This window comes from Cololabis saira, chromosome 8 (genome assembly GCF_033807715.1).
Source record: "Cololabis saira isolate AMF1-May2022 chromosome 8, fColSai1.1, whole genome shotgun sequence".
In the NCBI taxonomy this organism is placed as follows: Eukaryota; Metazoa; Chordata; class Actinopteri; order Beloniformes; family Belonidae; genus Cololabis; species Cololabis saira.
In genome coordinates, this window is record NC_084594.1 from 19,575,025 (window position 1) to 19,686,588 (window position 111,564).

The window sequence follows — 111,564 nt, forward strand, 5'->3', positions numbered from 1 at the left end:
GGGCGCCAGATTGGGTGGGGAGGATGTGGCCGAAATAATGTATTCCTTCCACGCGCCACGTCCAGCTGGAGAAGCCCCACCCTGTCTGGTGAAAAGGAGCGGCCTGTCACTCCTCAGCTTAAGAAGGAGACTTGAGCTCAGTGTAGGGCCCTCCCGGGGTTGGTAGACGGGAGCAATGCCCAGGACTGTCACTTAGGTAGGAGCACTGGGTGATAAAAGGGGGAAAAATCGGGTTAAAAGAGGAAAAAATAGAAAAAAAAGAGGGAGATGTTGTTTTTAGAAGAACTACTGCAGATTATACTGATTTAACCAAGTTTTTGTTTAAAACATCAAATCTAATTTGTGTTTTGAAATAAAATCATTAATTAAAAGTTTTCCCTGACAAAGAGCCAACATTTAGTAAAGGTAGTTTCAGTGTGTTAATAGTACCATCTGTCCGGTTGTTATTATGGGCTGATGTGGTTGTTGAGCTGTGAGCGTAAGATTTCATAAATTTACCTTCTCTAAAGCTTGACAAATCTTTTTATGCTACATATTAAAATAGGGGGTGAAGGAAGATAACTTCCATACCAGACCCCAGCATATCCTGGAAAGAGCCACGAGTACACACAGTACTGCGACCAGGACCCAGCACATATTAGTTAGAACTTACTGATGCATTGTTTTCTGTCTGTTTTAAGATATGGTGTTCTTGCTTCTGCTGAGGAGGTGGTGTTGGATGCTGGGGACTAGCTTCTTTGACCAGCTGAATACATATGTTGTTGTAGCCCAGTGTAAAGCAAACAGAAATATAACACTCTCCTACCAAAAAAGCAAGAATCAGGAGTGTTTATGGTGACGAGACTGGCGAGAAAAGTGAAGAAAACACAGAGAGGGTTATTGTCGTGATTATGTATGTAATGTATATAACGGTAGTTATTAGCAATAAAACCTTCTAATTAAATGTACCAACTCTGTCTGTGGAAATGTAAAATATAGGGAAGGTGGATGATTTATGAAAAAATGCTGACACCCAAGGTAAAATGCGCTGCTCAGTTTTGTCTGTTTGTGGAGGTGGAAACTATAGGGTAGGTGAACAATGGGAGTCATTTTAAAAATGAAAACTGTCTCCTCTGATAAAATACTCTCTTGACCAAGTCCACAATAATGCAAATGTCTTCCTCACTTTTCATGTGGATTATGTATCGATCGTGTGGTTTTTACAGGATGAGCCATTTCTAGCACAACTTCAATGCGATGGGGGAAGCGTGTTACTAAAATCTTTAAGATGAAAAGTATGCGAGAGTTCAGATTGAGAATCTTAATTACACAACTGTATAATTAATAGAATAATTTATTTCCTTAAAACAATGAAACATTTTTTAATTACAATTTTGGATTTAAGATATATATATATATATATATATATATATATATATATATATATATATATATATATATATATATATATATATATATATATATACACACACACACACACACACACGGAAAGTATTCACAGCGCTTCACTTTTTCCACATTTTGCTATGTTACAGCCTTATTCTTAATTTGATTAAATTCATTTTTTTTCTCAAAATTCTACATACAACACCCCATAATGACAATGTGAACAAAGTTTTTTTTAGATTTTTGCAAATTTATTAAAAATAAAAAACAAATAAATCACATGTACATAAGTATTCACAGCCTTTGTTCAATACTTTGTTGATGCACCTTTGGCAGCAATTACAGCCTCAAGTCTTTTTGAATATAACACCACAAGCTTGGCACACTTTGGGCAGTTTTGCCCATTCCTCTTTGCAGCACCTCTCAAGGTCCATCAGGTTGGATGGGAAGCGTCGATGCACAGCCATTTTCAGATCTCTACAGAGATGTTCAATCGGATTCAGGTCTGGGCTCTGGCTGGGCCACTCAAGGACATTCACAGAGTTGTCCTGAAGCCACTGCTTTGAAATCTTGGCTGTGTGCTTAGGGTCGTTGTCCTGCTGAAAGATGAACGGTCGCCCCAATCTGAGGTCAAGAGCGCTCTGGAGCAGGTTTTCATTCAGGATGTCTCTGTACATTGCTGCATTCATCTTTCCCTCTATCCTGACTAGTCTCCCAGTTCCCGGCGCTGAAAAACATCCCCATAGCATGATGCTGCCACCACCATGCTTCACTGTAGGGATGGTATTGGCCTGGTGATGAGCGGAGCTGGTTTCCTCCAAACATGACACCTGCTATTCACACCAAACAGTTGAATCTTCATCTCATCAGACCAGAGAATTTTGTTTTTTCAAGGCCGGATTGGTGAATTGCTGCAGAGATGGTTGTCCTTCTGGAAGGTTCTCCTCTCTCCACAGAGGAACGCTGGAGCTCTGACAGGGTGACCATAGGGTTCTTGGTCACCTCCCTGACTAGGGCCCTTCTCCACGATCACTCAGTTTAGACGGCCGGCCAGCTCTAGGAAGAGTCCTGGTGGTTCCGAACTTCTTCCATTTACGGATGATGGAGGCCACTGTGCTCATTGGAACCTTCAAAGCAGCAGAATTTTTTCTGTACCCTTCCCCAGATTTGTGCCTCGAGACAATCCTGTCGTGGAGTTCTACAGACAATTCCTTTGACTTCATACTTGGCTTGTGCTCTGACATGCACTGTCAACTGTGGGACCTTATATAGACAGGTGTGTGCCTTTCCAAATCATGTCCAATCAACTGAATTTACCAAACGTGGACTCCAATTAAGCTGTAGAAACATCTCAAGGCTGATCAGTGGAAACAGCATGTGCCTTAGCTCAATTTTGAGCTTTATGGCAAAGGCTGTGAATACTTATGTGGATGTGATTTCTTAGTTTTTTATTTTTAATACATTTACTAAACTTTTGAAAAAACCTTTTTCACGTCGTCATTATGGGGTGTTGTGTGTAGCATTTTGAGTAAAAAAATTAATTTAATCAAATTAAGAATAAGGCTGTAAAATAGCAAAATGTGGAAAAAGTGAAGCGCTGTGAATACTTTCCGGATGCACTGTGTATATATATATATATATATACCGTATATATATATATATATATATATATATATACCATATATATATATATACCGTATATATATATATATATTTTTTTTTTTTTTTTTGTTTTTTGGAATAGTAATGTGCATCCTTGAATGTCAAAAACTGAGGATGCATTCCAAGACAAAAAAACGTATTAAAACATGGGCTTACCTCTCTAATTTACACATGAAGAAAATGCCCATTATAATGAATTGTTAACAGATTTTTCAGACTTTATCTGCAGTATATAAAAGACAAAAAAGGTGCGATATTAAATCATTTATCTCGTACAGTTTTTTATTATGGAAAAACAATATCAAAGCTGTTGTCAGCTGGATTCCTTTCTAAACACTTATGAACAAAAAAACCCCAAAACATAAATAGTGGAGTGTAAAAACTTTAATACACATGTGATGCTTGTTTTAAGTCTGGACCATTGTAGCATTCACAGATAGTATGGTCATGGATTGAAAAAAAGACAATCATATTACTGCCAATAACTACAACAAAAAACAATGGTGTTTTTGTCACGTTTTATCTCGTTGTGGGTTGGGGGGGCAACCACACCAAAGTTCCCAGCTTCCACCATATAAACGTTTCCAAATAAACTGAAATTACATGCATAAATACACGTTATATATGTTACACACTTACCAACACACTCATTAGTGTGACAACACCATGCCGTTCAATAGATTATCTAAAAATAAAAAATAAAAATCAGTTTTCTTAATAAGCTTCAAAATTTTATTTGATAACTAAATTGAAAAATGTAAGTCTTGAGTTTCTTTTTAAAAGCGTCCACACAGCTGCCCTCAGATCTTCTAGAGATTCCCCCAAATTTCAGCCGTAGGAGTAAGGCAAGGCAAGGCAAGTTTATTTATATAGCACAATTCAACACAAGGTAATTCAAAGTGCTTTACATCAACATTAAAATGGTCAAGACATAACAGTAAATAACAAATAAACAAATAAATGAAATAAAATTATGAGAAAAGAAAGGTAAAATAATAAAAAGCACAAGTTGCTGAAAACTAAGGGCAGTAGAGTACAGCAGGTACACTTTGAGTAAAAGAAGGCCTCACCATATGTTTAACTCCAAATAGTGTTCTGAGGAAGTTCATGAAATTCTAACTACTCTGATATAGTAAGTAAAGAAAATAATAAAAAAAATAACTCTGAAGGAAACAGCAGCCAGTGCAATGACATTATAATTGGTGTTAACATGCTCTCTTTCTGGTTTTAGTCATTCGCGCTGGTTTTATAAGCGACTAATTGTGAAATATTTTTCTTAAGCAGACCAGAAACGGGAGCCTTACAATAATCCAATGGACCAGTGTCTGTTGGCTTGAGAGAGAAATTGATTTAATCTGGACATGTTTGCAATACACATCACTTTGGATTGTTACTTGCTCTCATTGTACAGAGCAAATACTTTCTCAAATGTCGTTTAAATGTTGCATCTCGTAGCCCATACACAATAGGACTGATAAACCTGGGGAGAATCTGAATGATGATGTAGCAAACAAAGAAAATTTGTATGTAATGTTGAGGGAACCATTGTGTCAAAGCCTTTTGTAAGATGCGAAATAAATATGTAACCATACTCAACAGTAGCTGAAAACCATGAAGCAGGATCGTGTTCCTGGCCTTCTTTAGATTTCCATCTACTGAATTAGCTGCTTTAGCTACAAAAAAGATCTTTAAGTAAGTGAAGAACAGTGTTAGCCAAACTGCAATGAGATAAATTAGATAAGAAACATCCCTTTTTTCTAAACTTATTGGGTGTCGGAACAGGTTGTCCCTCTCACAAAACATTGTTGAATAAAACAACCTTAGTGGTTCTGTTGCCAGAGTTATAAAGATGTCTGGCACAATTGACCCTGCGCTCAAAGCCCAAATACAAATAATCATAATGTAGGTTCTTTTGATGGTACAGAGTTTTGAGTGCCGCAGTGGAAAGCAAATAGCGATGTAGCATTCAACTGCCATTACAGCCAAATTTAATGGGGTATTGAGGGTGGTAAGAAGGGCAAAGGTAATCAAAAAGCAGCAGAAAGAACCATTAAGTTTGTAAAAGACATAACTTAAGACAAACAGGCTGATTGTTACAGTGAGCTGGATCATATCATTCAGTACCAGGTGGACGAACAAGATATAACGAGGATTCATGTAAAATATCTGTAAAAGTGAAAGAAACAAAAACTTTAATCCATTCATCATTGTCATTGTATTATTATCATTATCATTATCATTATTATTAGTAGTAGTAGTAGTAGTAGTAGTAGTAGTAGTAGTAGTGGTATTATTATTATTTTACTTTATTAATTATGACAATTCATACCTGGTGTTTTTTGAAGGTGTGAACCAGAGTGCCATTGATATAATTGATGATGAATCCAAGTGCAAGGACAATTACATTTTTAGCCACAGCTGTGCTCGGTGAGTCTCGACTACCCAGGCTGCTCGACACGTTGTGAGATGATGAATTCATGGAGGCAATGTGGTTGATCTGCAGGACACTCATAGGAAAGAAAATGTTCAGTAATCCAGTAATTTTTTTCATATTTGAAAAAGATAGCTAATTTCTATCATGGACTGGTGGAGAGTGGCACACCAGAAAATATGCTGCCATTTTTTACAATTAAAAAATACTAATGTTTTCAATTATTATTCTAGCTGTGAACATCTTTCCTGCTACAAAGCATTTGCTTCATCCATTAAGTGCATACGATAATCAGAATAAAAGTTCTGACTATAAGCATTACATTCACTTAAATAGAGATTAAATATTGCATAAGTACAGATGGGAAAGACATTTAGACAGCTGGAACATGCCAGGATAGACAAGACAAGTTGAAAGCTTATTACCTTCCTCAGATAGGTCACTACAGACTCTGCTTTGACCTTTAGTGAGCACTATAGTTGATGTGTTTATATTAATATTGTTGACATGGCGAGTCTACCAAAGATGATGTCAACACGTTATCCTTCTGTGTATTAGATCGTTTTCTGTAGATAATTGGACTACTGGTAAGTAAGAGTCACGCTTGTTTACAACCTAATTAAAGAAAAAAAAGATGAAACAGGTTTAATGCTTCATGTATGATGAAGGAAGTGAGTTGTCCCATAGCTTCCAGAACTGTATTTTGGGATGGACAGTAGTACGTGGTTTTAATTATCACATTTTCCGTTCAAAATTCACCACGTGTTCTCTGTTGAGGACAGGTCAAGACATACTAGTCCAGTATCCATACCCTCTTCTACCTTATCCATGCCTTTGTAATGTATACAGAATGTGGTTTTGTATTGTCTTGCAAGCTGTATGTCTTTGTGTTAAAAAATGCACATTAAATAGTCCATCAAACACCTACTTCAACAAGATTGTCATCTGGATAAAGGAAGCTACCCTCTCGCTCATAGTGTGAACCCCAATGTACAGGCACAGAGCTGGAGTCAATGAGTATGCCCAACTCTGCACAACACCTCTCACTTTGGGCACTCCAGAGTGGAACAAACTCCCGCACACACAGACAGGCGCAAGCACATTGCGGTTCACACAAGTATATGGCTGAGCACTGAGGATCCAGGTGAGGAAACAGTATCAGGGAGCCATCCACGCCAGGAGGTCTAATAACCCGCAGCTACAAGGGGGGACCCCACAGAGACCATCCCGCCCCGGACGGATAGAGGAGTCCACACGAACGACCCCCAGAACGACACCCCTGCAGGCCAGAGTCCACTCCCAGCATGGAGGGGTCCCGATGAGGAAAACACTGGAGCTAAAAGCTAAAAGAAAGCATGATAATAGGCTATGAGGTTAAAATACACACTACAGTAAAAGAGTTTAAAAGTATAACATAAAATCCTAAAAGTAGGTCTAGAAAGCAAGACCTGCTAAAACAAACATAAGAACAACTTAAAACCATTAGACCTGGGTTAAAGCAACAAGAACAGCTAGCCATTGCCGCTCTGACGGCCCGCCCGTCAGAGCCCAATCCATAAGGTTTTGAACACAACTTTAAAAATATTCAATATTTTCTTTCCTATGAGTGTCCTGCAGATCAACCACATAACCTCCATGATTTCATGGAGGTTATTGCACTAGATAACCCTTCAGGCTGTGATCTCAATGTGTTTTGAAGCCAGTGTGTTCAAACTGAGATTAATCAATTATAGTAGCAGTTACAGTGATTCTGACAGTTGGGGAAAAAACTTCAGAGTGTTACCTTTCTAAAGAGACCAAAACCATCCATGTACTTCAAACAGCTTTCAATTTACTTTGGGTATGCCTTGGATAGGCGTTGTGGGAACAAGCTAAAACAAGGGAAAGACTATACGAGAAAGACTAAAAGGAATCAGCTAAAAGCCAATCCGTTGCCGCTCTGACGCCCCCCCCCCGTCCAGTCCATAATCAGTGCATAATTTACAAAACTATTTACACAGCTCATATGTTACGTGAGGTACTCGTGCAACATATCTTTGGAAAGCTAAGATTCTTGTGATTCCAGCAATATAAACCATTTCAGGATATAAGCATAGCAGCTGGTACATATGGACACTACAAACAAACAAACAAAGAGTTGAGCAGATGACGCAACTTATCGATGAAGCCTCATACAACACGTCCAGTCAACAATATTCCCACAAAAATGGTCTGGTTACAGTCAGAAAGTTGTAGATCCAATCCAGTAAAGTATTTAGTCCAAAGTACATTATTATACCAGTAAATATCCACAAACAGCCGCTGCTTCATTGGAAATAAGCCTGATGATCAACGTGTTGTTGACTGTAACCGCGCTGTGCACGTCTCAGCCAAGAGATCTCGGTTTCAAAATTGAGCCTGTGTGACATACACAAAAGTGTAATCACATCCACATTCCGCCACCAGGTGGCGCCCCTGCACTTTCAGAGATAGGTTCGATAGGTGTGACGTCACGTCCTCCCTTCAGATGACCAAAGAAGAGAGAACGAAAAACATTCAAACTGACTCTCGGTGCATCTGAAATGCCATACTAAACATTATATACTAAAAAGTATACTTAAGTTCGGCACACTTTTGAGTAAATATCAGTAGTATGCATGTTCTGTCCTCGATGCGTCTCTTGCATGTATTGACAGGCAGCTAAACACTCGACCCCTTACAAGAACTGCCTCCATTGGTGGCTTGCTTGAAGGTGTGAACAACATGTACCAGACGGTCAATGGCACGAAGCACGGAGCTCCAGTGGGAAAACTTAGTGAATCTCTCTGAACCAAGTAGTTTCATGCTAGCTGTGGTTTTCAGGACAGACACCTGGGGTCTGATGTCAGTGTCTGAGCTGGATTCAACAAGGTCATAGGTGTCTTGGATAGAGCTTGGATTTTCTTTGAGCAGGAATTTGGAGCCAATGAACCAGTTAGTGAGCATGAGCTGATGTGCAGGTACAGACCGTGTTGCCAGATCTGCTGGGTTGTCGTTAGTAGGCACGTAATGCCATGGACTTGCTGGTGAGGATCACCTGATCCGTGCTACGTGGTTGCTTACGTAGACATAAAAGCATCTGGTCTTGTTGTAAATATATCACAGAACAACTTTACTGTCCGTGTAAAAACAGGTGTTGTTAAGCTGAATGTCCAGCTCTCCTGCGACCAAATCAGCAATTTCGCCTGCCAGCACAGCAGCACACAGTTCTAGTCTGGGAACAGTTTGTTCGGGGCGTGGCGTCAGCTTTGCTTTCCCCATGACAAAGCCAATCTCACAGTTTCCGTCTGCATCGGTCATCTTCAAATAAGCTACCGCTGCAATGGCTTTGGTCGATGCATCACAGAAAATGCACAGTTCTCTGCATATAGCTTCTGAAGGTGAGATGTTAGTGTATGTTCTGGTGATCGAGACGTTAGACAGTGCGCTCAGTGACTCTCTCCAAAGAACCCATGACTCCTCCATCACTTGAGTCAGCGGCGCATCCCAGTCACCTTTATCTGCAGTGAGCTCTCTGAGGATGGATTTGCCGTGGATTGTGACGGGTGCTACGAAGCCTAACGGGTCATAGAAACTGTTTATGGTAGACAATACTCCACGTCGTGTGAAAGGCTTTGTCTCATCAGACACGTTGAAGGTGAAACAGTCCTTCTTGAGGTCCCAAAGGAGGCCCAGGGTACGTTGCATGGGCAGAGCATCTGCTTCAAGATCCAAATCTTTGAGATCTTTTGCATGATCTTGGGATGGGAAAGCTTCCAGGATCTCTTTCCTGTTAGCTGCAATCTTGTGCAGCCTTAAGTTCGACTTGGCCAGGATATCACAAGTCTTCTGCAGAAGAGTGACAGCCATATCTACAGTGGGAACAGATTTAAGGCCGTCATCTACATAAAAATCACATGTCACGAACTGCTTGACGTCTGCGTCAGAGTCCATTTCACTGCACTGGACAGACTGATGTAGGCCAAATATTGCAACTGCTGGGGAGGGACTGTTGCCAAACACATGGACTCTCATACGATACTCTGTGATCTCCTTGCAGAGGTTATTGTCATGAAACCACAGAAAACGGAGAAAGTTCCCGTCCTCTTCCCACACGTAGAAACAGTAAAACATCTGCTGGATGTCTGCAGTGAAAGCTACTGCTTCTTTCCTGAAGCGCATGAGCACGCCAAGGAGTGAGTTGTTGAGGTCTGGGCCTTTTAATAAGACATCGTTAAGTGACAGTCCATCGTACTGCGCACTACTGTCGAACACAACTCTGATTTGTTTCGGCTTCTTGAGGTGATAAACCCCGAACAGAGGCAAATACCATCTCTCTTCATCCTCCTTTAAAGGAGGGGCGATCTCCGCATGACCATTTTGGAAATCTTTTCCATGAAAGCTATGAAATAATCTCTCATTTCAGGTTTTCTGTCAAAGTTGTGGATCAGAGACATGAGCCGATTCATTGCCTGTGCCTGTTGTTAGGGAGCCTTTGGCGTGGTGACTTGAATGGTAATGGAGATGTCCAATGGTTGTCTGTGTCCTTTGTCATCCCTTCTTCCATTATTTTCATGAAGGCTTTGTCTTGAATGGAAGGGGAGACTTGATTGTCATTTTTAGTTTGTTGAAACACACCACATCCAAGGTGGTCTGATTCACAGCTGGAACTGTCACTTTCTTGTATTCTGTTGTGATAGGGGATTTGAATCCCACAGGATCTTTAATTTATGTTGAACTGGTTGGGACAAGGCTGAAAGAATGTAGGTCGTCCTCTCTCCGTTGTGTTTGTGTAGAAAGCATTCACCATAGTTGTTTGATGAACACCACCTAGACACACATTTCCCACTACAACCCACCCCAAATCTAATTTTTGTGCAGAGGGTGCATCGTTGTTGCCACTTATCTGTTTATGGACTTTGTGCACCCTGACGATGTCCCATCCTAGAAGCATCAGTATGTGGGCGTTTGGGTCAAGTTCCAGGATAAGGTGTGAGACATTCTTCAAATGGGAATGGTGGAGTGCTGAGCTGGGCGTTGGTATCTCCTCCCTGTTGTTGGGAATGTCATTACACTCAATCAGACTGGGCAGGGGGATATGAACTGCTCCATCTAGGGACTCTACAACATAACCTGTTGCTCTCCTACCCACCATCTCTTTAAAACCTTTAAAACCTGCACATGAAAATGAAGACCCCAACTTGGCTATCAAAGTGCCGTTCCTCGTCAGCCACTTGCCCTTAGAAACGCCACTGATTGGGTTCAATGTGGTGGAAGAATTGATAAAGGGAAAGCCAGAGAGACTACTCCCTGTGTTAACCCGTCTGCTAATGGGAGCTATGTCAATCCCCAATGACACCGCTGAGACCATTGTGCACTTTGCCAAGGCAAAGAAATCTGATACACATCAGGGACGTCTGAGGACAGGGCAGCAGGACAAAGTCATCCCCGCTGGCAGTGTCGCCTGGGTAAAGTGTAGACTCCTACCTAACCTTGACCCATATGATGCCCTGGTGCTATTTGAACCTGACAAGAGTAATGTCCAGCTGAAGCAACTTGATATCGGCGAGGGTCTGCTGTTCCCGTGGGAAACCACATGAAGCATAACATAACCTTGCCCCGCAAATCAGCCATGGGTAGTGTCCAGCCAATTAAGAAGATAATTGACACTGACTCACCTGGAAAGGACACAAAAGTTCACAGTGTCACTACCTCTCCTACTGATACAAGTCCGTCAACGCCACAATGGGAGCCGCCAGTCGACATAAGCCACCTCGATGAAGAACAACAGAGGGTGGCAAGAAAGATGCTGTATGAGGAGTCAGCAGTGTTTGCCAGGGACGCCAATGATATCGGGTGCATCCCAAGTCTACAGATGGCGATAAACCTGAAAGACAACTTCCCTGTGCAGAGAGCATACTCTTCAATACCAAAACCCCTGTTTGCCGAAGTGAAGGAGTACATTCAAGACCTCAAAGCAAAGGGATGGATTGTCAAATCAAAGTCTCCTTATTCAGCTCCTGTCGTGTGCATCCGCAAAAAGGATGGCCCACTGCGCCTTTGCATCGATTATCGACTTCTGAACCAGAAAACGATTTCTGACAGACACCCGTTACCCCGGATCCAGTATCTGACTGACACCTTTGGTGGTCATTCGTGGTTCAGCATCCTTGATCAGGGCAAGGCCTACCATCAAGGCTTCATCGTCGAAGGTTCACGGCACCTCACCGCATTCATAACGCCCTGGGGGTTGTATGAGTGGGTGAGGATACCATTTGGCCTGTCAAATGCACCCGCAGCCTTCCAGAGGAGCATGGAAGAGATGTTGTGCTCCCTCAGGGATGAATCCTGTATACCTTACCTGGACGACATTCTTTGCTACGCAAAAACGTTTGAAGAGCACGTAGAAGGAGTCCGCAAAGTCCCGAAAGCACTCCAAGAACATGGCGTGAAGCTGAGACCCGAAAAGTGCAAACTGTTTCGAAGACAAGTCCGGTACGTGGGTCATCTTGTATCTGCAGATGGTGTGCAAATTGATCCAAAAGAACTGGAGGCTGTGCAGTCCCTCAAAAGTAAGACTCCACAGATTGTTGGTGATGTAAGGAGACTCCTAGGATTTTTGAGTTACTACCGCAACTACATCCAGGATTTTTCCTGCATTGCGAAACCAGTATATGAGCTCCTCCAAGTCAAACCAAACCAGTCACTAGTCCAGCCACAGCGAGGAAAGAGCAGAGGTCCCCAATTGGTCTCTAGAACTCCTGTGAACTGGACCAGTGAACACCACATTGACCTACAGCTCATTGACCTACTTTCCCACCCACCAGTGCTGGCCTACCCAGACTTTAGCCTGCCATTCTCACTACACACTGACGCCTCAGAGCAGGGTCTTGGCGCCGTACTCTATCAGCGGCAGGAAGGCAAGTTGAGAGTACTGGGTTATGGTTCCCAAACGTTGTTCAAGGCAGAGAAGAACTATCATCTGCACAGTGGGAAGCTAGAATTCTTGGCACTAAAATGGGCAGTGTGTGAGAAATGTAGAGATTATCTATATTATGCCCTACACTTCACCATTTACACAGATAACAACCCCCTAACGTATGTTATGAGTACGGCGAAGCTCAACGCCGTTGGACACCATTGGGTCGGGGAGTTGTATGACTTCCGGTTCGAGATCAACTACAGGCCTGAAAAGGTGAACATATGGCACTTTCCCACTAGTATCGGCTCAGCCCGGCACGGCTCGGCGCGGCTTTACACGGCCCCACACGTGTGTTTTCGCACTGCCAGGGGGGAAGCGGGCAGGTTGTGGTGAAGCTGCTGTGACGTACTCGATTGCGCAACCGCTTTGTTCATGTCGGCGCAGATGAGAAATCAGCTGGAGCCGGGAGCGGCTGAGAAAAAAACAGCCCGTCTACATCGCTTTTTTAATTTTTTCTCGACAGCCACCAGGTTTATGAACATCTGCACCTCAGAGTTGGATCACCAAACAGACGTTTTGCGCTTTATAATAAAATCGCCGCGAGTCCCCTCGCGCTGACTCCCGCTTCCTGATTCAAACGTCTGACGGCCCCGCCCCCCGACCAATCAGAGGCGCGGAGGGTGGTGACGTCCCCGCCCCCCGACCAATCGGTGGCGAGGAGGTGGTGACGTCAGAAAAAGTCCCTGCTCAGCCCGCTTTCAGAACCTCACTGAAATGTAAAAAAAGTAACGACTTGGAGCGGCTCTACTCGTCTCAGCCCTAGTGCGAAAGCGCAAAACGGGTAGAACCGAGCTGAAGTAATACTAGTGCAAAAGCGCCAATAGATGCAGACACCCTGTCACGTCTACCCCTTGACATGGACAAGTATGTAGCTGAGTGCAGTGAGGGCGCGAGGGCGGGTTTCCTCCCGCCCTCTTCTGGCCCTCCGTGGGGCAGCTAGTGGCCTGGGTTAGGGTTTCTTCCTTGTCGGCTTCTGGTCCCTATCCTGCTCCCTACAGCTGTTGACCTTTTGGGTTTTGGGTTTCCTCCGGGTACTCCGGTTTCCTCCCACAGTCCAAAAACATTCATGCTAGGTAAATTGATCATTCTAAATTGCCCGTAGGTGTGAGTGTGAGAGTGTCTGGTTGTTTGTGGGGACTGCGGGTGGAAACTAGCATTTCTGCTAAAACCCGGTGTATTTACACTGCTTAATGTAGTGTTCATGAATATGCATTGTCTAAATAAACTTTGAAACTTTTGTTATACAGCATACAGTATAATGAACTTTCAGGGTCGTAACCCACATATTCAGCTCTGCTGATCATCCCGCAAATGCATGTGCCTTACAATGTGGCACAATTTAAAAAGGAAATGAACAAGCTTTCCAATGGTGTACGATTTATTGCCAAGAAGCATTGTTACAACAAAGAAAATATCTACCAAATACAAATGTCCTTACTTTTTGTGGCAATTGTATATAAAATACATTGTGCAAGCTTAAAAAGAATTATGAGAATTTAAAACAAATTAAAGCTGCAAGCAGCGATGAACGGGCCCTCGCACTCACGGCCACCGCCCCCCATAAGCATATCAGAAATGACAGCACCCACGACTTCCTATGTCAAACTATTCAAAAGTTATAGCAGAAAAAAGGGACAACCAATCAGAAGAAGAGGCGGGGCTAATTCAGGCCAATGAAGGTCAAGGACTCCATAAAGAATCTGATGACACCACCCACGACTCTCTATGTCAAACCATTCCAATGTTATAGCAGAAAATCGGGACAACCAATCAGAAGAAGGGGCGGGGCTAATGAAGGCCAACGAAGCTTAAGGACTCATTACAGAGTCCCATGACACCACCCACAACTTCCTATGTCAAACCATTCAAAAGTTATGGCAGATAAAAGTATTCTAGGGGGCGCTGTTGAGCCGTTAGGCCACGCCCATTAATGCAAACCATGAAATATCAAATTTATCGCCAGGCCTGGCTTGCATGCAAAATTTGGTGACTTTTGGAGAACTATCAAATATGGACCAATCACATGAAGGGGGGGGGCGCGCCTTTTGGCGTCTAGCGTCGCCACGGTAATACTTTTGAAAGAGAAAAGTAATGCGTGGTGTCGCAGGATGTAGACGCACATTTTGATGTATAACACACCTGGGTGCACGTTACGGTTCGGGCTGAATTAACTGCCGAAGGAATGGCATAAATTTTGCCAAAATGACACAATTTATTCAAAATGGCCGACATCCTGTTCGGTTTCGGCCATGGCGCCAAGAGACTTTTCTTTTAGTTGTGCCATGATACAGGTGTGTAGCGATTTTCGTGCATGTACGTCGAACCGTATTGTGGGGCTTGAGGCACAAAGTTTTCCGGGGGGCGCTGTTGAGCCATTTTGCCACGCCCATTAATGCAAACCATGAAATATCAAATTTATCGCCAGGCCTGCCTTGCATGCCAAATTTGGTGCCTTTTGGGGAACTATCAAATATGGACCAATCAGATGAAGGGGGGGTGCGCTTGTTGGCGTCTAGCGTCGCCACGGTAACACTTTTGAAAGAGAAAAGTAATGCGTGTAGTCGCAGGATGGAGACGCACATTTTGATGTATAACACACCTGGGTGCACGTTACGGTTCGGGCCGTATTAATTCTCGAAGGAATGGCTCATATTGCTCCAAAATTATGCGATTAATTCAGAATGTTCAAAATGGCCGACTTCCTGTTTGGTTTCGGCCATGGCGCCAAGAGACTTTTCTTTTAGTTGCGACATGATACAGGTGTGTACCGATTTTCGTTCATGTACGTCAAACCGTATTATGGGGCTTGAGGCTCAAAGTTTTTTCTGTCTGAACCAATCAGATGAAGGGTGGGCGCGCTTTTTGGCGTTTAGCGTCTCCACGGTAACGCTTTTGAAAGAGAAAAGTAATGCGTGGTGTCGCACGATGGAGACGCACATTTTGATGTATAACACACCTGGGTGCACGTTACGGTTCGGGCTGAATTAACTGCCAAAGGAATGGCATACATTTCGCCAAAATGACACGTTTAATTCAAAATGGCCGACATCCTGTTCGGTTTCGGGCATGACCCCAAGAGACTTTTCTTTAAGTTGCGCCATGATACAGGTGTGTACCGATTTTCGTGCATGTACGACAAACCGTATTGTGGGGCTTGAGGCACAAAGTTTTCTAGGGGGCGCTGTTGAGCCATTACGCCACGCCCATTAATGCAAACCATTAAATATCAAATTTTTCGCCAGGCCTGACTTGCATGCAAAATTTGGTGACTTTTTGGGGACGTTTAGGGGGGCAAAAAGGCCCTCCTTTCGTCAGAAGAAAAAAGAAAAAAAATTCCTACAGATACAATAGGGCCTTCGCACTGCAAGTGCTCGGGCCCTAATTAAATTGTGAATAAGCACATAGAATATAGACTAACTGTTATAAAAGCTGTTTACAGATGCATTCTCTTCCAGTTGCACAAATAGAAAATAGAACAAGTAAAATGTAATAAATAAAATACACACATCATGCCTGTTGAATGTGTGAACCATTGTAACATTTACAGACAGAATGGTGATGCTTAGAAAGAATACAATCATATACTTGTCTTAAAAGAAAGGATCTGATCTTGACCACTGAACCGGCACCCACTGAATCTGTTTATCATATTAAAAATCAATGTCAAACATCGCACCCTGGTTCCTTGCAGCTGGGTGGCAGTAAAACTCTAACTGGCTAGTGAAAAGGCAATTGAGGAAGCACCCATGGCCATATAGAAAGTTAGGCTTTCCAAATACAATCATTTTTTATTTGTGTTTTTATTGAAACTTGCAAGGTTTGACTCCAATAACCTATTTTTTTACATCCATTTTTAAACTACATCTTCAATGTCGTCTTTGTAAAACTTATCTGAAGGCAGATGCAATATCTTCTAAGGTATCTTCTGAATGTCTTGTCACGTAATCCATAGACAACAGGATTCAAAAATCGAGGAATTATTTGGATCATGATATAAATTGTAAAATTTACGGATCTTCTGTCTTCAGGTATCAAATCTTTGAGGAATGGTGTTAAAAAAGGGTGCACATACACCATCATACACAACAGCACCTGGAAACCATGAAGCAACAGTGTGTTTCGAGCTTTGGTTGGATCTGCATTTGCTGCTTTGGCCACAAACAAGATTCTGAAGAAAGTGTAGAACAATGTGAGCCAAACCAGAACCAGGAAAAAAATGTGAAATGCATTCCTTCTATTTAAACTGTAGCTGCTCCTGAAAAGACTGTCTCTGTCACAAAACACTCTAGAATTAAAGAACTGCTGCTGTTCAGTGGCCACAAGGATGAAGATGTCAAGGAGGACAGAAAGAGAGCTTGTTGCCCAGATAATGCCAACAACAATATACGTTTTTTTAAGAGTACATATGTTGTTGTAACGGAGAGGAAAGCAGACAGAAATGTAACACTCTGCTGCCATAAAAGCAAGAATCAGAGGAGTGTTTATGGTGGCGAGACTGACGACAAAGATGAAGAAAACACACAGGGGGACGTAGAGGGTCCGGAAAACGTGGGCTAAGATGTAGAGGGAAGTGCTGATGGTCAGCTGGATCATGTCGTTGAGAACCAGGTTGATGAAAAGGATGTAGCGAGGGTTCAGCTTTAAGATCTGGAATTGGAAAATTCCAGAATTAGTAGTAAAACTCTGCCAGCAAGACATTGACTTTAAAAAAAATATGTTGTTACTTCATATTTAAGACTTTATGATAATTAGTTATGTTGTCTGCTTTTGGAATGTAATAAGGATAAACCGTTTTTGTTGTTTTTCAAGATAAAACATTTTATTGACTAGTTATGTAAGCAATGTTCACATTGTTCATTGAAGACAAATGTAAGCTCCTTAAAATACATACAAATGAGTTGGTAAAAGGTTTTGAGCTTAGCAACAAATTTGGGTTTTTTGTTGTAATGTACACAGTATGTACAGATAATTAAGTTAAGTTACTCTAAAAGACAAAAAGAGAGTTGTAAGAGTTCCAGTTTTAATAATAATCATTTCTATTTATAAAATATAACTATATAAAATATAATATGCACGTAGTAAAGCATTATGGAGAAAAGAAATAATATTAGAGCGGGAGCTACAAAAAACAGGGTCATAAAGGTTGTTTAGCAACCGTGGTCAATTCCAAATAGTGTTAATTTAATCTAATCATAAATACACACATGATGCGTCTTGAATGTGTGGACCATTGTAGCATTTACAGAGAGTATGGTAATGCTTAGAAAGAGGACTATCATATTCTTGATAACGGCAGTAACAAGGAATTCCAGGTAATTTTCATCTTTTGTCACGTTGGCTTCCACAGGTGTGAAATTCATGGCTGCAGCTGCTAAAGACAAAATACATACAATGAGACAGACATTACTATGGGTCATATACAGCATTATGAGGATAAAATATCTGAATTTTTTTTAATTGTTTCTCAAAATATCAACTTGATCTTACGTTTATGGGAGACTTGAAGACATCAAAAGAATATTCTTTCATAAAATAATATCCGGAGACAACCCAAACGCAGGAGACTGAGAGGCGGCAGTCCTTTGTTGCAAAAGAAGAGTGCTGCAGTGGCAGTAAATCCAGAACAAAACAAAAAACAATGATTACCCAAAAGAGAACCAAGCTGAACTGAAAGGCAGGCATAGGAACATGATGGGGTGACAAACAATAGGGCAGTAAAGACAAGACAATATATACACACATACCCATAGAGGGAATAGGAGGCACAGGTAGACACGATCAGGGAAGAATCACCAAGGGAAGTAAAACAAGACTTGACTTCCAAAGTAGAACATGAACTCATAAAGCAAACAAATATTTCCAGCACAACCAAGAAAACTAAAAAAAAAAACTAAACTATAGCAGTAACATCCAAAGAATAGCTTCCAGATGTTAAACGATTACAGGTAGCCTGTGTATCTCAATGAAAAGAGGTGTGACATGTACCGTTTTGGGTTGATGCCCTATCATGTGCACTACTGCAAGCTGGTAACCCAGCTAGGGTTGCCCATTCTGGAGCTACCGATGGTGAGAGGTGAAAGTCTGGAGTGAGTTTAATTTTAGGCCCCTGACTCAGAGGCTGTACATGTGAGTTTTTGCTTCTGGAGGAGAGAGTTGCTTACCTTCGAATCAGGGGGCAGGTTTTCTTTTTGTGCCTATGCACCAAACAACAGTTTGGAATAGCCAGTTTTGGTCCCTGGTGGGTGCACTGGAATGCATCCCTAAAGGGATTACATTCTCCTACTACTGGACTTCAGTGTTGACACAGGCAATCACAAGACTACCCTGTATCATAGTTTGATGGTCTTATGTTCGAAGTGCACATGGCACCAGGACACCTTGGGTCATAGTTCCATGGTTGATTTTATGATAGTATCATTCGGTTTTGTGGCCCAAATGCCCTGGATACCCAGGTTGAGAGAGCTAAACTGTCAACCAATCACCATATGGTGATGAGTTTGATCAGATGATGGGGTAGGATGCTAGACAGACCTGGCAGGCCCAAATGTATAATCTAGAAAAACCTGTCAGAAAGATCTTTAACAAAAACTGGCAGCAGAGCTTTAACCATATCTTAAGAGATATGAGAGACGTTGAGTACAAATGCTCCATTTTCACTGTCTCCGTTATTGAGGCTGACTAGACCTGTGGCCCCAAGGTTGTCTGTGCTCCCCATGTTCTGTGTTGGTGAGCACCAAACTCGGAGGTTGACACCCTGTGTGAAGGGGGCCATTAAGCTGAAGAAAGGAGTCCTACGGGAATTGTTTAGCCTGCTGGACAACAGAGGAAGTCTACAAATACTGGCTGGCCAAATGGTTGCTGAGCCAAAAACTCTAGTGTGGGAGCAGTTCGGACAGGCCATGGAGAGTGTGAAACCTCAGTGTTATTTTTGATCAGGATTTGTTATTTTAACAACATATTAATCAGGTTGGTTAAGGCAACGTTTTTCCATCTTTGTAAGATCGCAATGATTAGCAACATCCTCTCGCAGAGTGATGCGGAAAAACTAATTCACGTGTTTGTACCTTCTAGACTAGATTACTGTAATGTATTACTAGCAGGATGTCCAAGTAATTCTCTGAATATCCTCCAGATCTTCAAAGTTGACCTCTCAGTGATTTTGCTGCAGTTGGCAATAACGTGGACCTCTCTGACCCATCATGCAGCTTAACAAAAGTATTAAGATTATGTCCCTCAGGCTTTAAGAGCACTGGGATGTCCTTCAACATAGATTTCCGGCTCCAGGTCGGTTAAGGGAATCAGAGACGGAAGCTGCTCTCTTCTTTGACCACTACATCCTTTTTGCTTCTCTCTGGCCTTAGTTCTACTTTATGAGGAGCTGGGAGGTACTTCCGTTGACAGATACTGCAGGGCTTCTTCAAGGTGCTGTGGGCTGCTTGATGGTTCTGTTCATGCCACCAGCACTATTTACAACCTGAATCCACTCTTCAGATAGTTTGGCAACTTCACTACACTGACTGATGTAGTGTTCAACATTGACAGTTATGCAGGACAACCATCAGACTAAGTAGGCTGTCTTTCCGTCCTGCTTCTTCCACTGACTTGTCTGTTAGAGCAGTGGTTCTCAAATGGGGGTACGCGTACCCCTGGGGGTACGTGAAGGCACTACAGGGGGTACGTGAGATTTTAAAATATACATATATTTAAAAAGTAGCATCCATGCAAAAATCCTTTAAAAATAAATATTTCATAAATAATTGAGGAAAATAAGTCTAAATTCATAAAATGAATTTTATCTTTAGGAGTAGTGTTATGTATCGGTAGGCGTTGGGCTCAAGCGCACGACACAGGATGGCAGAGATTTGGTTTAAAGGGGACCTATTATGAAAAACACGTTTTTTTCTTGTTTTAACATATATAAAGTGGTCTCCCCTCACCCTGCCAGCATAGGGGAGACAAAATACCATGAATTTCTGCAAGCTCTCTGACCCTCGCCGGACAGAGTCCCCCAGTGTCACATGTTTTTTTTTGAGCCGATTAGAATCTGCTCCCGTCGTGACGTCACGACGGGAGCAGATTTCCATAGGTTCGGCCTCCGCTGCTGAAACCACGCCCACAACCAGCTCTCTACGCTGCTGGAGTGCTCCATCCTTCAGCCAGTCGGACGTGGCGCCGCGGCGGAGCGGATCCGGGTTAAATCATCCAGGTTCCCGGGTGGTTTGGGAGCTGGTTCCTCGGGGGTCTGTCGCAGGCTGGACCAGCTTCACCCTCCGAGATTTTCAGGCAAATCTGTCCGTTTGATCCCCGATAACGGGCGATGCGCCGCAGATGCGCCGCGGAGCGGATCTGTGCGCCGGCCGTGGCGTTGCGGCGCCCGTCGCGCAGCATCCGCCGGGCAGATCCGGCTGAAATTCCGCTGGTCGGCCCCCGGGAGTCCCTGCTACCAGTCCAGGCCGGTTCCTGCGGTCCCGGCTGGTCGGAACCGGTCAGATTCCCCCGTTAAAGCCGCGGTGATGCGCGCTGCTCCAGCAGCGCTGCTCCCGGGCGCCCGGCGTGGCTCCGGGGCCAGCGTTCAGCATCCGCCGGGTAGATCCGGCTTAAATAGTGCATAAATGTTATTTATATACAACTCATATTTTATTTTTTTAACAATAAAGTTGCCATTTGTGAAAATTCAGTGTTGGGATTTATTTACAGGCTCGGGCTGCTCTGGTGGAGTGAGGTTTATTCTCCTCCCCTGCTACACGTCATTCAGGGAGCCAATCAGCACAGAGCCTCATTATCATACCCCCCCCTTCCCTAAAAATGAGGCGCAGAAAAAGAGGTTAGAAGCGGTAAAACTAGTGACAGGGCCCACAGGCTGGATTTATGATTTATGTAGAAAAAACAAGCTTTAGATTGTTTTTAAGACATTCAAGGCCTGTTTAAAATATACATTAAATGCCATAATAGGTCACCTTTAATGCCCGGGAGGGCCTTTATTGCTGTTTGTGGGGGAAAAGGGTTGAGGCCTGGCAGGCTGGATCCAAGGCAGGCTGGGGTGACAGCAGGATGAAGGAGTGGAGTAGGTGGGTAAGGGGTCAAGCCAGACTGCAGCACAACAGTGAGGGCAAAAACTGTGGAGCAAACAAAAAGGAGGCAGTTATCAAAAAAATCCCAAAAGGTAGCTTCAGGAGTGTCAACATATAACGAGCAGCTATGTATGCGACAAACACAGACAGGATACTTGCCAGGCCATTCTTAGGGAAGATCTGGCGATGAGTGGCTGGAAAACCGGGGTTTAAGTAGGCAGAGGGATCTGATGAGGAGTGGCTGCAGCTGTGCTGGACCTGGCTGGAAGCTCCTTCCCCAATCACCCACAACTCACATCACCTGCGGCGAAGAGCACGCAGTGCACAAGCTGTGGGGGTGGGGCAGGCTGGTTGTTGTGGAGGGTGAGTGTTAGGTGGAATGAGTGGAGGTGACACCGTAACAAGTAGGCTATTCAACTTATCCTAAAACCGCAGAGTATCCCCCACATCAGGATGGTTCCACCTAACCTGTCAAATGCCACCTGGCTTCACCTGTCAATCACTTGGACCAACGATGGAGTCGTGGTTGAAGCCTAGCAGCAATATTTTTATGTTTAGTAAATCAGTTACTGATGGCACAGTGCTCTGTTTTAGGTCTTTTTTTTACAACCAAAAGTGCTTTGCGCTGGTTAGGGGGTACTTGGCTGAAAAAATATTTCACAAGGGGGTACATCACTGAAAAAAGGTTGAGGACCACTGCCATAGATGATTGGGCTTATGGATCGTGGCACCATCTGTACGATAATATAGTAAGAAAAGAAGAAGTCATTCTGATTTTTGGGGAACAATCGTGCAATACATGTTTAATTTTATTCTCACAGTTGCAAGTTGTGAATTAAGTCACCGCATAATTGAAACCAATGATAGAAAGAAATTCTTTATTACAGCCAGTTTACTGAGAAATGAATGACAGAAATGATAGTTGTTGGTTTAATTCAAAGGCCTTGGAAATGTTTCCCACACTGCCGTGATTCTACACATCAGATAACATCTTAAGTAATTCCTGAAAGTGTTGTCTCGTACACCATAGATGATTGGGCTTATGGATCGTGGCAGCATCTGTACTATAATGTAGTAAGCAAATAAGAAGTCAGTCTGATTCCTGGGGAACAATCGCTGCACTACATTTAACAGCTGAGGGGCTGCATATGTTGTCATACACAGCACCAACTGAAAACCATGTAGGGTGATGGTGTTTCTGGCTTTCTTAGCATCTCTGGATGCTGTTTTTGCAGTGAAAAGTATCTTGAAGTAGCAGTAAAAGATAGTGAACCAAACAATAATCAGAAACACTAAATATGTGAAATCCCGCTTCTGTATGATGACCGGGTTTGGGAAAACTGTGTTTCGGATGCAAAACACTTTGGAACTGAAGAAATCCAGCGGCTCTGTGGCCAGGGTGATAAACACATCAGGAAGGACGGACAACATGCTGGTTGCCCAAATGAATCCAACCAGCATTAACGTTCTCCTGATGGTGCAAATCTGAGAGTGACGGAGAGGGATGCAGATGGCTATGTAGCACTCCACCACCATGCAGGCAAGGTTGAGAGGGGTGTTTTCAGTGGTGACGAGAGTAAACAGGATGAGGACGCAGCAGATGGAAACATTGATTTTGTAGATGGTGTAGCTGATGATGAAGAGGATGATGCTCAGAACCAGCTGGATCATATCGTTGACCACCAGGTGAATGAAAAGGATGTAACGAGGATTTGTGTAGAAGATCTGGAGGATGGATCCACAATAAACAGAAGAAAGAGTCAATATATTGTAACATCCAGTTGGACGTGTTGAAAGGATGGACCGAGAAGATACAAGCGGCAGCTTCTTTATGAAACAGAACCAGTTACTGTCGGACGTAAGCACGCCAAAACATACAGCAATACACCAAAAAGAACAGCAGCCACTGTCACTCCTGCACCAGCCACATCTTCTGCTGCAACCCCCTCCCACACAGGCTCCTGTCACTCCAGGCTCTTGTCCTGCCCCCTTTGCCTTTCTCCTCCACTCACACACCGTCTTCAGCCCTAAATGCATTCAATATAACCCCACGCAAACATGAACTACATAACAATACTCAGTCACAGCTGAGTATAGATGCAGGAACAATACATTATTTTAACTGGACCATATTACAGCGGTCATGAAATCGCTACACTGGCTTCCAGTGAGTCAAAGGATAGAGTTTAAAACCTTACTGCTGGTCTACAAAGCACTGAATGGTCTTGGACCAAAATACATGCTGGATCTGTTAGTTCCTATGAAGCTCCCAGACCCCTGAGGTTCATCTGGATCTGGTGTGTTGTGTGTACCAAGAACAAGAACCAAGCAAGGTGAGGCAGCGTTCAGTTATTCTGCTCCTCACCGGTGGAACAAACTTCCTGTAGACCTGAGGTCTGCTCCAACTGTCACCTCCTTAAAATCAGGCCGAACAACATTACTGTTTCCTGAAGCGTACTCTTACATTAAATACTTACCTGCTGTACTATACTGCCCTTGTGCTTTTTAATATTTGACCTCTTTTCTTATTATTTTATTTCATTGTATTTACTTTTTAATTGTGTTTTGCTGCTTTTAATGTTGATGTAAAGCACTTTGAATTACCTTGTGTTGAATTGTGCTATACAAATAAACTTGCCTTGCCTTATGTTTAGCACATTTTATAAACTGTATATAGTAATATAGTATTACAGTATTGTATACAATACAATACATAATAATAATAATAATAATAATAATAATAATAATAATAATAATAATAATAATAATAATAATAATAATAATAATACAATACATATTTAGCAATTGTTTGGCCTATGTTCTGTACAAGTGTCTTATTATTAACATTTATTTCAACTGAATATCATAATTAAGACCAATATTTTTTTTCCCCCGATTTTTTACCCATTTCATCACCCAGTGCTCATACCTAAGTTAGACCCTCCAGGAATCCGCGATTCCGTGATCGCGGAAATTTACGCGGATTTCACGGCTGTCCGTGGATTTACAGACCTTCCGTGGATTTCAATGTCTGGTGCAGAAAAATCACTTTTACTGGGGTTAATATTGCATATGTCCGCGCTGAATATGCGAATTATGCGGGGCTCGCTTGATTTCACCGCATCATTGCCGACATTTTCGCATAAAGTTTGGAAAAAGGGGGGAGTGTTGTGATTGACATGTCGGGACGCCCGGTCGCGACGTGCGGGACCCGCCCGGGGACCTCTCCACCCCTCGCAGAAACCGCCACCCCCCAAACAGCAGCTCTCACCCGCGGGGGTGAGAGGAAAAAGAGAGTGGGCGCGTCTGCCGGTGGACTCAGGATCCGCGCTGACCGCGTACCACTGCGCCTGCGAGGGCCGGCGGAGGCGGACTCACGTTCCCATCCACTTGGGGGATCTTGGCGGCGGACGCGTGGGGTGACGGAGCTCTGGCTCGTCCCCCTCGTCGCGCCGGCAAATCACCCGAGCACTGAGCCGCATGCTGGAGGGAGAGAGACGGCCGGCCCCCGGGCTGCGACCGCCCCTCTCCACCTGCGCTCTCCTTTTTTTTTCTCCTACGAATTTAAGAGGGAAGAGCTCAGCGCCGAATCCGCAACTTCCTGCATATTTCGCATATTTTGCAACTTCCCGCATATTCCGCAACTTCCAGCATATTCCGCAATTTCACCGCATAAAAGCACATAAAAAACCTGCATAATCATTATTTTAGCCCGCAAAATCAATGATTTTAGCCCGCAGAATCAAGGATTTTTGCCCGCGTTTTTCTGGAGGGTCTACTAAGTAACAGTCCTGGGCATTGCTCCCCTCTGCCAACCCAGGGAGGGCCCCACACTGAGCTCAGGTCTCCTTCTTATCCTGAGGAGTGACGAGCCGCTTCTTTTCACCAGACAGGGTGGGGTTTCTCTGGCTGGACTGTTTTTGTGAGGGTAGCTCACATTAGCTACCCAAGGGAACACGGGGAGAACATGCAAACTCCACACAGAAAGGCCCTTTCGCCTTGTGATTAGGGGGGTATCATACCTGATGTTTGGAGAAGGTGTGAATGATACCACCGTTGATGTAGTTGATGAAGATTCCCAAAAGTACTACGACCACATTCTTGATCACAGCTTTACTGAAAGAATCTTGATAGCGAACTGCCAATGTGACATTGGCAGACGACATGTTGGTTTCTTGAAGGCTGAAGCTGGAGTTAAGGATGCAATATAGCACAAAGTAAAATGTTATTTATAAGAAAGTCAGCAACAGTTGAAATACATTAAACTGGCCTTTACGGAGGAAAAGTTATGAACAGCTTTATGCAATTTTGCCTTCATATAAGTGCTTTTGAAGGCGAGTGAAAAGTAAATGCAATGTCTTCGTAATAAGAAGATGAAATGACATTGTCAGAATAAATAAGAATAACAATTGAATTCTTCCTGAGGTTTAGCTGACAGAAATTAACGTTTTTTCCACTTCATCTACTTCACAGGAGTATTTAACCATTTTAACCACTAAATCTCTAACAAAATTTCTGCTTTTTGGAGTTGGCAGTTACCTGGCATAAAAGTGCAGACTTTGCTAAATTAAAATTTCATATCAGGTAGGCTCCACAAACAATCTGCATATGCACATACGTACTGTTCACCCATCAATTCAGTTAGAGGAGAAAAGAAAAGCAAGGGAACAAATATTACACCTTTTTTAGTGGGTCTTTGTATTTGTATTTAACAGTAAAAAAAATGTTGTACAAAAAACTAAAAAGGAATATCAATAATAAATATTCAATATGTGTTTTTTACATAAGTAATTCATTATACAAATAATGTGGTAATGAATTAAAGCAGCACAACGTAACTTTCAGCTATTCTGAGTTTGGCGGCATCTTTTGGACAAAAGCGGTATTATTTTACCAGAAAGAACACTACGTTTCCCATGAGCACCAGCGCGTACTGCCGGAAAACTCCTGTCCTGTCGCGTGCATTTGTTTTGATGAGAGAAGACGGGACGCTTTTCTGTTTCACCAAGTGAACAGACGGAACGCAAAAAAAAGATGTTAAACTGCTGGAAAGAAACTGGAATTTACCGGGATACCTTAAACAAGGAAGCCAGGGAGCGGTATATGGAGAAAATAACGATTATTTACGGTCTGGATCCATATGAAATCCCTACTGAAGAGCCATGTGTTTCAATAAATTTGTATAATACAACATACAGTACATGTTTTGTATCCCTCTTACTTCTCTTTTCTTTTTTTTTGACTGCTATATTATGGTGAAGAGGCTCCGAGGCGTGAGCAATATTTTAGTTTTCCTCGTGAGATTATTTTTTTCCTCTGCAGCTACAAATAAGAGTTAATATTTTTTCCTCAACAAACTAGTTTTATCTGAAGATTGGGGTTAATTGCACCGCAGAGAGCTGGCCCGCAACTGCGTTTAGCTGGCGAAGTGGGGAATAAAACCTGTGTTTTGATCCGACCCGGTCTGCGTGAGTGTTTGTGGTTTAAGGCTGTTTATGGTTCTGCGTTAAATCGACGCAGAGCCTACGGCGTAGGGTACGCGGCGACACGCACCGTACATTGCGCGTCGCCACGTACCCTACGCCGTAAGTCTGCGTCGATTTAACGCAGAACCATAATTCAGGCTTTACTGTGTGTTTGGTCGTTACAGCCGCGATCCAAAGCGAGCCGACGACTCTTTCACTCTTTTACTTTGTTATATCAGATACTTGGCCTGCGTGGTTCTGCCTCCGAGCAGGAAACCGTTGAAAAGTTAAACCATTAGGATCTTTTCCCCACGTCTGTTGTGTGGAGCTGCTGCAGCCACAACGCAGCAACGGGTTACCAGCTCTGCGGAGCTCTGAGCTCCACGCCCCGCCCATTTTCGTCTCGACTGCGAATCGGGAAGGAGGGGGAAGTGACGTATGCCGTAAAGCAGTCAAAGTCGTAACGATTTGTAGTTTTTTAGTGTGGCAGGGTTCCTACCATGCTCCTCAAAGTTACATAGTGCCAGTGAAGGCGATACAGACCCCTCAGACCATGACAGAGGTTCATTAAACCTGTTGGAAGTTGATGTACCATCACAATGACTCTGGAAATATGATATTAAGGTGGAAAAGTTACGTAGTCTCGCTTTAAGTGAAGCAACAAATTATCCGAGGAGCCACTTGGGAGCCGAAAGAGCCGTCTCTTTTTAGGGAACCAAACCAAAAGAACCGGCAGTCTTAAAAGAGCTGAAATTCCCATCACTAATCCAGACTGATGAAGCTCCTCTGCATGTTTTATCACAAACAACCTGTTAATGTTTAAATAGTCTATCTGACATCAACCTGTTGATGTCCTTGTGTAATAAAGAACATTTATTCATTTACTATAGCAAATGTGTTAAAATGGTTCAACATGTGGATGTACAGATTAATTTTGCAGACACTTTTATCCAAAGTAACTTACGTGCATTCAGGATCTCACCCAAGAATACTTCAGCATCCAGACCATTCCACCTCACCAGCTCCAGTTACTTCCCATAGTTGTTAGATTATATTTGAATATTCATTCTGAAAAGAGATGCAGACTGATAACACTATAAATTCACTTCAGACTTTTGCAAAAACAGCATTTGCCCCACATTCACAAGAATAAGGGGAAATAACATTAAACCATGTGGAAATGTTAAAGTTATTCACCTGTTTGTGGAAAGAAATGAAGCCCAGAGCATCGACAAGTAAACAAACCTTGGGCAGTCTGCCACCAGGTCTAAGCATACACAAAAGACAGTTCAGATGAAACAACGCCAATATGGTTGGCTGTTCATGCCACAGCTCCGACTAACAGCTCGGGTCATGGCCTTAAATAGCTCAGTGGGTTGAGCAGGCGCACCTTCGCCCTTGTACAGGTGGGGCTATTTTTTGGGATGTGAAATATGATTTTTTTTATGTTGTTTTAACAATTTTTTACATAATCTCTAAAATTTCTCCTACATCAAAATTAAAAATAAATTAATAAATGAAAAATCTCAATACCTGCATTCAGAATAATTTTATTCAAGAGTCTCCACACCAAGGGATCCAATGACTCCAAAGCGAAGCTGAGTTTTAGTGCTTTAATGTATTTCACTTCCATTATATATATATATATATATATATATATATATATATATATATATATATATATATATATATATATATATATATATATTTTTTTTTTTTTTTTCATTAAGTTCTTTTTTAAAACAAAAAATAGAATAAAATATCAAATGGTGTATATTCATGTCTACAATGTGGCTTAGGTTGAGTCACGAGCACAGTCCATTACAAAGCTATTGAAAATGAGCAGAAATAAATATCACCCTTCATAAAGCAAATTATTTCCATTGATAATGTTACATGAAATAAGGGATCCCTTTAATGTAAGTGGAGGAATGTTTTGTTTTTCCCTTGTAGTGATACAACTTGTTCTGGGATTAGTGGGTCACGTGTAACGATCACGAGTATCCATGTCATTCACAGTTTAAATGATGATCAGAGTGATAATAAATTAATCATCACGTATAATTGAGGCCATAAATCAATCCATCTGCTCACATTTCCACTATTCATATCTGATCTGTTCCACATGGGAAGTAAAAGGACAGGGTCAGTTGAATCCTGCAGTATAACTCCAGCCCTTAATTGTACTATTAGCTCATCTTCTAAGAGCATCAACTAAATGAGAGAAAAACAAAATCAGAAAAATTAATGAGAATAAACAGCAGCTTGACATGTTGATATGCAGCTGCATCTGTTATAAGAGTGAAATAATTATTTATTACATGTACAATATTGCATGCATGATGTACTACTATTATTGTAATTATTAGTTTAAGATTAATGACTGTCTTCATTCTATAGTATTTCCATTATTTTGTTGTTTATACTCGATCTGCTTCAGTAAAGCCTCTTAAAAGCGAAGGTTGGCTCTGCAGAGTGATGCATCTGTCAACTCTGTCCAGTCTGTAGACGTCATGTAACGTTGTAGTGTTCATCTCTGAAGGCCTCCGTGGCTTGATTTTCACTTTAAACAGGCTCTACATAATAAATACCTTTTCAGGTGCATCCTGAAGGCTTTATCTCTTATACCATAGATGATTGGACTAATGGATCGTGGCAGGATCATGACAATGATATAACAAGCAAACAGGGAATCTGAGTAATTCTGAGGGAACCACTGCTGCAGTGCCTGTTTCAGCAGAGGTTCTGCATATGTCGCCATACACAACAACAACTGAAATCCGTGAAGGAGGATTGTGTTTCTCGCCTTCTTAGCATTTTTGTTTGCTTTTTTTGCTGTGAACAGGATCATGAAGTAAGTGTAAAAGATAACAAGCCAAACTATAATCAGATAGGCAACATATGTAAAATCCCTCTTCTTGACAATGATGGGGTTTCGAAAAGCAGTTTCCCTGAGGCAAAAGACGCGGGTATTAAAGTATTCCAGTGGCTCTAAGGCCAGCGTGATGATGAGATCGGGAAGGACGGAGAACATGGTGGTCATCCAGATGAGACCGATCAGGATCAGGGTTCTCCTGATGGTGCAGATCTGGACGTGACGTAGGGGGATGCAGATGGCGATGTAGCACTCCACCGCCATGCAGGCTAAATTTAGAGGGGTGTTTTCAGTGGCGAAGAGAGCAATGAGGATCAAGGTGCAACAGATCGAGATGTTTATTTTGAAGAGGATGTAGCTGATGAGGAAAAGTGTGACAGTCAGCGTCACTTGGATCATATCGTTGACCACCAGGTGGAAGAACAGGATGTAGCGTGGATTTGTGTAGAAGATCTAGAGAGCAAAAAGAAAAGCACATGAGGCCTCTGTGGCAATAGTGACATTAATAATGCTTCTAAATAATATATCATAGAATCCTCCGGTCTGTAATACCATCAACTGTTAGTGGGGCTGCCGATCTATTAACATGTCAATTTTGCAAAAGCTCATGTTACAAAGTTACAACAGCGCACCACAATACTGAGGTTACTATTCCCCTTACAGCCTTTGACCCTGCAACATTTCACACACTGATAAAAGTATATTATCATTTAAGAAATTGTGGCCCAATTTTACGATAAAAGCCAACAATTACAATAACAAAGTAGAGTAACTTCAGCAGTGAGTAAAATATTTATTTCCAAACAATAAGATAAAGCAAAAGGCTCCCAATGAATCCAAAAGAGCTTTGTGTAGCAAAGTTTAGTTTTGGGGCCAAATGACACATAAAACCGTAGTTAGTTGAGAAATTAGTCGGTGAAAGCACAGCTGTCCGCAGCAAGGCCATAACAAAAGCTGAATTTTCATGCTATCTGCACACCAGAGGGCTTCTGCTTCACAAAGTGATCTAATAAATCGACCAGATTCCTCTGTCTTTTTCTCCATGGCAACATGATGCACATCTATAATTACTATGAACCAGCATCCTACTTTACAAATTCAGTTATAACTGTAACATATGAACTGCAAGCACACAAGTTAAATGTTACTTCAAATGAAATTGAAACTGATAGATGATGCTTTGTGATGCTTTATCAATGCCATTTATGAATGTTTGGAAAAGTGTTATTAAACTATCATTTATCATTGTGTCTTTGTTTTAAATAGATTTTAATGAAAAAGAGAAGTCTTGATTCAGGGATGAGGGCACATTCTCACATTATTATGACTTTTACATGTAGCAAAGCTTATGGTGTCTTATTCTTGTCTGACAAATCAAATGTTATTGACTTTTACTGAATTGTTAAACAAGTTAAACTGTATTAAGTCATTGTATTAAGCAAATGTCTGACCTGGTGTTCACAGAAGGTTCGTATGAGTCCTGCATTGATGTAATTGATGGAAATGCTGAGAACCACAACAATGACATTTTTGGCCACAGCTTTTGCAAAGGAATCCCGATTTTCTATAACCAGCGTCACGTTGGCCGGTGATGACACGTTCATTTCTGAAAGGCTGTAAAGAGGAAAGTTCAGAGATTTGGGAATCAGTTGTAGGTAGTTTTGAAAATGAGCCAACATGTGTGACTGGCCTACATCTGTGTGTCCCAACACTCAACAAGCTGATCTGCTCTGTCTGGCTGTTTTTTTTTTTTGGGGGGGGGGGGGTTTAGCAATTTGTCAACAATTGGTGCTATACTCTTCTTTGGGAAGAGGCCAAGAAAAAATCCCTCAGTTCAGTGGTCTTCATCCCTGGTCCTTGAGAACCACTGTCCTGCATGTTTTAGATGTTTCCCAGCTGCAACACACCCTGATAAAAATGCCTGATGAAAAAAATATAGATTTACAAAATGAAGTAATCCTTTTTTTCAAGGTTTTGGAAAATACCAAAATATTGATTTAGACCATTGTTTAACATCACATTTTACTTTGTGGACAGTTTGAGAAGCACACTTAAAATTTTGCTTCCAAAGCTAAAAACTAAATAATTTGCACACGTAAAGAAATATCCTTAAAAAGGAGACCAATCATTGTCTCGTTATTATACTCTACATTAGGAACTAAAAACTGGAATATTCCAAGACTAAGAACAGGAATCGCTCACCTCACGCTTGGGATCAGGATCAGGATCAGGATCAGGACTAGGATCCAGGCATCAGCATGGACCAGCTTATTTGTGATCAAAGCAAAAATTTTAAAAACCAAAAACAATTACAACTATTTTCACTGCATTAATGCTTTCTATCAGTGTTTGTCAGAGTTTATGTCCTGTAAAGCGGCATAAGGGAGCTAAATATAAAATTGTGAAATCTTCTGCAATGGTGAAAAGAGTCAGATTAAGCATTTACTAAGATGCAAACAAATAAAAGTACGTAGAAATTTATAAAGTATGCTATATTCTAAAAATGTGTAATTATTGCAATCTATAGTTTCTGGAAACAAAGAACATATAAAACATGTCCAACAGTAAATACAGTAAAAGTTCAAACTAATAAAGCTGCATGAATATAATCATAAAATTATTCTTTCATTCAAATTTCTATCCACAGTATCGACCTTAATGCGTTAAGACCTCATTTGGTACAAACATTGTTGCTTCCGACTTTATATATAGTTTCTTTGCAATTATCAAAGGATTTATGTTGCGCCAGTTTGGTGTGTGTGTGCGGGTCAATCTCCTGCTCGACTCTTCCCTTACTCATGAAGAAGATCCCCTCCACCCTGTTCTGGCTGAAACTGCTCCAGTGGTCATTGCAAATCATGTCCTGATGAGCCAAACAGAACCACATCATCTGCAATAAGCAGATACTGATATCACCAAACTGGACCCTCTCCACCCCTCGTCTATGCCTGAAATTATGTCTATAAAAGTTATTAACAGACATGTGACTAAGGAAAGCCTTGGCTGAGTCCAACCCTCACTGGAAACAAGTCCGACTTTCTACAATGATTCCGGCAATGAGGAGCAAGCTCTGACACTGGATGTAGAGGGACCAGACAGCCCCTGTAAGAGGTCCGATACCCAATACTCCTGGACAATAACAGTCGACAATACAATTTTGATAAACCGGTTGAAAAACTAAGGGGGACTTTCTGGCATGGAACTTACCTGGTTGGAGGACTTTCTAAAAGAGAGACTATTTGGTGTCTTTGGGTAACTACAAATCTGAGTTAACAAAAATAACATGTGGCGTTCCCCAAGGTTAAATTCTGGGGCCTTGTTTAACATCTACTGTATATGCTCCCACTCACTCAAATTATGAAAAAGAACAAAACGTGTTACCATAACTAGGCAGATGACTCACAAATCTATATAACCATCTCACCAAGAGACTATAATCCAATTCAAACACTGATCAAATGCATTGATCAAATTAAAGAGTGGCAGAAATAATAATTCTTTGATCCAAGGAAAAAAGTCAACACTCAGCTTCAAGCAGTAAAACTAAAAACGAGCAGCCAAGCCAGATATCTAGGAGTGGTTCTGGACTCATACCTGAATTTTAAAAGCCGCGTTTAGACAGTAGTGAAGTCAGCCTATTAATACCTAAAGAACATATCAAGGATTAAAGAAATGATGTCCAAGCTTTTATCTTCAGTAGACTGGACTACTGTAACGCTGTTCTTGCAGGTCTCCCTAAATCATCCTTCAAACAGCTCAGTCATGCGTGTTAGTTCCCCCATGACTTCAGCGCCCACACCCTGGGTGGGGTTGGCGAAAGGGCCTTTCTGTGTGGAGTTTGCATGTTCTCCCCGTGTTCCCTTGCGTAGCAATGTGAGCTACCCTCACAAAAACATGCACACAGTCCTGGGCTATACATGCCCCCTCTGGCCAACCGGGGCACCAGATGGGGCGGGGAGGATCCGGAATAACGTGATCCTTCCACGCTCTACGTCCGGCCGGAGAAGCCCCACCCTGTCTGGTGAAAAGATGCGGCCTGCTCACTCCTCAGGTTAAGGAGGAGACCTGAGCTCAGTGCGGGGCCCTCCCGGGGTTGGTAGAGGATGGCAATGCCCAGGACTGTTTAGGTAGGAGCACTGGGTGATAAAAGGGGGAAAAACCTGGATAAAAATATTTAAAAAAAAATTTAATCTTGTTTTGAGCCGATCAGACACCTGGGGTCCGTTTCACAAAGCAGGTTCAACAAACTCTGAGTCTAATCCTGAACTCTTAAGGGCTGTATATACTTGCCGTTCAGAACGCGTACGCGCGACGCAGGATACGTGTGACGTCACGTCACGCGTATCCTGCGTATCCTGCGTATCCTGCGTTCATTTGACGCGTCGACGTGCACGTTCTCAAAAAGACACTGATCGCGTACGCGACCTGCAGTTCTCGCTCTGGCCGCTAGTATCGCTGTTCCCGGTCTGATCCCAGCTGGCACGATTATGCTGCTCTCCCCTGGAGAAAGTTCCCCATGCAGGTTAACTTCCCCTCAGGGTTTCCGTTGTCCGGTAAAATATGCCGAAGTCCGGTATTTTATAATCTCTCCGGTCAAAATGTCCGGTGAAAATACCCACTGGTGCTGCGGGACTAGAGTCCCCGGGAGTACCGCGGATGGCGAGCCCCGGCCGAGCCCCGGCCGACCCCCGGCCGAGCCCCGGCCGACCCCCGGCCGAGCCCCGGCCGAGCCTCGGAGCCGGGAGGAAGCGGAGCCGGGAGCCAGGAGTCAATTGACGGGAGGCTCCCGGAGTCAATTGACAGGACTTATTTTATTTTAAATACTCTGTTTTTCAATAAAAATACTATTGAATGACTTGCAAATGAATGAATGAATGAATGAATGACTTGAAATCATATTAGGAACAATAAATCAGATGGAATGTCTATTTGTAAGGAAAGATTGTAACTATTTCAGTTTCAAGACACCATTCATAATATTGAAATCGATCACATTCAACATCATCATAGTTTTTTACCATGTTAATCTTTCTTATATATTGACATCCATTTCTCCATATGAACCTAAAATTAACTGGATTTATTGTTTCGTCATTCTTGTTGAGATGGGTAAGGAGAATGCCGGATAAATTAGTCTGGAAAGACTATCCATTTTTGATAATAAGCAATAATAATAAGATAAGATAAAATAGTTCTTTATTACTCCCTCAACGGGGAAACTCACGTAGCAGCAGTACACACACACGCACATACAGGGAAGGGGGTAAAAAAGTAATATAAATAAGTAATACAAATTAATAAAGAGTAATAATAATAATAATAATGCTGTGGTTTTCTTTAGCTTCCTTCTAGGCACCCAGAGCTTTACAGAGATCATTATTCATTCATACACATCCTCCCCGGTGGTGGTAAACTATGTTTGTAGCAACAGCTCAGCTGCCCTGCAGACTGACAGAAGCGTGGCTGCCATATCGCGCCAAACGGCCCCTCCGACCACCACCAAACATTCATACACACTCAAACACATTCACACGATGTTATAATCTCCTACATCATCCAATATTGTCCTGTAAACTTGTTCGTTTTGCTAATCTGCTACCGCTGCTGCTGCTACTACTTCTGCTACTTAATATAAGTAGCTTTTCCAACTGTTGCTCTGCTTACTGCCCCCTATTGGTCACCATCGGTATGACGGGCTCTCGTCGTGTGGTACGCTAGGTACGCGATCTACTCTGAGTTTTTGGTTCCAGAACAGCTGATTTGAGTTAACTTACTCAACTCTAAGTAGTTTCACCTGGAGTTAAGCGCGTGCGCCACAACTATAAAAAGCCAGCATCAATGGAGCCCCGATTCGACGAGTCACCATGGCAACAGGAAAGAGGAGGTCTGCTTTTTTCACCCGAATGGAATTAGAGATTTTAATGCGCGCATACGGCGAATTTGAACATGTTTTTCGAAAAAAGAGTAACACTGCAGCAGCTGTAAAGGAGAGAGAGGCGGCGTGGGAGAATATTGCTGCTCAGGTCAATGCATAAGTTTTAATGTAGTCCTTTGCAATCACAATAATATTACAGGGGAAAACTGCTTGCATCACATATGATCTTGACAGTGCAGAGAGTGACAGGTGTTAGTTGAACTATGATGCAGTCTCAACATTTTGAAACAGTAGTCAATCTACATGTACCTGCACATTTATGCTGTGAACAGATTTCCTATTCACATAATATTTCATTATGTGAGTGAGCTGTGATTGGGATGTGTGTGCCATCTATGCAGCCAATCACACTGGGAAATCCTAAAAGAAATTAAAATGACTAATTCCAGTCTGAGGTTGCAGCACAATGTCATTAACAGAATATACTGTAATATAAAATTAATTTAACAGATCTCTACATCATTCACCTGCAATCCTGTGGAACTCCTCCTTGATGGCTTGGACAGGTTTATGTCCAGGGAAAACCACAAAGATAGGTGAAAGCCGTTTCAGGGCGAGGCACACTTTTCTGACCGCCCTGCATACAGTTGCCTTGCTCAACTGCTCTGCATCTCCGACATTCTACAAAAAACTTCCATTGGCAAAGAAATGCAGCGCAACACACTATCTGCTGGGATGTGAGAGCATGACTGCGACTGGTTATGTTACAAATGTGAGGACGGATTAGGTTGTGGATGTAGTTGATTGACTGTGATGTGAAACAGTACCGCTCAAAAAGAAAATTGTCTGGAAATGAGAGAACATCGATATGCGGTCTGATAACCATCTCCCGACGAATATTTATTTCTCTGCGCATTAATGCTGCACCTTCATCAATTGGGTCTTCATCAAAAGGGCATGCCATGTTCGTGACAATGGACTTCTAATATATATATATATACTGACTCTGTTTTTAATGACAGACGGCAGAACTTCGCCAAAACTCGCCTGCTGACTGAATGAATGAATGAAGTCGCCCACGAGGCCACGCCGACTGGCGATACCATTTGGGGGGAGTCGCCCTCGGGGCGTGGCAGACGGGATGCGGGGAGCCGGCTTAGGGGCAGACGGGATGCGGGAGGCCGGCTTAGGGGCAGACGGGATGCGGGGAGCTGGTTTCGGGGGACAAAGGGTTCTCGGAACTGCCTAAAACAGGTGAAGCTGAATGCAAGAAACATAATCATATTTACTTCAGCTCAGTTCATAAATTGAATTAATAACATTCATAACTGAACACAAAACCCTAGTATTATGCATTAGTTAGAAAAACAATTGAGTGTAAATAAGTTCATTCAATATATTTTGTGATGATTTGCAATTTCATTTTTTCCATCCATCCATTATCTGTACCCGCTTTATCCTTTGCAGGGTCACGGGGGTCTGCTGGAGCCTATCCCAGCTCATATTCAGGCGAGAGGCAGGGGTTCACCCTGGACAGGTCGCCAGTCCATCGCAGGGCCACATATACACAAACAACCAGACACACTCACACTCACACCTACGCGCAATTTAGGCCCAATCCCAATTCTCCTTCACTCGCCCTTCTTTTCTCCACTCGCACTTCTTTTCTTCCCTAAGCCCTAAAAAAGAAGGGGGAGATTTTAGGGCACTTGAGATCTAGGGCACTTGGCCCAGGTGCCTGTCCCAATTCTCCCCCTACCCCTCGTTTTCATCCCTTCCCTGATCAGGAAGCTGAGAGCCAAAAGCTGTTTTAATTTCAGCTGTAGCGCTGTTAATATGGCACTTTATTAAGTTTTAATATTTTTTCAGGCATAAAGGTAACCTTAAGATCCGCAACCAGGGCTCAGTTTATCCAAATAACGCCTGTTAAGAAATTTGACCCGATGTTTTCGGAGATGAGAAGAGCCGCCGCCCCCGGGGAGCAGCCTCAGCTCACAGCCCGAGAAGAGACGTCTCCGCCGGGTCAGGCTGCTCCGTCAGCCCCGGGAGAGACACTCTCTCCCGGGACGCAGCTCTGTTGAGAATCACGCCGGCTGAAATAAATCATTTAGGAATATGTTGGTTTAATAGATGAAATCTAACAGTTGTAGCTACGCCTGTTAAGAAATTTGCTCCGAAATTTAGAGATTTCTGTCTGCCGGGTCCGGAGCTTGGGTCCGCGTTAAATCGACGCAGAGCCTACGGCGTAGGTTGCGTAACCTCCGCCGTAGGCTCTGCGTTGGTGTAACGCGGAACCATAAATCCCTTTATTCTGGCGTGATCTTCCGCAACTTTATCTGAAAGTGTGTAAATTACCCAGATAACAGCTGGATTACTTTGTGGTTTCTGAAGACTATTATATCAGAAACATCCAAAACAAATCTGACGAGTCACAGGATTATTTCTCTCTATTTCTCTGAGACCAGTCTGCCTGTTTGCCTTCGGTCGGCGAGTCAAATCGACGCAGAGCCTCTTTTTTTCATACCCCCTCGCTCGCCAAGTCAGCATCTGAAATCCCTCGATTTGAAGGGGCTATTCTCAGCCCCTAGCCCTCGTTATGCCCCCTCCCCCTAGGTGAAAAGAGGAATTGGGACACCACTACCTTCACGGGAACGCGCAAAAGTTAGGGTTAGGGAAGAAAAGGAGGGCGAGGGGGAGTATTGGGACGCACCCTTAGACTCATTAACCTTTATTAACCTAGTATGCATGTTTTTGGACTGTGGGAGGAAGCCGGAGTAACCGGAGGAAACCCACGCAAGCACGGGGAGAACTTGCAAACTCCACACAGAAAGACCGCTGGGCCTGGGAGTCGAACCGGGGACCTTCTTGCTGTGAGGCAACAGTGCTAACCACCAAGCCATCGTGATGCCACAATTAAATTTTTTTTCTGACAAATTCCAAACTTTCTTTCTATAATTTCCCTCAGTCATGCATTTCCTACAGTAGATTTACTGCTAGTGAGACTTGTCTCTGCAGCGCTGTCCTCTGGGGCCTTGTGACATTTCCAGTAATCTACGGTGAATTCATGCTGCAGGATGCAGAACGAGCTCCCATCTCATTAGACCTCAGTGGTAAAGGTCACACACACGCTCAGGGGCAGCTTGTTTTGCAGCTTTGAGCCCGCAGCGCATAAACAGAAGGCATCAAAGGGATCTATTAAAGCTACCTTCTGAGAGTCTATTATTACTTACTTTAAGCGGTGGTTTAAATGATAAACAAGATGCTGTGGACAACTGGTGATTAAGTTCAATCATATTAGCTAGGTTAACAAATATTCCCTTTGGACATGCTCTTTTGACAAATCCTCAAGGAGAACAGCTTTGTTGCTCACTTGTCTGGCAGTTTTGATCTTTGTGTGAATGTAACTAATAAAGTAAACTTTAGAAAAACACATGGTATTTTCAGGAACTTCACTTTTCTTGGAACTTATTTAGATCACTTTAGAAAGAGAAAAGCCATCTGTTTAAGGTTTAGTGTTTCCTTATCTTCGATAAGCTTGTCATCACAGCTGGATCGGGTGTCAGGCAGACTGTTGTCTGATTTGTTCATTTAAAGTATCTTTAGAACTGGGGAATATTTGTGTTATTTTCTGTCTTTAAAACCAGCACTGTCTAAAATTAAATACTGTATTTAATATGTTGGTTTTTTTTTTGTCTGAGTCATATTGCAGCAATTCATACACTAAAATGTAGATAAATACCTGTAAAAAAAATGTTTCTTCCTGTTATGCATATGGTTTAATTTGGAGAATCTGTTAGGAACTCACTTCTTTAGTGTGGGCCAGACTTTACCCCATCCATCCATCCATCCATTATCTATACCCGCTTTATCCTTTGCAGGGTCACGGGGGTCTGCTGGAGCCTATCCCAGCTCATTTCAGGTGAGAGGCAGGGGTTACACCCTGGACAGATCACCAGTCCATCACAGGGACTTTACCCCCTGCTGTAATGTTCTGGATTGTCTCACAGCGGCTTTGCAGATTCTAAAGGGGGGGGGGAGCTGTTTTTCCCAATGTACAGTGGGTATGGAATGTATTCAGACCCCTTTTTTTCCCTCTTTGTTTCATTGCAGCCATTTTCTAGAATCAAAAAAGTTCATTTTATTTCTCATTAATGTACACTCAGCACCCCATCTTGATAAAAAAAAAAACAGTAATGTAGAATTTTTTATGAATTTATTAAAAGAGAAAAACCAAAATATCAGATCGTCATAAGTATTCAGACCCTTTGCTCAGTATTGAGTAGAAGCACCCTTTTGAGCAAGTACAGCCATGAGTCTTCTTGGAAATGATGCAACAAGTTTTTCTTACACCTGGATTTGGCCATGTGATATTTCAGTTTTTATTTTTTAATACATTTGCAAACTTTTCTACATAACGTTTTTTTTCTGTCAAGATGGCGTGGTGACTGTACATTAATGGGAAATAAATAGAACTCTTTTGATTTTAGCAATTGGCTTCAATGAAACAGAGAGGGGTACATTTAAAGGGGTCTGAATACTTTCCATACCCACTGTACACTACCGGCCAAACATTTGGAGACACGTTCTTTTTCAACTGAATGGGAAAGTGATTATTGACTGGTAGTGTATTTCTTGATATTTGCTTCATCCCGGATGGTGACTTTGACACTTTGTAGTTCCTTCCTTCTGCTAAGTGTCCAGTGTCAGGGTGCTGGACTTGGGGTGAACCCTCCATGCATCTAGGTGACGACCAGTGTTGGTCAATTTACTTTGAAAAAGTAATTAGTTACTGATTACTGATTACTGAACCAAAAAAGTAATCCTGTTACTTTACTGATTACTTATTTTCAAAAGTAATTTGTTACATTACTAGTTACTTTACTTAGTTACTTTTCAAAAACATGATGCACAACCTGAATACACTTTACTGGAACAATATAAAACAATACAACTTTCAGTTTAATTCTATTCTTTGTGCGTATTCCACCATATAAAATTAAATGACAATAAGTAAATGAAACAGTCTATTTTTAAACTTGTTTATTTTCAGTCTTAAAGGAGCTTGAGGCCGGATTGAGGCAGGAGTTATGAAAAAAATCCGTATACGTTTTAAGTTTTCTAGTAATAATGTCAGATGAAGCGTTCCAAACCCAAAAGAATGAGCCCTCTAGTCTATCTCTCCGTTGCCTTGAACAGGCTGTGTGCTGCAAAATGTGCTGCAATTCGGTCCCGAATTTCCCGCGCTGTCCTGCGGATGTGACGTCACATGACGCTGCATGCGCGTTCTCCCCGTTCTCCCGTGCCGGCTTCACTGTTGGCTGCAGTACCGCCGACGGCCGTTGTGGCAAAGGGCGGCGCTAGAGAGTCTAATTTCTTAAAAGGAGCCTCATGCTCCTTTAAATTTATGCACATTGCGTCGGGCAAAATACAGCCTCTCTGACTTGAACTACAATATAACCTGCGACAAGCTTCTTCAATTAAGCTGCACTAAGTCCCGTTGGTCTTACATCTAGTTTCACCTGTTTAGCAGCAGAGGGGCCACCGGCAGTTCTCCCGCTGGAGTCTGATGAGGCAGCCAGCGCTGCAGCCCCAGTGGGGGAGGAGGAATCCGGGGGTCTCGCAACGAGCTTTCCTCCAACACAGACTTTACAGCGGACGAGAATGTTTTTATCACTTTTGACCGAGTCAAACTCAAAATAATGTCTGTTATTCCAGGCGTTAAACGCTGCATGCTCCTGCTCTCTCTCGCACTCCATGTCGTCTCTGGTTTACCACTGAAGGCTGATTTATGGTTCCGCGCACCCTACGGCGTATGCTCTGCGTCGATTTAACGCGGAACCATAATTCAGGCTTGACTTTGCGCCGCTCATACGTCAGTATGAGCGGCGCAAAGTCATGATATTTTCACAAAACAAATACTGCATTTAGTAACGCAGTAACGCAGCCTTCTTTCAGAAAAGTAAAGGTAATCTAATTACTGTTTTTGCAATTGTAATCCCTTACTTTACTTGTTACTTGAAAAAAGTAATCGGATTACAGTAACAAGTTACTTCTAACGCGTTGCTGCCCATCACTGGTGACGACAACGCAGGCCTCTCACTGTTTACCAACTGCCAAAAAGAAAGACTATGAAAAAATAACACAAAGAGGAACAGCAAACTAAAACGAGGAACTGAACATGAATGGAGCTGAGATGATGCGTTTCCATTTAATGTATTTGTTTACATGTTTATGTTGGATATGCTTGAATGAGAAGGGACGAGGACATCGACAGGACTGTAGGTCAAGCACCAGCACCATCCGCCCACCAAGCAATTGTTTTGGGGTCATGCGGAAGTACCTAACCCAAGGAAGGGACTTCTCACAAGCACTTGTTGGGAGAGCTCTCCTGGTAGTGGACACTTGCCTCTTGTCTTGGCGTCAGCGGCTTCCTGCTGCGATCAGATTATTATACCTGATTCCCAGTGGGACCAATACATTTGTTATGGTTTTGATACTTCCTGTTTTATTTTGAAGCCCGTGTCTTTGTGTTCTGGTTTGACTTTCCTGTTTCCCGTTTGCCCTGATCGTCTGCACCTGTTAACCCTTCTGTATATCTGGTCTTGTTTTTGTCTTGCTCCCTGCTGGTCCGTACTGTTTATTCCTCCGTGTTTTCAGATCAGGTTTTTGTACTTTGTAAAATTCATGTTTTTTTGCAATCCTGCTCAGCAGCGCTTTTTGTTGATACATTTTTTTGGAACTCCTGCCTCCTGGGGCCTGTACTACGAAGCGGGATTTGGGTTTAGCGAGGTAACTTCAGGTTTAACCCTGGGTTTTCAGGACTACGACGGTGGTTCACTTCTTAGCGGGGCACATCGCCATGGTAACTTATGCTGAACCGCTAACCTGCTCCGGAGCAGGTTATGTTCGAGATACAGATCGCCGGGTGTAAAAGCACCGCCCACTGACCAATCAGCTCTCTTGGAAAATGACATGCCCTTTCGAAGCGGATCGTGAGAGGATCCCTCCGAAGAGAACGCGTATTCAGGGACCACCAAAACCCCTTTGCTTTCCCTGAAGAGTACCTGTATGAACGATCCAAAAAAAAAGGAAAAAAAGAAAAAAGAGGTGGAGGAGAAAATAAAAAATAAATCAATCAATGAATAAATAAAACAAATCATCACCCAAAATCCGATGTACAGTCAATCCAAAACTAATACCAATTAAATAAATAAATCAAGAAGAAATCAAAAAGAAGATGCATTTGTAAGGGGATAGCAAAAAAGGGATTTTCAATTTCGTCCCTCGAACATTCTGAGAAGTCACTTTAAAATACTAAATACCCCCCTCCTGAAAAAATAAAAAATTTAATAAAATAAATAAAAAAACCCAATTCTTTGGTACAGCATCAGCACAAGTTATCGGTCAACAACAATAGTTATAGAACCAATATATACAGACTGTCTCAGAAAATTAGAATATTGTGATTTTCTGTAATGCAAACACAAAAACAAAAAAAATGTCATACATTCTGGATTCATTACAAATCAACTGAAATATTGCAAGCCTTTTATTATGTTAATATTGCTGATCATGGTTTACAGTTTAAGATTAAGATTCCCAGAATATTCAAATATATGTTTATATCCCTATGAATTTACGCATTTATACAGTCAGCGATCTTTTGCCAGCTGTCTTTCCTGCATTTTGCAGCTGCAACTGTGTTGCTTTTTGCCTGTATTATATGCCTATACGCATCATATTTCCGTAAAATTATTGTTTGCTCTTCGCTACTGAAATAAGCGGCTATGACAGCGGACTTCTCCATGCTTGCGATTGGTCATGCGCTGAAAACACTGCCCCTTTTATGTGCACGCGCTCATATCCAGATTGGAGAAACCTGGGTTGATATACCGAGTTGATAACCACCGTCGTGTGACCGCTTAGCGTGATTGCAATTGTCCCGCTTAGTGAATCTGGATAAGGAAAAGATATCCTGGATATGTTGAACTTGCTTCGTAGTACAGGCCCCTGGTCTCCTACATCTGGGTCCTACTCCAACCTCATTCCTAACAACATTAATGGCTTGGACCTTGGTCTTCCCATATTTCTGTCTCCTTAGCAGCTGATGCTGTCACATGATTACAGGAGACCAGAAGGGGAAAAAACAAACTCCAGTTCTTGTGCAGGCCCTTTTGTTTAAGTGATCTCCATAGTTTTTTTGGTGGATCAGATGACAGTCAGTTGGGGAAAAGTTTGTATTTCTGCTGCTAAATGTCACCACAATCCAAGTTTCAGTGGATTTGTAAGATTAGATTAAACCATATGCAGAGGCTATTACAGGAAGTGTAGGTTCGAATCCCGGCCTATCATTCCTTAGAGCTTGTCTCACCCCCATCTGTCTCTGTACCCATTTCTTGTCTAGCCACTTTCAAAATAAAGACCACAAAACAAGAAATCTTAAAACAAAAAGATTAGATGAAACCAACATTAAAAATTAGAATCCTTAAAATTGTCTTTTGTGAGAAATTAACATACTAGACCTGTCAAAGTATTAAGAGACATGATCATAGTAATGCAGTTTTTATCTTGTAATACTTTAGAAAAGTTGTGCTTCCTCAGCTCATGTTGAGAATTTCAGAGAAATTCAAATCTATCAAGAGAAAAAAGCCCAACTCTCATCACTTTTAGATGAATTGCATATTTTTCTTGTTTACTTGAATGAAGTTAACTCCTTGAACAAACTTGTATCGTGTCACAGTCTGTTGATGAACAGTATTAAAGGTCACGGTCACTAATGATGCTCCTGCTTGAAAACAGCAAGTGCTCCCTGCAGAGCTGCTCTTTAAACTCAACGCAAACAACGTCCCACCAGGATTTAGCTCGGCTCCTTTTACAGTTCTCTCACTTCTGGACCCACCTTTATTTTCAAAAACAAACATTATTCTGATGAGAGGAAACTTTTGTCATCAGGCACTTTCACACCTCACTGAAAGTTTGAAATGTTCCACTTCCACACACCAGATCCATGAAAGAAAAGTTGAGTAAAGTTTTGATCACACGATGACTTCATTAATCCTTTATTGAGCTGTGAATTAATTCCCTTGAACCATCACTGTGTTTCTCCTGAAAAGAAGCTCAGTTCATGTATTGATTTGTAGAAATTGATGCTTGATGTTTAATTTGCTTTATGTACTCAGACATCTAGTCACAATTAGACTGACCACGTAGTTTCCAATAGTTCAGTGTAGCTTCTACACAGCTTGTAACCAGGTATTGTAAGTTGGGGCCATGTGGGTGTGATCAGTCCTCTCCCTTAATGTGTCACGGTGCTGTCAGTCAGTCAGTCAACTAAACCACATATTTGGTCAAGTTGTTTGTGAAAAACTATGAAAAAATATGACTTAGACCATTATTTACTGAGGGTGACACTATCGATCTGTGTGTTTGTATTTCACCTTTTTTTCTCTTGACATAGATGACAAAGCCTACGACCTTCTGCTGTCTTGTTGTCCTCTGAGTAATGTAGAAGGTATATCATCAAATAAAGCTGGGACCCTCCATCCACTCAAGGCCTCAGCTGAGGAGGTGATTTATGAAGAGTTTCTAAAATTAAAGATATATTTTAAGTGATCACGTTTTAATATATTGAGTACTTACATGAAAACTTCAAGACCCAGAGTCCAGAGATTGGGCTGTAAGAAGCAAACTCCTTGGCCTTTTTTATTCCCCGAACTCCTGGTTCTCGTAAAGCTCAGCACTTTATATTAACTTTGTGTTCACTATTGGAGCTTCTATATTCAAAGCAAGTTTGAATGTGTTTTAGTTCCTTGTTCATTGACTGGATTTCTTCCTCTTTCCATCATTCCCCCCAGTTCTCCAGAGAGCTGGGAATCTTTCAGAATAGGTGAGCTATAGCTCAAGATTTTGTATTTATTTAAAATTTTTCAGATAATACTTAATTATTTTTTTTTATGATATAACATACAAGTAATAGCAGTTTGGAGGAAAATGAAGTTGACAGGCCTGTACAAACATCCCAACTAGTTAATAAGCTCAAAGGCAGTTCTACCAAATCCTAACCAAGACTACATATTTTTCTGTTTGGAATAAAGTAATTTATTTTTTATTTCTCTCTCATTGACACTTTAAAGTTAAGGATTTCAGGAATCCTAACCAACCCAAAACGTGATCAGTTTCCTAAACTTTTATGTCAGACATTGAGGAAAAACAACAACATTAAAGCTGCAAGCAGCGATGAATGGGCCCTCGCACCCTTGTGCACGTTCAGGCTGCAGTGGAAGCGCTTGTATTGGCACTTTTCCACTAGTCTCACTTCAGCCCGGCTCGGCTCGCCTCGCCTCGGCGCGGCTCCACTCGTGTGTTTTCGCACTGCCAGGGGAGAAGTGGGCAGGGTGGGGTGAAGCGGCTGTGACGTACTCGATTGCGCAACACCTTTGTTTGTGTCGGCGCTGATGAGAAATCAGCTGGAGCCGGGAGCGGCTGAGAAAAAAAACAGCCGTCTACATCGCTTTTTTAATTTTTTCTCGACGGCCACCAGGTTTATGAACATCTGCACCTCAGAGTTGGATCACCAAACAGACGTTTGCGCTTTATAATAACATCGCCGCGAGCCGCGAGTCGCCTCGCGCTGACTCCCGCTTCCTGATTCAAACTTTTGACGGTCCCGCCCCCGACCAATCAGAGGCGTGGAGGGTGGTGACCTCAGAAATAGTCCCTGCTCAGCCCGCTATAGAACCTCACTGAAATGGATACAGAAAAAAGTATCGACTTGGAGCGGCTTTACCCGTCTCAGCCCTAGTGCGAAAGCGCAAAATGGGTAGAACCGAGCTGAAGTGATACTAGTGCAAAAGGGGCATATGACTTGCATGTAGATGTCTTCAGGCCTGGACATTTAGCGGATGACACCAGCTATGACTCTCGATATCAAACCATTCAAAAGTTATGGCAGAAAGTAAGAACTATCACATATCGATCAATCTGAAGAAGGGGCGGGGCTAATTTGCACCAATTAAGGTGAAGGAGTCAAAACCGAGTCAGATGACATCACCAACGACTCTTTATGGGAAACCATTCAAAAGTTATTGCAGAAAATTGGGACTATCAAATATGGACCAAGCAGATGAAGGTCTATCGTCGCCACGGTAATGCTTTTGACTGAGAAAAGTAAAGCGCGTCGTCGCAGGATCTAGACTCACATTTTGATGTATAACACACCGTTTTGTCTAAACCGTATTGTGGGGCTTGAGGCACAAAGTTTTGTAGGGAGAGCTGTTGAGCCATTTTGCCACACCCATTAATGCAAACCATGAAATATCAAATTTATCGCCAGGCCTGGCCTGTGTGCAAAATTTGGTGACTTTTGGGGCACGTTTAGGGGGGCAAAAAGGCCCTCCTTTCGTCAGAAGAAGAAAAATAAGGATAAGGAGGAAAAGGAAAAGGAAAATTCCTAAAGATACAATAGTGCCTTCGCACTGTAAGTGCTCGGGCCCTAAAAACTGTATGTAAACTTTTGTTTGTAACTGCACTTAAGGCTGAAACACAGGAATGTTTTTACAGGACACTCAAACCATAATTGGGTGTGATGATTACCTGATTATTACAACATGACTTCAGCAGCAGCTTCCAGAGTCATATCTCTGCATTGAGGAGGCAGAGAGGTTGAAACGATCTGTCATCAACTTTTGCAACTGAGCAGGGGCGTTCAATAACCAGCAGGGGGAGCTGTCGAGCAGCACTTTCCTCCACTCTTCCTCTCTTGGGTGAGGAAGATGACAGGGGAAGTGAATGAACTTCACTTGCTTTGTTTTAAGTAGCTATGACACTTAATCGTAGGTTTTATTAAGTTCTGTATTCAGGAAAGAAAATGAGTGAGTGACGACTCGTCTGACTCGGGTGAACAGAAGAAAACAGCAAGAACAGAGAAAAACAGTTCTCTTCATGCCCCAGATGGGAGATGAACCAGCTAAATTAACTCCAACACAGCCTTATATTTTCACATCAAAGTTATTGATGTGCAAAGCAGCAATGTTCTGTGTTCTCAACTGTGAAAATATGAACACAGTACAACGATGGTCCTGGTTGTTCAATCTCATGTTGGGTTTTCTTTTGTCCAACACTTTTTAAAAACAGAAAAACAAGATTGCTGGTTCAACTCCCAGCAGGAGCCTTTCTGTGTGGAGTTTGGATGTTGTCTCTGTGGTTCTGTAAAGGACCGAAGCATCCAGGTTTCACTGCTGATTCTGATTCACAGACTATGGCCTCAAATGCTATTTAAAGTGTCTATATGGACAATTTTTGTCATTTCAAGGCTGAATACAAGTATGCATATATCTGGTACTTATTGGTTAACAGAGATGCAACTTGTAACTTTTTTCATTTTGTGGATTTCTGGATTTCAAAGTCTTGAGTGTGGAGGCCCGTGCTGCAGTTGAGCTGGAGGTCCAGTTGGTCCAGCAGGTCCAGCATGGGTTCTGGTTTCAGCACCAGGCCTCTAAGCTGCCGCGTTGGTGCCAAGACTGTGGATTGTCGTGTATGCCACCTTATAAGTGCTTTCAGGTTGTTTGTCTGTCTGTTCTCTGCAAGATGAATGTTTTGTAGTCCACCCTGTTGAAATCTGGCACTAACGTTGAGCCCAAGACTGAAATAGATAAAATTTCACTGTTGCCTCATTGATCATATTTTTGTCTGTAATGCAATCATTCTTTCAAAATTATACAGAATTATCTAGTGGGAAAATAGATTGAAAGAAAGGATCATATACCCTTAAAAGTAGGTTGCTGAATGTGCAGCTATGATTATAGTGAAATTAGGAACAAAAACAAACAGTAAAACACTCAAAAGTTCACTTCTTTATTGTTTTCTTTTCTGTAATACAGAGATTCATTAGAAAAATACAAAAAAGTAGAGATATTAGAAAATATACAAAACATACAGGAACTCAAATATTAAGGGGTATAAGTTTATGGTCTTTTATTTAATACAAAACGGCACTAAACTAAGGCATTTATATTAATTTACAGTAAAGCTTCTCAGTGCTGATGATACAACTGAGAGATCTTATACGTTTGATTTTACTTGTTCTAGTCTTTGTTATGTAGAAGGCGTCTTTATTTGAGTTTTCCTCGTGTTAATTCAAACTTTTCAACTAACACGGACAAGCAAAGCACTTTACGAGTGGGATGGTTAAGAATGAAAGAGAATATTTGAGGTGATTTGTTATAAAGTCCAGAAAGTGCAAAGTGAAAAAGGAAGACCAAACTGGCTGATTTTAAAATACTGAGCACTATTTCCGGTGACGTTCTTTTAGTTTCTGCCGGTAACAACAGACCGCGGCTAAAGTGAGCTTTCACGTGTAAAAGTTGTTAAATTCCCTGTTTTTAGATCCAGCCCAGATTCCTCCTCCACAGTCCTCAACAACGCAAAAAGCAGGCCAACAAGAGGTTATTTCACGTGAAAAAATGAGCGGAGCCTGCTTTACTGTCAGCAGTGGTAATAAGACGTCATTCCTCTAACATCCGTACACTTTTCTGCTGACAACTAAAAACATCAGCCTGCTATTAATACCCCATATTTAACACGCTGTATAAAACAGATCAAGTATAAACAGAGAACTCAAAGAAGCAGACAAACAGTGGGGAAATATGACATAACCTGCCAGTAAAGTTTTGTGCTTTTGTCTAATATCTACATTTCACTCATATCTTGTTTACAAAAGTCATGCTAATGTGCTTTAAGCAGTCTTGCTGCACGTATGAGGAGCTACGGCTAATGGTACATCCAGATGTGTAACGAATTTGAACATTATCTTGTATGTTGGTTGTTCTGTGGCACATAAAAACTTTAAGAAATGCCCATCATTGCATATCAGTCTGGTTAAAGAGTGATTGAGAGTGATTGCACAAAAAAAAAAAAAGGAGGCTGCATCCCAAGCTTCCAGACTATTCTCACACTCCTGCAAGGATACAGAGCAGCGGAGCAACTCAAGGTTGCAAAGGTTGTTTTTTTTTAATTTTGTGTATTGATCTGGGCGCTCTCTGATTTCGCCCTTTAACCTCTGACGACCCGCTACATACAAGTGTGAGGCGTGCGCTGCAGGTCTTAATGGGTTAATGTGCCCGCCTCGAATCTTTCACTGTTCTTCCTCTGTGTCGGACGTGACGATGGGATCACTTCCTGGAGAGAAGCTGGTTCTCCAGTTGCTCCAAACGGGCCGCCATCCCAGCCAGTGGACACTTGATTAAGGAAGAATAGGGGGGGTTGTGGTAATCTGCATGTAAATATGTGTTTTAAAATGCAAAAGGCCTATATCCATCAGTGTTTATTTTTATGTTTCTGTGTGAGGCATGCAGATGAGAAGAAATTAAAGATTTGGTAAAGGAATTATGTGATAAAAATGCAAACTGTAGCCATAAACTCAGCTTTTAGGTCACTGATTTCTGACTAGTACGTCAAGAAGCCAAGAAAAGCCAGAAAAATTATTAAGAAAATATGAAAACATAAAGAATACAAGTATTTCAGGCACAAACAGGCAAACTCAGCAGAACGTCTCGATCTGACCTTAAATCACGACCCATGTTGGGTGAAATGTTTCTTAAAGGATATGTTTCTGTGTGAACTGCTGCAGGCTGCTCATGGTGGCCTGCTGGAACTCCACCAGGTTCTCACAGGCGCACGGATCCTTCACCTCAATCTCGCCCTGACTCTCTGCTGCAGAGGGAGATTAAGACACACTTCATTCACAGTAACTCGTTTCAGAGAGCTTCCTCCAAACAGTCTTCAGGACTTCACACCGTTTGCCTTGAAGATGCAGATCATGTTTTATTGTTTTATTGTTTTATTGTTATTCGGATCCCCATTAGCTCTTGCCTTGGCAAGAGCTAGTCTTCCTGGGGTCCAGCAAGGACAAACATTCCAAAACACATTACTCTACAATCGTCCTTTAACCAAAAAACAATAATTGGAAATTAAGAAGCTAAAATAAAAATAAAATAATATAAAATAAACAGCAGTAGAACTCAATACAATTACTTTGTAAAACTAAACCAAAATCACAACATCACATCACAACACTTTGCCTCTGAACAGTTTTGTTCAGCATGTTTTAGTACAGTAGTTCAGTTGCATTAGACTCAAAACCTTGCAAAATAGTACACTACATCAGATGTTCCTTTAGCTTTCTTTTAAAGGTGATTTTTGTTTGTATACTAGTTATGCTGTTAGGCAATGCGTTCCATCCCATTATCGCTCTATAACTAATAGAATTTTTAAAAATATTTGTTCTTGGTTTGAAGGTAACAAGAATACCTCCACTGGCTTGTCTAGTCCTATGGCTATGCACATCTCTTACATATCCTACCTGGTCAAAGAAATACTGGGGTTTTTTGTCAATTAAAACATTTCTGAAAAAAGAGAGAATAAGAGAGTGTAATCTATTCTCAACAGTAAGCCATGATAAATTGCTGTGCATATCGTCAACATGTGTCCGATTAGAGCACTGGAGAGCTAACCTGGCAGCTTTGTTCTGTGCTGTTTGCAATTTCTGTATGTCCTTCTTGGTAGCTGATGACCAAATGACTGGGCAGTACTCAAGGTGTGCTAAGACTAGAGTTTGGGTTACTAACTTCAGAGTATTTAATGTTATATATTTGGAACATTTCCTAGTTATTGCAATGCTCCTCCCCATTCTAGTCACTATAGCATCAATTTGCTTCGTCCAATTTAGTTTAGATTCTCGTATAACTCCAAGTAGTTTGACCTCTTTTACCTGTTCCACTGGCATCCCGGCCAGTGATAGGTTGTTGATGGTCAAAGTGTTGCTGAGTCATTGTTAAACTTTGTTCACTGGTCAGAACTGCATAATACAACACTTTTCAATGTGAGAAATGTATTTATCTGTTCACATTTTGGTATCCATACAATTGTATTGTCATGATGTATTTTTGTCAGCAGATGGCATCAAAGAGCAAAGCATGAAGCGAATACGCCAGGATGCACTTTTGTTAGACTGAGGTAAACGCTTCTACATCCCATATTATGAAACGTATTTAAGGGTGAGCAAAGGCCTTTTAAAGTCTTTCCAAGATGTTTTGATTATTTTTTTAAAAGACAATGCTTTTTCAGTGCATGACAGCATAGATTTGTGCATCTGAAGAGACTGTTAGATCAAAAACACTGGGATGCTGAAACCTTGTCATGCTGAGACATGACAGACCCCGATCAGAGAGGAGGAACCAGCTTCCCCGTCTCCGTCACCATGGACCCGGTTTCAGATAAACCCACATTCACATTGTGTCATTATTTGTGTTAACTGTAGGACAGATTTCACTTTTCAGAAAAGGGTTGTGGAGGAAATGAAGTGGAATGACACTCCCTAAAGTAAACAAATTGAAATTGAGCTGTTATACTTATATAGTTATATTTTGACCAAATCCTATTACATTTCATAAAGCCCTCAGAAATATGTATTGACTTGTGAAAAAAAGAGCCTGATAACATAAGAATTTATCACTGAGATCCTTCACATAAGAACTTATTTTTCAGGACACTTTAGCATCCCAGTTTAAGAGGGCCAATCCTGCTGGATGCATCAAATTCAAATATGATGCATCCAGCATCGTCATGCATGCGGATGAATTCCTGGGACCTCGGTACCACCCTCATCATACAGTATGAATGAATGAATGAATGAATTAATTAATTAATTAATAAACAAATAGCTTTAGATTGTAATACAGTAAATAAATAAATAAATATGCAGTTTTAGACAATTTTCACTTTCCAATACAATTTCTCAATGACTTTATAATGATTAAATAATATATATTTTTTAGATATTAAAATTAGGGATCTTTTCAATTTCAATATACAATGTGTTTTAGTACATGTCAGACATTAAGGGGTTAATTAAGGGGTTAACCCTCGTTTTCTCACAGGCATCTAAACAGGATCTCAGTATTATTTATAGAACTTAATATACATTTTATATGATGCATTTTAATGGGTTTTATGCTTTTGTATTTCACTCATGTTATAAATAGAGTTAGTATGAGCATCATACTAGTAAAATCTCATATTTGAAGCTGTATTCTTGCACGAGAACATCTTAAAACTACATAACAACTAAGTTATAACATTCTCTTTTTCTTCCTTTTTGAATCCCCCATCACTCCCATCCGTTGATGCATTCTGGGATACTTTGCTGCATGAAGTCTCTATAAGTCTCTCTCCACTAGAAGCGTCCAAACTTAACTAGATGCTTTGAACTGGATAAAAACTTTGGCTGCTTTCAGTACTGAAGAAAATGGCATTATTGGATGCTCTGGAAATGGCAACACGTGAATCTTTGAAGAGACTTAAATCATGACTGCCGCAAAAATGAACGTCCCTTTGGTTATAAATAAAGTATTTTTGAATTGAACCGATTTGAACAAATGACACGTTCCAGTTTAAGCTGTGATAAAATTATTTTTCCTTCTTAAAAACAAGCTGGAAGTTTTCATGCGACTGCATGCTGTCGCACAAAAGTGAGGTGAAACTAGACGAGGACCAGGTCCGGCGGAGTTCTGTACCTGGGCAGACATTGAGTTTGAGGTTCTCGGCGATGGTGCTGATGGCGTTGAAGTCAGTGGTGTAATAGAAATGTTTCTCCATGGGCTCAGAAGCAATCTCACGCAGCTCGTCTTCCACCGCTTTCCCCACTCCCACGGCGTACATGGTGATTCCTGCGTACATGGACAGAGGCGCTCACAGCTCTCCGTCAAAGTAACTCCCACATCACGCAGGCCGGGAACTCGAGGCACAGATGTGTTTGTGATGGAGCGGGGGGCCTCACCTGCTTCCTTGGCCTTCTTGGCGTACTCGCTGATGTCGTCCTGGGATCGCCCGTCTGTGAAGACCAGCCCGACTCTGGGAATGTTGCGACTGGCTGGACGAGCACCTTCTGCTTCCGAGAAGCTGTTCTCCAGCATCTGCTTCAGCGCCAGACCTGTCATCGTCCCTTTCTCCATGTAGTCGACCTACATGTTGAGTCACAAGCAGACAGAGCAGACATTGTGCTGAAGGCTGATCCAGTCTTCTCAGGACAGATTAAACTATTCCCACTGAACCAGTGAAAGACTTTTGTGTAGAAGTTAGTGTAGCTTTCTTAAGTTTAAGCTTCATAATCTACGGCTCGAGTCAGTGAAGCTGCAGGGACAGAAAACCAGGTTTTTCAGTGCTTTACACCTGGTACTGCAACGTAAATGAGCTGCGGTGACCTTCATGACTGCAGCTTTGATCTCTTCGGCCGTGTGGTACATGTTGAGAGGAAACTCGGTCCTGACCCGGCTGGAGTACTGGACCAGACCCACTCTGGTACCATGAACAGACACATCCAGAGAGTCCACAACCTGCAATCCAAGGATGGATATTCATCTCACACAGGGCACATGTACTCTTTCACTTTATCTATAGTCTGTATTTTTGTTTCTCAGACAGACAATTATTAAATTAAAACTTGCAACACTAATCAACATATAACATATATTTATTATTAATCTCGTTTGGTCCTAAACTCTGTTGCTCATAGACTAGAATGACTCCATATTTATAAACAGAGAGGTTATGCAGAGTTATATATGACTTGTTGCAGGTTATTTAATCAAAAGTTTGGTCCACCTGGTTAACAAACTTTTTGACGAGCTCAAAGTTCTGAGGGCGGACGCTCTTGGAGCCGTCGATCAGCAGCACCAGGTCGATGTTGGCAGACTTGCAGGCTGCAGAGAAGGAAAAGAAAAACATGCAGAGTGAATAATGTTGTGTAAATCATGGATATGATATGAAATTAGATTCTAGTTTCATTTCGATCGAAAGGATAAAAAAGCCTCTACTTGCCCACGCAGATATAACAGTTTCATACTTTTTATTTGCACATTCAAGCTATTAAAACTTAAAAAGTCTGCTCCATCAAATCGTTCAATTGGATGTCGGTCGTTAGCAAATAATGTTGATATAATCAAAATATATTTTTCATAAATTCTGCTGGTTAAAAACACTTAAGGAAACATTTTTATTTTCACAGTATGACTTGGTGCCCCTTTACAGAGGTCAGTCATTTTTATAGGAGGGTTATTTTGGTTTCCACTGACTGCTGATACAGTACAACAAATTATAAAATGTACATCAGAGAAGATTTTCAGCCAGTCATTCTCTGATGTGGGATTTAAGTTCCCTTAAATCTTTTTCTGTTTTTGGAGCGGCGTTCTGTTTATTTTTCTTCCAGCAGATAGAGAGAGGGAGAGACAAGTCTGTCTCCCTCTGTGCACATGGACCGTCGCACGGAGCTGCTGTGTGGAAGTCACGGCCCCGTACTTCAGATTTCTTTCTCCTTCTCAGAGGGACAGTAAATTCAAAAGAAAACCCTCTTCTGAGTTGGGCCAATATTTCCCAGACCTCACTGATCTGCTTTTCGCATCAGACTTTCTCCCAAACATCTTTATTCCAACACAGAACCACCTCTTATTCTTTTTTTCTTTTAACTCTGATCTCAGATTTTGATATTTCTGTTCTCCCTGATCTCGTTATCCAGCGTCGTCGGCTCTTTCCTTGACAGTTTCCCCGCGGGACAGAGTCTGAACTGAGTGAAAGGGTTTTACGTGTAAACCTGTTGCATGTGTGCACCTGTACTTGCAGAGTACTATGGAAATGCAGCTGTTGAAAAGGAATGCATCTGCCACCTGGTCCATCAGTATGGCTTTGCAGAATGTGGCAGGCAGATTTGATTTAGATGATCATGTGACTGACTTTATTTAATTTCTGATGATGCGTTTAATGCAACAGGCGAGCTCCTGCATCCTTAAAAAAAGCAGTTAGCAAGAACTTCTGAAAGCCAGATTTCTTACTTCTCCTCTTAAACCACATATATCATAGCTGTTTCATGCAAGTCATTGGTTAAAACTGTGGTTATATGATGTCTATGAGCACTTGTACCAACTTTTTATTTCATTTGCTCAGCTGGAACCACATAACACTGTAAATACTGTATTTTTGGACACTGGCTGTAGCCTATAAAGTGTTTACTTGCAAATAAAATGTCTATCCAAGATGGTTGAGAGCTTTCCAACTGAACTATGAAGTAGGAATTTCCACGTTTCTGGTGGGAGATGTTATCATTCCTGAGTTATCAGTGATGTCTGCTTATCAAGATTGCAGCTGCAATTTGTCAATAAGGTCCAAGCTAAAACCGCTCTGTTTTGTTGGGGCTAGTTTGATGCAGTGACTGTCTACAGAGTTGAACTTCAGAGGTGAACTTACAGCAGCTCTTGCCATCCTCCTGCAGCAGCTGCCCTTGGGGGCAGGTACAGTAGAAAGAGCCGGGAGTGCTCACACACTGGTGCTCGCAGCCGTGCGCCACCGTGTTACACATCTGCATGTCTGAAAACACAGGAGACACGAGACGCAGACGTGTGAAAATCACATGTAGGAACTAATACACAGAAAATGATGGCTGATAAGTGAAGTTACTATTGTCGGGAAAGAAGACTGATGGTTTCAGCAGAGCAACATTTTAACTCAAGATTGTGTCGAGTGGGTCTGATCTCAGAGTAACTTTTAATTCAGTGATGAATCTACAAAAATACACAACAATGCTCCTGTTTTCAGTCAGACACACATTATCAGCACTTTTATACATCATTAACAATGCGATCTTCACTTTAACAACTCTTAACTTCGTCAAATTGGTTTAATTTGCTTAGACTAACAGGTTTATGTCTGAACTCCTGGCAGCTCAAAGAAGCTTGATAGTGTCTGTGCACACACTAGCACATGCCCTTCTGAGTAACCTTGCTTTTTGGTTCGTTTTTTTTGTTTTATTTTGGTAATCGTAGCCCTTGCTGTATGAAGACACCGGTGAACGTTCCCTCCACTCCCCACCACACCCATGACTTTGGACCTGCGTCATGGAGCTGCTTTTCTGTGGTATCATCATCCATGTCAGCAAGTATTTTCATTTTTATGTGATAAAGGTTTCATCATGTGGTGAATCGGGAATCAGGAACTTTCTCAGCTGTGAGTCAGTGAAGCTGAACGGGATGATTTAACATATTTAAAGGTTTTATTACATAAACAACTGGTATGAAACATGGTACTAAGAGTGATGTATTACAATGTCTTAGAAAATATTTTAATTAAGCATGCAAGCAAAGCAAGCAGGTGAAAGCGTGACTAACTTGTGCAGGTCTTCTTGTCCCTGTTGAGTTTGAATCCTTTGTTGCAGTCACAGGTGAACACGCCCGGAGCGCTTACACACACTTGTTCACAGTCATGCTTCCCTTCAGCACACAGGTCAATGGCTAAAGAGCACAAACACACAAACTCATTCCACATTTTTAACACATTGTCCGCATTTAAGCGCAACATTTCGTGTAATATCTGCCTGTTTTTCTTGGTTTCTCTGTGCGTTTGTGGTTCTATCTACAAGCAAAAGCAGAAAAGCAGGAGCATCATATGATGACAATGTTTGTCTCAGATGATCATTTTCATGTTTTATAAACTGCTGGCATATATAATGTAATTTCAGGTAAGTTACATACAGCATACTTTTCTTTATGTAACTGGCACAGACTATTACACCCTAAAATGCTCTTTTCAAACTTGGCATGTGTTGGTTGTACGTGTGTTGTTGTGCAAGCGCCTGACTAACGTGTGCAGCTCTTCTCGTCCTCGTTCAGCGCGTATCCGTCGTTGCAGTCGCAGGTGAAGGTGCCTGGTCCCATGTTCGCACAGATTTGTTCGCAGTCATGTTTTCCCTCAGCGCACATGTCAATGGCTGAATAACACACACATATCGTTGTGCGTTACAACATTTTCCAGAAGAGTCCAAAGTTCTCCAACAATGAATAAGAATTTGTGGAAATGGGAAAGAATCTTTCACTGATTAAAACTGATTTCAAATCATTGAAATAAATGTTAACTTTATTTCTGGTCAAAAATGTACTCAAGAATGTGCCATCATCTAAATGACATTTAACATTAAGAAAAGCTGTAAATCTGTCATTGAAATAGATTTTTGTTCTGAAAGTGATGACACACATACTTGTCCTCTGAAGATCTGGATGAATTGGTGGGAGTAGAAAATCTTTGCTCACCTAAAGGCTGTAAATTGTCTTAATTCTTGCAAACATCTCCAGATTTCCTGCTGCGGGTGTTGCTGTGCAGCGTTCATGAATATGTGCAAACATGTTGGTTGATTGCATCGTCACTGCATACGACTACATATGTTGGAACGATTTTTTCTTAGTGTGTGTAAAAGGCCCCATAATCAAACAAAACGGTGCCAAACCTGAAGGCATGCATCAAGGGAGTAATAATCAGTATCTCTTCCACTAGTTAGTACTGGCTTGCTTTTTTTTAATCCATTCCAACCTAAATTATTTAAATATGCTGCATTGTGCTTTTTCGTATTTTTCGACATCAACAATGTCATTATGATGAATTATCATATCTGAGTGGCTCAAAAAACAAGTTTAATGTGCGTTCTAGTGTTTCTGTGCATGAAATGGCCCAAAGATTGGCCACTTCGCTCTGAATGATTTGTCGTGTGGCGGTATAAGGAACATTGTTCAGTATTCCAGCTGTAAAGCCGGAGAGGTGAGAGCTACAGTGATGTTTTTGATGAGCGGAGCGGTGGAGGAAACTCTCTATGGCTGTTACAGGGACCTTGTTGACTGATGAACTAGAGTTAAAACTCACTTTTGTAGTCTTCTTTCACACGCTGAGAGCCTTCTGTTATCATGTGATTCCCCGTGCGCTCCAAGTGATGCAACAATTTGGCTTTTTTTTTTCAAATGTTTCCAGACCCAATCATTTCTCTTCTATGTCATCATGTTTTCCTCTTTAAGAATCAAATATCTTTCCCTTGTTGTTTTCTGGTACGTGTCTACAGCCTTCCATCTTAGCCAGATATAAACGTATAAATAGTTTAGGATAACATGACATTGGGTGGTTTTTATATTCCTTATATTCTATATTCTTCTCTGTACCTTTTCTTATTTTTCACCCCTGCATCATCCTGCACCACTGCTTTGCTTGGATGGAAAAAGCGTAGCAATAATATAAGAAGTGCATCTGGGAGTAACAACCATGTCGGTTTAATTGTCATCATGTGAGCGCTCTCCTTCAGGCTGAGAGAGGAAAAGGTGAGCTTACTGATGCTGCTACAGTCTGGCGTCAAGTGGACAGTAACAAGAAAGCAAACCTCGACAAAGCCGTGTGTAGGATTAGTGCTCAGGGAAACAGCAGCCAGAGGCAGCAGTGATCACACCATTAAAAAAAGTTAGTTAGGGTCCGTATAAAATTGTATCTCCACACTATCACAGCACTGAATATCATGTGTTTGTGACGTGTGTTTGTGTCTCACTCACCTTGGCAGGTTTTACCATCACCCAGCAGCCTGTATCCTTCCTTACAGGTGCAGAAAAAACCACCGAGCACATTCACGCAGTTGTGATCACAGCTGTGATTCCCAAACGAACAGTATTCGATCACTGTGGGGAAGAATCGCCGACAGGAAGAGAGAGAAAGGCAGCAAAAAGCACAGAATTAAAGACCTTCTGCTGACCAAGCAAATATCCCAGATGAAATTTTGTACCCAAGAAAAAAAAAGCTGCCCGTTATTAGAGAGGGATTAGAAGTACAGGTCTGTATTTGGACAGGATTTTCTCCCCTTTGTGCTGACGTACAGTAACTTGTATTTTCTTGCAGAACAACCTTATTCAATGTAATTTAATATAAATACTTTTATTGTGACCAACTGCAGTGTAGTGCCAACCTCTGCACAGGTTCATGAAGGAGCTACATTCATTTCAAAATAAAAGATGAATGCATAATTTCACTTTGGTAATTATAGAGTTCTCAAAAGTTGAACTCAGATGTGTGACATCATCACATGTAAAGATCACGCGATGCATTTGGTTCTTGGCCCTGTGTGGGACTAACTTGAGCACGTCCTCTTGTCCTCATTCAGCTGGTAACCTTTGTTGCAGTTGCAGGTGAAGGAACCAGGAGAGCTGATACAGATTTGTTCACAGTTGTGCTTTCTCTCAGTGCACAGATCAATGGCTGAAACACAGACAACAAGCAAAATTCATCAACAACTGGATCAGTCAATAGTGCAATTATCATGATGCAGACTTTTTTCTTTAACCTGCCTCTAGTTTATGTAAATATGTGTTTTTGGTTGTGTAGCGGTGTGTATTTTTACTAATATCTTGTTGCAAAGCTGACTGAGAGACATGCACATGGACCTCACTCCACATTCACTACCCCCACCTGTGCAAATGGCAGAATAAGCCTCATCCTGAATCTTTAGCTATGTCAGAATTGTGCTCTGCAATTTTGATTAACATTACGAGCACAAGTTTATAGATTCTGGAAAGGACACAATTTTTTTTCTTTTCTGGCAGTAAAGTTCAGGATACTTTTCCGGTCACAAGTTACTTTAAAAAAAAAAAAAAAAAAAAGGAATTTCATTGCTTTCATCAAAGTCAAATGTTGGACGTTTGTCCCCTTCCTCCTGCCAGAGCCGCTTGAGCTGAGTCAAGTCTCTGGGTCCTGTTGTTCACACAAGACTTTTCAGAGCCTCGAGCAAATTTTCTTGAGGATTTAGGTTAGTGCTTGTTATGTCCACTCCAGCACCCGCTCTTTGTTGGTCTTAAGCTGCTTTACAATTAAATTGGATGCTTGTCCATTTAAATATCACAAATATCAGATCAATCAACACCAAAGCTTTAACTTGTTGACAGTTGTCTTGAGACGTTGCTTCAACAGATACACGTGACCTTTTTTTTCATGATGCTTTCTATCTTATAAAACATGCCATCCCCTCTTGGAACAATGCAGCCTCCCAACATGATGCTGCCACCTCCATACTTCCTCCGAACCTCAGAACATCACTGAGATGATGTTCTGAGGTCTGCAGGCTTTTTCTTTCAAACATAACGATGATCATAATGGCAAAAAAGTTCAATTTTAGCTTAATCAGAGCATAGAAAATGCCTCTGAAATATAAAGTTATTATCCTTATATGCACCTGTAATCTGGATTTTAATGGTGATTTTTGAACAGTGGCTTTCTCCAAGCTATGTGATATCGCAGCTCATGCCAACACAGAAGATACAGTATTTCACTGTGGATAATTATACTCTCCCATTTTCATATCTGGAACACAGAAACCATCCCCATCCTGAGGAGTATGATGGCTGTGTATTGTCATGGTGTTTACACTTGTGTAGTAGTGTATGAAGAGATGAACGCTGGACTTTCAGGCTTCTGGGAATTATACTCAAGGATGAGCCAGACTTGTGAACATCTACAGTTCTTTTCCTAATATATTGGGTAATTTCTTGACGACTGATTTCTCCATGACGTCATGCAGAGGTCTTTGTGCAAGTGCCAGCCTTCTGATTCCTGCATTGATGTTAAAGAAGCTGCAGTTCCTGGACTGGCCACTGGGAACTGCCCCAAAAGCGAGTCAATGCTAAACGTTGGCGTTCCACTTCTTACCTGTGCATGTTTTCCCGTCATCATTCAGAGTGTATCCGGGCAGACAGAGGCAGCTGTAGGAACCCGGGGAGCTCTCACAGATGTGCTCGCAGCCGTGGTCAGACTCCACACACAGATCCAGCCCTGCAGCGCGGAAGAAATCAAAGTCATAAAATCAGCGTGAGTTTGGGATAACTATCAGTCTCAAGATAATCAAAAGTATTTCCATGAGGTTTGTAATGTCAATGTGTGAGAGACCTACATTAACAGCTATGGCATCAACTATCAATCAACAAGTTGTATGAAGATGATGTAGTCTCAGTTCCTCATGACTTCTGCAGATACAGCGATGACATCCACACTTTCAGCTTTGGAGCACCTTCAGGTGTTAAACCTGAACCTCACACCACCTCATCATAGCCACAGATTACACATATTTCTGTCTGTCCTTTCCATCTCCCGCTGAGGTAAGCCCTATTTTTTACCCAAGCCGTCCAGTTTCGAGCAGCATGTGGAAATATCTGGCACTTAAGGGATTTGAGATGTCTGTTATGAAAAGGTATTGGGTTTGGGGTGAGGTGGGCATGGACATTTTTTCCCCCCTTCGTGATAGACATTCGGTGTTTTTAATTAAATAAAGAATTTTGTTTTGTTCAGGCTGACACCAGCCGGATCAAATTGCAGAGACGTGGCTCCAGCTTTTTGTGTGTCTCATGCTCAGGTGGCTTCCAATAAAAATAATCCATTAGAGGAATTAAATGTGAAGGCGGTTTTAGATGAGATTTCCCTTTGAAAACATAATGTTAAATCCAGACTCCCCAAAATTCAGGTGTTTTAAGAGTTTTGGTCTGTGCTTCATGTTATCTTAGGTCGGTGTAGTTTTAACTGAAGGGAGATTTAATTTGGTAAAGCTTTTATTCCCTTAGTGGTCTGTGCTAAAGTCCATGTGATTCCAGCTGTGGATTGAAAGTTTTTTTTATCAGTGACTTACAAAGGCAAATGTATTTTAAGGGAGATATTATGAAAGAAAATTACTTTTTCTATACTAAAGACTACTTGTGTGGTCGTTTGAAGTCACCATCATCTCAACAAATTTGAGATAATGCAACCGAAAAAACTTCTTTTTAGGGTTTTTTTAGGTCTGAAAACAACTACAAACTATTCAGATTTGCAGGGTTCTGTGACAGATCAGAGTATCTTTATTTGACTTTATTCTGCATTATTGCGCCTGTAAAGTGGGTTGCAAAGACACTGATCTCAAAAGAAGTATAGCCTATGCTGTAAGTAAATGGCTTACTCCGCCCCCTAAAACAAGCTACTATGAACTGATCGATACATTCTTGTTGAGAAGGACCTTATGTACTTTACCTTTGTGGTATTTTGACCGAAGCATGTCACAGACATTTCATTAAGATCATTGTTTCAGCTTTTTTTTTTTTTTAAAAGGGTCATAATATATCTCTTTTGGAAGATTATGAAATGTTATCGGTAAAGGTAGTAACAAAAACTATAGCTTATTCTTTTCAGAGATCAAGGTTCCTGTCTGTCAGTCCTACCGCACAGCTTGTCCTGGAACTGCAGCCCAAACTGGTGAATGAGATCAAAGCTCTCAACCAGGTAGACGTGGTCTTCGAAGGGGGGAGAAGCCAGGGCCCTCAGTGACGTCATATCAGCTCTGGCCACTCCCACTGCGAAGATCTCAATGCCTTTCTCTCTGGCCTCAGCCGCCACCTCGGCCACGCGGTCCTGAGGACGTCCATCCGTCACGATCACCGCCACGTTGGGGGCCTAAAAATGAGATGAAGTCACAGGTAAAAGAGGGAGGTGAGAGGTAAGGCGGTATGGGTGGGAAGTTGTTATATTCAGAAATAAGAAAATCAACAGGCATCTTTGCAAAAAAAAAAAATCTTTAGCAGAACATATAAGATATGAACTCATAGTCCAGATTAGGAATGGGCGATATTTTACCGTTCACGATAAACCGTCAAAAAAATTCCCGCGGTAAAAACGATAAATTCCCGTTGATGACGTTTTTGTGTAAAGCTGATTTATGGTTCTGTGTTAAATCCATGCACAACGTACAGGAAGGAAGGAAGGAAGGAAGGAAGGAAGGAAGGAAGGAAGGAAGGAAGGAAGGAAGGAAGGAAGGAAGGAAGGAAGGAAGGAAGGAAGGAAGGAAGGAAGGAAGGAAGGAAGGAAGGAAGGATGGAAGGATATGAGCCTGAAAGAAAAAAAGAAAGATAGATATGAGCCTGAAAGAAAGAAAGAAAGAAAGAAAGAAAGAAAGAAAGAAAGAAAGAAAGAAAGAAAGAAAGAAAGAAAGAAAGAAAGAAAGAAAGAAAGAAAGAAAGAAAGAAAGAAAGAAAGAAAGAAAGAAAGAAAGAACGATAAATTCCCATTGGTGTAGTTTAGTAGCATTTAGTATCTTTTAGAGCAGTGATTTGGGGGCTCCAAAGACTGAATGTGGTGATAGATTTATAATTAAAAAGGTGGAGTGGAATTGGTATTTTTTTTATCGCCATTTTTATCGTTATCGGGATAAATGCCAGAAATTATTGTGATAATTTTTTTAGTCCATACCGCCCATCCCTGGTCCAGATTTACTGAAATGAAAAATAACTGGTTACAAAATCACAAATGACACCAATACGTTCCAAGTTCTTTCCTAATCGATGTTTTGGTGGGGTGTGGTTCGACTAGTGGCGCTGTGTGGCAGCGCTACAGGTGATTGCAGCAGCAGGAAGTGGCCCAGCTGTCATCACTCAGCCTGTTAACATCTCTTCTATTTAAACAGTAACACCTAGGACTGGAAGGGGTCTGATGACCTGCAAATGTGTGCTGCGCTGTCACCAGTGCCTAATAACCGAGCTAAACTGGTTGTGTCGGACATAATTGTGTGTTGCTGAAGGGAAACCTTTAGTGGCTGCATCTTACTACAATCTACAAACATTTAACATTTGTCTAAAGGAGCCTTGCAGAAATAAATCAGTGCAGTTGGAAGCAAGCAGACCTGTTGAAAATCAGATACACCAGCACAGCCTGCTTCAGGATCAGATCCTCTTCAGAGAGGCTTTTCTCCCACTAGGGGAGTTTTTACCTGCCATTGTTTATGTAATAATTGCTCGGGGGTCATGTTCTGGGTCTCTGGAAAGTGCCTAGAGACAACTTTTGTTGTATTAGACGCTATACAAATTGAATTGAATTGAATTGAATGAAAACATCACGACCAAATCACCTCCAAACTTATACTCACCACTTTATTAGGTAAACCAGTTGCTCAGATTTTCATGTTAGTGTCATTCCACGTTGCGTCATATCACTGTGTTCGGCAACAAATTATCCATCCATCCATTTTCTATACCCGCTATATCCTTTGCAGGGTCACGGGGTCTGCTGGAGCCTATCCCAGCTCATTTTCAGGCGAGAGGCAGTGAGGAACACCCTGGACAGGTCGCCAGTCTATCGCAGGGCCACATAGATACAAACAACCAGACAAACTCACACCTACGGGCAATTTAGAGTCATCAATTAACCTACTACGAGTGTTTTTGGACTGTGGGAGGAAGCCGGAGTACCCAGAGGGAACCCACGCAAGCACAGGGACAACATGCAAACTCCACACAGAGCGACCCCCGCCGGGCCTGGGAGTGGAACCAGGAACCTTCTTGCTGTGAGGCAACAGTGCTAACCACCAAGCCACCGTGCTGCCGGCAGCGAACTAAATCTTTTGAAACTACGGGAATCATTAGCCTAAACTTTGTATTGTGTTTATGACAATGAAGTGGATTTAAAAAATGCAATGAAATTATGTCTAATTTGATATAGTTTTGCCTATGTAAGAGAACAAATCCCTTTTCCTTTTGTTTGAGAGCATACATCTAGTTGTCTGAAGTGACTGCTGCTTCAAAAACATAATGAAACCCTGTCGTTTTGGTTTGGTCTAAGCCTGAAGATATACTGCTCAGATTTGAAGGGTTCTGTGACATCACAGACTGCTGTGAGATGTAACGACTTAGCTGAACCAATTCACACTTTTTCACTTTATCTTGGTAAGATTTTGACAGCAGCATGTCACAAATATTTCATTGATCTTCCAGGAAAAATGCCATCATATGTTATCTGTAAGACACTTGAACTGGCGGTACCTTGGGCCTGTCTCCTTGCTCGGCAGTAAACGCTTCATTCATGATATATCTGATGGCGAGTCCAGTCATGGTTCCCTGAGCGAGGGGAATGATCTCATTGATGCTTTTCACCATGCTCTCCAGCTTGCCGTGGGTCTTCAAAGAGAACTCGCTGCGAACCTGAGGACAGAAGACGGTAGCTGTGAGAGTGAGCATGTCTTCATCCCGTCTACCGGGTTAAACCTATCCCCTTAGATAAACCAGCGAAGAAATAAAGGATTAAAAAAGTTCTGTTTGGGTCAGGATTCTGTATGTCTGCAGTACCTGGCTGGAGTACTGAACAACTCCCACTCTGGTGGCCTCAGGTCCAATGTCCAGTGTCTTTATGATGTCAATCATGAACTTCCTCATGGTCTCAAACTCATGAGATCGAACGCTGCGGGAGCTGTCGATGAGGAAGACCAGATCCATCGGACCGGACTTACACTTTTGGTCAGGATCTGGAGGAATGGTTTAAAACAAAAGTTTTTATGTTTATATTTTTACCTAAAAAAAACAGAGTTAGCAGAAAAATCAACTGTTAAATTGCTGGCTTTAATGTCCAGTTTAATTACAGTATAATAAAAAAAAACATGAACTATTCCTGAATAGTTTCTTCCTGTCAGATATTTGCTGAAAACTGTAGGCAACAAAAATAAAAGATGATGAGTAACCTCACATCCTGTTTTTACTACCTTTTCTCTGCTATTTGTCCCAAAGCAGCATGAGAGGCCGTCCTTGAACACAAGCAAAGTTTTTACCACTTTCAGCACCTGAAACTGCTTTTCCGTAGCTTCAGCTGCCACAAGACACATGTTTTAGTCTTTAACGCATCTGACTCACCCCAGCGTTGTAACATTACCATGGTTCAAAAACACTGCAGTCGTGAATGTTTTATGAGGTGAAGCTGTGTTTGGGCTGTGGATTCATAATTTAAAAAACAATCGTTTCATACATGAGCCAAACTTTTACGTGGAGACTGAACTTAAACTAGAATCAGAAACAGAAAAGATTCACTGTGGAACCAGTTTTTGGTTTGAATTGAGTTTCAGTGATTAGTCGGATTCCAACAATTTTTCTTTTTTTATATATTTAATTTTTCAAATATTTCTAAACTTACTTTCTGATTATAGAAATACAATCGGCAGATGTAGAGTCAATTACACCAAAATGTAGAGGATTGATCTTAAGACTGAAAAAAGTCTTGCTTACGTCTATGGATCAGCTAAACTCCTCCGGTTGTCTCAATATTTTACCCACAGTATTCTTTAAGAACATTTTACCCTTCACAGCATCTGATATGATTCAAATAATAAACTCATCCCTTTTGTCAGGTGTTTTCCATTCAGACCTTGAAAACAAGAGTCATCAAACCCCTGTTGAAAAAGAACAGTCTGGACAAGTTGCTAATTACAAATTACAGGCCCATCTTAAAACTTCCGTTCATCAGTAAGGTTTGAAAAAGCTGTATTTTGTCAGTTAAACACCTTCTTAACTCTGACAAACCGCTTAAACATCTTCCAGTCAGGTTGTCGTTGTCAATGACATCCCCAGAAGAACCACAGTGCTGGTGAATTCACAAAAATGACACGTGGAGTTCCCCAAGGCACTATCCTAAGACCCCTCCTATTTAACATCTACATGCTTCCAGTAGCTACAATAATAAGTAACAATAGGTTACCTTAACTACGCAGATGGCACTCAACTTTACATTACGATAACTTACTTGCTTTTGGTCTGGCTGCAGTGAGGACGGCCAGGGTCAGCAGGACAAAGGCACTCAACACTCCAAGCTGTCTCATTATCATCATCCTGAAGACACAAATCGGACAGGCGGGATGTTTTCAGCTGGATGTGGCTCAATTGGAGCTGGAACAAACTGTGAAGGAGATAGACGGGGAGTCAGAGGTGAAGAAGGAAGTCCAGATGAAGAACTGTGTACATTAGACATCAAATGAACTTTGAGTCAAATAGTGACAGGTCTGGAGGTCAAAAAGTGATTGAAAAGTGGGTAGAAAAACTATATTTGATAGAGCAGCATAATAACAATAAAATCAATAACAATAATAGATAATGACTGATTTTAAATATGTCATAATTTAATTCCTAACTCAAAACCTGAGTTTGGTTTAACATCAAACAGAGATAAATAAAGAAATAACTCATGATCCCTGATTTGATTTTTTTGCCATAGGACAGACTGTTTTGTATTTTGAAGCAGTCCATGAATAACAATGATAAATTAAAATTCTAAAGAATTATCTATATTACTTATAAAAACAAAAACATGATACAGAGTGGAGAAAAACACTCAATTCCATTTGATTAAAAAGGGTTAAAGGCTTTACGGTATCTTTAAAAAAACAAAATAAATCCAAATCTTTAGATTGACTCAACTGAATAAAATGTCATATTTTTCAACTTTTGTTTAACAGCATTTTTTTAATTTAGAACAGCAGAATAAGTGTAATGCTCACAAGGGCCATACTGACCTAAAGAGTGCAGATGGAAGACGCTGAATTTGATTAGTCAACCAAAGATCAGACTGTCCAAACCACATACGTCATACTATACGTAAATTACAGATAGTATATCCCCACCTGCAAATTATGCCTATAGTACCGCCTTAACCTGCACATATTTTGTAGATAATGTATACTGTATATCCTTCAAGTGGGTGTTTATATTAATATGGATTTTTTTTTTTTTGTCATAAATGATATGCTTGAGTGTGTATTGTGTTGACTATTTCCTCCAGAGGACATGCGTTTTTAGATGAAAATCTTCAGGCTACAAAAACATATCTGATCTTCATACAATTCAACACCAATTAAAAACAAAGTTATGACTGAATATTTATTTACATTTCTGGCAACAAATTGCTAGTTACAACTTTTGAGCATTTGCGTTCAAAATGAATGCATGTTTTGCTAAATGTAAGTGTCAGTATGCCGCTTAGAACATGTATCATTACATATCCAGGTGCAGTTATGAGCAAGTTAACTTTCCTCTCCGAGTATCCCACCTTATGTGTTGTGTTTTGCTTTGATGTGTTTTGTCTCGCTTGAACGGTTGCTGCTCATCCCAGTGATTAGAGAGAGCAAGAAACACACCCAAATTCTTGCTCTCTGTGTTTTTGAAGGGATGATAATGGCCATGATGGGCGTGTGTTGCAGCGGGACATTCCAGTCCTGCCCCATCGTAAAAACGCTCAACAGCAAACACCTGGTTAAGTCTTACAGCAATTCCTGCCAGTAGAAGGCTTTGAATAAACACACACACACTCTCAAACAAACACACACACACACACACAGTCCCTGATCTGCCCGTGTGCCTGTCAGTATCCCTGTAGGCTATCAGAGGGCTAATGATAATGTCAGGAATGTGTTTATATTCAGCGAACGGATCAGACAGGAAGCATGAAAGCCACCTTCCTGTCTTTCAATCCCGAGAGACGCTCCTTCAGGAGTTTATCTTCTAACTGGCAGTCAGAGTGTGTTCATCACAGCCTCAGATTAGAGTCATGAGTCAACATATGGAGCAGAGCACAAAGGCTCTTTTCTCCGTTTACATCTCTGTTTGTCTGGTTGTCTTTTCTTTGCGGCATCTGTTCTTTCTCTCTATGCCCACTTTGTCTCTACCCCCGCGCTCTCATCCAGATACTTTCAGGAGTGTCTCCAGCTGATGCATGTTGGGCCAAACATCTGAAGCATGTTATTCATTCTTTTAGGTTCAAGCCTTTACTGTACATTTTGGCAGAGACCAACTGCAGTCAGGTAATTGGGTCTTTTGAAGTGAAAGCCAGGCCTGATATGGATCGGGAACATCATGCAGATAATCCGCTCATCTATTTTCTGCTGCTCATGCAGGACTGGGCCGTGGAGGTAACGGCTCCCCACAGCCACCTCTGTGAACCCCACCGGTGGACACCAAGCTCAAGCCGCTGGTTGCCCAGGAGAGGTTTGATATCCAGACCTCAGCTGCTTCAACCTGATGCCCAAACCAACTCGATTGGTTTGAGCATCTCATGAGAAGGTAGTCAGAGTAGGGCTGTTCGATTAATTGATTTTAAATCGTAATCGCGATTACATAATTAGAACGATGTTAAAACGTGAAAATCGTAAAATCGATTTTTCACTTTTTTTTTTTTTTTTTTTTTTTTTCTCCTTGTCTGCACACGTTTTATTTAATTGGTAATATAACTTACTGTATGTTTGCAAGTGCTGATTTGCTGATTTTTTTTTTCAGAGATAAAACTTTATATTTTATTATATTTTTTAAAACTTTTTTTCAACTTATTTTACAGAGTTTTGCACTTTATTCATTCATTTTTGGTTTAATAAGAGCAAAGTTTGCACTTAAAGCCCAATGGGGCAAATGTTCAATAAAAAAACATATTTGAAATCATTTCTTTGCCTTTTGTCAATTCACAAAATAATCGTAATCGAAAATCGGATTTTGAGAGAAAAAAATCGAGATTTTATTTTTGGGCAAAATCGAACAGCCCTAAGTCAGAGGTTATCCATTTGGATCTGGGAAGCAAAATCAATGGCTTGGACTCTCTGTAACGTTCCACCGGTGTTTGTTCAAAAGGTAAGGGGCTGAGCCTGGAACGCTGTCGTGTGGGTGGGATGTACCACAGCCACATGAACACAAGTCTCATCATTTACCCGTTGAACGTACCGGTATTTCAATTTGGGTTGGACCCCAGAACTTTGACTATTTTCTTGTGAAGTAGATAGTGACAGTTTTTGACAGAACTGAACCATGAAAGCTCAGTGGTGGAAAACTGGCAGCAACCTGCTGCAGAACCAGTGAGTTTGTGCAGCGTCGTTGTGGCTCCCCAGGTGGCTCCATTCAGAGTCATAAACATAAAAGAGGATCACCTATCTGACTCTTGCTTTTAAGGAGCATAAAATCTAACGAGATTTGCACGGACAGACTGGATGAACGGTGGAGAAACAAAACAGACAATTTTAAGAACGAAAAACTGTCTCATGTGGGGAGATTTTATTAAATTTTTTGTTCTAAGTTTTCCTATGTTGCCATTTAGTTTAAATTACCGTCAAATATATTACACTTTGCTTTAGACTCATGTTCAACACCACGTTTCTAACTTTTGCAACAAGTGTGTCCTGTTTTCTTGATAAACCACAGTGACACAATCGAGCCAAAGAAACTGCAAAAATTATTTAAATAAGATCTCGTCTGGTTTTCCAGCATTATTTACATACACAGACAGGCTGTGAGGTGTATTTGAAAACGAATCCTTTTTGTTTTTGTTGTTCTCTACAAAACTAAATCAAATAGTAGCGGTATGAAAAGTGCACAGTGATGCTCTCTCAGGTAAAAGAGTCATTACACAAATGTATCATATTGTCATACAGAACATAATATGTTTTTTTTATGCCATATTATCTTTTATAATTACTTGTAAATACCCTGGTAACTGCAGTTATTAATCATACTTTACAAAAAAAAAAAGAAGAAAGGAGGCTTTCTACTGTTCCAAGTCAAAAATGTGATAAAGTTGAAATCTGATGCTGCTTCAATATGAAATAGGTTTGTGTGTTTGAGTGAGTGGAGGACAAAGACTCCTCAGTATAAGTTTCTGGACTTAAATGGCAGTAACCTCCTGAGTTTTCCCGTCTCCTTCGCCACCGCAGCTCTCAGAACAATAAACCTCTACGATCCTGCTGCTGCTGAGCTCCTCGGACACGCGAACACACACATCCCCGCTGCCCCTCGGTGTGGCTCACAAACCAGCACATGTTCTATAATTAGTCACAAAGAGGATCATTCAGCTCAGACCCAATATTTTCTAGCAAAACACTTCATTGACTGGACGGTGGCGAGGGCTGCTGCTAGCCGTGAATGCGAGCCAGTTATCAGTGTTTGGCTAAGCTGTTAAGCGTTAAGCTCTTATTTCCTTTAATCATAACTTTAGGTAAATTACAACTGACTGCTACCTCGCTACCCGCAAATACAGTTTACATAAAGTCATAACTGTTAACAGCAACGTATGTTTTATTCACTGATAGGGTTGCCACCCGTCCCGTAAAATACGGAATTGTCCTTTATTTGAGAAAAAAATGTTGCGTCCCGTATTGAACTAATACGGGACACGATTTGTACCGTATTTTCATTAACCTTTACACCATATTCTAGTTGAATTATTGAAATAAATTAACTTTTACACCATATTCTAGTTGAATTATTGAAATAAATTAACTTTTACACAATATTCTAGTTGAATTATTGAAATAAGTTAACTTTTACACTATATTCTAGTTGAATTATTGAAATAAATTAACTTTTACAACATATTCTAGTTGAATTATTGAAATAAATTAACTTTTACACCATATTCTAGTTGAATTATTGAAATAAATTAACTTTTACACCATATTCTAGTTGAATTATTGAAATAAGTTAACTTTTACACAATATTCTAGTTGAATTATTGAAATAAATTAACTTTTACACCATATTCTAGTTGAATTATTGAAATAAATTAACTTTTACACCATATTCTAGTTGAATTATTGAAATAAATTAACTTTTACACCATATTCTTCACCTGTAGGCTATATTATACATCTGGGCTGACGTGGACGTACACAGCATAGGAGGATATTTCAGTTGCTAGTATGGTTGTCTGTCTGTACAGTCATGCAAGTTCAATGCTATTAAAGCACTTTAAACTTTAAATCAAAGCATTTAGTTTTTTCATATAAAATAAACACATTTTTATTCAGTTTAGAAGTTTTGGGGTTTTTTTTTTGGCTCCTGCGCTGCTGAAATCAGGGTGTCCCTTATTTCTATTTCTGAAAGGTGGCAACCCTATTCACTGAACTACACATCTTCTGTGAATATCCCACGAAAGGTGACTGAAAGACCTTCCTACTCATCTAAATAGAAAAGGAAAGGCCTTTGTTTTCTGTGGGTCAGTCTGACGCCCCACACGGGAGCCTTATGCAACCGTCCAGTTTTTCTTGTTGAGACGAGCAGGAGCCCATGTTGACGTTGGCCTGGCAGCGAGATCACCGCCACAGATGAAACGGACGCCGTTTCTTAAGAGGTCCTTTCAAATCCCGGCAGTGAAAATAAGCATTTGGATTACTATCAGGCCATGTTTTGTTTTAACAGAGACTTTGGGTTAAAAGTTCAAGCTTAAAATAACTCTATTTCTAAACTGCTGTCTTATGTTTCATGGGCATCATTAAACTTTTTATGCATATAAAGGTGCCACAATGTTGTAATGCCCAAAAGTGCCACCGAAGGGAGTTATTCTCTCCCTCTGCACGCGACGAACTGGATCTCGTATTATGTTGAAGGTCTGAGAACAGACCTTCAAGAACATTTGCACTGAAGACAAAAACAATGAGCAGATGTAAATGTCAGCTGATCCTTGACAGTTGTCAAAATCACAACCAAGTTTTTCTGTTTTTTCATTTATGGGTTTAATAAATTCCCAGTTTTACTGTTGGTCCACTCTCCTGTGTTCTAAGATCTTTAAAGCTACGTTTAGTAAATGGACTTTAAATGGACAATGTTTGTCCAGCGTTACGTGGGTTTTTATTTGCAGCTCCAGATCTTGAGATTGCACTTTTACTTTCACTTAGTCTGTACACTTTAGTCATTTTAACCCATCACCATATGAAGACTGAGCACCGTCCTCACTGTGTCCAACAAGATTAGTACAACAGGTACATTTACATTAATGTCAATAAGAATATTACTGACTGAATGTGTTACCGTAGCATATACATTCCTAATTAATTACCCTCTCAATCACAAAAGGTCCATGGTGCTCATCTCACTCTTTATGGTGCTTTTTGCAGTAAAGTAGATGATAAAGCCGAGTGGATAGTTAAGTTGAGGCTGTATATGACAGAACCATCACCAATGAGAGCGCACAGTTGGTTTTTTGCAGTTCTCGGTCACCACTCTTGTCCTCAACAACCAAATAAAACAATGCAGAACCTGAGGGACGGGACACCAGCTGAAGGACCCAAACCAGGTGAATGCTGTTTTATTTATTCATTTTTCAAGTTTATATGCATATATATTTCAGGAGTGTCATTTCTTTTCAATGCCGTTTTGTTTATAATTTTTTTTAAATCTAGCTTCATCTCGTTGTGTTTCCAAGCCTCAAGACCCCTCTGGATCTTTATGGGAGATAGATTAGTCCAGCATGGGCTGAATCCCTCCAGACCCTGAAGAGAAGGCCTTGTTTTTGCATTTGGATTTTAGTGAACATTTAACAGAAGCAGTCCGTGGATAAAAACAACAAGGGCACCCAAGAACATCTGAAAGGTAAAAATAAAAGTCAGAAAAAAGTATATATTTGACTTTCAGCTATGAAATGCATTGAAGCAGCCATTTAAGGTCATTTCAGTCGTAAAGGTTCAGCACTTTAGCAAATAGTCTTATAAAAGAGGAATTTAAAATCTGGCTCTAGGTCCTTGAAAAGGACATTTATCCTCTTGATGTTAACATTAACGGCAGACACCATCAATAATCACTTCTTAGTGCTACGAAGTTAAGGACCAGAATGTACGCAGCAGAATATCAGGCCCGAGTTTCCTGCTTGTGTCGCCCCCTGGAGAGAAGAGCAGGTTAATGCATTTCCCAGATTTCCCCAGAACCTCTGCCTCACATCCACCCTAACTACAAATAGAGGAAGGAGCCAGAACTCACCTGACATCAGCTGCTGGATTCTGCAGAACACATTGAGCCAAACCGAATGTTTAAAACAGAACTTGTTATCAGTCCCAAGAACTTGTCATAAAACTAGAGATCATACGCTTCGATCCAGTGCTCCTCGTTTAGGCAATGCTTATCAAAAAGGATTTTGGATCCCGAGGATAACTTGAGTATGTTATCTACACTGGTTTTGTTGGGTATCTTTCTTATTTTGCATTTTATTGCAATTTTATTGTGATTTTCAAAGAAGAGAAAGTGGCTTCATGTAAATGGAGATTTGGGTTTTAACCAGTACTCGAGTTGTAAAAAGAATTCAGGGGGGATGGTGGATTTTATCATATAGGGACAGATAATTTGTGCTGATTACAAATAATATAATATAATATATTACAAATAATAGCACTGACCAAAACAGCTGCAGGAATACTGCAGGAATGACATAGCAGCAGTTAAATGCAGCTTTCTGTAAGCTTTAAATATTCACTGGGCTTACATCAAATACATCAAAACACAACAATAAAAAACAGTTTACCTCTGTCCTTCACAGGATAAGTAAAATGGATCACTGCAAAAACTCAAAATTTTAAAAAGAATATTTGTCTTATTTCTATAGTTAAAATGTCTCATTTTAGTAAAAAAAATCTCATTACACTTAAAACAAGACTCATCACTGGAAAAAACAACAATTTTCACCTGTTTCAAGTAGATTTTCACTTAAAATTAGCAGACAAATCTGCCAGTGGAACAAGATTTTTTTGCTTGGAACAAGAAGATAAATCTTGTTCCACCGGCCACTTATTTCAAGTGAAAATTTACTTGAAACAGGTGAAAATTGTCAAATAAGTAATTTTTCTGGTGTTATTTTTCTGGTGATGAGTCTAAATGTTGAAATAGCAGTAAAACAACATTCATTGATGAAATGACATAAGGGATGGAAAGGGGGGATGGCAGTTTTACAGGGGGATGATTTGGACCGTTTTTATTTCCTCATCCCCCCTCAATTCGAGTACTGGTTTTAACCATCCATCTATCATCTACTTCTTCTTATTGGCAGTCACGAAGTGGTTTTATCTACCAATTTGATTATTAATGAAGCAGTTTTTCCCCCAATCATTTCAACTATGTTCATAATGCGTTGTCTATTACATGTATTCATAAAAATAGGACGGAAAGACCAAGTCTTTTTTAATAAAAAAAGATCCACCAATCAAATTAAATTCTCAACGAGTCCAAAACTCACATTTTGCAATAATAATGAAAAAAAATTGCTGGAAAATGCATTAAAGCTTCTGTTTGACACTGAAGGAGTCCAAATAAAAATGTCATCCATTAACTGTGTTTGTTTTTGAAATGCTCTGCTTTTTCGCTTCTTTGTTGTTTTTGTGATGATTGAACTTCAGCTTTGCGCTGAAACGAAATGTTCCAGAACACACAAATGATTAATTATCGGGGCCTGACCCGGTTTACATGGAGAGACAACATATTTCAATCCAGCTAAGATTATTTTCCTGTTTACCTTGGATGGTCACTTTTCGCTGTTTTCCAAAGTTTGATCATCAGTGCTCAGTTGAGTTTGGCTGACTGCTCCCCTGGTACTTGAAACAGAACAAAACCATTTCACAGACTGTTCGGAAATGACTGACAGTAGTTCTGGCAGTGCTTGGAACGGCAGTCTCTAAATTGAGCTTTGTCGTGTATCATTATTACGTTATTCGTCATTTTTCTTTGTCATTGATAGAAAACAGAGCTGCTGTTTGTTTCCATCACACTGAAATGTTTTACGAACCCGCTGAAGTGGTTGCCTAACACAGAGACGCTTCAGGAGACGTAAGCCACCTAGATAAAGGTACTCAAAGGTAAATATGTTTCCCAATCCCTGAGAGTACAAATTTATCAGCTGTGTCGCTGTAAAAACAGCAGGTTAGTTTATGTCCTGATGCATCACCAGCAGCCAATTGCTGAATTGGACGTCAAAACGGATGGCTTAATACAGTTACATTGAATAGTTTTGCTGAAGGTTTATTAAGAAGAAATAGGATATTCTTGTACCTGTCAATCACAGCTAGTGAAATATGACACATTCAAGCCTATTAACGCTTCTAAAACTCACAAGCCTTGTTTAATTCAACTGACTACAATCATAAGTGTAGAGGGATGTTTAAACCAACTTCTATAAAGATGTGTCCACACTGCAGAGACACATGCTGCCCTCTAGCTGCATCCAAACTCCACACTTGTTGTTGAACAGAGGAATCAAAAGAGAAGCATGTAGGAGTTTATGGTATACTACAAATATTTGAGGAGAAGAATATGGATGATGTCGTCTTTAGAGGATAATTTTTAGGACGACATCATTGCAATGGTCAAAGTGAAGACATCAGTAAAGAACAAACTTCCTCACTGGCAACACATCTCTGGTCAATCATTACTTGTTATCCCAGTAATATAATTTTCTACTATTATTGATGATATACATGTAGATTTGGAAGTACTTAGGAAGTATGTGAACCCTTCAGATTTACTGGATTTCTGCACCAGTTAAATAGTGATTTCATCTTCTTCTAATTCACAACAACAGATGAACACAATGTGCTGGTAGCATTCAGCAGTTATTAGGGTCCGAGCACTTACAGTGCGAAGGCCCTATTGTATCTGTAGGAATTTTCCTTTTTATCCTTTTTATTTTTCCGACAAAAGGAAGGCCTTTTTGCCCCCCTAAACGTGCCCCAAAAGTCACCAAATTTTGCACGCAAGCCAGGCCTGGCAAGAAATTTGATATTTCATGGTTTGCATTAATGGGCGTGGCCTAATGGCTCAACAGCGCCCCCTAGAAAACTTTGTGCCTCAAGCCCCACAATACGGTTTGACTTTCATGCACGAAAATCGGTACACACCTGTATCATGTCGCAACTTAAAGAAAGGTCTCTTGGCGCCATGGACGAAATCGAACAGGAATTCGGCCATTTTGAATTAATCGTGTAATTTTGGCGCAATTTATGCCATTGCTTCGGCAGTTAATGCGGCCCGAACCGCAACGTGCACCCAGGTGTTTTATACATCAAAATGTGCGTCTCCATCCTGCAACGACGCGCTCTACTTTTCTCAGTCAAAAGCGTTACTGTGGCAACGATAGACGCCAAAAAGCGCGCCCCTCCTTCATCTGGTTGGTTCATATTTGATAGTTCCTACTTTCTGCCAGAACCTTTGAATGGTTTGACATAAAGACTCGTGGGTGGTGTCATCAGACTCGGTATGCAGTACTTGACCTTCATTGGCATGAATTAGCCCTGCCCCTTCTTCTGATTGGTCGATATTTTATAATCCCTATTTTTCTGCCATAACTTTTGAAATGGTTTTACATAGAGAGTCGTTGGTGGTGTCATCCGCTAAATGTCCAGGCCTGAAGACATGTACATGCAAGTCATACAAGCGCTTCCACTGCAGCACGCCTGAACGTACACAAGGGTGCGAGGGCCCGTTCATCGCTGCTTGCAGCTTTAATTTCTAGTGTCTTTACACACAAACATTAAATATTTACCAACTGGAATAAAAAGTAAATGGACCCTAGGAATTAATCTACTTTGGCAGCAATAAGTGGAAGAAAAGGCTTTCAGTAGTCGTGGGTGAGACCTGTACAACATTCACGAGGGAGTTTCTTCTTTACAGACCTGCTTTGGCTCAGACGTGCGTCGGATGTCTGGTGTGTGAACATACAAAACTCCATTAACAGGAACAGCGGCACAATGAGAATTTTCAGGGAACCTGTTCAGGGCTGGAATAAGCTCCCGCTGTGGGCTAAGTACTTCAGTGTGGCCCAAAAAAGCTGTGACTATATCCTGGAGACAACTGATGATGCTGTTAGGTCAATTCTTCTCATTCATCCCCACCATCACAGTGTTTGCAAAAAGCAAAATGCAGAAACCCTCTCAGCTTCTTAAAGTTTGATCTTGTCAATCCAGGTTGTTTTTTGTTTGTTTTTGTCTTTTGTTCTTTTTTTTCTTCTTCTTTGCATTTTTTTCTCTTACAGCGGTAAGAAAACGGCAACATTAGTGTACTAATCCCACCAAGTGGTATAGAGTGGTAGTTTGCTAAGTCAGTTGATCCTACTGGGTCAGACACAGCAACCACTGAAAGAAATGAGGAGAAGGACACCTTTACAGCAGGTTTTACCCCAGACCCTCAGTTATAGATGTAATAGACTCACAGACCCTCACTAATAGAAACCTACCTTATATGGGGTTCAGGTCCGGGTTCTGATAGATTCTGTTTTTTTTTAATCTATTCTGTGGTGGATTTACTTCAATGCTTAATGTCTCCGTCATGATGCATCAACCAACACTCTCCTCATACTACTACAACCTCATACTGCTGCACCTTTCACTTTTTTATATTGTATATATGTTAATAAGAGCCATTCTTTCTAGGACAAGTAGCAGCAGGACTAAAAAGCCTCCATTCATAGACATTTTGTCTTTAGACTGATGGATACTTTCTGTCCATTTCCAGTTTTATGCAGATCAATAATTCTTGATCATATATCTTCAGAGATCTCCTTGATGTGAAGCATGGTTACCATAGGCAGATATTAAACAGGAAACTTAAAATGTTTTACTAGCTTTAATCACTCAAAGACCTCTAAAACAAAACCTTTAAATCCATTAGACTCCGCAAGCATGCGCGCATGCACGCATGCAAGCACGCACGCACGCACATCACTGCTACTGTACCTTTATGTTTTAGGGTGCTATTAAGTGCTATATAATCAGAAAATTGAAGGCTTGAGTCTGAAGAGGACAATATTTTTGTGGCAGCATATTTGTGGGTGTTTAAAGCGATTAGTGAATCGAAAACTTTGATATAACACAATAATGTCACTCAGATTTGAGGAACTTGAATCTGAAAATGTGTTATTTAGGGAGCTGTTCAGATTCACATAACCCATATCAGAGTTAAACTCTCTATGAGTTCTATGTCTCTCCATGTCCCACCAACTTCACATCCATCGTGCAGCATTTACTGTTCCTCAAAGGTTGCATTTGCCCTGGAAGGTTAAATTGAGCCAGTTTCAATGTTTTATTTCCATAGTTCACAGGTCTGATGTGACCAGTGGATGTGCAAGCAGAAGAGAAAAGCATGGATTTGGATATTCTCAGATGAGTTTCATGCCACATTCATACATGGAAATATCAGATATGTGCATTTGCACCTGCCATCCAAATGCACATAGAGCTTCTGTTGTAGCCTTTAATCTTTAATAACCCAAGTGACAATAAGCAGTATGAATGTCCAGGAAACATTTTGTAATGCTGCATTGTTGGTTCCACCTGTGTTCATTGAAATAGTACCGTTTTTTTTTCTTTCCTCTGTTTTTATAGCTCAGTAGCCAAGCCCATCTGTCTGACATGTTGTTTCCCCAGCTGGAATCCAGGGTAAATGCTGATATCAGATATGTCTCACTTTTAAAAGATGGTGATGGAGCCTTAGAATGAAAAAAAAACCATCAAAACCTGCAGTGCTTTCAAAGTGCTTTCAAAGTGAATTACCAGAAGCTTTCAAAAGAGGTGGACTCCATGGAGGGGGGGGGGGGTGTTGAATGTTACAGTACTTCTTAAAAACAGCTCCTGTGAAAAGAGCTGAAGACTCAGGTTGTAAAAAGACCTTTTATACTGTATATGTACAATGTCACAAACTTTTCCTGACCCTCAGGAAATTGTGTCAACCTTTGAAAACAGGGAAGAAAAGATCTTTAAGTGAATCTGCTGAAAGGGTTAAGGTTTCTGTGTTCTGATTTAAATTCTTTTAGAGTTTAAGGTAAACAGCTGGATTTCTGACACAGCAAATAGTCTAAAACTGTACTGGTGTGACGAGGAAATGTGGCATCCACAAACACAGAGGGTGGTCCTTCAGTGAGGCAGAATCAGCCGTGGACAGGTATAAAGTCCTCTAATCCCAAAGTAGCCAAGTTGGTCATCTCTGTACTCTTTAATCAGGAAGGAATTGCTGATATCACTGTAAAAATGCCTTAGCAAACGGTTTTAATGTCAGGTCGTTCAGTAATGAAAATTAAACAACTCACAGGACAGATGTGAAACTGGAAACTCCTACACTCATCCTTTGTGTATTTATTCAGACCAAGACCTTGAAAGGGAATATTTACCATCATCAAGGCTTGACAATGAGTAAAGAAGCAGTAATTCCAACTGCTTGAACACAGCCACAGCTGTGATGTGGTTTCCATGGACTCAGTCAAATCAAAAGAAGACATAAAAAAAGCCAGTGCAAAATACAAAAAGCAATCTGAAACGCAGAAATAGTCTGAATGACCTGAATATAACACACACACACACACACGTGGACATGCCTGCCAGAAAGTGTATATTTTCCTCACCAGCATGTTGAACATGTACTAATTGCACTTGCACTGCGTGAATTTCAAATGATTTTTGTAAATGGTAAAAAAAAATGTATATAAAATACAGCTACCTGAAGCTATCAGAGAGGTACGTTTGCTGACTTGAACATTTCTACAGTAAGTTACGCCCAAAGTGGACCTGACTATCAACTATAAGATGATATCAGGCAGCACTTTTCCAGGGACTGAACTTTCACAAATCTACGTTCTCACCATCATTAAGTCTTTTACATTTCTTTAAATCACCTTTAAGCACAATTTACTCCCTAAACATAATAATGAAACCCTTCATAGGAGTTTCCATTATTATTTTGCTTCCTTCAATGCATCTGCACTCTAAAACGTTCCTCTTCATGTGTTTTTTTGTATAAATAAGAATAAAAACAGTAACATGAGTTGAAAGGTGTGTGTGAGAAACCTGCAGTCGAGGAACAGGTGTTTATCTCCTTATCCACACAAACTCAGAGAAACAGTAATGCAGTATATGCACACACACATGTTCAAAAACAGATAAGCTATCTCGCACACAGGACAAACAGAAACACACACATGTGTTTTTCATAACAGCTTGGCTTACAGAGACTGACTGCACAGTATCGAGGAAGTATGGCACTTCCTGGTCCGGTTGATTGATCACTAGGCTTGACTGATGGGTGTCAGGCGGCTTTTGGAGGGACTGAAGTGCTGCACTGCAGCATGAAGGGCTTCTGAATGGAAACTGAACTCGCTGCACGGTTAAGTTCTCACGTTACGCCACAAGGAAAGCCAGCGGAGCATAGTACGCAGGTACCGGACGACTTCACTGCAGGCCAGCTCACAAGACAAGTAAGAAACGTCACAAAAACGTGGAATTTACCGTTTACTGTTTTTTTCTAATAGTCAGACTAACCGCAAGTAAAAAGTATTTCAGTTTATAAACTAGATTTTCATATCTTTGGTTACACTGAGTTTTTTGTTTTGTTTTATTGGCAATGCCAGCATTTCATTCATACATTTCAGTCTACCGTCACTGCCATGTACAAATATGTTTAAAAAATTAACCCTGTGATTGCAGAGCAGCCATGGACTCGAACCCCGTCCCGTCCTGATATCAGCTGAAACCATCATGGATAACTTGGACATTGGGAATGATGGCAGGGCAGGTGAGTAAAGGCTGGACTTCAGCCATCAGTTACTTCTCATTAAGCTGCTTTGTGGGGAAGCTGCAGGAATTTTTTTGAGTGTATGGGCTTCCGTGACTAGTGGCTAAATTACAGCCAACAGTTTAATCAAAAAGCAAGAAGGACGCTGTTTAGAGCAAATGATTAGTCCTTTTTTCACACAGTTCAGCTTTGATAAAAACACAGCTGTTTATGTCATGTGGCAGTTCTGCAGAAGAAAACGTAAATGTGTTCTCTCTAAACACTGAACAGTATGTGATGCATTATTCTCTACGTTTTACCAGTCACTTGACCTGCAATAACCATCCCACAACCTCCTGCCCAGGTTTTGACCTAAAGGTCGAGATCTGTTGACAGATGTTTGACCTTTAGGTTTGACCTTTTGACATCCTGCTGGACAGATTGTGAACCCCGTGTTGTCAGCGGTGAGATAACGTCCCTGAAACAGGGATTTTAGTTTCATCAGTCTGACGCCTCTTCGATGCTGTACCGTCAGGCATTCAGTTGTTTTTCTTTTTTCTTTTTTTCTTTTCGCTTTGCTAAAGTTTCACTGCGCTGAATCTGTTAGAGTCGAGCGTCATCAAACCAAAAGCAGCTGCCGGTACACTGAGCTCCTGTTTTCTACCCATGACTCCGGATCCCTGCCAAGAAGTTTGAAAGATAAATTTGAGGGTTTACAAGAAGCATGGAAGGGTGAAAAAGGATTTCTCCCACACACGCTTTCCATTCATGTATGTTTTCTAGTCATGCTAGCGGTGGAATCATCTGCCAGCCCCCTTTGGTCCACAACGATGTATTTTCTGATCCACTTTAAGTAATAAATTACTTTTAATGGTATGTCATGCTGAAGTTCATGGCTCCCACAGGAGGAGTACCAGTAACCTTGGTGTTCGTCTGACTTTTTCTCTGCTGCTGGTTAACGTTTGTGCTTCTGCGTCGTATTTCTCAGCAGCTACTTGTGGTTCATTTTCATTCTTGTCCAATAAAAGTTGAATTGGGAAATTTTCTTCAGAGCTGACTCGGTTCCCCAGAGTCAGAGTCATCAATCTTTTTACTAGAAGTCACAAGAGCGGCACAACACTGTGAAATGATTTTACAGCTCAAAATGCTGTAAAATGTGAAATATTCTTAAAAGTGGCCTGGTACCATTTAAAAAACCATACTTGTGATTTAATGACGATAGAAAACAATCTAATGACCCTGTTTCATGAGAACAGTGGAGACAATATACTTAAGACAGGTAAAATGATTTCTTTGTTGCTGCCAGACTAAAAACATTGTGGTAGACAGGTGGAAAAGCCAGCTAGCCACAGATGATTTCTGAGTCCACATCGTCACTGAGATACGCCGCTGTGTAAGCGTGATCAGAAACGTCCACCTTTATCTCACAAGGCTGCTAAAGTGGAGACACTTTGCTTTTCCCGCTGCATCACTTTTCCCTCCATTTCTTCAACCATTTCAACTTTATTCTTTATTATCTCTCCACATTCGTGGAGGGTGTCCTTGTCGACCAAGTAACCAAAATCATTTTAGTTAAAAAAAGCTAAATCGAACCCAGAATGGGACTTGTTTTTCATAACTGTAACAAAACTGTTACCCCTGAAAACAGAAACTGTAAAAGAAAAGTGAGGTAAAATTCCTACTGCATTAACATTAGTCCATTTGTGTTGTTTGGTTTTATTTTATTTTAATGTTTAAACTGTTGAAGATCTTTGTCCACATCACACAACGGTAAACTTGAAACGGTGAAAATGACTTTTCTCCTGCACATAAGGGCAGTTTCAGTTTTATTAAATGCAGACTTTAGTTTCATAAAATCTGGTACGAGGACCAGATTTTGCTGGTCCTTGTCTGAGTTTTTCATTCAACCTGTCATTCAGGTTTGCTTTCTGGTGGTCACATGACTTATGCTCAGCGAATCCCGTGAAGAAATATGGCGATCCAGGAAAGTAGAGATTAAAGCGAATCGGTCCAACTACCTCATTTTTTTTAATCACAAATGTTTTTGGTTTTGTTTGTCCAGATTAGATTGTTAGAACATTTTCTCAACCTGAAACAGGATCTGCAGCAGACTGAACATTTTCAGTTTTCGAGAGTTGATCTCACCGGGGAGGTGTGGATGCCAAACGTTACACATCCTAAAGTGAAACCATATTGATAGACGCAGGCTTAGACAAAGCTTGAATGAAATTCCCAGAATTCCCAACGCCCTGAAGACAAGGTGAAAGTCTTGTGAACAGAACAAACTGAAACTAATTTTGGGACTAATTTAAATTAAAAACGTCAACCTTGCTGGGATACTGAAGAATGCTACAAGGGCTTTCTTTTTCTTTTGAAAGTTTTTCCTGATTTTGTCTTTTCTGTTGTACGTTCGTCTGTTGACGTGATGATCATTTGCAGTAAGCAGGAGTAAATCTAAGTAGGTCAGTGAGTCTTAATGTTCATTATCAACATGTACCCTCACAGAAAAGCAAGTCTTTTCATTACTGAAAAGACTTGTGTTGTCATCACGGTTCCCAGAGTAACTGGATAACTCACTATTACGTTTCCTCCTGAAGACAATGATTTGCACTGATGTGTCTGTTGAACCCTGTAAAAGTCTTCATATTTAACTGACATCCAGCATTTGACGAATGGTGAACATCTTTGGCCTGGAGTCTGGAGTTGTAGACAGACTCCACACACAGGTCATGCCTTGATTTTAGATCCTAATGTATCGTTTTTTTTTACCACAATAAAACGATCCTGTTGTCGGTTTGAGAGTTAAAACAAAAAAACATCAACATAAAAAAGAAGAAAAAAGGTGTGGGAATTCAGAATGTTAAAGTATAACTTACAATAATAAAGTATGAACTTGATATATAAGTTTGATTGACAGGTTCACACCTAGATGAACATGGTTCTGCATTTCAGAGATAGAGAACATATTGATACAGGACATAAAAAAAGGTGAAAAGTGGGCAACGAGACAGCTAGAGGAGCAGATACGAGACAGCTAGAGGAGCAGATACGTGCAGAGAGCTTGGCAGAGCCTCTGCGCTCCGTCCTTCACCTGGTTTGGGATTTGAGTGACAGCTGGATCCCTCACTGAGATGAAGACACAGCACTTCTTGTTAGTAGCTTTGGATTGGAAGCAGATGTTGATTCTGCTACTGTCGGCTGTTTCGCTGACTGGCTGACTGTTTTACTGACCGTCTCCCTGCCTGTCTCACTGAATGGCTTGGTCTCATACCTTCACTGTGGTGCAAACAACTGGGATGGATGTCATAAACTGTCTGAGTGAATTGTTGTCATTGTTTTCATTCAAACTCGAAGCTTTGCAGCAAACAGTGAAGCACAAAAGAGTGTTTTTCTTCTGAATTAATGATGACATTTTACAGTGAAAACGCAGCACACCCCCACCAGCATGCACCCCGGTGTATTCCAGACCTGCAGCAGAGCGGATCGTCATCAAAGATCGGCTAAATTAAAACAGCTGAGCGTGTTTTCACTACTTTTCATTCTTTCAGAACCACAGTCTTCCCTTCCTCACGCCAGCGTCGTGCTTTCCTCCGTCGTTATTATTTTGAGCTGCTGGTCAGCAGGTGCCCCTGATGGTTACCGTGGCAACTGCTTTCAGAATTAATCTGGAGGCAGGATGACCAAAACTTTGCATTTAAACCCAGAAACACGGTTTAAAGTTCTTGCGCTGATTAGAAAAATTCCTCAGATGCCTTTTCAACTCAACGGCGTGTCAATGAAAAAAAAAAAAGGGAAAAAAAGACAAACTCTGAAACTGGAAACTGCAGCAGGTTAATAACTGAACCAAATGAACAAGGCGGACCTGCAATGTTTTGTTTTGTTTGGTATGTTTTTTTTACTTGAACTCCTTGACTTGTGACTGTCTCACATGTTGAGCTGCCATCCCTTTGACTCACTCTGTGTGACTAAAAAACTGCCTGTCTGCCCACTGACCCTTCTGACCCCGACTGTCATCTTTACACTGCTGGTCCAAAGCTTCACCTCCAGGCAACCAGTGTGAACCCAGGGTGTTGCATTGGGCCTGTGTCTCACACTCATTAAGCTTCATCTACTTCTAAACCTGCAGCATCGCCTATATCTTTTACAACTTCATTTACTGACTGGACCTTTCTTTCTTTAAATTTTAGTTTAATATTTTTATTAGGGGGTAAGGCACAGTAGAACATACAGTCATACAACATGTGGAACATACAGTCTACCTCCTAGGATGTTTTTTTTTTCTTTTTTTCTTTTTGATTCAACAGAATCTTTCTTTAAATTTTAAATCTGGTTTCATTCAGTTGCATTCATTTCTTATTATTTCCAGCATTTATTTCAACAACGCAATTCTACAAAAATCTGTGAAAATAATGAAATGTCAGTTTTTTTGTTTGGTTGTTTTTGTTCACCCTGATGCAAAGACGATCTTAGTTCATGAGTTTTAGATTGCACAGTGGAGCCTCAGCCAAATGCATTCAAAGTTCTGAAGAATTGAAATAGTTTGCACTTAGAGGCACAACAATTGTAGTATTCCGTTTGCAAATTATTTTCACAATTTGCGCTTTGCAGATACTCTCAGATGTGATCCACGCTGGACCCATAATAGTTCTCTGAACTTCAGTTGAGAATTTGACATCTCCTTGCAGAGACATCAGTGAACCCAGGCGGATTGTCGCAGGAAGACTCGGTTCTGCTGTACACCCTCCCTCTGTCCCCGGACCCGAGCAGCCCCCTCACTCACCTGGGGACGCTGCTGGCCGCGCACGGCGCACCGAGGACCGGCGGATGGGGCAGGTAAGACGACAGACCAGCTGCTTCTCGACCTTCGCGGCCGGGAAAAAGTCACCAAACACACACGAAGTAGGGGGGAAGTCACGGTCTGTTGTAGTTTATCCCAAACCTTTCTCAGAAACCCCCCTCGGGCACCGTGTTGCGAGGAATGAGCGCGGGGACGTGAAAATGCGCTCAGGGTCTGCCCTCGGTTTTCCTCTCTGCTGGAATGAGGAGGTTGCGGGATGGCGTGGAGGTATGAGAATGTCATGAGGAGACCTGAGGGGAGGTGGAGACCCCACCCCTGCCACTGAACACAAAAGAGGAGAGTTTGGAGAAAGAGGGGAGAGAAGAGCTGGGGCGCGTCGTGGCGCACGAATCACTGTGGATGCTTTCCTTTTATTTTTCCCGTCCACATAAAAAACGCGTTAAATATCTTTTAAAATACCACTTATTCAACTCTAAATGCACTGTATTTATCCCAGATGGTTGACCAGCTTCAGTCAGTGATGATTACCAACCACATTTTGCATTTTTCATTCATAAAAAACATGCAAAATACATCTTTAACTTAAATAAGTCATTACTTTTTCCTCATAAAATTAGCAGAATTACTATTAAACACCAGTCTTTCCCACACTGGTCACAAACAGGGAGTTTCTCCTCCTGGTGAGAACCAAACTTTCCACTTTTATAGCCCCCACAGTGACAGCAGCCAACTCCTGGTTCGCCATCAGTAATTGTAGTCATCACGACTTTCAGTCACTTCTGTCAGAGCGACGTCTGGACCAGAAGATGTACTTTTGTGGAGGTGAAAGTGCATTCCTCTCCCTCTTATCCCCCTCGTACCTCAGCACAGTCACTGCTCCTGGTGTGAAATGCCAGAAGGTCTGAGCTCCTGACACACTGTCCTCTGACCTTTGAAGAGGGCAAGGTCTAATTTTGGCCGCTGTTGTCACCATGGTGACCGACTCTCTCACACACACAAGCATACAGCCATTCAAGTGTGACCATGAATATTTGTTAAAAAAGCTCATGAAACAAACAAGTCTGATCTGAATGTGAGGGGGAATCAGGTAAAGTAGATGAGATTCTGTACTCAATCTGTATTCCATTTTTTTAAATATTTGAATAGTAACCTAGAACATATTTGGATAATTAATATGTTAAACAAAACAAGAAAAGGACAAAACACTACGATGAAGAGTTGACTCCACATCAGGGTCATTGTGAAGGAGTAAAAGTCTCCAAATAAGAGCAAGATTTTGTGACTCTAAGATTTTAAACATTTTGGATCAAAGATGCACACTCATCACACATTTCACCTTTTCCACAACTGGACTATTTGTTTTTTGCACTTTATATGCTATTTTGCTTTTATTTCTGAGCTTTTAGCTGTGCTTTTATTGTCTGAGTGGAAGTGTGGTTGTTTTTTATGTTTTGATGAACTGCTGGACAGTTGAATTTCGCTTCGAGGATGAATACATTTCTATCTATCTATCTATCTATCTATGTTTCCTTTACTTTCTGATCAACACCTCCGTGATCCCTGAAACAGGTTTCCACAATCATAGTCATGACAGGTGCGTTCAGGTCAGGTGCTTCAGGAAGATAATGCACCGTGACAGTGTCCTGCTGAACTTTTGCATCGTCATCCAGAACTTTGATGATCCCAGTGGAAAAATGTCTGAAAGCTCCATCAAGTATACTTCCTTCAAGTTCACATCTGTTTATGTTCTCCTCTGGTATTTTTGAAGAGTTCCCTTAATTCTTACGTCAATTTGCTCTCCTGACCTCATGCTTTCAACATGACAACAAGGTGCAACCCCCCCACGGGGTTGCTTAGCAGACGTGGACACCTTTCTGTCAGAGCTTTATTAGCAGAGTCGAACATGAATCCTGGTTGTTAAGTTCTGATGAATTTACCCCCCCCCCCCCCCTCCCCGGTGATATATGGCCTTAAATGTTACCCCCTGCTGAGTTGCACCTTTTTTTTATTCTCTTAGAAACTCAGATTTGCATGCTGGAATTATAATTCAGTTATACATAAAGATCTTTTTCTCTCTTTTTTGCCATATGTGGCAGGGTGGAGGAGCAGCCACTCAGCTGATTGGGCACACCTGTGCCCAATCAGCCTCTCCACCCTGCCTGCCTTCATAAAGAGCAGCTGCACACCAGCAAGAGGTCTGCTGGGAGAGGTCTCTGCTGAAGGTCCTGCTGGTGCACGTGTGTCTGGGTGAAATAAAGGAGTTCCTGCACTAAACCCTGTGTCCGCTGTCCCCTGCAGACCATGCCCCCATCCTGCACCCTGCCACACCATAATTCAGATATTTTTGGTGTCTTTGTCATTTTCTCAGAGCAGAATTCCTTGGGGACAGTTTTCATATAGTGAGAGTTGGACTTTTTGTCCACTTAATGCAGAAAAACAATGAAAATGGCATTTAAAATATTGAGTTTTTGCTGATTTGGTTGATTATTCGAGTTGTCTCCTGACGAACTAACACGTGCTATAATCTGGTGTGTTTTCGTCAGCGAGTCTACAGTTATGCCCTCTCAGGCCTTCCTTGTTATCCCGCCTTCCTTCTCTCCCGCTTTCTTGTCGACAGCCCTTATTATGAGTAGCATTCCAGACTCCGGGCCCCGGGGTTGTAGCTCTGCGTCTGGCTCCTCATTACGTCGTTACAGCCCACAGAAAGCCCAGTTGGTGTGACAGCAACTATTGTTAGCAGAACTCCACGGGGCCACTCGCCACCTTCGGTCCGTCGCTCACCTGCTGTTCCACCAAACGTCTGAAACCTCATCACTTGTTACATGCATGAATGACAAAACGTACTTGTAGTCTGTCACTTTAGAAGTTTTATGAGCTCAGAACATCAGAGTAGTTGTGTTACAGTCTTTTTCTGGTAATTTTGTGTGCAGGAAAATTATTACTGGGATTGATTGATTTATGTTTGAATTCCTTATTTGTCAAAGGTTCACTCAGAATCAGCCGAGCACGTCTGTATAACGTTTAAACTGCAGATAATGAAAGAAAAATGTGAAACAATCCCAATACCAAAGCCACTTTGGCAGCAGGTGTCTCTTTTAACGTCTCATCAATGACTTTTTTATACTTCACATTTTTTGCTGAAATGTCCAAGATTCAATGGTGAGAAATATTAGTTTAAAGGATATTTCTCTTGAACTCTTTGTTAAATAAATGATGTTGTAACATAAAAATCAACATGAACGAAAAGTTCATTTAATTTCTCATGAAAATATTCTTTTTATTGTAGGAAAATTTCCATTTCAATTGACATGTGAGACCAAGTAGAAAAAGTGCCGTCGGGAGTTTCTTTAACTTTGCTTATGAGTGTTTTTATTGTTTTTATTTCTGTGCAGTGCGGACGTTTCCCTTCCCATACCCGTGTGACAACTTTGGAAACTCTTTTGTTTCTATGTTCCTGCTGTTAAGTGGATTATGAAGACACTTGGGGGTCTGAAGATGTTAGTTCAGTGTTCGGTTGAACCAAAGTACCGCCGGACTCGTCTCAGTTCTGTCAAACGTTTATTCATGTGTCAGTCAGTGTTAATGAAACAAGTTTATGATGCCAACTGTAAGGTTGTTTTAACAGCATCTGTTGCAAATGTTTGTGGCTATTCAGCACTCGTTTGACCAGGGAATGTCTTCTTCTTAATTCATGGGCTGAAAATTTTTAGAACTCTGGTATAAACTTTGTTGTAATGATAAGACCCAACGATTAAATAACATTATCATGAAAGAGGAACGGATTTAATTCCCTTAAGGCGACACTATGTAACTTTTCCACCTTAATATCATATTTCCAGAGTCATTGTGATGGTACATCAACTTCCAACAGGTTTAATGACACCTCTGTCATGGTCTGAGGGGTCTGTATCGCCTTCACTGGCACTATGTAACTTTGAGGAGCATGGTAGGAACCCTGCCACACTAAAAAACTACAAATCTTTACGGCTTTGACTGCTTTACGGCATACGTCACTTCCCCCTCCTTCCCGATTCGCATTCGAGACGAAAATGGGCGGGGCGTGGAGCGCAGAGCTCCGCAGAGCTGGTAACCCGTTGCTGCGTTGCTGCTGCAGCAGCTCCACATAACAGACGTGGGGAAAAGATCGCTAATGGTTTAACTTTTCACTGGTTTCCTGCTCGGAGGCAGAACCACGCAGGCCAAAGTATCTGAGATAACAGAGTAAAAGAGTGAAAGAGTCGTCGGCTCGCTTGGATCGCGGCTGTAACGACCAAACCTTCCACACAGCGGCGTAGGGTACGTGGCGACGCGCAACGTACGGTGCGTGTCGCCGCGTACCCTACACCGCAGGCTCTGCATCGATTTAACGCAGAACCATAAATCAGCCTTAAACCACAAACACTCACACAGACCGGGTCGGATCAAAACACAGGTTTTATTCCCCACTTTGCCAGCTAAACGCAGTTGCTGGCCAGCTCTCTGCGGTGCAATTAACCCCAATCTTCAGATACAACTAGTTTGTTGAGGAAGAAATATTAACTCTTATTTGTAGCTGCAGAGGAAAAAAATAATCTCACGAGGAAAACAAAAATATTGCTCACGCCTCGGAGCCTCTTCAACATAATATAGCAGTCAAAAAAAAAGAAAAGAGAAGTAAGAGGGATACAAAACATGTACTGTATGTTGTACTATTATACAATTTTATTGAAACACATGGCGAGTCAAACATTTACCAAAGCAGCTGCCAAACACTCCTAAACAAGGTAGCCGGAGACGGTGGTTCTGCAGAACTGCGGCAGTAAATCCTTTCTAAAGAGTGCAGCTCCGACGAGGAGCTCCATTCTTCAGTAGGGATTTCATATGGATCCAGACCGTTAATAATCATTATTTTCTCCATATACCGCTCCCTGGCTTCCTTGTTTAAGGTATCCCGGTAAATTCCAGTTCCTTTCCAGCAGTTTAACATCTTTTTTTTTGTGTTCCGTCTGTTCACTTGGTGAAACAGAAAAGTCTGTCCCGTCTTCATTCACTATCAAAACAAATGCACACGACAGGACAGGAGTTTTCCGGCAGTACGCGCTGGTGCTCATGGGAAACGTAGTGTTCTTCCTGGTAAAGCACTACCGCTTTTGTTCAAAAGATGCCGCCAAACTCAGAAAAGCTGAAAGTTACATTGTGCTGCTTTAATGCTGTGGTTAAGATTGTTGGGGCGTCTTTTCTTTTCAGAGGTTACATTAGACCTCCATCATGAGCTAAAAGAGAATAAAGAGATTTTTCCAAAAAGAAATCCAACATCCATTAGACCTGATTTGCTTAAATAAAGAATTGTGTTTGAAAAAATGACACTTATTTTAGTCCATGTCGATACACGGGATAGGGTGAGGAATATTTTCACTTTCATGAAAGTAGTATTTTTATTGATTTGTCCAAGTTTCTACATGAAACAGTTTTGTAAGAACTCGAGTGAAAAACTCTGAAGCTGCAAAACCACCCTGAAAGTAAAGACACTGGGTCTGATCACCATTAAAGTGGCAGGTTGATGGTTTCTGTCTCCAGCAATTTTCAAAACAAATTAATGCTCACACGTCTCATGTCAACGGATTATTGCAGCATCAAAGGTCATTTGAACAGAGGAATGAAGTTATCCAAGTCAGTCATTTTCGGCCGACAAACACTAGTAGCATTATTTAATGTCAGTTCTGTAGATGATGAGTATTTACATCTAGTTTTTGTTGTAATAGGAATAGACCCGATCCGGGGATCCAAGGCTGCCAGGTGCTGGGACAAACAAGAGAAGCTCACGCTGACCAGAGCATCGTGATCCTGCACGCCAAGGTCGCCCAGAAGTCCTACGGCAATGAGAAAAGGTCTGATGATGCCGAGTTATTTACACAAACAGTTAAATTAATTTTCTTTAAAAAAAACATTTTACATGACATAAGGAATTTAGTAATATTTTGGCCACTGAAAGGACAAATGAAATTTACTACAATAAAACTACATTTAATTGTTTAGTCTTTATAATGTACACACAAATAGAGACAAAGCTGTTTCTCTGTCCTCAAAGCAAGCGGGTCCTGGTGAAGCATCAACCAGGGACAACTACGCACTGCCATTCTGATTGATTTTTCCAAAACTTTCTCCCATTACTAACATAATTTCAAGAAAAGTAAACCAGCAATCATAAAAGAAAATAACAAGCTTTGATGTTGGGTACTGTAAACGGGAAACTTTATTAATTCAACCTTTGACATCAAATCAACCTTTATTTATTCAGCACAACAACCTAAGTTGACCGAAGGGCTTCACATAAATAACAAATAAAATATCAATACACAAGTCAATGGTTCCACCTAACCTGTCAAATGCCGCCAGGCTTCACCTGTCAATCACTTGGACCAACGATGGAGTCGTGGTTGAAGCATAGCAGCAATATTTTTATGTTTAATAAATCAGTTACTGATGGCACAGTGCTCTGTTGTAGGTCTTTTTTTTTACAACCAAAAGTGCTTTGCGCTGGTTAGGGGGTACTTGGCTGAAAAAATATTTCACAGGGGGTACATCCCTGAAAAAAGGTTGAGGACCACTGGGTAAAAAGAAAAAGAAAAAGTAAAAAGAAAAAAAACTAAAATTCATTAAAATAGAATAAAAATAAAATATGTAAACAAAACAAGATCAAACAGAGAAAAGTGACAGGGTGCTTTTATGTGCCAAAAGTCAGCCTAAACAAATACGTTTGAGCCTTACCATGCCACCTCATCTGCAGGTTCTTCTGCCCTCCTCCTTGTGTTTACATCAGCGGCCATGGATGGAGAGTCATGCAAGACCATTTGAAAGGTTTTTTAAAAATAATAAACACGTATTTATTTATAACCATCAGAATGTCCTTCTTGTCATGTTCCTTTTCTCTGGTTTTCGTTTTCTTCTCTTTCTTTCTGTGGTTATTCTCCAGCGGCCGGATATGGAGACTCTGTATATCGAGTGTATGGTTTCATGTGTCTGGACAGCTCCAGCCAGTCGCAGGCAGAGACTTTTAAACTCGTCTTCAATGAAGAGCCCAACTCCAAGGTGAGAAAGCTCTCATTTAATGCAATCTGCAAACTCCAAATATCTTTACTTGACAGTTTCGGTTCACAGGCTCTGTTTTCCATGAAGAGTCAAGCTACTGGAAGACAAAATTCCAATTAAAGTTTTTATATGAATTGTCCGTTGTCTGTTGATATTCACGTGTACATGTTACAGTGTAAAGTTCGGTTAATCACCCATCTTCACATCATGCAACCCTACGCCTCTGCAAAGTTTAAGCCCATTTAAAGCTTTAATCACATCCATAACTTTAAAAATGTCAAAGGTTTATCCCTCCCAAATAAAGGATGTCTTCTTCTAGCCCCCAGCCTTCTGTTCTGCAGGTCTCTGCTGGAGTTTAAATCCCGCATCGTAAAGAAGGTCTGTGCTGCAAGCTTCTGTGGAAACTGCAGTTGATGTTATAGAGCAATTACGTTTTATAGATGTTTACACGATGTGACTTAAATGAGAGTTAGGTCTGGATCCGGTTTATACTGGAATACAGTTGTTAACATACGAGACTGAATGACAGAGACACTAATTATCTTAGTTTTAATACACAGATTTTCACTACACAATAATCATCTGAATTATTCTAAAAAGCAGGTATCCAGAGTCCTGAAAACGTTGCTTCCTTTATCGCAGATCAATTCATCCACAGTCATGTCAGAAAAACCACATTGTTGCAAACAATTCATCTTTGTTGACATCTCACTTATGTACTCTGTGAGGAAAATGAAGCACAATATTACCACAGACATTCTTTCCAGAGAATGATTGCTGGACATGCATTTCAAGAAATTCAGTACTTTTGAAAGATGCAAACTGTTATTCAGCTTTAAAGCAACTCTGTTTAGCAATACCACCGCTGACCACATGGGGGCATAGAGCTCTGTCGTGTTGATAGAAGAAGGTCTGGCACTTGTAATACCTTTTTGTCCCACTAGAGGTGCACGTGTTTGTGTCTAGGGGTTGACACAGGACTTTCAGTACTCGTGCACTTGTGTTCTTCAGTACTTTTGATACGTCATCAGCTGCAGCCGAAGTTATGAAGTCCGCATCTCATCAAGTTCGATTCATTCCCAGATGTGTACTCAATCCGCCCATTTAACAAGGATGCATCCAGTGGAGACTTGAGATGGCAACGTATCCCAGAATGCATTTTGCACTGTGTATAAGAGAGAGAAGTAGATTTAAAGTTATAATTTCTTTTTTCTTGAACAGAATGTTATTTTAAGATGTTTTCATGTGAGAATATAGTTATCATAACTTCATATTTTCAGTACAGTTATAAAGATGGAGCCTATTTGAAAATGTTCTCAAACATTTTTGTATTGTGTACATTTTCGCTTCTATCAAACTTCATTTATAATCCAGCTGACATACAAAAGCGTAAAACCTGGCCTGTTAGCTGAGATGTGATGTCATCAAGGACACAAGAACACTGCTGTTCCAATTGCAGAGCAAAGACCGATATGTGTCCTGATGTTCTCCAACGTACAAACTACCCAAGTACAAAAGTTTAGACTCGGCGTACTTGGAATTAAGAATCTTGATATGCTGCCCCTGTGTGGTCAGAAGTGGTACTAGAGTGGCTTTAGTTCATTTCACTTCTTCTCGTGGTTCTTGGCAGACTGCATAAATAAATACATTAAAAAAAGTGTGTTTTATAACACTATCTGGACTGGCCAAGCCCATAGTAGCCTTAAGAGTCCAGAAAATGCAGTTTGCAGATCTGAGAGGGAATATCTATAATTTCTACTAATGAGGAATATCATTGAGCCTTTTATAAACAACAGATGTTCATGATGATGTCAAGATGAATAATTGTGTGTAAATACAAGTTATTGTAGGATGTAATCACTTTCCTGTTATCTGAAAAAAGATCTGAAATTTCATGAGAAGCTTAAAGGAAACTGGTCAGAACGTCCAAGAGCAACTCGGCAACGCCAAAGCTTCAAGTTCGCTGGAATTCTGCTGCACAAAGTTAAACCATCCGTCACACAGCTGAAAGATTGATGTTATTTGGCATTCCCAAAAGTGTCCCTTTGTTTGAACAGAGGTGGGAACACAAGGCCTTAAGATTATAGTAAAACTCTCTTCAGCATGTGTAGTGTGTGGTGAGGGAGGGTCAATAAAGCCTCACTTATACCACTGAAAAATCCACTTATACCACTGAATCTGGTATCCAGTATAGAAACCACAAGTCAGTTGATTTTATCCAAAGCAGCTTTCAAATGAGGAACACATGAGGTTCGTGTGGATTTTAATATCTTGCTAAAGGACACTTCGACATGTGAACTATTGGGCATCAAATCAAGTGGCCGTAAAACCAGAATTAGTCAGACTACTCAAACTGCAGCTTTGAAGTGGAGATTCAAGCAAATGCTTTCGACCATTTTGCCTTCTGTCCACCGATGACCTGTAGAAATACAGATTTGCTTTGAAAACTTTCTCGTCTTGGACAAATATCTTAACGACTATTACAAATAGGGTTCAGTGAAACTCAAGTGTTAAAGCTGGATGTCCATCTTGTGCTCGCTCACACACTGACTGTTTGTCTCTGCAGCAGATGTTCGCTTGTGCCAAGTCCTTGTTCATCTCCGATCAGGACAAGAGGAAGCATTTCTGTCTACTGCTGCGTCTCTTCTTGGGCAACAGGAGGGAAGTTGGCTCCTTCCAGAGCAGGATGATCAAAGTCATATCTAAACCCTCCCAGAAGAGGCAGTCTTTGAAGAACGCCGACTGTGAGTCACAGTTTATAATCCAGCAAGTCAATGTTTCTTTGTGCTCTTCAGGGGAGCAAAAAAAATGTGGTAAAAATAGACGAATAAAAAGCAGCTTGCAGGTTAGAGGACCCCTGAAGACCTTCAGCCCTCCGCTCAAGCTACGCAGTTTTCCCCTTCATTAAAGTTCAGTTAATTGTTGTATAATTAAATAATTTAAAGTTTAATTAAATGCACAAAAAAGATTATATTGCCACTTTTCAAGTTGTTATTACTAAGAAAATGTTTGGGTATAAAAAAGACAGATTTTATGGTACATTCTCTTTCATTACATATACAGTTCATAAGTTTTACATTTGTATGAAAAAAATGTTGTAAACTGTAGCTCTGGCAGCGTTTCTGTGATTTGGCCTTTAGACACCACCACAAGAGATCTGAGATAAAACGAACAAGATGTGCTCAGCATAGACTTTCAGCTTTATTATAATAGATTTCACAACAAACAGGCATTTATTTCCGATAATAAGGTCTGGAGAATTGACTGAATTAAATTGATTGACCAAGTGTGGTGTAATTCTTTATTACTTCAAGACATGAATATACGGTCTGGAGTTGATGCTGAGCTGCATTTGGCAGAAGCTGGAGCTACAAAGTCCACAGAGATCTCGATGCAAGTGAAGGAGGCTGAAAAAACAACATAAATATGTTAGACTGAGCAAAAACCTGAAGTGTGGACAAATCAGTACAGTATGTAGAGAGTTGGATTTCAGTATTTATGGACATTTGTGGTTATGGCTGTGATCTGCTCTTCCTGCAGACTTTTTAATGTCAATTCAGGTCAGTTTGACATACTTACCCAGTCAAACAAATAGGTTTGACTACATTTTAAATAGCGGTGTGTATCCGGTCTAGTGTCCCAGAAGAAAAGTCATAAGAAGCCACTTTATTTAAAAAAACAAAACATCCAATAATTCAGTAGTTCGTTTTGAATAAGCTCTTGCTGAGAGCAGAAATAATAAAAATATATATTGTTTTTAATCCTCGGCTTCCGCTGACTGAAAATTCCTTAACTAATCTTTTTTTACTTCAAAGTACCATGCTGTCAATATTATCAGCATTTCTATTTTGGGCAGCAACAACATAGAGATCAGTTTTTACCCCAGGTTTCCTGTACTTTCATTGTGCACCAAGACTGAAATTCATATCATGCAGCCCTGAGCAGACAGACGGACTGTAGCTTGGCCTTTAGTTGTCATGTAAACATTATTTACTGCATTATTTACTGTGCTTCACAATCTGCAACTGATGCATCAACCTCTGAAAACTGCAACACATTTCACTAAGACACATCACACATGTGTGTGATGTGTCTCTGCAACAGCTACACACATATACATACTGCACCCATCAATCTCGTCTTTCTATCACGCTTGTCCTTTCGTGTTTCACATCTGTGATTTTGGTCCTCTCTGTCAGAATATGGAGCTCAAATGTTAATAAAATATGTTTGATCAGACTGTCGCAGAGGACTGGACACACACACTGTCACACACACTTGCACACTAAGAAAACTAACATCCGCCGCAAGATGGCATATATATTTCATGGATAAAGGTTTTTACCAAATTGTGGTTCTAACAACTGAACAAACAAAACACTCTCACACTCAGAAAGCTGTGATTAATTGTGTCTTTATGGTGTGTGTCCGTGTACTTCCAGTGTGTATCTCCTCCTGCTCCAGAGTGGCTTTGTTCAACCGTTTGCGCTCTCAGACTGTCAGCACTCGTTACCTCTCGGTGGACAGAGGAGCTTTCATCGCCAGCGCCAGACACTGGACTGCCTTCACCATCACCATCGGTAAATGTGTGTGAGTGTGTGTCACAGCCTGTAAGTTCATGCTGAAATGCATTCAAACTGTTGCGTACACACATCGATATACAGTTTCCTTTGGATCCTGGAAAAGTCATAAGATGGTCAGACTATGACTTGAGAGTGACCTTAAAGAAATCAACATTTTTCTAGAGGCATCTGTGAATCATGAGATGGACCCCAGCTTCATCATCCTTTAATAAAGGAAACGTTCTCAGAAAGTCAGTATGTGTAAAAGTCAATGAAAGGTTACTTTAAATGTCAAGAGGGATCGTTGTTCATTTATTCATTCATTCATTCATCTCGATAATCAAACTGTTTCAAAATGAAAACCATACATTTACGCTGTGGGAACGACTTTTTCTTCCCATCTTTTTAAAGCGGAGTCACCTTCAGGTCAGAGTCCGTATCAAAGACGCTGAAACAAGGATGAAGTGTGGCCGTCAGCGGCGGTGAACTTCCAAGTATCCAGAAATCTCCTCTCACAGGCTGGCCACCCCGCATTAATAAAGTCCCTGTTCACTGGCGTTTTTCCTCACGTGTGTCTGGAGAAGCTCATCTAAAGATCTGTGAGGTTATTCATGTGGCTCAGTGCGCGGCGTGCACAGACCTCCCAGCATCAAAACCTCAGTCATCCATCCATCGTCCCTCCATCCCCTGGACCATCACCACAGCACTCTTTCTGTCCGCTCCACTTTCTTCGCTTGTCGGTAGAAAAGTTAACCATTTTAGGAAAAACTGCTTTCACTGCGAACATCAAACATTCACTAACAGTTGAGGGTGTTTCAGTGAAAGAGTGTTGATTAATTAGAGTATTCATGTGCCAATATTTGTGTGGTCTAGTGGACGACCAGCGTGCTGAGCAAGGAGGCTTTGTGATGAACGAAAGCTTCATCTGTTACGGCTTTGTGGTCCAGCTAGTCTGTACGGAGTCGGGAGTCGCCCTTCCACCCATGGTAACACACACACACACACACACACACACACACACACACACACACACACACACACACACACACACACACACACACACACACACCAGTTACGTTCTCTTTGAAACGTACTGCATGAGTTGAGATTTTCAAGATCTTTTCCAAAGCCTCCTCCGACAAAAACATGAGATGGAGGAAGATTGTTCAGGGATTACAGCGGTTTCCATAGAAATGAATGGACTGACTGACGCATTACATAAGTGCACAAAAACAGGTAAAATGGGGGACTTGTTTAGACCAGGGGTTCCCAACCTTTTTTGTGCCAAGGACCAGCAGAAGTATGAACAAAAAGCTCGTGGACCGGTTGACAATTTATGTCAATTTTAATAAACATTTTAGAAAAAAACAATGCATTTTAAATAGGGCTGCAACTAACGACTATTTTAATAGTCAACTAGTCATCGATTAGTCGATTAATCGGATAATTAGTAATTTTTTCTTAAATTTAGTATGAGGTTGCTTTAATTATGTGGCAAATGATAATAAACACGAGAAAGATGGGTACTTCAATGAAAAATAGATATTTTATTCAATTTTGCTGCTGTTCATACAAAAAGTAAATAAAAGACAATTAGATCACTTTTCCTTTATATTGTTAATCATACGTAAGATGTTGACTAGATGCAGAATGAGCTCCGACTCTTTAAGTGACTGATGTTTTGCTAGTGTTAGTGTAAGTTAAAGTCTTTGTAGCCTTTTATAAAAACAGTTCAACAGAGTTTGAAAACATTTATGTTACCACAAACAACCCCAAAGGAGCTCAGCTTCATTTAGCATCAGTAGTAGTCGTAAGTTTCAGCATGTGAGCTTTGGAAAGTGAGAGAGTGCTCATGTAATATTGTCACAGCATTTAGTTTGAAACACAACTCTAGCTCATGTGGCTCACATGTGATGCTGAGCACTCCCCAAAACGTCTGCTGCTTTTGCAAGTGAACAGGTGCTTTCATACGGCGATGGATCGGCCTGTTTCTCGCTGTCTTTTGACCAGACCCAGCTGAAAAAGTGTGATGCTTGGCGAAGAGCAGGCGGCTTGTGCTGACTGCACGTCATTTCTGATGATGCCTCTGAGATGACATTTGAAGCAGAAGGTCCTGCTGCTTGACTTATATATATGTATATATTTGTACAGCTGAGGCGTAAATCTGCTGAGTTTGTTTTCCCGCTAAGACCATGCGGCGATGAGACGATTACCTCCAACATTTGTTTTAGTTCAGGGACCAAGGGGGGAGTGCAGGTACAGAACATAAAGTTCTGCTGGAAGTCAGACTTAAACGTCAAAACAAATCTTTAATATCCTGCGTTCCAGGGGAGTCTGGGTTGCTTTTATGTGTTTTAATACCCACATAAGAGTTTAAGACTTGCAGAAACCAGACCTGAAACGCTTAATAAACTCCATGAGTCGAAAGATCACGTGACTGCGTTTGTACAATTTTTTTAAAACCTCACTATTGAACTTTTGTGCTCTTTATTAGCTTGATTTGGACTCTTTGACGGCACATTTATAAGGTTAATCATCAAGCACTTTCCTCTTTACATAAAGGTTCAGGTTTCAGGGTTTGTTTAGTCTCTTTTGCATATGTTTCCTTTAAGAAAGGCAGATGCAGCTCTCCATAGACGTGTTACATTGTTTGTATGGAGTTTGGGGATTGCATTACATTATCCTTTTTTTTAGCTTTTAACTTTTGTCTGAAACAACTTAAAAAAGAGGAACACATTCAACCTAAAAAGAGACTTTGAGAAAGCCAAAAAAGTGAAAAGAAGTGAAAAAAGAAAGTTATAAAGTCAGAGGAGAAAAACACAATCAATAATTCAGATAGAGAATAAAGTGAAGTGCAGAGGAGAGTGAGTGCTATTCTTCAGCGTGTTATCTTCAGAACCATAAGAGAGCAAAGTCCATTTAACTTAAAGTTAGCTGTTTATATTCATGTCCGTTGTTCAGGAGAAACTTCATAAGACGTTTGTTCCTTTGTGTCCCTGCAGGTGATTCAGAAGGTCAACAAGCAGCACGCTATCTTAGACGTGGATGAACCCGTTTCTCAGCTCCACAAATGTGCTTTCCGGTTCAGAGACAGTCCCAGCACTTACCTGTGCCTGTCCAATGACGCCATCATCCAGTACCAGGTCAAACAGCCTCGCTCTCCGCCTCTTTCATCCCACTTCCTAAGCTTACGCTTTCCATCTCTGTTTCACGTCTCCACCTGTTCCTGCTCATTGACACTCATCACACCATCTTCTACCTGAACGTCCTTCCTCTGGTCCATCCTTCAAACATCCGTCCTCCCCTTCAGGCGCCGGCCAGCGTCAAGGACCCCAGCAGAGTGGTGCTGAACGATGGATCCTGCTGGACCATCATCGGTGTGGAAGCAGTTGAATTCACCTTTAACCAGGGTCTGTCCTGCATTCAGACACCAGTCAGTCCTTTTCCCATCATCACTGGTCTGGAGGTGAGTTTGCCGAGAAGAATTGGGATTTCCTCAGTTGCACATTCGTACTAAACTGTTGATTTGATTTAGTTAGGATATTGTTTTTTGATTATGTCTAATCCATTTAAGTCCTATGGGTCGCTGGTCTTGTTGCAGGTGACTGGGGGAGGACACGTTGCCATGATTGAGATCTACGGAGAAAACTTCGGTCCTCACCTGAAAGTCTGGTTTGGTAACATCGAGACTGAAACTATGTTCAAGTGAGTTCTGCCTGAGCAACTTTTAGGTTTGAAAGAATCGTGAGACCTTGAGAAATAGCTATTGGTATCATGAAACAAAATGTGTTTCATTTTGGTTGTGTAAAATTAACCTTTGTAGTTGGAGAAGGTTTATAAAGCCCAAAACATCAGAGAGATAACGTTCGGTTTAGGACCTGCTAGAATGAATTTTCCTGACCTCTTTTTAAGCATTCAACTATAAAAAAACAAATAATTTGAGATGAGTCTGCAGTGGAAACATGAACACCAACACCGTTCACCCATCAAACATCTGGGGCAAGATGAATCAAACCGTCTCCATGATCAAAAACCTGCCTGATGCGTGATTTAATAACTGATAAACATTTGTGTCCTGGGATTAAAAATCTCAATTTGCTTCATGTTCAACACCATAACATTTTTAATTGTAAACTTTAGATGAGGAACAATTTCTTATGATTGAAAGTGTTCAAAATGTTATGATTTTAATGTACCTGACCTTCTTAAAGGCCCTTTTTTTTAGAGGCACCAGCTGCAAAGCTTGTAACCAAACCAAACCTCACTGATCAAAATGATATTTTGTTGGTGCTTGTGCTGGAATGTCAATGATGATCATCCTGCTGGAACTTAGTGGATGTTTTGGAACCAAGCGTCTGGTTTTCAGACAACGATCATTCATACGAGTGAACTACATTTATGTTTCAGGAAAATAAACACTAGATGCACAAAAACACTTGGACTAAAAGCAGTGCTGGAAGCAAACATTAAACCAGCCATGACATGAAAACACATGAAATACAATTTCAACTGATGCCACAGAATACAGTTGTAGAAATGATACTTTCATTCATCGTTTTTGCTTAATCTCACGAAATGTTGCTTTCTTTGGTTTTAGTCTTTTTTTGCAAAGATGAGAAAAAAAACTAAACCCAGTGCAACATGGATCCAGGGTCATAAATCTATACTATTCATAATATATAAGGGTGTATAAAAGACTCTGGTCTGTACTCGTCTACTTGTGTGTAATATTGGATGTTATAGGGATTTGTACCTGAGCACTTTTATACAATGTGGTGTGTCGATGGCGGGTGTTACATATCATATTTGTCTTTGTGTGCCAGTCTCCGACATCTTTTGTTACATTTTGTTTGTTAACAAAAGATGTTAACATTATCTTCTTAAATGAGGGAATCGGGGATGAAAAAATAATTTCAGCCTCAACTGACAGTAACATGGTATCGTATCGTATCGTACTGTACATCATCTCATCTCCTCTCCTCTCCTCTCCTCCCCTCATCACATCTCATTGCATCAGATACATGACATAAACTGACATTAGAAAAAATAACTCATGATGTGATGATATTAGATAAGACACAGTGATATTACGTAAAAAGACAAGTGAAGGTGCATCATGTAAATTTAATACCCCGGCTTTCACCTGAAGACAGCTGGAATGAGCCCCAGCGGACCCTTGTGAACCTGAATCAGAAGAAGTGGGAACAGATGATGGATAGATGGATGGATAGATGATGAAAAAAAAAGACTAATGGTAAAATAGTCAATTGTTAAAAAAGATTTATGCAAGGAAAATTATGTACAGATGGCTGTGTGATATAGAAACATGAATACTTAAAAGCCTGAAATGTTTGTATATTTTTTCTAACTAAAATGTAAGAGAAGATTTTTCTGGAAGAAAAAGGTTTATAACATTTGGTTAACATTATGAATAGGTTTATTGTCCAAAATTGCAATCTTTCCCTGATCTGACCATGAATTTCTGGGGCCTGGACCTTACCAAATAATGAAGAAAAACAAATTAAAGTAGTCGGAAACAATGTTCCCACAGCAGACACAAGCCCCCGTCTTTATTTGAGTCAAATGTCCCTCTGTTTTATAACATTGTAACTCGTAGCTGCAAGCACTCGGCCTATTTTCTCTTTTAGAAGTGTACATGTCTCATTTGTGTCATTTGACTTATATGACAGAGTGGCAACACATTTCCTGTCCTAGTAGCCAAAAAGCAATAGTCACAATTGTTAGCCCTCATTTGTTCAGGAAAAAAATAAAGGATGAACAGTTTTCAACACAACGTTGAAGAGAAGTATTCGTAATGTGAGACCTGTAGTCACAAACTTTGAAAGACTAAGAACTGGAGCAGCGAAGCGTAGAGGGATTTAGTGTAGATCACAGTCAAACATCAGAAACTCAGCAGCTTGGCTCCCGGGTAAACAGTCCTCCCTCTTAATCCTGCGTGGGAGCCCATAAGTCAGGAAAGTCAGAAAAAATCTGAGATTCATGCACCCACTCACAGAATCTCCTGTCATACCTCCCAGACCAAAGCTCGTGACGTCAGAACCCACCTCAGATCCCACACCTAAAGTGCTGAGGCATCTTAAGTCAGGGGACACTTCACAACGAAATCCTGCAAATATTCCTCAGCAGGGTGGAAGGAAAACTGTTTGAATAACTCCACAAAGTGTTGTTTGTACAAGAAGTTGCAGCCAATAACGACACAATCCCTCCCAGCCAATAAATGACAAATTTAAGTTTGAATAGAAGAGTCTGCTACTTTTATAAATGCTGCTAAGCAGTTTTATGATCTCATTATTTGCTGTGCCTTTACCGTTTTATTCTTTTACTTAAAGCATCGCTTCAAAATGTAGATTAGATTCTAGTCTATAATCAATCTACATACAATTTCCTGCAGTGACAAACCGAGAAAAACAAAAGAAAAAAGTTATGGAGGTGTCTTAGTCCACACCCACATTAGTTCATTTTCTTTCACATTCCTGTTTGACACATCGCTAGAAGAGATCTCTCCTCACAACACACCACATCACATGGCCATCCAGACCTAACGGGTACAGGAGTGAAAATGCTCTGTATTTCTCTCACACATGTCGGCGGTTGCAGTTTTATTGAACAAAGACTCACATACAATCACATACAAAAGATAACCAAGGCAGCAGCACTTACTAGATATCCCGTCTCCACATTGTTGTTTGTGCTCTTTAACTGAAGTTTATCTGTGTGTTATCTAGCACAATTCAACACAAGGTAATTCAAAGTGCTTTACATCAACATTAAAAGCGGCAACACACAATTAAACCGTAAATAACAAATAAAACAAAATAAAATGATTATAAAAGAGGTAAAATAATAAAAGCACAAGATGCTAAAAAGTAAGCGTAGTTAATCTTTAATGTCTAATCAACACTTAAAACTGTGTCATAAACAAACTGAAAGGAGGATTAAAACCTTTCCAATGCAGATGCCAGGTCAAACCGATTCAAATGTCAAAAATCGATTTCATTCCGATTCTTAAGATTCAGAATCGATTATCACGATTCGATTCAATTCAATCCGATATCAATTTGGGTTACTATTATTAAAAAATGTTTTTGAGCTGTAACCTGAATTACATCACTGTGTAGCTATGCAACATATAAATACTAGTATTAAACTTGACCATGTTCATTGTTTGATAGTTTCAAACCAGATGCATGGATTTAATGATGTAACTACTGGGATTAAAGTTCACCTGGCGAAAATATGATTATTAAAAAAAACTATCTTTAGACATACAAATTGATTTTAAGGAATTAAAATGAGAATCGATTTAGAATCGGAGAATCGACCTTTTAGACCGAACCTCCCAAAAATGATTTAAATCTAATGGTGAACTCCGGAGAGATTCTCCTGTTATGAAAGCAAACAGAACCAAACCAAACCTAACCCGGACTGAATCACGTAGCTGCCAACTGAACAGCATCACATATTCTCACTTTCATGTCCTTGTCGTTTTCTTCTCAGGTCCCCAAAGTCTTTGCTCTGCGTCGTTCCGGATGTTTCTACATTCAGCAATGGCTGGCGCAGTCTGCGACGCAAAATCAGCGTTCCTCTGTCCCTCATCCGAACGGACGGCCTGATTTACCGCACTTCCTTCAGTTTCACCTACACCCCCGAGCTCCACCTGCCTCTGACTGACGGAGGAGCTGCAAGGGGAGGGAAGGGAGATGGTGGGGAGGGTGGAGGTCAAGAGGACGAAGAGGACATCCTTCTAGAGACGATTCATCAGGAATTCACCAGAGCTAATTTTCACCTCTTTGTGCAGAGTTAACCACAGTCGGAGTAGTGGATCCCCCCGGACGAATGTCGGTATATCACTAACGGGGAGCGTGAATGAGTTTGGACAAACTGGTCTTTTTTTATCAAACATTAACGGTCAAAGGATTGACTCATCTGATGTTAAAGCCTGTCTATGTAGCAATACCACTTCTTTTTTTTTTTTTTTCCATCCCCGATTTTTTCCCATTTTATCACCCAGTGCTCCTACCTAAGTCAGTCCTGGGCATTGCCATCCTCTACCAACCCAGGGAGGCCCCACACTGAGCTCAGGTCTCCTCCTTAACCTGAGGAGTGAGCAGGTCGCTTCTTTTCACCAGACAGGGTGGGGCTTCTCCGACCGGACGTAACGCGTGGAAGGATCACGTTATTCCGGCCGGATCCTCCCCCACCCCATCTGGCCAGAGGGGGCAGTATAGCCCAGGACTGCTGCATGTATTTGTGAGGGTAGCTCACATTAGCTACCAAGGGAACACGGGGGGAACATTCAAACTTCACTTCAGCGCCCACAGCATCCCCGGCGGGAATTGAACCCAAAACCTTCTTGCTGTGAGACGGCTGCACTACCAGCTGTGCCACCTTGCCCCTCTGGCAATACCACTTCTGACCACATGGTGGCACACAGATCAGCGCTAATGAGTGGGGAAAGTCCGGCATTTCTTGTAATACTACAACTTTTTTGTTGTGTTATGCTGCCCCCATGAGGACAGAGGTGGTACTGCTTCATGAGTGGCTTTAACCTCCCAAACTCAACACGTCTTTCATTTCATGAGTTTTTGTTATTTCGTAAAATAACAGGATACTGTCGCAGATCTTTTCTCAACATAAGATGAAGAACTTCTTATATATAAAATATAAAATATAAGTGAAGCTGCACTTTTTCCCTCCTTACTTTTCTTTCTGTCCTCTGCTCCAACTTTCTTTTCCACCCCCAGTTGTTGCATGTTATGCAAAAAGCAATATTAGAAATAATTATAATAATATGAACAATAATATAGTAATAGTTTGAACTGAAAATGTCAAAAATCCAAGGCCAAGGCCAAAATACCTGTGAAAAAACTGTGCAAAATATTCCTTTTCAAACATGTTTTTAGAGTTTTGTTCATAGCGGCCGCTATTATTGGGCCAGACATGCTCCGCCCTCCTCTTTCATGAGACAAACCTCTTTTGAAAAGAGTCTTACAGTTTTGTGCGCTCCACTTCTGAGGTTCAGCAAACATGACGGTAAATTGGATGGCTTTGGTGGCCTCAAACGCCTGAACAGTTTATTCTCAATACAGAAAGTTTTTGTTGTTGTTTTTTCCTATGTTTCCTGTAAGAGAAGACCCTATCTGTTGCCACTTTAATGCGATATTTACCTTTTCCCAGTTGATTAAGTTAATTAATCATGTAAGAGCATCACTGGTTACAAAGCCCTATCTTCGCAAGTTTAACACATTCAAGCTGACATGATGAATGGTTTAAATGTTTTTTCCTGTTGTCTTTATGACCTTTTGTTTGTGTTTTGTTTTATTAATATTCTGGGTTTCCATCATTAAAACTCTGTTAATGAGGGTTGGCATCTGTCCACCCTCCATCACAATGCGGAGTTTGTGGTGTTTTCTGCTTCTAAGATGCTTTGGGAAAACACATTCATATTATTTGAAAAAAAAAAAAGTATTCTTAGTTAAAGTTTAATGTTAAAGTTTAAGTTTAGAAGTTTGGGAGAAAGAAGCGGAGTCAGTGCCGTCCTAACATAGTTACTAAGCGAAGGCCTTAATAGTGGAGGAAACTATAGTTTAAATATATATTTATGCTAATTTATAATGGAAATGAATGCGTTGATTAATATCAGACAATAGAAAGATTTCATTTTTTGAGTCAGTCAACAAGGTTTTAATGCGTGATATTTGTAAATGTAAGTAAATTATTTAGTTGCATGTAGCTGTGACAGGTTCACCACTTCTGAGACTTTCTGCTAATTACCAACGTGTGCATGTGTCACATGCATTTCTTGATTGAAGTTGGCTCTAATTAGAACAATTACAGCTGAGTTCAACCTGCAAATCTATAAACTGTACAAAGATGCCGACTCGTCTTCGCTGCAGGACAGGCGCGAGCTTGTGTGCGTGTCTGACGGTGAACAAACACGGGGACTGACTGAGTCCTGTGGCCATCAGAGACGCCGTTTCCTGCCAGCACAATGTGGTCAGTGTCTCTGCAAGTGCTGGAGAATGTTTTTTCCTCTGAAAGATGGACATACAATCTGACTAGAGAAGGCTTATGTTTGAGAGACAACTCTCAGTTTAATATTCTGTAAAAAGCAGGAGTGCGATTCATATCCGGGTGAAGGTCGTGTGTGAATGAGACTTTGTTACTCAGCTGTGAAAGTAATTAACTATGTGGGTATTTTATCAATGAAACAACACTCTGAACTCCCAGAGGATCTGAGAAGGTTTTCTATTCCTCTTTCATCAGATTTTCATCTAATTATAATAAACCAAACCAAATTATAATGAATAATAAAGTCATAAAAGCATATGTTTAATAATTAAATTGGCTTCTCAATTTCTATGAAATGATTATTCAAGCAGCCATCAGTGAAAGATGAGCAGGAAAAATAACGATTACATTCTTTATTTGTTCTGGGACGACACATTTGTTTGGTTTTAAGATACAGAAATTGGCCAAACGGACACAAGCGGTGATCCAAACACTCTTTTTTCATCAAAACTTTGAGAGGAAGCTGGAGAACTTAAGATAAACTTCACATGAAACACCTCAGCCGGGATTCAGACCCAGAACCTTCTTGCTCCACTACATGCTGGTGACCCGTATGTTGAGATGGACTCCAGTTACACATTTCCCTGAAAAATGAAAAGCTGTCAGGGCAAGCTTGTGTGGATGAGCCAATAAAATATAGCTTTTAAATGCCATAAAGTATCAGTGAACATTATGGAAAACAATCTATAAATTGGAGTTGTAAGAATTACTTTTTTTTTCCCTCTTCACCCAGTCAGGATTTGGTGAGAGTCTATATCAAAACCATCCATCCATCCATCCATCCATCCATCCATCCATCCATCCATCCATCCATCCATCCAACACTCTGTGTACATGCATCCATCCATCCATCTGTCCATTTAGCTGTCTGTCCATCCATTCATCTGTCTCTTCATCCATTCATTTATCAGTGTGTCTACTGGACTCTATCCCAGATGTCACTGGTCAAACGTTGGTGTACACCCCAGACAGGTTGCCAGGCCATGAGCCTCATAAACACTTCCTCCAGAAATCATTTTAGAGTCAACAATCAGCCAAACAAGCATTTTAGCACTGAGGTAAAGTCCAACTTTTACGGTGGCCGACAAGGGCCAAACGCACTGCAACGGCCTAATGCGTCTCAGTTCAGGAAAACGGCTTCAAGTACAGAAACGATTCAAATTCACAAACTCAAAATGAGGTACAAAAAGAGGAACGTGGTGCAAATGAAAAAACGGGCTGCAAAAAACAAAGACAAATGTAGCATCATCAAACGCAGCACTACAACCGTAAGTGCTCCAAACCTGCAGGGGGCGCTCTCAGCGTAACAGCTCAATGGACAGACACATGGGATGTAGAGAGAGACAGAGAGAAAGAAACATCTTGTAATGTACAGCGTTCACAGTGATATAAACATTGTATAATAATGTAAATATAGTCAGATAAAAATCACATTACCGTTCCCGCTGTATTTTTAAACCATGGATGTAAACACTGTGGTTCAGTCAGCTGTTCGGTCTCTCTTTTTGCAGATCTGCACAAACCCAGCAGTGTCATCCATCACCTGAGCCGTAAATCCGTCGACTGCCTCCGCTCTTTAGCCAAGTCACATCTGAGTTCCAGACAATGTGTTTGTTACAGCACAGCACTGCTCTGTTGATGGTATGAATAAGATAATATATCAGTGTGCACCATTATTAGTATTCTGTCTAAGAGCTGCCAGTCACTTTAACAAATGATATAAAGCTGACATAGAAACTGTATAATTTCTTGTCCTGTTCATGAATGACTCCTGCTCCACTGCTGCTGAAAAGCTGCACTGGTGGAGCATTTGGATGAACATTGTTTAACAAAAATATCACGGCATTGTGTGTTTTTGTGGGATTTCTTTGTCTGTTGTGAGCTAGAGGACCTTAAACAGTAACTAAAGGACTTGCATGGAGGTTTTATCCGAGGTAGGGCATGAACCCAGCTTAGAGGGGATTAAGTTTTGGTGTCGATCCAGGAATTTATTTGTTCAGCTTTGAAGCAGGCATGCAGTCTCAGACTATTCTCACTCGATTTGACGTTCAGTATCAGTTTAATCTGTTTTTATTGCCCACTTTACCCGAGGAAATTCCTACAGTAGTCCACGCTGCCGGTCATTACACAAATCAGCTGCAAACTTTGCTTAATATGGTTTGTTTTAGGAAAATGTAGAAAGAAGCGTTGCTCTCTGAATACTCAATAAAACCTTTGTTTCTAAATCACAATTCCTGCAGAAGCTTCCACTGCAAGTTTCCCAAACTGCATTAGCTCTGTTGCAAATATCAAACAAAAAAAAATTCTCGAGAAAACAACATATTTGTGTTGTCTTTAATGTTCCTAACAACCAGTGATCGGCTGCGGCACCGCAGCCATGCGGATCAATGACAGAAGTACTTTGGATCATTTTTCTTTGTCCCTTTAAGCTCTCATTCTTACCGTGTTAATCCAGTTAATTTAAGTATCATGTAGCAGCAAAACTCAAACACCAACAAAGCTGATTTCTCTTGATTCTTTCATTTGATCTTTGGAAGTCAGGAGTAATCAAGTTTGTGGTGTAAAGAGCAACCAGAAAAGCTCTTTGTTCCAGCTAACCGAAGCAGGACAAAGTCCCGCAAGCGCGACGGACCTCCCACCAGGCTTTATTGCTCTATAGTAAACCCAAACTTCCCTTTTTCATGCCGTGCATACTTCTCATGCTTACTGCAACATGGCTGCTTCTCAGCAGGTCTTAATTCACGACGACTGCTTTCATCTGATTACTGTGCGACTGTAAGACACAGACCAGGTCCCGGGACCAAGACCAGGTTTTATTCTTTGTGTGTGTTTTGTGATGGTCTCGGTGACATGTGTGAGCAGCAGGCCGTGGTCGGCGTGTTGACCGGCGGTCCTGTTCACAGCCGGATCTGGGGGGTCCGGACGCACGTGGAAGGCTCTGCATGAGTCGCTTCGCTCTTCTCGTATTCAATTATGTCTCTACTTTTGACTCCAGTGCTGCAAAAACACAATTTTAAGGAAGTAAAAAAGCCTTGTTTCAAGAAAACTAGTCTTACTTTTTGCTGACTATTTTGACAGTTTTAAGAATTCTAGTCAAGACCATTTTGCACAGATATTTTTGCTTAATATAAGACAATTTTCTTATCAGTAGGAATATCAGGCTTATTTCTAGAGGGGCCGTTGCTGCATTGTGACCTCAGATCTGACTTTTCAGCTCCATAAGCAACGCTAAATGTCCTGCACAGATACCAGCTACAACTTCAGGCAACTGGAACCACAACTGATATTGATCCATTATTTACTTGTATGACTTGTATGCATCAACCAGGGACATCCCATCGCCAAGTGTTGCCACAATGCTCTTGGTTCAGGGT

General features: G+C 41.0%; 6 protein-coding genes across 11 annotated transcripts; 1 reads left to right on the plus strand and 5 right to left on the minus strand.

Annotated features, from left to right (window-relative positions):
* Positions 1-4,425: 4,425 nt before the first annotated feature.
* On the minus strand, positions 4,426-5,527 carry LOC133449134 (odorant receptor 131-2-like). Its single transcript, XM_061728265.1, has 2 exons — positions 5,378-5,527; positions 4,426-5,214 (listed from the first exon to the last, which is right to left on the minus strand). The coding sequence occupies exons 1-2, from the start codon at positions 5,525-5,527 to the stop codon at positions 4,426-4,428; spliced, it is 939 nt and encodes a 312-aa protein (XP_061584249.1).
* A 10,789-nt stretch (positions 5,528-16,316) lies between these two features.
* On the minus strand, positions 16,317-17,818 carry LOC133449135 (odorant receptor 131-2-like). Its single transcript, XM_061728267.1, has 2 exons — positions 17,663-17,818; positions 16,317-17,105 (listed from the first exon to the last, which is right to left on the minus strand). The coding sequence occupies exons 1-2, from the start codon at positions 17,816-17,818 to the stop codon at positions 16,317-16,319; spliced, it is 945 nt and encodes a 314-aa protein (XP_061584251.1).
* Positions 17,819-22,459: 4,641 nt separating this feature from the next.
* On the minus strand, positions 22,460-25,695 carry LOC133449136 (odorant receptor 131-2-like). Its single transcript, XM_061728268.1, has 2 exons — positions 25,552-25,695; positions 22,460-23,254 (listed from the first exon to the last, which is right to left on the minus strand). The coding sequence occupies exons 1-2, from the start codon at positions 25,693-25,695 to the stop codon at positions 22,460-22,462; spliced, it is 939 nt and encodes a 312-aa protein (XP_061584252.1).
* Positions 25,696-29,554: 3,859 nt separating this feature from the next.
* LOC133449137 (odorant receptor 131-2-like) lies at positions 29,555-31,473 on the minus strand. Its single transcript, XM_061728269.1, has 2 exons — positions 31,321-31,473; positions 29,555-30,322 (listed from the first exon to the last, which is right to left on the minus strand). Exons 1-2 carry the CDS (start codon positions 31,471-31,473, stop codon positions 29,555-29,557), a joined length of 921 nt encoding a protein of 306 aa, XP_061584253.1.
* A 17,109-nt stretch (positions 31,474-48,582) lies between these two features.
* On the minus strand, positions 48,583-86,741 carry matn4 (matrilin 4). 5 transcript variants are annotated; one of them, XM_061727042.1, is made up of 17 exons: positions 86,451-86,741; positions 67,155-67,240; positions 65,714-65,889; positions 65,411-65,569; positions 62,822-63,053; positions 61,287-61,409; positions 59,721-59,843; positions 59,147-59,269; positions 57,427-57,552; positions 56,954-57,076; positions 56,037-56,156; positions 54,402-54,499; positions 54,002-54,133; positions 53,578-53,761; positions 53,315-53,467; positions 50,349-50,453; positions 48,583-49,971 (listed from the first exon to the last, which is right to left on the minus strand). In XM_061727042.1, exons 2-17 carry the CDS (start codon positions 67,237-67,239, stop codon positions 49,913-49,915), a joined length of 2,121 nt encoding a protein of 706 aa, XP_061583026.1. In that variant the 5' UTR covers position 67,240; positions 86,451-86,741; the 3' UTR covers positions 48,583-49,912. The 5 variants fall into 5 exon arrangements, with proteins under 5 accessions (XP_061583026.1, XP_061583024.1, XP_061583028.1 ...); XM_061727040.1 differs by having other exon boundaries at positions 67,155-67,307; XM_061727044.1 differs by lacking the exon at positions 57,427-57,552 and having other exon boundaries at positions 67,155-67,307.
* Positions 81,228-107,510, plus strand: rbpjl (recombination signal binding protein for immunoglobulin kappa J region-like). 2 transcript variants are annotated; one of them, XM_061727046.1, is made up of 13 exons: positions 81,228-81,374; positions 81,604-81,691; positions 86,356-86,503; positions 92,210-92,335; positions 93,235-93,305; positions 93,421-93,536; positions 96,103-96,280; positions 97,979-98,116; positions 98,972-99,084; positions 101,101-101,241; positions 101,409-101,564; positions 101,700-101,803; positions 105,617-107,510. In XM_061727046.1, exons 1-13 carry the CDS (start codon positions 81,261-81,263, stop codon positions 105,921-105,923), a joined length of 1,800 nt encoding a protein of 599 aa, XP_061583030.1. In that variant the 5' UTR covers positions 81,228-81,260; the 3' UTR covers positions 105,924-107,510. The 2 variants fall into 2 exon arrangements, with proteins under 2 accessions (XP_061583030.1, XP_061583031.1); XM_061727047.1 differs by having other exon boundaries at positions 96,106-96,280.
* The last annotated feature ends 4,054 nt before the right edge of the window (positions 107,511-111,564 follow it).

Bases quoted from the DNA above. Each gene is read 5' to 3' on its own strand.
- LOC133449134 (XM_061728265.1), bottom strand. From the start codon at position 5,527: ATGAATTCATCATCTCACAACGTGTCGAGCAGCCTGGGTAGTCGAGAC. The intron at 5,215-5,377 runs GTATGAATTGTC...TCACTTTTACAG, and splicing joins ACACCTTCAAAAAACACCAG to ATATTTTACATGAATCCTCG.
- LOC133449135 (XM_061728267.1), bottom strand. From the start codon at position 17,818: ATGAATTTCACACCTGTGGAAGCCAACGTGACAAAAGATGAAAATTAC. The intron at 17,106-17,662 runs GTGTGTATTTAT...TTCCAATTCCAG, and splicing joins ACACATTCAAGACGCATCAT to ATCTTAAAGCTGAACCCTCG.
- LOC133449136 (XM_061728268.1), bottom strand. From the start codon at position 25,695: ATGTCGTCTGCCAATGTCACATTGGCAGTTCGCTATCAAGATTCTTTC. The intron at 23,255-25,551 runs GTATGATACCCC...TCCATCCTCCAG, and splicing joins ACACCTTCTCCAAACATCAG to ATCTTCTACACAAATCCTCG.
- LOC133449137 (XM_061728269.1), bottom strand. From the start codon at position 31,473: ATGAACGTGTCATCACCGGCCAACGTGACGCTGGTTATAGAAAATCGG. The intron at 30,323-31,320 runs GTCAGACATTTG...TTTGCTCTCTAG, and splicing joins GAACCTTCTGTGAACACCAG to ATCTTCTACACAAATCCACG.
- matn4 (XM_061727042.1), bottom strand. From the start codon at position 67,239: ATGATGATAATGAGACAGCTTGGAGTGTTGAGTGCCTTTGTCCTGCTG. The intron at 61,410-62,821 runs GTAGGACTGACA...TCCGCGCTGCAG, and splicing joins GTTCCAGGACAAGCTGTGCG to GGCTGGATCTGTGTGTGGAG. The intron at 57,553-59,146 runs GTGAGTGAGACA...TGTGTTATTCAG, and splicing joins TGATGGTAAAACCTGCCAAG to CCATTGACATGTGCGCTGAG.
- rbpjl (XM_061727046.1), top strand. From the start codon at position 81,261: ATGGAAACTGAACTCGCTGCACGGTTAAGTTCTCACGTTACGCCACAA. The intron at 81,692-86,355 runs GTGAGTAAAGGC...ATCTCCTTGCAG, and splicing joins TGGGAATGATGGCAGGGCAG to AGACATCAGTGAACCCAGGC. The intron at 86,504-92,209 runs GTAAGACGACAG...TTGTTGTAATAG, and splicing joins AGGACCGGCGGATGGGGCAG to GAATAGACCCGATCCGGGGA.